Genomic DNA, 142207 nt, shown 5'->3' on the forward strand with positions numbered 1-142207 from the left:
TAGAAGAAAAGAGGTTCTGCCTAAATATTCGGAAGTGGTTTTTTACAGTGAGAGCTGTGAAGATGTGGAATTCTCTCCCTGAATCAGTTGTACAGGCTGATACATTAGATAGCTTTAAGAAGGGGTTGGATGGCTTTTTAGCAAGTGAGGGAATACAGGGTTATGGGAAATAGCTCATAGTCCAAGTTGATCCAGGGACTAGTCCGATTGCCATTTTGGAGTCAGGAAGGAATTTTTCCCCCTCTAAGGCAAATTGGAGAGGCTTCAGATGGGTTTTTTTTGCCTTCCTCTGGATCAACTGGCAGATAGGTAGTTAATAAACAAAAAAAAAAAAAAAAGGTTGAACTCGATGGACATGTGTCTTTTTTCAACCTTACTTACTATGTTACTATGTTACTATGTTACCAAGCAACTGTGGCAGCACAAGGGAAGAAAACTTCACTACTGGTATTCTGCTTGTGTGAATATAAGGTAATGCTTTCAATCTATCCACTGATCTTACTGGCATGTGTGGAGTTAATGGAGTGCTTATTGGACATTTTTCAGTGATCTTACTGGCTTGCCTGGGATTGATGGATTGTGTATTGGCCATTACTATAGTGATTATACTGGCACAGCTGGGGTTAATATATTGATAATCCATTTTCTGCAGCACTTGCGCTTTTTTGGAAAATGTTACCGGCCAAGGGGGGGGGCAGTCCATGAGGGGGAGGGATGTGATGTAAATGGGCAGAACAGTGATGTCTAGGGTTGCCACATTTACAAAGAAAATTACAGGCCAGTGGTGGGGGCGAAAATTAAAGGGTCAGACCGCGAGGAAAAAAGGGGCAGAGCCGGTGGACCATGACGCAAAAGGGGACAGAGTCACGGGGTAGTGCCGCGAAAGGGGTGGCCCACAACACCAGAAGCCGAAGAAAATGTAAGTTTTCACCTGCGGGGCAAGGGTTTTTGTAAATAGTATTAAAAATTACCGGCAGGTGTTTTACCGGCTAGGCAGGTAAAATAACGGCTAGGCAGGTAAAATAACGGCCGGGTGGCAACTCTAGTTATGTCACAGGGGTGGGATCATGTCATTGAGGGTGCGGGGCCGAGCTGAGGACCATGGAATCGGTAATTGTGGCTAGAAAGGGCCAGGCTGGGGGTGGATCAGAGGCAGGTTGGAGCAGTTTGACTGGTGATCACAAATTTACCAGCAGCTACATTGCCGGTAAATTTGTAAATGCTAGCCCCGGCCTCGGCTGGTATTTTACCAGCCAGGCCAGTGAAATACCGCCCAGACGGCAACCCTACTTCTGCTTAGGGTTGCCACCTTTTATAATTTTTTTTACTGGGGGGGCGGGGCCTCAAAAGGGGCGGGGCCACGCGTCGGAGACCCGCGGACGCTAGAAGAGGCAAAGAAAATGGTAAGTTGCTATGCCGGTAAAATACCAGCCGGGTGGCAACCCTACTTGTGCTAGCATGTCTGGGATAATTATGTTGATTTCTATGCTATTTATTTTCCATATTGTTTATACTGTCACTCCTGGGGTTAATATTGTTGTTATCCATTTTACTTGTGGATTAAATTGGCACATCTGGTGTTAATATCCTTATAATACACAAAAGCCATGAATATCTTGTAAATTATATCCTTATAAACGGTTCTGATGTCATCAGTTATAAAACGGTGATGTAAAATATAAGGATATTATAAGTTACCTTGGAGTTCCATGACCTGTATAAAAACACTCGGCCTTCTGGTATAAAGTACTCCCAGTTGCAAAATATGAGAAAATTAGAAGCTACCTTCGGCCTCGTGTTTTTATATGGTCATGAAACTCCTCGGTAACTTATAATATCCTTATATTTTACAAGAGGGGGTACTTTATTCACTATAGTATTCATTTTGTATAGTAATTATACCCGCTTATCTGGTAAAATTGGTGTTGTATTTAGGGGTGTGGTCGAAAATGGGCGTGGCTTCGTCCCACATTCGGCCCTAATTTTGGTTCATTCCATTTATTGCCTTCTCCAATATTAGCAAATATGAAAAATCTGGCCCTTGTTGACAAAACTTCCTGGGGCCCTCACAGTACAGACAAAATATAACTACGAATTCATTTCACTTGTTTGCTCTGATGGGCGGCAGGTACTGTTGGAAATAATCTTTATTGAGACTTCACTTCTGAATAACTATTTGTAGATGAGGCGGTAGAAGGTATGGCGGGAAACCAAAAGGAAATACGTTTATTTCTTTCTTTTGTTTCCATACAAAGGTGAGAACAGAAGGAAACAAATCACGCATTGCCCTATCGCCACTTTCTAGCATCTTCCGATTACGTAACGCTGAGTTACGCCGCCTCTGCGCATCACTCCAACATGGTGGCTGCGTGACGCGTCACGGCGCTTACGTAACGCCGTGACGCCACGGTCTCGCGCGATGAGACTTGTAGCGTCGCGATTTTCTGTAAGACAGGAAGCAAGGAGAGAGGAATTAGAGATGTAAGTATTGACTCGGGACTGTTGGGCATTATGAATTGATTTAGACTAGGCGGGCTGTCTGCGAGCTGCAGGTTTGGAAGGCAGGGCGAGAGATAGTATGACGGCATGTTCTTTTTCCCTTCTACACAGCTTTCTGTATTTATCTCATTAGAAGTGCCTCCTCCTCCTCCTGACATTATACCCACGTGTTCTCCCAGCCTCCTTCATCTCTATTCTGTCTGTCACATAATGTTCTTCCAATGGCATTTACCATGTTACTGTCACTTCACTCGAGCTCTAACCTCATAAGAATTAAGAACGTACCAGTGCATTATACTCATTTAGATATATTAGAATTGTGCTGAAAAAAAAGTAGTGTTTCAGGCTGATTTATTGAATCTTTATGCAAAAACCCTAATAATTCCTCCCTTCCACTTCCTGCTCCATGAATTCCCAGGCTGTGCAGGGAAGCCAGCGGCTCTCAGCTCACTGCACTGTAGGACAGGAACCAATCAGCAGCTAGCAGGACCTGATAGGGAACTGAAGTTTGTCTTTACTTGTGTGACTGCGGGGCTGTGATTGGCTTTCCCCCTCTTACTGTGCTTCTGGACACGCCCACCCCTCATCTGAAATGCAGACAGGGACCAGAGAACATCTATAGGGAGCTCCAATAAAGGGGTGATTTTTAAAGATAATGATTTTTGCACCATGTAAAAGCAACACCATATATTAAGGTGGCCATACACGAGTTGATAAAAGCTGCAGACAGACTGAGTCCGCAGCTTATTGGTCCGTGTACGGGGCCCTCCCCGAAAGTCGACCAGTTGTCGATCGAACGGGACTAAAAATCCAGTCGGATCGCAGGTTTACCCATCATCATGATCCGATTATTGCGCGCTAGGGCCCACGATCGGATCAGTCCGATATCGCCCACCTCAAGGTGGGCATATAAGGGAGAGATCCACTCATTTGGCGACATCGCCAAACGAGCAGATCTCTCCGTGTATGGCCATCTTTATTTATAACTGCCTACAAAATTAGCGTTCTTTCATTTATACTATATCTCCTTTAACCAATGATAAGACTTCATGGGAGACTAGCCAACAGAATTTTAAGTCCATCCAATTCCAGTTCGCCTTCCATTCAGTAAACGGTGTCAATTCATTTAGATTTCAAATGTATTTGCATTCCCAGTCATAATACTGATCCACTCACTGATGGTTCCATTTAGCATAATGAAGTGTGGTCGTTCTAAGCAAAATAACATTCCACACATTCTTTAATTTCCATATTCTGTTAATCCTCACTACATTATTGCCTCAAAAAAATAATTATTGGTCAGAGGGGCTTCAGTGTGAGAGTCATGCTTCGGGTTGCCACCTCTCCCTTTAAACCAAACATAGCTTGCATGGCTACTTAGCAATTCATTTAAATGCCTGGCTGCACATAAATCAGTTCTGCAGCATGCATCTAAATATATTGCTAATTAGCCATGCAGGCTGTGGATTCCATATGTTTTGGTATTAAAGTGGTGAGATGGCAACCTCAGTCATGCTGTTAGACTGAAACTAAATTGTGCTACATTTTATGCCTTGCGATCAGAGTTGCAGTCAAAAGTTTTTTTATTACAGGCTGGTTAGGCAGGCAGAAACTGTGGTACAATCAAGTTAAAGAGCTCTTCAATCCGATCCAGGCAGTGGTCCAGCTAAATAAATATCACTGGTGGTTTGAACGGCTGCAGGACAAATGTGAGATTGCCAAGCCTGTAATAGAAATATTTTGCCTGATAACATAGTTATTCTAACTGCATTGTGCCAGAACATTTTTGACTGCAGTTGGATACAGTTGTTTTCTAAATGCAACATCACATTGCTCGAGCTGCAGTCAAACGTTTTCTGTTACGGGCAGATTAGGCAGACACTGACACAGTACAGTTAAAATAACTATGCAATCCAAGCTGTGGGCAGATTTCTTTCTATTATTGGTAGGTTTGGTGGTTGTACATTTGTCCTGCACCTACTTGCACAACCAATGATTATTTGCATAGCCTCAAGATGTGGGGCAGAGACTGAATGTAAAAAGGCCAAGATATTTGGACGAGTGAGAAGAATTTAAGAGCAATGCATACAAAGATGATGTGGCCAGCTCAACCAGCCCAAGTTATGCTCCTCCCTCTCAGCTCGTTTTTAGAGAAGCTTGACATTGAAAGATGCAATTTAGGGTACATTATAAGATGGCTTTTGGGGGTTCTAATGTGGTTTTAATGAGATCATAGTCAAACTGGTATAGCTGAAATACAAAGCCATATAGGGAAAGTCTGTGTACAAATGTAAACAAGCCCATTAAATATATGTTGCATTGGAATACATACACCATTCAGTCAATAAGCCTCACAAATGAAGCAAGGGATGCACTCGTGGCAATCATTATTGCATTCATAGACCATGGACTTTCAGGCAAATCACTGGGAATTGGTGTATTTCCGAATAATGTTCCCTATTAAGCGGCATTGGTTGGATCCACAGTAGAATAAATCAAAAAGAAGTCTGTTGCATTGTCCGCTTTTTTTAAATGTGGTACCTCTCTCTCTTTCTTGCTTGTATACTGGGTGTGGGTGGTGGGCTGGTGTAGGCAGTAGCTTAACTAATGTAGCCCTGACCTGGCTGTAGGATGTGCACCTATGTTTGACACCCCCCGTTGTCTGTTCTTGTTAACCAGTCTTCGTCATTTAAAGGATTTGTTCACCTTCCAAACACTTCTAGTTCAGTTGGTTTCAGATACTACACCAGAAATAAATACTTTTTTCAATTGCTTTCTATTTTATTATTTTTGACCATTTAACTCAGTAATCCAGGTGCAGCCTCTGAACTGTTGATACATTTCTCTGCAGCATCTATGGAATATTAGCAACTGTTGTATCGATTATCAACAGCTGCCTTTAATGAAATTCAGGGTCCAAGCTATTCAGAGCCAACTATTAGAAATCTATTAAACTGGGATGCTTTGCAGCATCGGTGTCCTCTCCTCTCAGAGTAGAATCCTGCAGTGGGTAGGGTACCTGCGGGTTACCTGCAAAAACCTGCGGTACCCTGCGGCTTGCAGGTACAGAAGCGGGTTGGCGGTTCTGCAGGTTTGTTGGTCTTGGGTTGTGCCGCGGGTCTTCTCAATAGCGATTTTTACTCTTTCTGATCACATTTACGTCCGATGATGTCACCTCTGGTTTTCAATGACAGCACTTCCTGTTTTACTCCTTTTTTTCTGATCATGCCTACTTCTGATGACGTCATTTACAATGACAGCACTTCCTGATTCTTGATGGTCAGTGGGTCCGGGTTGCGGATAAGATACTTGCGGGTCGGGTTGGGTAGCGGGTCCAAGCAGGTAAGAATGCGGGTTATGGGTCCGGGTTGCTGATTGCAAGTTGCGGGTACGGTTTGGGTATGGGTTCCAAAAAATTGACCAGGACTCTCTCAGAGCTGCACAAAAAGAGAATAGGGCAATGACAACACATCTTGAGACTAAGGGGCGGATGTATCAAAATGTGAATTTAGAGCTTAATAAATAACAACTTGCTAACATTTTATTCATTCCTATGGGAGTTTTAGAATCATATTTATCAAATGGTGAGTTCTAACTTTCAACCATTGATAAATACTAAATTCTAAAAATCCCCTAGGAATGAATAAAACGTTTGCTAGTTTTTATTTATTAAGCTCCAAACTCACGTTTTGATAAATATTAAAATATAATTTTTTGTATGTTGCATTTCAAGGGCAGTCATGTCGATCCCAATCACCTTCATTGCTGTATTTTTTATGGTTTTAGTAGCTTATATAGGCCACCTCCTATTCATATTTTGTTTGGTCATTAAAGCTTGGGATTTTTTAAAGGACAAATATTTCCTCAAATAGATTACATTTATTCATAATAATGTCTGTCTCTTTCAGAAAGTACCTATGCTGGTGAGACTGCTGAGGCAAACAGATGCAAATATAAGAATACCACAGGCCAAGTGTGCTTGTATCACAAACATGCTTCTGGCATTTATTAACTCAAAATTCTTGGCTACACCCCAGCTTACATCCATGATACCGTTTAGAGATATAAATGCTTTTTTCTAAATAGCTGTAAACAATTGTTGGTGATACTTAACATATTAACATGTTATATTCCATCCATGTTTATCTGATCAGTTATTTTTTTTTTTTTTAATGTGATTGTGTTAACCAACAGATTTATCACTGACCAATCAATATTATATCTTTGCAGGTATGGACTTATTTTGCCCAAGAAACTTTTGCAGAAAAATGTTGCTGGGCCAAAACATTCAGCTTTCGCAGATGATTCTGATGAAGAGGTAAGCGAAATCCTTTTCTTCATTTACCCTGTATGCGTCAGTTCCTTGTAGTTCTTTTAGAACAGAACAAGAGAAACTTTATCAAGTCAGAGTCCCAGTCAGCCATCATAATGTTTCCCTTTTAATGCCGGAAATTTCTCAGCTTTCTGTTCATTGTGGATGGTGCACAAGGACGTGGTAGTAATTCAACAATAACTACAAGAAGGGAAAACATGTTTATTTTTCAAAAAAATACATCAGTTAATAGTGATGCCCAGCAGACTTCTGCACTTAAATCTGTTTTTCAAAAGAGCAAACAGATTTTTTAATATTTAATTTTGAAATCTGACACAAGGCTAGACATGTTGTCAGTTTTCCAGGAGCCCCAGTCATGTGACTTGTGCTCTGATAAACTTCAGTCACTCTTTACTGCTGCACTGCCAATTTGAGTAATATCCTCAATCACCTCCCTTACCCCCCCCCCCCACAGCAGCCTAACAACTGAACAATGGGATGGTAACCAGATAACTGCTCTCTGGTAGATCTAAGAACAGCACTCAATAGTAAAAATCCATGTCCCACTGCGACTCAGTTACATTGAGTAGGATAAATAATTGCAGCAAGCAGCACTGGCTCTCTCTGAAAGCACATGACCAGGCAAAATGACCTGAGCTGGCTGCCTGCACACTAATGTTACAACTAAAAAAAAATAAACTTGTTGGTTCAGGAATGAAATGTTAATGGTAGAGTAAATTATTTGCAGTGTAAACAGTGTAATTTAGAAATAAAAACCACACCATAAATATAAATGACCGTATCCTTTTAAAGAAGCAGTGAACCTCCTATTTCAACATTAGTTTAATGAAGAGGGCTTGCAAACAAATGAGCAGTCCACTTAGAATTAGAAGCCCTGTGCATAATAAGCTGCTCCTTATCTCAAAGCCCAATAAAGGTTGCAGCGGGGGGAGGACCTGAATTAAATTGCTAAATTAACTATGCAACCCAAAACTTGGCTTACAATCAGATATGCTCACTGTTTTAATTATTATGTTGTATTGTAGTAAGGAGTTTCACACTCCACTGATGCAATAATGTGGTGCAGTGCATAGCAATTGCAGTTTTGGGGCCTTAGGGCACTATTTGCAAGGGGTTTGCATGTTCTTCATGTGTCTGTGTGGGTTTCCTCTCACCCTCCAAACATACAGGCAGATTAATTTAAAAATGAACATAGTGTATATGAATGCATTACTAGGGCAGAGACTAATGTGACTGATGTATAGTATGGAATACGTATGCACTAAATAAATAATATTATATACAATACTATAGTTATATAGTGGAATTGAGACCCACTCTAACCAGTATGGGGACCCATTCTTGTGTCCTGAATTTTAGGTTAAGAATCCCTGGTTTATATAGAGGCTCCAGAATGCTTCTGGTTCTTTGTACTGGTATGGGACTTGTTATCCCAAATGCTCGGGACCTGGGGTTTTCCAGATAATGAATCTTTCTGTAATTTGGATCTTCATACCTTAAGTTTACTATAAAAATATTATTTAAACATTAAATAAACCTAATAGGCTGGGGTTGCATCCAAAAAGGATTAATTATATCTTAGTTTGGATCAAGTACAAGCTACTGTTTTATTATTACAGAGAAAAAGGAAATCATATTTAAAAATTTGGATAAAATGGAGTCTATGTGAGATGGCCTTTCTGGATAACGTGTTTCAGGATAACTAATCCCTTACCTGTATTGATTGTTACAGAACTGCCAATTCTAAGCAACTTTTCAATTGGTTTTCATTATTTATTTTTCATAGTTTAGTTATTTGCCTTTTGCCTTCTGACTCTTTGCAGCTTTCAAATGGGCATCACTGACTCCCTTCTAAAAAACAAATGCTCTGTAAGGCTACACATGTATTATTGCTTCTTTTTAACACTGATCCTCTTATTCAGGCCTCTCCTCTTCATATCCCAGTCTCTTATTCAAATCAATGGATGGTTGCTAGGGTAATTTGGACCCTAGCAAACAGATTGCTGAAAGTGCAAACTGGAGAGCTGCTGAATAAAAAGCTAAATAACTCAAAAACCTTCAATAATAAAAAATTAAAACAAATTGCAAATTGTCTCAGAATATCACTCTCTACATCATACTAAAAGTTATCTCAAAGGTGAACAACCCCTTTAAAGGGATTCTGTCATGATTTTTATGGTGTCGTTTTTATGCCTAAATTACACTGTTTACACTGCAAATAATTCACTGTACAATATAAAATTTCATTCCTGAACCAGCAAGTGTAATTTTTTTTAGTTCTAATATTGTTGTGTAGACAGCCATCTCCGGTCATTTTGCCTGGTCATGTGCTTTCAGAAAGAGCCAGTGCTGCACTATGGCACTGCTTTATGACAGGCTATTGTTTCTCCTACTCAATGTAACTGAATGTGTCGCAGTAGCCCCATGTCAAATCTAAAAATTAAATATAAAAAAATTAGTTTACTATTTAGAAAAATGGATTTCAGTGCAGAAGTCTTCTGGAGCAGCACTACGAACTGATGCATTTTGAAAAAAAAATTTTTTTCTCATGATAGTATCCCATTAAGCTGTTTAGTGCAATTGAAATTTCCTCTTTAAAACAGTAGGCAAAAAATGTAGATCCATTATCTCCAGGCAGCTGCCCAGCCCTGCTTCCACCCCTCCTACATGCAGAAATCTGCCCTTGTAATAGTACACTTTTCACTATAAGCCTATACGTATGTCCGCTTGGGTTTCTTGATTACCCAGGCTTTACTTTTAACCATTTAACTTGGTTGTTTGAATGTGCAGTATTATTTGTAACCTCTTTTCCAGTTACCAGTTTATTTCATTCTGCAGTGTGAAATACCTTTCTCAGAAAATAGTTTTCGTTTATATCCAAACAGAAATGATGTGTATAAAATTAGTAATAGTAGTAACAGTATGTATATATACATATGGGCAGGCAAACCCCACTGTAGTCAAAGAAACTGATCATATCAACACTGTTACACTGTTTAAAATGATGCTGCTTTGTAAGCTGTGCCAGCTGCTCAAGTAATCCTGAACTGAATTCCTGACCCCCAAATCTAATTCGGGCCTTGTGGATAGTAAAAGATTTGTTTATACCATCAAATGTATGAACTTAGTTACTTTTTTCTTTTTTTTTTTCTTTTCTAATTTCAACCTTACTCTGGAACAGTGTATCCATTACGGTGGCAGGAACATTAGCTCTGCAAAAAACATTTGCATTGTACTAGATGCCCCCAATGTCAGTTGTCACAGTAATTCAGTACATGAGCATGGAGGAGTGTTACCTTTGCACCAACTCTAAAGCTGGCCATAGATGTTGAGATTTTTAAAAGATCAGATCCTGATCGTGAGACCAATATCTTCTCAGAACGATCGTACGAATTTACCATCAACTAAAAAGACCAATTTGGCAGGAAAACAAAGGGGAGCTGCCTGCTTGGCCCTGCAAACATAGAGAGATTGCACTGGGGCCGACAAAGATTTTTTGACCTGGCCGATCAATTTCCCGACAGATGTCGGCCGAAAAATCGTAAGATGTACGATCGTTCGAATACCACTAACCGCACGATAATTTCGAAGGATTGGTCGGACTTCCCTAAAATCGGTCGTTCGGCAAGAAGAATCGTCGCGTCTATGGGGACCTTAAGGGGCAGTTTTATCAAAGGTCGAAGTGAAAATTCGAATTGTAAAGATTTCGAGCTAATTTTTGTGTACTTCGACTAGGGAATTGTCCAAATTTGATTTGAATTTGAAAAAAATTAGAATATCGAAATTTATTGTGTACTGTCTCTTTAAAAGTTCGACTGACCATTTGCATATCTAAAATAGTGATGCATAGAATCCAGGATTCGGTTCGCAAATTAGGGGCGGGAAATCTTGTGACTTTTTGTCACAAAACAAGGAAGTAAAAAATGTTTTCCCACTTCTAATTTGCATGTACAAATTAGGTTTCGATTCGTTATTCGGCCGAATCCAAAATAGTGGATTTGATGCATCCCTAATCTAAAACATTCCGAATTGCTGTTTTAGCCTGCGTTGGACCTCCGAGTCAATTGGTGGACTTTGAAAAATCGTAGTTGTTTTTTATTTTTTTGGAGAAACTTCAATTCATACGATTCGAATGCACTATTACTTCAATTCCTTACGATTTGAATTCGGACGAATATGGTCCTGCAAAAAAACCTTTTTTAATACATTTCGGATGGTCTTTTTAAATTCGATTTCGAAGTTTTTCAAATTCGAAATTCGACCCTTGATAAATCTGCCCCTGATTATTTATTGTGATTATTACTTTTTGGTATCCTTCTACTTTTTTTATGTACAGGTATGGGATCTGTTATCCAGAAACCTGTTATCCACAAAGCGCATCAACATTTCTTGACGCTGGCAAATTTTTTCCGTAGTTTAGAGAATTTATTCACAGTGGTGAAACACGGAAATTCGCCGCGAATATGCGGCAGGGGAATTTATTTATGATCCCTGCAGTTATTTACTGGCAATAATATCTAAATATATAATTTAGGGGGCGTGCCCTAAGATTTGCATACAACTATAGAAACCCAGCAACTACTCCAATGTTTGTACAGGATTCATGTCTTTTGTAACTGGTGTCTTCTGTGCAGGTATGGGATTCATTATGTGGAAACCTGTTATCCAGAAAAAAAATATTTCCTATTTCTCTGTAATAATAAAACATTAACTTGTACTTGTTCCAAACTAAGATATAATTAATCCTTATTGGAAGCAAAACCAGCCTATTGGGTTTATTTAATGTTTACGTGATTTTTTTTTTTTTTCCTTAAAGGACAAGGAAAGGCAACTTTCTTAAATGAAAAAGAAACCTATCTCCAATATACTTTAATTAAAAAATGTGTACAGTTTTTATAAGTAACCTGACTGTATGCAGTGAAATTCTCCCTTCATTTACTGCTGTGGATAGGAATTGTCAGATGGTCCCTAACTGCTGAGCAGGGAAACAATCATACTTATGAACAGCAGGGGGAGCCTTACTTCCCAGCCATGCAGAACTCAAGCAGCTTTGTTTATGACGATCCCTAAGCAGCCCAGACCACACTGAGCATGTGCAGGGTCAGGGTCAGGGTCAGGCAAAGATGTTTAACAAGTTACAAGATGACAGCCCCTTGTGGCCAATTTTGAAAGCATAAATTATTTGTTTGATTAGTCTTGAGGTGCAGTAAGTTTATGTTTAGTATACAAAATACAGCATTTCTAGCCTTATTCTATTTTAGACTTTTCTTGTCCTTTTAAAGGGGTTGTTCACCTTCTAAACACTTTTCAATTCAGTTGTTTTCATATTGTTCCCCAGAAAAAGACTTTTTTTCAATTACTTTTCATTATTTTTTACTGTTTTTGCGTTTTTAAAAAAGCTCCGCCAGGCGTAAATACGCATAAACTGCACTACCACTGAAACTAATGGAAAACACACTATGGCAATTCACACAGGACACTTGCAAGCCGAAATTCGCCACATGACGCCAGTATTGTCGTTTTTTTCAGCAGAAACGCCAATACGCCAAAAAACGTCAAGACTCTATGGGATCTGCACGTTTTAAACCACACTTTGCATAAATACGCAGCATATATTAAATATGGCGTCCAAATTCTTAATGACAACAATGAGAAGTGCATGTTGGGAAAAGAAACCTACTGCTGCTGAAAAATGCATGAAAAATGCATGAAAAACGCATGTTGACTGTCACGTGTGGTTTCAGTGGCGTATTTAGGTCCAGCGTTTTTTTTTTTTTAAAAAACGCAACATAAAAACGCCATGTCTGGCCTTGCCCTAAAGTTGAATGTTCGTGTCTCTGGTGTTTGAATCTGGCAGCTCAGTAATTCAGGCGCAGACTCTAAACTGTTACAATTTTGCAACATTTAGTTGATCCATTTCTCAGCAGCATTTCTGTAGTATTAGAAACTATTGTATCAAGTCTAACAGCTGCCTGTAATGAAACCCAGAGATTCTGCTCAGCAGGGACAAAGATTAGAAATGTATCAACTAAATGTAGAACAGTTTACAGGGTCGGTGCCCCCCCCCCAGAGATGACAATTTATACTTCAATATTAGAAAACCGGACACACATAGAAAATAGAAAGTCATAGGAAAAAGTCGTTATTTCTGGTGATCTATCTGAAACCAACTAGTTGTTTGAAGCTGAACCACCCCTTTATGGTATGAAGAGCCAAATTACAGAAAGAGCCGTGTTCTGCCTGAGCATTCTGGATAACGGGTCCCATACCTGTATCACATTTTTCAAAAAAAAATAAAAAATTTGGAATCTTGAATTGCAGATTTGCAATTTATAACACCCTGTTTGTTGATTGCCATATTTTTTTAGTTTAAAGGCATTTTTCTGATCTAATATATAGAATTCCTGATACAATATTTTATAAAGCCATTTCTGTTCGTTTCCAATGGTGCAGTTGCCGTGCTTTGTATACAAATCGGAGTAAATGTATTTCTCATTCTGTCCGACTACAAACATGCAAGAGAAGCAGTTTATAAAAGGGAAATGTTTTTACTTTGTTTAACTTTTATACCTTATTTAAGGCACTTCAGTGGGGCTCTATACTGATAAATATTACTCTAGGTAGAGATAACGATGGTTCTGGGAAATGTTTTCTAGCAATCAAGCCCGTCAGTCCTTGTGATCTGCACTCTATTCCCACTAATATTATCTGGCAGTGTGAAAAAGGCACACTAAGGTAATATAACATTAGCACTTTCCTTTATTTTGCAGTGCCTTTCCACTTTAGAAAAAGGGAGGATCTGGGGAGGATAAAAGGGCAATTTTTTAGGACTCCTGATCTGCGAAGGATATTGCTTTGTCATAACAAAGGTGATTAATTGCCTGGGCTCTTGCCAGGTTTGTGCAGTTTCCCAAAACTGCAAAGCAGAGATGTGATGTTTGTCTCACCAGAAAGCCGTGCGTGTGACGTGTGATCTCGCAGATATTGCTAAGAAACTTGCTGTTATTGCTGGAATAACACTTCATTCTTCAGACCTCAGTGGTATAGATGGGCTGTTATATTGTCAGGGACACTTTTTTTTTTTTTCTTATTACTTTAAAGGGCTACTAGTTCACCTTCACAAAACTATTTTTAAGGGGGTTGTTCAAATTTATTTAAAATATGATGGGTTTTTTTTTTTTTTTTTTTTTTTAAAAACATGATGGTTTTAAAGAGGTTGTTTGTCTTGAGGGAGCTAGCACACGGGCAGATTCGGGGAGATTGACGCTTGGCGAATAATCACCTCTTCTGCAGGGCGACAATCTCCCCGAACTGCCTTCCGCCTGCTATAATAAGAAAACGCCAGCACAAATGCACTCACGGCACTTTGATTTACAAAGTCGCCCGAAGTTGCCTCACGAGGAAACTTTGGGTGACTTTGGAAATTGAAGCACTGCGAGTGCATTAGCACTGGCGTTTTCTCATTATAGCAGGCGGAAGGCATTGTCGCCCTGGAGAAGAGACGATTAGGCGACTAAATCTCCCCGAATCTGCCCGTGTGCTAGCTCCCTTAAATTAACTTTTAGTATCATGTAGAGAGTCCTACTCTAAGACAATTTGCAATTGATTTTTATTATATGTTTATATGTGGGTTTTTGAGTTATTTCACTTTTTATTCAGCAGCTCTCCAGTTTGCACTTTCAGCAATCTGTTTGCTAGGGTAAAAATTACCCTAGCAACCATGCAGTGATGTGAATAAGAGACTAGGATATGAATAGGACATGAATAGAAAGAAGAGTAATAAAAAGAAGCAATAACAACAATACAGTTTAGGCTTCAGAGCATTTGTTTTTAGATTGGGTCAGTGATCCCCATTTGAAAGCTGGAAGGAGAAGGCAAATAATTAAAAAAACAAAAAAAACAAAAAGGACCAGTTGAAAAGTTGCTTAGAATTAGCCATTCTATAACCTACTAAAAGTTGAAAACTTGAAGATGGGCCATGCCTTTAATTTAGTACTGCACAAATAACCATTTAACGACTCAATTTAATTTCCAAGCCTGAAAACTGCAACATAAAAAAGTTAAATTACCTTAAAAACATAAAAAAATGAGGATCCATAGACGAGTAAGGTCTAGATCCGTGATCCCCAACCAGTAGCACGTGAGCAGCATGTTGCTCTCCGAACCCTTGTATGTTGCTCCCAGTGGCCTCATAGCAGGTGATTATTTTGAATTCTATACTTTGAGACAAGTTTTGGTTTTATAAAAACTTGGTGCGCTGCCAAACAGAGTCTCAATGTAGGTTGACAATCCACATAGGGGCTACCAAATGGCCAATCACAGCACTTATTTGGCACCCCAAGAACATTTTTCATGCTAGTGTTGCTCCCCAACTCCTTTTACTTCTGAATGTTGCTCATAGGCTCAAAAGAATGGGGATCTCTGGTTTAGATACAGCATGAAACATGTAGTTGCCAAGGGGAAATTGGATCCTAGCAACCAGATTGTTGAAATAGCAAACTAGAGAGCTGCTGAATAAAAAGTTAAAAAACTCAAAAACCACAAATAATAAAAAATGAAAACCAACTGCAAATTGTCTCAAATTTTACTCTATCTACATCACACTAAACGTGAATTTAAAGGTAAACAACCTCTTTAAAACCGTCATATTTAATCTTTAACTTGAGTGTTTCTCACGTTACTAATAGCTTAAAACTTTGTTCTGAAAGGGATGGTTTGTGCTTTATGGTGTTTGTCATAGTTACAAGGGAACTTAATGGCGCTACGTGTTGCATTATTACAGTACATTGTACCCAAGTGCCTGCAAAATAATATGGCTAATTATTAATTGTTTTTGGCATCTCATTAAAATGTTTCCAGAGCCATATCTGATCAAAATAATCCTACAAAGTTCAAATTCCATTCCATTGAATCCTAAACTCGGAGTGTAGAACATCTGAGATCAAACTCCAGTCCAGTAACAAGACATTCATAAAAACAGAATCTAGAGCAGAGCGTGGAACTTACAACCGTCAACAGAGGGCGCTATTATGCAGTAATAATCCTGTGCATTGGCAAGGAGTTTCAGCTTGGTGCCAGTTCTATATACAGACTTCACTAGGTAATTCATCAGAGAACAAATATGTCACAGAAGACATTGCTGGGGGAAAAAAATATGGTACATTTCACACCTGTGCCATCACATGTCTAACCACCAGCCACCTGCTCTTTAAATTCAGGTTTTGAGTTAAGAAACAAGCAACTTTTTCTTTAGCGGATGTTAATAAATAACAATCACAAGGACAAATGTAAAAAAACAAAAAAACAGTTGCACACAAAAGATAAATAAGTCAGAGACTCAGAAACTAGTATGATGTGCATTGAGGGCATTTTTTGTCTTTAAGGGCATGTAAAGTCTAAAATAGAATAAGGCTAGAAATGCTGTATTTTGTATACTAAATATAAACATGAACTTACTGCACCACAAGCCTAATCAAACAAATAATTTATGCTTTCAAAGTTGGCTACCCACACATTTATAATAGAGATATTGGAGTTTTGCATAGGAAACCCCATACAGAGCTACTTTTACCTTCATTTTTGTAATCACAAAAAGCAATCTCTGAAATGTTGGGTGCCGGGTGACCAAGTCCTGCATTTTCATATCAATCCTTTATTAAAAACCTTTAAACAGTGGGATAAACTAAAAGTTAATAAGCCCTCCTGCTCTTCCTAACCTTATCAGATGGAGCGCTCGATGGTATCACCCTTTTCCCTTACACAATATCACATTCTTTATTAGGTAGGTATTCATTTGAGGAGTTCAGTAGATAAGGAGAGCGCTTAGGGAGAGATTCATTTCCTGAGACTTATCAGCGGCAAGAGCCTGTGCGCCTAAGGACGTTGTATTTATAAATGAACCGTAATATGTCCAGCCGAGGGACTCCTTGTGCTGCAGGTAGATCACAAACCCAATATGTGCTTTTGTTTTATTTCTGTCAGCCAAAGGGACTATTATTGAGTTTTTATAGTCATTCTAAATGTCCCCATCGTTGCTTGCTGTCCATTAATCCTGTTATGGTAAAAAGTTAACCATAAATTAATTTGTATCCAAAATACCAACCCATTTCAGCACTTGTCATGCTTTCAAGGAATTGTTCAGTGTAAAAAATAAAAACTGCATAATAGTTTTTTGCTGTGCAAAATAAAAAAATGTTTCTAATATAGTTAGTTAGCCAAAAATGTAATGTATAACGGCCGGAGTGACTGGATGTGTAACATAATAGCCAGAACACTACTTCCTTTTTTTCAGCTCTCTTGGTTTCCACTGATTGGTTAATGCCTGGTAACCAATCAGTGACTTGAGGGGGAGGCACATGGGTCATAACTGTTGCTTTTGAATCTGAGCAGAATGCTGAGGATCAATTGCAAACTTACTGAACACTTATGTCCCATGTAGGCCCCTTGCTGACTAACTCAGAGTTAGAGAGCTGAAAAGCAAGTAGTGTTCTGGCTATTATGTTAGACATCCAGTCACTTCAGCCGTTATACATTACATTTTTGGCTAACCAACTATATTAGAAACATTGCTTATTTTGCTTAGGGATGCACCAAATCCACTTTTCGGATTCAGCCGAACCCCAGAATCCTTCACGAAAGATTCGGCCGAATACCGAACCGAATCCTGGATTCGGTGCATCCCTAATTTGCTCACTATTTTTTTTTTTTTTTTTCTTTTCTCACACTGAACTTTTCTTTTAAGGGAGGTGTTATTGGAACAAGGCCTGATTTCTTTATTGCCCCACTCACTGATATAAGGTATGTAAGATATTGCCCAATTTGGCTATTTAAGCCAAACAGCATTTGTCTGTTTAGTCTGCTGATGGCCTCTAAGCTACATCTGACTTTCAGATTTTCTCATGCCTGTTCCAAAAAAGGAAATAGTAGATGAGTGTCGAAGAACGTAGGTACAGGTATGGGACCTGTTATCCGGAAACCCATTATCCAGAAAATGCAGAATTACAGAAAGATTGTCTCCCATAGACTCTCTTTTATTCAAATAATAAAATTTAAAAATTTTCCTTTTTTCTCTGTAATAATAAAACAGTAGCTTGTACTTGATCCAAACTAAGATATAATTAATCCTTGTTGGAAGCAAAACCAGCCTGTTGGGTTTATGTAATGTTTACATGATTTTCTAGTAGACTTAAAGTATGAAGATCCTAATAACGGAAAGATCCGTTATCCGGAAAACCCCAGGTCCCACTGAATAACTGGTCCCATACCTGTATATGTTAACTGGATTATTTTCACCAAATGTTCATATTGCAAATATGCAATATACAGGTAGTGAAGTACTATTGATGGTTCCCTAGCTGACAACTTATAAGCAACTTTTCCTTTGTTTTTTTTTTGTATTTTTAATAGTTTTTTTTAATTATTTGCCGTCTTCTGTCCAGCTTTTCAAATTTTTTGACTCCTCTTTCTATTCAGGCCGTCCTAATAGCCCAGTCTTTTGTTCAAGTAAGTGCATGGTTGCTAGGATAATTTGGACCCTAGCAACCAGATTGCTGAAACTGCAAACCTCAGAGCTGCTGAATAAAATGTCCTATAACTCAAAAACCACAAATAATAAAAAATAAAACCCGGTTGAAAATTGTCTCAGAATATCACTCTCTACATCATACTAAAAGTTAATTTAAAGGACTGATTAAAGCTGATACAAGAATCGTTTCCATTGATACTACTGTTTTAAGACGTCCACTGATATTCACACGCCTTCCATCCAAAGCTTGCTCTTTATATCCTAGAGTAACCATTTCCTCTGTACATTGAAGACCGTTTGGCTTTGGTTATAGCATGAATCACTTCTTGGATACTATCTCTAACAATACATCTGTGATAAATGAGCCTCTTTTTTTTTTTTTTTTTTTTTTTTGGTCCCTTATTTCTGTATGTTACTGGGATTAGCTATAATATGCTTCAAATGTGTAGCGATTTGTGAATATTTGGACTTCCGAGTTAAGTAAATTTAAGTAAACAATGATTTTTGCATTCCTCTTGGCCCCATTCTGCTTTCAGTACAACAGACACATATGTGATAAATATTTCTCCTTCTTCCCCAGGATTATGTATAATACATAAATATTACATGCACTAACAATGTGAGGAGCCATCTGGTTTTCAGGCAATTCTGTTTTTTTTTTTTTTGGACTTATATTTCTTAACTCCTCCACCAATATGTCGGTATTCAGGTCCTTCATTTCATTGACTGAAAGACTCCTTACACACTAGGCTACTACTTCTACGGCTTCATGTCAAGAAAGTCTCTCTGTCAGCCCCAGCTGCCTGCTTCTGTCAAAGTGTTTATGGTCATTTGAATATTGAGTAAAGTAGTGTCGTTTTGGATGGCCATTGGTTTCTATGGGTTACTGCACATGGGCAAATGTAGTACCTTTTATTACATATGGAGGTAAGAATTACTGGCTTTGCTCTGGCATGAGGGGAGCTTTTTCCTGGTACAGGTACTGGTTTCCGTTATCCGGAAACCCGTTATCCAGAAAGCTCAGAATTACAGATTACATTTTATCCAAATAATCCAAATGATAAAAAACAATTTCCTTTTTCTCTGTAATAATAAAACAGTAGCTTGTACTTAAAGGGCATGTAAAGGCAAAATCCCATCCCATTTTTACTTTCTTTAATGAAAAGAAACCTATCTCCAATATACTTCAATTAAAAAATGCGTACCGTTTTTATAAGAAACCTGACTGTATGCAGTGAAATTCTCCCTTCATTTACTGCTATGGATAGGAATTGTCAGATGGTCCCTAACTGCTGAGCAGGGAAACAATCATACTTATGAACAGCAGGGGGAGCCCCTGCCTTACTTTGTTTATGACGATCCCTAAGCAGCCCAGACCACACTGAGCATGTGCACAGTCTTAGTCTTGCAAAGATGTTTTACAAAGTTACAAGATGACAGCCCCCTGTGGCCAACTTTGAAAGCATAAATTATTTGTTTGATTAGGCTTGTGGTGCAGTAATTTCATGTTTATATTTAGTATACAAAATACAGCCTTTCTAGCTTTATTTTATTTTAGACTTTACATGCCCTTTAATCCAAACTAAAATATGATTAATCCTTATTGGAGGCAAAACCAGCCTATTTGGGTTATTTAATGTTTACATGATTTTCTAGTAGACTTAAAGGGGTTGTTCACCTGATTTAAACTGTGAAGATCCAAATTATAGAAAGATCCATTATTGGGAAAACCCTAGGTCACGAGCATTCAGGATAACAGGTCCCATACATGTACTCATAGGACATATTTGTTTATTTTTCTGACAGAACAAGAAACCTGTTTTTATGGTAGGGATTTTAAATAAAAGCAGATTGGCATACCCTTTATCTGAATGGTCCATAAATAGTATGTAGTAGGTTTATGCCAAGTTATTACAAGTTAAAATGTGTCATAAAAATCTCAAATAAGCTTCACTGTAATATGCTTACCTGTTACATAAATGCTAATATGCGCCAAAAATGCCAGATTGTGCGTTTAAGTGTAGGAGCAAGGAAAATTTAATATCTATTAAAACAAATGAATATGTCTGGATTGCTGGCCGTATAGGTATAGATGTAGCTTATTTGAACATGGTTGCTGTGAAGGCCATGATCACGGTTTCCAGTTTTTTTTTTCAGTTTAAACCTATTTGAAGACTATGGGGGTTATTCATCAAAGACCGAATTTATCTCATTGTTTTCTGAAATATACTCCGACCAAATCCGCACAGGTTATTTCCCTTTATTTCTCAATACATTTTCCTGAATTTCCAGTTGGTGAAAAAATTTGAAAATCGTCCGAAAAGTCAAAACGTACAATTTTTTTACGTTTTCGATTTTTGTCCAAAAACCATGAAATCTGGTTTTTGCTGGAAACCGAGCGCAGATCAGGGTATCTTCAGGACTTCTCCCATTGACTTATATACAACCTCAGCAGGTCTGAGATATGCTGATTTTTTTCGGATTCTGACTTTTTCCATCCTCTGGGTATAATAAATTCCAAAAAATGTGGTGTTTTTTTTTCACAAACATTTTGGATTTTGTACTTAAAAAACTCGAATTACCCCCAAAGTGTCCACATAGTTTAAAAAAAACAACTGGGTACATTCTGTAGAAAAACAGTACAAAATATAATTAACTCTAAAGAGAGCATTCAATCAGAAAACCTATTCAGCTCCCTGTCTCAGTGGGTCTAGGTAGTTTATTGAAGGTAGAAAAACTCTGCATACCTTGGTGAGATGCATTTTTGTCTAAAGAATTCCCTGCATTATTCCAAAGAATATGGCTCCAAGACCTTTTTACATTTATGGTATTTATTTCCATGTTCTTCTTGGAGAAGAGAACTGCAGTGGTCAGTATGGCCTTCCTTGTCACAGCTGCTTCCTTTTCTAACGGAAATTGTTCTTTTAGTGGATACTTTCTAAAAATGGGGACAGGTATTTTCAGTTTTTTTCATTGCACCGTTGTAGTCACCTGTTTTGAATGAAGAGTGGATAGTATCCACATTTATTTATAATATCAACTCAGCAGGCTAAAGCCAGGATAAAAAAAATTGGTCTATTTTACCTGTACAGGTATGGATTCTGTTATCTGGAAAACCATTATCTAGAAAGCTCTGAATTAAGGATAGGCTGTCTCCCATGCCTATGATTAAGGGAGTGATTCCCGAAACGCGTAGGGCGTTGGATCTTTGTATGTATCTGGAATAAAAGCATATTCCATGTACCGGAGTGCCGTCCTTCTTTTTTGATGTCTCCCATAGACTCATTTTATCCAAATTTTCATTTTTTTTTTCTCTGCAATAATGAAATTTATTTCAAGTACGGTGCCTTGTACTTGCTCCAAACTAATATATAATTAATCTTTATTAGTCGTAGAACAATTCTAATGGCGTTATTTAAGGGCAGACTTATTAATATTCGAGTTGTGTTTTTCCGAGAAAACTTGTTTTCCAGGTTATTTTACAGTCAAAAATAGATTTTTTTTGGGTTAAAGCAAATACAATTTTTCAAGTTTTATTATATCCTGACCTCGGAAAAAGCTTGAATCCGAAAATACATCATCTAAAACCTGTTAGGTCAGGTAGAATTCAATGGCAGAGGTCCCTTGAAACATTTGAAGATGTCAATAGCCGCTGAGTTTTTTTTCAGAGGGTTTTCGAGTTTTTTATTTTTTATTTTTTTTTGCTGAGAATTCGATCAATAAGAGTTTTAGGATTGTTAACCCCAAACTCTCTGATTCAAGTTTTTTCCACACAATTTTTTTCTCAATTTAGAAACCATTCCAGTTGTGCTTTGATAAATAATCCCCTACATGATTTTCTAGTAGACTTAAGGTATGAAGATCCAAATTACAGAAAGATCCATTGTCTTGAAAACCCCAGGGGTCAAGCATTCTGGATAACAGGTCTAGGGACGTACAAAATCCAATGTTTTTGCTTTTAAGAAAGAACTGAATGCTTTCAAAACTTTGCTGAAATACCATATCTAAATTATCTTACTATCTAAATTATAATTGATGAAAAAGTAGTTTGCCACTTTCAGTTGTCCTACTATAGCAATACCATTTACAAATAGCTTTAAAATCATTAAAATATGTAATAGAAAATTGCTTAGAATTATTAAAAAAAAAAATTTCTGGTGGAGGACCCCGTTAAGAAGATGCCATTAAAAGGTATGTCGGCATTATTAATAGTGCCTTTTCTGTGCTGCAAAACATATACAGACACCCCTACTATGATATTCTGAATTCTCCCACCGGTGTGCCAGTGTTCTTGTTTTGTGCCTTGCACATTGCGTGTTAGTACCTTTAATCAGAGACATGTTTGACATGTTAATCCGTGTGCTTTTAGTCCATATTTCACAGCTCAAGCAACAAGGGTTAATTTGAATAATATCCTTTAATTCATACCTTGTACCCTGAAAAGAAAAGCTTTAGTAGGTACAAACAGACACAGTCCATTTGTTGCCGGTCTGAAAAACATTTAATGAAAGACCTGTTGATAAGCAAGAACAATATAAAAGGTGCAGAGAATCCTAATCTATCAGTGGCTGCGGCACAACAGGAAATTGTCTCTAGAAGCTTCTGACAGGGAGCTCTTTGTGTTCCCCGCACTTCTTTACAGGTTCCGCTCTAGCCAAACAAGTGGCAGGTGCATCTGTTTTTTAGCATCATCTCTTTGCTTAAGGCAAGGGAGAGTAAATATTCTGATGGGGGTCAGAATATAAACAGTTACTCTTGCGTTTCTGTGTGGTGGCAGTATGCAATGCAAGAGTTAATTCCTCCGTGTAAGGGACATAAGTAATGATGGATTATGGACTGGATTTGACCTGTAAGACAAACAATTGAATCAACCTGATTTGTCCCAGAATAAATGCAGCCAAATAGGGCACAAATCCACTTGATTAGAGAATCTTCGTTGGTATAGAAGGAAAAAAAAACAACAAAGACAAATTAAACTTTTAAATCGATAAGTCTTTATTAAGAAATAACTTATCGAAACTCCGCTCCTCTTCAGAAAAGGCGATCCATCGTGCGGCACTCGATTTCTCCTCCCTGCTTTCCTTATAGGAGATAGCCAAGTCGAGCGGCGCATGATGGATCGCCTTTTCTGAAGAGGAGGGCAAGCGGAGTTTCGATAAGTTATTTCTTAATAAAGACTTCGATTTAAAAGTTTAATTTGTCTGTGTTTTTTTTCGTTCTATGCTAACAATTTATTTATTTTTTTAAATTGATGTTACTGAACCTTTAATTTGCATGGCCATCTTAACCGTGTATGGGTTTTTCTTTATTGAAGAAAATAAGGCCTACAGTGGAACCCCCATTTTTACGGTTTTCAGGGGACCAGAATAAAAATGGTGTAAAATCCAGGAAAATGTAAAATAAGCGAAATGTATTATGCATAATATATACCACAAAACGACTGTTAAATGAGGTAAAACTTAAAATCAGGTGATGTAAAATTGAGGTTCTACTGTATATTAATACAGGTTACAATAATGCTCAGGACCTGGGGGTTTCTGGATAATGGATCTTTTTTTGTTTAATTTGGATTTTCATACCTTAAAGGAGAACTAAAGCGTAACTAAAGAAGTAGCTAGAAATGTTGTACATTATGTTTTGGGCTTCTGTACCAGCCCAAGGCAACTACAGCCCTTTAGCAGTAATGACCTGTGTCTCCAAAGATGCCCCAGTAGCTCCCCATCTTCTTTTCTGCTGATTCACTGCACATGCTCTGTGCTGCTGTCACTTACTGAGCTTAGGGTCCCACTCACAATATACAGTACACATAGAATAGAAATGTCACAATATAAGGCTAATTAGTAATTAATACAGATAATTACTACATGGCAGCACAGAAACCAGTGCAACTAGCATCAGAATTTAATAATCAGTCCTGTAACATCAGCTTATATTACAGACAAACCTAATTTTCTGCTGGATAATTTGTGACGACCCCTAAGCTTAGCTTCTCAACAGCTGCTCAGAGCCCACTGAGCATGTGAGTGTCACAGACACTTTCCAAGATGGTGACCCCCTGTGACAAGTTTGAAGTCCTGTATCATTGCTGCTATTGAGATACTGAAACTTTAGGCTGGTGCAATAAGTTCAATATATAAAATATGGCATTTTTAGTCTCATTCATTTTTAGTGTTTAGTTCTCCTTTAGGTCTACTAGGAAATCAACTGGTTTTGCCTCCAATAAGGATTAATTATATCTTAGTTGGGATCAAGTACAAGGTACTGTTTTATTATTAAAAAGGAAATCATTTTTAAAAATTTGGATTGTGTGGAAGAAAGCTTTCTGGTAGGGATGCACTGAATCCACTATTTTGTATTCGGCCGAACCGAACCCAACCCCTAATTTGCATATGCAAATTAGGATGGGAAGGGGAAAAAATTTACTTGTCACATGATTTCTCTCCCCGTCCCTAATTTGCATATGCAAATTAGGATTCGGGTTCTGTTCGGCCAGGCAGCAGGTTTCGGCCGAATACTGCTGAAAAAGGCCGAATCCCGAACAGAATCCTGGATTCGGTGCATCCCTACTTTCTGGATAATGGGTTTCCGTATAACGGATCCCATACCCGTTTAGCCCTAATTAGCAATAGCAACCAGACAGCAATTGATACTCCAAACCTACTAACTGAACATAAAAACATAAAAATATTAAGATATTAAAACACAAAAAATAAAAACGAACTTCAAACTGACTTAGAATGGGTTATTCACCCTAGATTTATTCATTTATTTATTTTTTGCATAGTTCCAAGCAATTCCCCAAGGTATATATAGAAGCCATTTTCAGTGGTTTAAGTTATTTTAAAATGTAATTGTAGCAGAAACCTGCCTCTGTCCCATTCTCTTCCATGACTCCTAAAACAATGTAACAGGAACCATTTCTCCTCCAGGTCTTTTAATCCGTTTTAATCAGCTGGTTTGCAACGCTGTTTCAGGAGTCTGAGCCAGGAGTGCAGAGAATGTAAACAGTGAGACAGATGCTGCTTCATTTGCAAATAACTTGAATATGTATGCTTAAAGTGGTGGTTTACCTTTAATTGAACTTTTAGTATGTTATAGAATGGCCAGTTCTAAGCAACATTTCAATTGGTCTTCTTTTTTTTTTATACATTTTTTTTTTAAATTGTCTTCTTCATCTAACATTTCCCAGCTTTCAAATGGGGGTCACTGAGCCTGTCTAAAAGCAAGACGCCCATAGACTTGTATGGTGGCGTGCGACAAAATTTTTTTGACACCCATAGACTTTAAGCGGGCGTCTGCGACATTTCGCCTGCGGCGAATTTTGGCGAAACTAAACGGGTCAAATTCGCCCATCCCTACCTGTAAGGCTACACATATATTGTTATTGCTACTTTTTATTACTCATCTTTCTATTCCGGCCCTTTTCCTATTCATATTCCAGTCTTTTATTCAAATTAATGCATGGTTTCCTAGGGTAGTTTGGACCCTAGCAACCAGATTGCTGAAATTACAATATGGAGAGCTGCAGAATGAAAAGCTAAATAACTAAAAAAACACAAATAATAAAAAATGAAAACCAATTGCAAATTGTCTGAGAATATCACTCTACAACATCATATTAAATGTTAATTTAAAGGTGAACAACCCCTTTATAATGCATTTTGGATGGTAGCTTAGAACTAATCATTTAATAGACATGATTTTTAAAGCTATTGTTATTATTTTGCCCATCTCTAATGGCACAGACTATTGTATCAGTTTGTCATCTGTCTGTGGTGATCTAAACGCTGTAGGGCTTATGTAACAGAACACATGCAAGCCTCACCTCTTCAATTTAAACCACTTAAAAACATGTTCATATCAGTTCCTATCAGTGCCTGGACTTTTGTGCTCATGTTGCAGCCGAGCATGGAGATTTACTCAGATAAGGCTTTGTCATTATAGACAGATGTAAAGCAGGCTCAGGGCATTGCCTGTTTTCTTTGCATTTCTGCTGTGTTTGTCTGGCTCTCATCATGCAGCACGTTAGAGGATATCTGAGAACAGACGCAGATATCATCAGCAGATCATTATAATCTTGCCTTTCCCGCTCCTCTTTACACTTTTTGATGAATTAATGGGAAAATTATGTTTTTTTTTTACTTCTTTGCTTATTTTTAAAGGGGGTTGTTCACCTTTAAATTAACTTTAAGGGGGTCGTTTTTTTTTATACCTCAAATTAACTCACAACTCAAATGGCTTCTTATTAAAGAAAAAACTCGAATTGAAAAAACTTGATTCTGCGAAACCGAAAACTTGAATTAATCAAGTTTTCAACTTGAACATCATGAAGGCTATAAACATGTTCATATGGTTCAAGGGACCTCTGCCATCGACTCCTACATGACCTCGAGAGGCTTTAGATGGTGTATTTTCAGATTCAAGCTATTTCCAGAGTCAGGGTTTAATAAATCTCGAAAAATTCAAGTTATTTTTGACCAAAAACATTAACTCGAAAACTCTAATTTTTGTGAAAAACACAGCTCGAACTTTAATAAATAAATAAATAGGGATGCACCGAATCCAGGATTCGGTTCGGTATTCGGGCAGGATTCTGCCTTTTTGAGCAGGATTCGGATTCGGCCGAATCCTTGTGCCTGGCCAAACCGAATCTTAATTTGCATATGTAAAATTAGGGGCGGGTAGGGAAATCACGTCACAAAATAAGATTTTTCCCCCCACTTTTTCCTTTTCTGACCCTAATTTGCATATGCAAATTAGGTTTTGGATTCGGTTCGGTATTCAGTTGAATCTTTCACCAACGATTCGGGGATTCGGCCGAATCCAAAATAGTGGATTCGGTGCAACCCTACTTTTGAATTATTTCGCTTTTTGTTCTGCAGCTCTCCAGTTTGAAATTTTAGCAACTATCTGGTTTCTAGGATCCTATTTTTAATAGCAACCAGGCAGTGGTTTGATAGAGTGGAAGGAATATAAATGTGTGAGGGCCTAAGTAGAAACATAAGTAGTATCAATAACCATAAAATTGTAGCCTTACTTGTTTGGCAGCTGGGGTCAGTGACCCCCATTTGAGAGCTGGAAAGAGTTGGAAGAGGAAGGCAAATAATTCAACAGCTATTAAAAGATGAGGACCAATTGAAAAGTTGCTAAAATATATTTTATAACATACTAAAACTTAACCTGAAGGTGAACCAATCCATTAAGCATTTTTAATTGCTTGTAAAGTATAAAGTAGGCTGTATCTCACCAGTCTCACATCTTAAAGGACCACATTTTTTTTTACATTTTAAAAGGATATCCCCCCCAATGTGTTTTCTTTGCATAATGAAAGAAAAGTGTAATTTTCAAATCACTATCCAATATATTTTGATTTTAACAATTCAATCATTATATTATTTGACATAAATTGCAACTAAAAGCAGTTCTTGTCTGTCATTTTTCCTTCTTCATTTGTCAGTCTGTAGAAACAATGCCTCACAATGCCTTGCAAACTTTTGTTAGTTCACAATACAGGTATGGGATCACTTATCTGGAAACCCATTATCCAGAAAGCTCCAAATTACAGAAAGGTTCCCATAGACTCCATTTTATTCAAAATTTATAAAAATATTTAATAATAAAACAGTACCTTCTACTTGATCCAAACTAAGATATAATTAAATCTTATTTTAAGCAAAACCAGCCTATTGGGTTTATTTCATCTTTACATGATTTTCTAGTAGACTTAAAGGACCAGTAACATCAAAAAAATTTGTCAGTATACATCGAAAAAACAAAGCAAAACAACACCAAGACAAATTTAAACTTTAAAATAGCAAAGTCGTTATTAAAGAAATAACTTACCAAAACTCTGCTTGCTCTCCTCTTCAAAAATCGTTCTGGCGATCCATCGTGTGGCGCTCGTTTTCTCCTCCCTGCTTTCCTTATAGGAGATAGCCAGGGAGGAGAAATCGAGCGTCGCGCGATTGATCGTCGCCGTGTTGCCTTTTCTAAAGATGAGCGTAGTTTCGGTAAGTTATTTCTTAAAGGCTTTGCGATTTTAAAGTTTAATTATCGGGAATCCCCCAGGTCTCAAGTATTCTGGATAACAAGTCCTAAACCGCAGGACTAGGGTAAAAATGATGTTATCGATTGGGGAAGACAGGTAAAAATGTAGGAAGGCTGATAATTTTTCCCAGGAAAGGTGGCAACCCTATACAGGACCCACGAGTTTAAGAATTGCCCCCCCCCAGCATTTATTGGTCACCTTTTTGAGAGCATAAATGGATTTCTAGACCTGCTACAAACTTTTATTGCACCCCCCCCCCCCAAAAAGGCCTTACACACAAAGTGGAATTATGGTGACCTCTTGCATTATGTAGGCACCTAGATAATTATCAAAAGGTTTCCTCAAGATATAGAACAGATATGTGCCTCCCTCGAGGCATTAACATCATTCTACAACTGACGTACATATTGGCAGATTCTCCACATTTCTTGGCAGCGGTGGGTTTTTGTTTAACTTCATACTCTTGGTACAAAAATGAAAAGGATGCAGTTGCCCTTTGCAAACAGGTTTTTTTTTTTTAACCATTTATATTGCGTTATTACAAATGCGAGTTGATATAGCTAGTAGGAGTTTTGCAGCCTGTGGTAAACAAAAAGCCCTGTGTGCCATTACCCTTACACATCAAAATATTATATATTATAAAATTATATAATAAAAATGGATATGCCCAGGCAGCAATGATCTCTCCAGTAGTTGCTTAGTTTTCCAAAGTCGCCCTTCAGAGTCTATCTTGTATACACCAATGTTTTATAGACCAGCACTCCCTTTGATGTAAAACAAATAATCTTTTATTGCATCATTATCCACCGTTTCGGTCCCTGTTGGGACCTTTTTCAAGGATGATACAAAATGTGATAAAACCAAACATTAAATAACCATGTGCTTCATACCAGACCAATTCGTGTCCTCATGTTCATATGTTCATATGTATATATATATTATGGGTATTGGGCATAAATAATTTTATGTACCTAATCATTTTTATATAACATACATGCAGAAACATAAAATGTAAAGCTTTTGTATGTGTAGCACTGAATTATTAGGCACAGGTAATTAAGATATACTAGCACCACTGTGCAGGGGTAGAAATTAAACAAAGTTCAGGATTTTTTGCATTTTCTTATTTCCCAACATCACAATGGGGGTAGATTGTAAATCAGAATACTATTTGGGGAATTAATGTTGTTTAATGGAATTATTAGCCCTAAGGATTTTGTTGCAGTTTCTGCCTAAATAAATGGGTTGAACTGTAAGGTACATTTATGGAAAATAAACAACAGGTGATCCCTGCTGACAGCTCTGTTTCAATGTGAATGATCGTACTTGTATGTGTCTCAAAGTGCAGTATTATTAATATGACATCTTATTTACACACGCTGCCATCTATTTGTATAGCCTAATTATACTATTGTTCTCTTTTATCAGACATCTGTCGGAGAGAGCCTGCAGAAGGAATCCTTAAAGAAACGTGTAATGAAGCAGGTAAATATATTTACTGGATAATCTTGCAGGGAAGAGCAAAGAAGCTTTCGGTTAATTTCCTATTTCCTAAAAACAAACGGCTAAGCAGGATATTGAGATATTTATTTTCTATTTTTTTTTTTTAAAAGAGTGCATTCTTTTTTTCTTATTTTAACCCTAAATTCAATAGTTAGGCTCTTTGCAAATGGGCTATAGTAACTGCAAGTGATTAGATTAGATCAACATATTGAAAGAAGAGTAGGTGGAAGTTAAAGTGATATAATTTTAAGTTCGCACATCTGCCATAAATAGTGCGTTCTCCATACAGGTCAGTCAGAAACACTAAGGTCCTATGGCTGGGCCTGAGAGTTCACTGATTGTGCTAACTTACCTCAAGAAGTAAAAATGAATTAGGTTTACCTTTGAGTTAACTTTTAGTATGATGAGGACAGTGATATTGTGAGAGTGAGGTAATTTGCAATTGGTTTTCTTTTTTTTTTTTATTTATTATTTTTGAGGTATTTAGCTTTTTTTTTTTTAAATTTCTGTTTATTCAGGTGTAACATTTTATACAAAATGCCAATGAATAATTGTGATATGCAGGTATTTAGCTTTTTATTCAGCAGCTTTCCAGTTTGGAGTTATAGCAACCTGTTTGCTAGGGCCCAAATTATCCTAGCAACCATGCACTGATTTGAATAAGAGACTTGAATATGAATAGAAGAGGCCTGAATAGAAAATGAGTTTAACAAAGTAGCAATAACAATACATTTGTAGCCTTACAGAGCCTTTGTAAATGATGGGGGTCACTGGCCCCATCTAAAAACAGGCAGTCCCCGGGTTACGTACGAGATAGGGTCTGTGGGTTTGTTCGTAAGTTGAATTTGAATGTAAGTTGAAACATATACATTTACTTATTAAATGCAACTTGGATGTCTCTCTTAACATAGTATTTATTTTTACCTTTCTGTACTCCGCAGTAGACAACACACATCAGAGGGGATTGGGGCAGGTGGTTTATTAAAGCAAAATGCTAATAAAGGCCAAGCAAACCATAGTACAATACTATAATAGCCTCTGTATGTAAGTATGAGTTGTATTGTAAGTCGGGTGTATGTAAATCGAGGACTCCCTGTAATTGAAAAAAGAGAAAAAATAGTGAAGACCAATTGAAAGGTTGCTTAGAATTTGCCATTCTATAACATACTAAGAGTTAACTTAAAGCGGTACCACCTCTTTAAGCCCAGACAGATAATCTTACATCTTTAACAAACACCTCTTGACTATTGGGCATCTTCCATGCTTTTAGTAGCATGGATTTATTTCATAAACTGTCAAAATATTTATGCAACGTTTTTAATTGAAGACCAAGCTTGAGATCCAGAAAGCTCTGGAAGAAGACTCCACGGTGTATGAGTATGACAATGTGTATGATGATATGCAGAAGAAGAAGGAGGAGGAAAATGAAGCCAAACTTATGGCATCGAAGGAAAGAAAGGTTGGTCCTCTATTTTCACATCTCCATAAAATTTCACTGGGGAGACTGATCAATGCCATGCATGGATATAGCTGCAATAAATCAGATACACAGCAACACTGACGGCCTTTTTCAGCAGGATTCGGATTCGGCCGAACCCTTCTGCCCGGCCAAACTGAATCCAAATATTAATTTGCATTTGCAAATTAGGGGGGAAGGGAAATCACTTGCCTTTTTGTCACGAAACAAGGAAGTAAAAAATGCTTTTCCCTTCCCACCTCTAATTTGCATATGCAAATTAGGTTCAGTATTTGGCCGAATCTTTTGCAAAGGATTCGGGGGTTCGGCCGAATCCAAAATAGTGGATTTGGTGCATCCCTAAAAAAAAAAAAAAAAAAAAACCCCTTTGGGATTTTTCAAGCTTTAGGGGCAAATTAGAGCTCACCACAGAAAAATTCACCCACTTTCTATTGATTCTTGTGGGATTTTTAGAAGCATGTTTATTAATGTGTTAAATTTAGAGTTCATCATTTGATAGATAATCTTCTAAAAATTCCATAGGAATTTATAGAAAATTAATAGAAATATTTTGTGGTGAGCTCTAAATCTGCCCATACAGTTTTTAGATGTTTGATAAATCTACGTCCCAGAGTAACACATTTATTTCCCAAGTCTCTCTAGTGTTTAGAGATTAATTATAGAGAATCTGCTCCTGAATGTATTCCGTACATGCAATTGTATGGCTGCATGTGTGTTTTTTTTGTCTGCTTTGTTCCTAATGATTTAGCAAGAGTTATACATAACTCTATAGATTGAGGCCCTTACCCAGGATGCTTTACTAATATACGTTTTGTTCCTTCTGTTAGCCCAAATACATCCAAAACCTGTTGAAGGCAGTGGAAGTTAGGAAGAAAGAGCAGGAGAAAAGAATGGAAAAGAAAATCCAGAAAGAACGGGAGATGGAAGGGGAAGAGTTTCAGGATAAGGAGGCATTTGTTACATCTGCGTACAAAAAAAGGTTGCAAGAAAAGGCAGATGAAGAAGAGAGGGAAAGGAGGGAAGCTGCCTTGGAGGGTAACCTCTTTTTTTCATTCTTTCCAGATTTTGAGAACAACATTTAGGATGAGATAAAGTTGTGTGTTGCATTCGACGTCTGCTTTACAATAGAAGATAAACACGATGAACATCTTCCTTTTTTGTGTTAAACAGACAAAATTACAATGAGAATGAAATCTAAAACGTATTCTATAAACGTATTCAAACATGCATGTGAACGTTACTCTTTATATTTGAGTCATACATGCAGGAGTAGGTCAGCTGATTCTGACGCTAGATCTATTCTAGTTAGTGTATTGTAAGTGGTGGACTGATATGAGTATGCTCTAGTGCAGGGATCCCCAACCTTTTGAACCCATGAGCAACATTCAGAAGAAAAAGGAGCCGGGGAGCAACACAAGCATGAAAAATGTTCTTGGGGTGCCAAATAAGTGCTGTGATTGGTCATTTGGTAGCCCCTATGTGGATTGTCAATCTACATTGAGACTCTGTTTGGCAGCACACCTGGTTTCTATAAAACCAAACTTGCCTCCAAGACTTTAATTCAAAAATAAGCATCTGCTTTGAGATGGCTGTGAGGCCCACTGCAAGAGATTGACTATGAAGATTTTCATTCATCCAGGTCATGGTATATCTAGTATAGGTAAATCTAAAAACAACTGGACTTGCTGAGTAATCAATGAAGACATTTCACTACTCAACTGAAGAAGCTGCTCGGGTGAATAGTGAAATGTCTTCATTGATTACTCAGCAAGTCCAGTTGTTTTTAGATTTACCTACGGTATACTAGATACTGCAAGAGATTGTTATGGGCTTGAGTATTGTGGGTCAGCCTATCTAGGATGGAAAGACGTTATTGCTTATTATTGTCATTGTGACGTTGTACTTTAAAGTAGAAGCAAACCCAAAAGTTAAAAAACCCTAAATGCTAACTTTTTACTTACCCCTCAGTGAAGATTCAGGCATCGGAGTTCACGGGCGCCATCTTCAGCTGCTTCTGTAATCTTTGGAATGAGACTGGAGCTTCGCAAAACAGAGAATTGCTCCAAACTGCGCATGCACCATTCCGAAGATTACCGAAGAAAGGAAGATGGCACCCGTGAACTCCGCTGGACAGAATCTGCACGGAGGGGTAAGTAAAGACTTAGGGACATTTGCCCGGGGTAACACTGGGGTCTATGTAGAGTAGAGTTTTTTTAACTTTTGGGTTGGCTTCTCCTTTAATTAACATGACTTATGCTCTTCATTATAATGCAGCATCCCTAGATGTCACCAAACAAAAGGATCTCAGCGGCTTTTATAGGCACCTTTTAAATCAAACTGTGGGTGAGGAGGACATGCCTGAATGCAGCCTGCGTGATGCTGGGTAAGAGAGTATAAGTGTCATTGCACTACCATTTCATACAATTTTTGTTCCTGACCAATTCTGTGTACTGTGACTATTGGCCATGATTTTTCTATAGTAGGCTTAAGGCCCGAAGATCCAAATTATGGAAAGATCCATTACCTGGAAAACCCCAGGTCACAAGCATTCTGGATAAGTGGTCCCTTACCTGTATTTCATTTGATGCCAAATTGCAGTCTTTCACATTCAAGGATTCTCTTTCTGATACACACGATATTTTGGTTACATTTATTGAACAACAATGGTTTTTATATAGAGTTTGAAGCCTCTTCCATTATTTGGTGTATATTTTTGTAGCAAACATACAGTGCACTGATATATCCAAATCCTCTGTTGAGAACATGGGCTATATTTAAATGCTGTTTACTTCTCTGCTTATTTTCCAAGTCTGATGTCACTTAATACAGTATGTTTTTAATTGCCTGCCCCAAAAGTATTAACAAAGGGATCTTCTTGTATATACAGTGGCAATGACCACATTCAAGCTGACTACCGAATCCCACCCAGTAAACCCCACATTTTACCCAAGGAACTTTGAAAACACGATTATATCACAATGATGTAATGTTTGTTTCATTGCAATTTTGTCTGTTTTTTCCCCCCACTTTGTCCTGTTGTTTGTTAGCGTTTGTGTGTTACTCATAGTTCTTGTAACCCTCCACTCCTGGAAAATGAAAGTGTTATGTGTCTTATGAGTGACTGATGTTCTGCTATAGGAAACTATTCTTTTTTTCAACTTAATAGTGATCATCCTTTTCCTTGAGTGTCAGGAAATCCTCTATTTCCACGTAATTTGATGGCCAAAATCCATGATTAAAGGAATATAACCCCAATTAGCCACTTCAGGAAACTATAACTGCCGGCGTCAGGCTTTGTAGCTGCCTTTATAGGGTCGTTTCTCCTGAACTTTTGTTTGTTTATTTTCAAAACTGTCAAATTTGACTAGGGAGCTATTCAAATTCAATTTAGAGTTTTTTTTAAAAAGAAATCGAACTAGATTTTCGTGATTTATCATACACTGTCCCTTGAATTCAACTAAAACCTGCCTAATTGCTGTTTAAGTCAATGGGAGACGTCCAAGGATCAATTTGGAGTTGTTTGCAGGCTTCCTGACATTCGAGTTTTTTTCGGAGAAAAAAACTTGTATCGAATTTTTTAAAATCGAAATTGATTTGATTAGAGTTTTCAGGTCGATCCTATTCACCAGGTCAAATTTTGAGTTCATGGGAGTTTATAGGAGTTTTGAAAAACTGCCTCTAATTGTTCCTTTCCAGCATTGTGTTCTCTGTCTGGCAAACAATAAAAGCCCTGTTTATGACCAGATTCTGGATATTATCTCCATATCAGAACCAGAATCCTATTCTGCAAAGCAGAATCTGTCCATATGTCTGAATGGCTCATTAGTATTTAGCACAATTTATCTGTGGCTCAGTCATTTTACTTTCACAAGTCTACTTTCAAATAGTGCACTGCAAATAATATTTTTCTAATTGATTTTCTGTTTTCTAAAATATAATTTTAACAATGAATTCTGTTTTCTGCAGTAAATCATTATGCTGATGTTCTTAAAGGAAAACTATAATCCCAAAATTAATACTTAAGCAACAGATAGTTTATATCATATCAAGTGACATATTAAAAAAAACTTAGCAATAGTAATATAGTAATAGTAATAATAAAACAGTAGCTTGTACTTGATCCCAACTAAAATATAATTAATCCTTATTGAAGCAAAACCAACCTATTGGGTTTATTTAACGTTTAAATTATTTTCTAGTAGACTTAAGTTATGAAAACCACAGGTCCTGAGCTTTCTAGATAACTGGTCCCCATTATTGGCATAAACATGGTCTCTTCTCCCCCCCCCCTCTTTTTTTTGTTTAAAGAATGAAGGAGCAGACAAGCGGTAATTCTGATGAGCCCAGGCGAGAAATGTGCAATGATGAAAAGAAGATCTCAGGAGGCAGCGCAAATATGGAGGATAATATAGATGCTGATAGTGATTTGGGGAGTGAGTCAAGTGAGGAAGAGGCTTCATCTGAGAAGAAAAAAGAGGCTACACCTGAGAAGAAAAAAGAGGCTACACCTGAGAAGAAAAAAGAGGCTACACCTGAAAAGAAGAAAGAGGCTTCAAAAAGCAAGGCAGACCACAAAAAGGAATATAACTCAAAAAAACAGTACAGACAAAGGCATTCAAGTTCATCCAGTGAGGAAATGGATGGCCATAAACATCAAAAGAAAAAAGAGAAAGAGCCTAGTAATGAAAGTCGGTCAGAGAGAGACAGGTATCAGAAAGAACAGGACTATTACCCAAGAGAGAAGAAGGGAGAACATGAAGAAAGGCACAGGCATAGGGAACACAAAGACCGACACAGAAATAGAGATGAACAGGATCACAGGGTCAGGGATAGAGATAGAAAAGAAACAGAAAACAGTTACAGAGAGTCACGTAGAGGGGACTATGTGGACAAACACAGACAAAGGCACGAGAAAGATGATCGTTACGGTGAACATGAAAGGGATAGAGGAAAGAATTACAAAGATGCTGAGGATGAAGGAAGGAGAAGAGATCGAACAGAAAAGCACAGAGAGGAAAGAAGTGACCGACAAGATAAAGACAAGAAACAGAAAGACAAGGAGAAGAGAAGCCCATCAGTGTCAGACAGACGTGCAAAGGAGCACAGTGAGAGACAAGAGCCTAAACGTAAAGATGAGGAGGAGACCCCGAAAGAAGATTCCTCTTCAAGTACCAGCAAGTTTGCAAAGCGCAGCAATGTGGAAACCGTGGTTTCTGCCAGAGATCGCTATCTTGCCAGACAGATGTCACGGGCTGGTACCAAGGCCCATGTAGAGAAAGAGGAGGACTAGCTATTTACTCATCATACTTGACATGAATGAGGTTTTGGGTGTTATTGCTAAATTGGGAACTCCGCTGTTCATTTGGCTGGACTAGACATAGATAAAGTGGATTTTTGAGATTTAAATTACTGGTATATGTGTTATAATTCAAATCTCAATGTTCTGCTCAGAAAGCTCTTCAGGAACAACTTTGTTCCAGTCATTGAATGTTCTAGAGAGTGGAAGGGAGGAGATTTGGTTTGCCTTTAAATGCATTTGCTGTGTTTGTTATGATGGGCATAATCGTGTATAAGATGCATTTCTGCATAAAGACGCCTGGCATCAAGAAGGAGAAGCTGATAATCAAAGTGTGGAATTAGAGTTTGCCACAATGAAATCCCGCCACACACTATTCATTCCTATGGGATTTAGAAGCGTATTTATCAATGGGTGAAAGAGTTCACTATTTGATAAAAACACCTCTAAAAATCACAATAGGAATGAATGTGTGGCAGAATTCACACTTTGATAAATCTTTACCTAAATATTGTCTCTTGCTAAGTTTTTTCTTTCTTGTTTTGTAAAACTGATAAATGATCATAAACAGGTATGTGTTAAAAATTGAAATGATCAAGATTTCTTTCTTTTTTTCGTTTAATTGAGCCTTATCTATTATTATAATGTGACCCATACCATACAGTATTTTCAGCCATGGGTGATAAAACTATCTAGAATGCACATATGTGGGAATTACATATTTCTTGCTGGCAGCTGACAAGAAAAATCAGGTGTAGAAAATAAACTTCTTGGCCCAAAGTTTTGTTGACACCTGTCTATCCAACATCATATTCCCAAACCAAGAGAACACTGTTCTGCATCACTCTCTGCTTTTCGTTTTAGCTGCTAACTGCAGGCAGACAAAATACCCTGTGAGCCACAACCCTAATGAAAACTGCCTAACACTGCTAGTTATTAAATGCTCTAATGTATGTTTTTTGGGCCAAGAATTACCTGTACTTACTGTATGTCAAGCGAAAGCAGCATGGGTGACTTCAGGTGTTTTTCTACCAACTAAAAATACACTGTTAGTTAGGTTGAAAAAAAGACACATCCGTCAAGGCCCCCACATTTATTCCTTAAAGGAGAACTAAACCCTAAAAATGAATATGGTTAAAAATACTATATTTTAAATACTGAACTTATTTCTCCAGCCTAAAGTTTTAGCTTCTGTATAGCAGCAATGATCCAGGACTTCAAACTTGTCACAGGGGGTCACCATCTTGGAAAGTGTCTGTGACACTCACATGCTCAGTGGGCTCGGAGCAGCTGTTGAGAAGCTAAGCTTAGGGGTCGTCGTAAACTAACAAACAGAAAATGAGGTTGGTCTGTAATATAAGCGGATGCTACAAGGCTGATTATTAAATTCTGTTGCTAATTGCACTGGTTTCTGTGCTGCCATGTAGTAATTATCTGTATTAATTACTAATCAGCCTTATATTGTGACATTTCTATTCTATGTGTACTGAATATTGTGAGTGGGTCCCTAAGCTCAGTAAGTGACAGCAGCACAGAGCATGTGCAGTGAATCAGCAGAAAAGAAGATGGGGAGCTACTGGGGCATCTTTGGAGACACAGATCTTCACTGCTAAAGGGTTATGGTTGCCTTGGGCTGGTACAGAAGTCCAAAACATAATGTACAACATTTCTAGCCTATTTCTATAGTTAAGCTTTAGTTCTCCTTTAAATACATTATACAGAGAGAGTCAGTTAGATATTTATCTACAAATGTATGATGTGTTGGAACCTGTGACCAATTCCAAAAATTAGAAGTGGTTCCACATACTGGTTCCCCTGTAGTGTCTATTTGGCATACTGCTTCATACCAGAGATCATATCAAAATAACATTTAATATGATTCCTTTGCTGCTGTGTCTGTTTGATCAAATAGAAGAGGAGGCACAAATGAAAGCTTCCAGAACATGGTTTTTAACCATTTTCCTCAGGGTAAAATTCAAGATGGAGAATCGGCTTCCGAAGGCAACAATTGCTTTAGTTGGTATTTTCTGTTGTACATAGAGGTTTCCCTTTAATAAAGGGGATTATGGAGGCCAACTCTAATCATCATGAAGACCGGTGGGTTAAGAATCCTTTTTCTCAAATGGTTTAGATGTTTAAATGCATCTCCAAAACAAAATGATATTTAAAAAAATCATAAGGTCCTGAGCTGCCGTGGCCGAAGTACGAGCAGAGGTATTTATGGGGTATGGCGGTACTTACGGTATAGCTTTTATTGTTTCCTGTAGGGCAAGAGTCCCCAACCTTCTTTACCTGAGCCACACGCAAATGTGAAAAGAGTTGGGGAGCAACACGAACATGAAAAACGTCCCTGGGGATGTCAAATAAGGTTTGTCATTGGCTAGTTGGTAGCTCCTATGTGGACTGTCAGCTACAGGTGACTCTGTTTGGCAGTACATCTGGTTTTTATGCAACCAAAACTTTCCTCCAAGCCTGGACTTCAAAAATAAGAACCTGCTTTGAGGCCACTGGGAGCAACATCCAAGGGGTTGGTGAGGGCATTTTCACAGCTTCCAACGGCTATTACTGATTTAACATAATGCCTGTACATATCCTACAGAGCAGGGATTTCCAACTTTAGGTCCATGTCTGAAAGTGGCCATTCAAGAAATTGTTAATGACCCCCGGCATTCCCAGGATCTCCATAGACTTCTTTGTATCACATTGTTATAGAAACCTGACTCATAGCATGGAAAATCTTGTGCAGTGCCGAAATAGTAAATGGAGCCGAGTAAAAACCATATGCCTTGCAGAGAATGGAACAGAGTAAACCTGGCACAGAAGAAGTGAAGCAGAGTGTGAACTATATCCAATAATATTAGTTTGGGGAAATCAATGGGGCTCGTTTATAAACAAGCCAAATATGTACCTGGGCAGTAACCCATAGCAACCAATCTGTGACTGGCTTTTTACGGGCAGCTGCACGTTGAACAATAAAAGCAAGTATTTGGTTGGTTGCAATGGGTTACTGCCCATGTGCAGATTTGCCCTGTGTTTATAAATGAGCTTCACTGTGTAGCAATGCAATTAAAGCTCCACCCACTGCTCAAGTCCTAGACCTAGAGGCACATGCTTGCCCTTTTAATGGAGAGCTACGGCTCATGAATAATTAGGTTAGAAATGCCACACCTGATGTTTTCAGCTTCTGTATGTGAATGTACCAAAGATACATCCACAGCCTTGAACTGGTACAAAGCACAATAAATGGACTCGATTTTATATATATATATTATATATAGATATATTTATTATGGTATTACATTTATTACAGTTAACGAGTTACAATACAAGGCACATACTGATGATTTACAATCGATCTTGAAACATTCAGAACTTGGTATAGATGCATAAGTTAATACAGATACATAATATACAGGTGAAGAATATAATATAGTTATGTACATTATGACTCCAGTTACATGCTCTACTAAAGCCTCCGCTATTCTCAACCAACACAAATACATATATACCAACAGCTGGTATCTGTGTGTGTGTAAACAAAAGATGCCTTTGGACACAACACATACCAGCCTGAAGTAATAGAACTACCAGAGCAATCTGTGCTCTCTAAAATGCCTATAATAACCGCAATAACAGTCATTTCTGTTTGCACGTAACGCTGTCCACTATTTCTTCTGAAATTTATTGTACTCTTTCTGCCTTTGGGCAGAGCACGTTGTATTGTTAGAACAACAGCAATAATACATTTTGTGAAAGTAGGAGATGGAATTGGATTCATTGGTTCAAGACTTTGGTGTTTGAAGGAATAATCTTGCACTACTCTATATCTTCGCTATTCCGTTATACATAAATATATTATTTAGCGGTTAATTGAATGTCTTCCTTGTAGCTGAACTGTTTCTACTAATAAGTTTCATTGTGACCTATAAGGAAAAATCTCATGTTTACAGTCTCTGTTATTTGCCTTATAGAAAAGGCTCATCTCATCTAACAAGAGTTTAAGGGGAAGTTCACATTGTATTTATATTCATTTACCTTCCTCTGTAATAATAAAAGTAGATCATTTAGCTTACATTATCAAAATCACATCATTTCTGGAATACTGTTGTTGAATTGCACCTAAACTTGCATCTGAAACAAAACCTTGTTCCCTTCTCCTTTTGTGCCAGGCTCCAACACCCTGTGTCAGGCTCCAACACACTCTTAACACCCTGTGTCAGGCTCCAACATGCCTCCTTCAATTAAGGCTGAAGATCTTATATTGGGTTTGGGGTCATTGATTGGATTGGCTGGAGATTCCATTTACACCGGTGCTCCAGCCAACCAAGTCTTTGCTCTGTCTCAAGCTCAATATGTAAGGTTACATGTTGGTGTCTGAAATATGTACATAATAGTGATGTGCAGGTCAGGAAAAATTCAAACTGCAAATCCTTAACCCGCACCTGTCCCCTAACCCACAAAATGTTGCCATTGTAGGAAGCACACCCAACTGGTACCTGCATTTTCTTGCTCTGTACACTACTTCTTTGTGCGCCTCTGGTTCCAAGACCAGAGGAGGAGTGACCCACACCCAACTCTAACCCGCAATGGTTGACCAAATCCACAGAACCTCTTACACTGAACCTGGAATTGACCAAATTTCCATCCGGTGGACATTACTAGTAATAGGGGGCAAAGGTTTCAGTTTAAAAAGTCAGCATAGCCCTAGGCTCCCAGTATCCCCCAACAGTTTCTTTTTTTGGTGTAACAGCGAAACAGTAAATGTCATCTGCTTAAGAACTCAATCTTGTTTACATTTAGATTTTTTTTTGCCCACTTTTTTGCCCACTTTTGTGCATATATATATATATATATGTCAGACTTCATACCAAGCCCAGTTGAAGGAACCGGTTAGTGTCAGTACTATGCCCACAGCTGAAAAGCGAATGGCTTCCATTCTATAGACTATAGTCATCCTTTGGCAGGTTGTTACATTTAGGGCTAAGTCCAATATATACTGCATAAGGACAAGGAAAACGAAGTTGAGATAACACATGACCATTATATTTTTACCAATGACTGACATAATAATATGTATGTTTAAATCCAGGAATAATGTGCAAACATTAGAACCCTGCTGCCCCTCAGACCTGGTGTTTACATGGCTCCGAAGGAGACTGAATACCTTAAACACTGTCATTTTTAGTAGGCAAATGAAGGAATTAACTCCATGGTGATGGACTGTTGTATTCTCATTGGGCAACAGACTACCCAATTGCAGTACAGCGCTGAGATTTGACTCAGGATAGAAAAACCTCTATTTATTGTTAGTATCCCAGCCGTAAGCCGCCAGATGTTTTTTTGTCATATTGAGGTCTGCTTGGATTATTTTTCAAGCAAATTGAGCAAATGGAACATTTGATTATTTAGATTTTATCTTAGCTGCCAAAAAATATACACCGAGTCACAGCACATTGCATAGATCGTCAGATCTAAGAGTCAGTGTATTTTTACTCCAACCTGGATTTTGAAGTAACAGGGAACAGATTCCAAGTATTAACATATTTTTCTTTTTTGCTTTTAAAATTTTTTATGTATTCAAATTCCAAAAGAAATTCTTTGAATCTTATTATGAACATTATTCTCCTACAATGTGACCATAAGCATTGGGTTTAGTTTGGGGTTTATGCCTATGTTGTTAAAATAGATAGCCTGTTCATTTATTCAATTCAATTCTAAACCAACTAGTTTTAATAAGGACAAATGCTTTGTTTCAGCCGAAAGGTAGGTAGATGTGACACCTGTTTGTCTATAAGGAGATTGGTCGGATAATATTAATAGCACATAACGCAAGGAAGACTATAACAATAGAATAGAAGGGAGGGAAATGGGCACACCTATGCATTAACGACTACACACTATATTTTCAGACTTCACTCAACTTAAGGGATACACAAATACAAATGGAAATTTTACTGATCATTACATTACATAAATGAAATATATCCTTCAATTTGCAGTGAATTGTTGCCTGGTTTAGTATGTGCTTCCCTTCTTGCAAGCTGGCACGGCTGTGATAAGAAGGAACACAAATACCCATGCCCCTGCTAGGCTTGCCCAGCCCTTTCCCTGGCTTCATGATGGCTATATGGTCTAAGAAACTACCTAGTGGTTCTGCTTACTGGAGATTCTTCCCAAAAGAGTTTGGATATCCAGTAATGATCAGCTCAGAGGGAAATATGTAGAAGGTATTAGAATCACTGAATACCTGTCTGTGCCTAGACACACACACACTGGAGCGTCCACTTTATTGTTGACACCATTGCACCTATTTTTAGAAATCCATCTTATAGATAACTGACTTTAGCCGGTCTGCAAAATCCTGACATATGCAATGGCTTGTTTAATGTCACCTCATATCTACTGCAGTGGAAATCTACACCCTTGCATAGCTTAAAGACATGTAAATACTAGGTGGTAGTGCTCACTCACCCATCTGTCTTTGTATTTCTATGGCATGGCCCTTTTCCATTTTGTATGAGAACAAATAGGTAAAATGGAGGAAAGTAAAGCTTAGGGGCAAATTCATCAAGGGTCGAATATCGAGGGTTAATTAATTAAAATCCTTCGAATATCAAAGTCGAAGGATTTTTGCGCAAATAGTTTGATCGAACGAATAATCGTTCGATCGAACGATTAAATCCTTAGAAACAAACGAATCGAAGGATTTTAATCCAACGATCAAAGGATTATCCTTCGACCAAAAAAACTTAGCCAAGCCTATGGGGACCTTCCCAATAGGCTAACATTGGGTTCAGTAGCTTTTAGGTGGCGAACGATTTTTAGTTCGAATCCTTCAATTCAAAGTCGTAGTCGAAGGTTGAAAGTAGCCCATTAGATGGTCGAAGTAGCCCAAAAAAACACTTTGAAATTCGAAGTTTTTTTACTTCGAATCCTTCACTCGAGCTTGGTGAATGGGCCCCTTAGAGTACATAGAGTAAAGCTTAGAATGCATAAAGAGAAGAGACTTGGGAAAAAAATGCGGTGGGCGAAGAAAAGAAGGCAAAAAGTTTGGAGAATGGACCTGTGATCTAAGGTTTTTTAGAGGGCCCCTGGAACCCTGATCCAACCTTTATTATATTACCACCCATAGTTTATTGATGCCTTTGTGATGCTACAGAATGAGAATAAAGCTACACAGCTGGCTTCACTTTCCCTGAAGCTGAATATTGTGCCCGAAAGTATTGTAGCCTATGTACTGCTTGCGTCACCTAGTAATATTCAGATCCTCTAAACACCGCGTGTACAACTGTTACTCATCCATTCACTGACCTGTCTGTTCTGTGGAGTGGATGTCACTGCTTGGTGCGGCCAGGACAAAATTAGCTCATCTTTGGAAGAGTAAACTGTTAGTCTTTCAAGCGTATTTCGTAAAACAACAAACATGAACGCATGCATATGGCGTTTGCCTATTTATCAAAATGACAACGGTTGTCCACATTACAAAAGGGAGTGGGGGGGAGGAGATGGATAACTTTTCCTTGAATTCACACCTCTCAGTAGCAATAAGTACAATTCTGCATCAGGATAGTGATTGTAGTGTGATGAAAAAAATGCAATGACATGAACACTGCAAAAGTAGGCTCTTACACATATTGATATTTGCACTATTCATGATATCAAGAAATCTTTCTCCCACTGATTCTGGGGGAGTTTGCGATAGATTAATATACAGGGATATGGGAGGGATCATCAGTTTGTTCTGATAGTCTCCCTACAGGTACAGGTGGTGTTAGCCTGCTTAGGTGCTGACCGGTTGACAGTTGGAGTAGAAAAGAGCTTTATTATATAGAATCCCACCCAGGACATTCAAGAGAATCCCATTCAGGACTTGAAAGAAGGAATCCAGGACAGAAAGTAAGAATCCCATCTAGTAGTAAAAGGGAGATTCTCACCTAGGACTTCAAAAGTGCCTAGACAAATAATCTTGTGTTGAAGGTGGCTATTTAGAAATCTGCAGCTCTTCAGGAAACCTCTGTTAAACTTCACAACCTAAACAAAGCTTTTCAGTGTTTTAAGTAACCAATACAAGTACCCAACTATCCTGTTATAAAAAGCTGCCTTCCACAAAGAAGTATCAGGATTAACTTAATTGGACTGATCCCTGACTCAGCTTGATACTCACAATGTGTGAATGGTCTGACTGGGCCAGCGGTACCTCGGAAAAAACCTGGTGGGTCCTGGCTCTTTTGGGCTGGGATGGGGGGGAGAGGGGGCTCTGCAGCTGGGGAGCCCAGGGGATGGAGTGGGATACCCCTGAGGCTGCAGGCCCCCCAATCTGACACTAAATGTGTGCGTCATATGAGTCAGAGGCTTGTGCAAGGCTTTATTCATGCAATGTCCATGTGCAAACCCACTACAACTGAGGAAGGAAATCTTATCTCCCAAAAGCTTGTGCATTCGGAAATGCATTAGCAATTGTACTTTCCTTATTCTAGGTTCCTATGCACTCATACCGCTTACTCTGCGCACCCCAAAACTGTCCATACATGGTCTGACCTATTCATGCAAAATAATGCAGAATGAGGAGGGGCCTAAATCACTCACTCAATCACAATCAATTTCCAAAACAGTAAACCTTGTTGGCTGATGAACTCCTTTGGCATATGTATACTGTAAGTTAAACATAAAATGTAGCCACTATCAATGCAGTGATCCGATTGAATAACCCCCATGCCAAATGCTCAGAACAATGGATTTTAGGCTATAAATATGTGTAACCAAACTGATATTCACTTGATATTCCAAAACACTGCTCCTGTAAAAAGGTTCTGCTAGTGTATGGATACAATAAGAAAGAATAGTTAATATGAAAAAGGAGATACATGTATGAGATCTATTATCCAGAACACTGGAGATTTCCAGATAAGGAATCTTGTTGTAATTGGAAGCACTGGGCCTAAGAGGACATGGAAACAAATGTAGTAATGTTTATAATATTAGAGAAAACATATGCTAATGTAGTGCTAGTGAATGTACTTATTCTGTTGTTTTTGGACAGCAGTGCACCCAATCCGTTAGCTCTGCATGCGCTGTTACTGTTGCTAGCTTAACTGAGAAATACAAATATTACATGCCTGACACTAAGCCAGAGTTAAACCTCGTAAATATGCTTTAAATAGTAACTTAAAAAGTGCAGGTCATTCCTGACTCATTAAATGTCTGATTTATGTGCCAAAGAGCTGGAAGATGATTCCGATTGTGCACAGAACACCTTGTTTTATATCTTTAGATCAGCACTTTCTCTCAAAATACTGAAACTGCCAGGAAGGCCCCATGCACTCTAAAGCTCACTTGCTTGAAAGCCTTCACTGTTGGCCTTCCTGCTCAATTGCTCTAGTTTATGGAAGGGGGGGGCAAAGTGTTGAAATAGTGTCTTGTACAACAAATAAGTACAATATGGGTTGATCACATCCCAAGTGATGTTATACAAAGAACTATAAAAAACAGGCTGGGAGCCAAGATGTTTGAGAGGGTTAAATTCTGCCCATGGTAGTCCAACAGCCATTATTTATAACAGCCAAAGAGCACACTTGTTGTGTAGCAAGGTCTTAACATGATTTACTATATAATCTCCTAGGTACCTGCCAAAATTACTGCCAGTATCCCTCTAACTGCAAACTCTTATAGGAGATGCTGGGACAATATTTCAGAATCTGTTGTCGAGCCACAGCCGGACAGCACTGCTAGCTCATTCTTTATATTCTCAGCCTTTGGTACTGCTTCTTTCATTCTCTGAAGATACTGAGCATAGGAGAAACTGCAGCTTTATCAGGGACCCAACATTTTTAAAAACTAATATGAACCCGATGACCCAGTTCCAAACCAACTATTTGGTTCAATTGTCCAATTGTAGATTCCTAGGGGGATATTTATCAAGTGAAGATAGAGATTGCCTCAGTCCTCTAGAGTGAAGTTCCACCACTCTCCATTAATTTCTATGGATCTCTAACTTCACTTTTTGATAAATATACCCCTTGGAGTTAGAGATTATTTAGATTCACTTGTTAATCCAAATCAGCTGTGTCTAATGTGAGGTCCATATCTTATAAAGGTTCCACAGACTGTGTAGGTATCCCTATAAAACTGTATCCCTGCCACATATTCCAGTTAAAGCACGAGCAGGTGAAAATAGGGGAAATCAGGAGCAACAAGTCACCTTTTCCCACAGAAGTGTAAAAGAAAACAACAGATGGATCTACAGGCTGCATATATCTGTCTGACTGCTATACATTACCCCAACAAAGACATACAACACATATGGTGGCACACATACATGTATAGCCCAGTTCAATCAGTTTCCATATATATTTATGGTCACATTGTAGTCCACTTAATGAGCACTTATTTATGCAGCTCTTGGAATGTGGGGTTTAAGACTATTCAAAACTATCCACTATTTATGGCTATTTTAGGTCAATTCTTTGCACAATAGGCGCCAATTCGGTTTTACACCTTCTCAACGGAAAGAAATGTATATATATGTAGCGTCCCATGACAATAATGGAAAAAAAGGATTTTCACCCATCACATTGAAATGTAGATTCCCAAGTGACTTGATGGATCTGTTCTCAAGCTTAAATTGGTCACTAGTAGCCTGGCCTTGAGGGCAGAGCCACCTGCTTGGCTATAAGAGCAGTTCTTTGTTTTTCTGTGCTGTGGAGCGATATCTCTATGCTCTCCCACCAGTAACTCTTCTTTTACAAGTTTATGAAAGCCCTGTGATCTGTTTGAGGTTCTCACTCTTTATGAGCTCAGAATCCACGGCGCTTGTGTCAAATAAACCTTTACCTCAAGTGATCTCTGGATCCACAACAACATCTAAGCTGTCCAGGGTATTTAGTGTGCTTCCCACAAACCTCTTACTCTTTTCCTCATAGAGAGGTAACAGTTATTAGTCATATTTGGCATGCGGGCTCTTCATTGACTTCTTTGTTTATCTGTGATCACAGATAAATGACACGAGCGATGCTTGTATCAACTTATCAAAAATACAAACTCTGACATAAAGAAACTACAGGACATTATATATGTATTTAAAATGAATTCCTAAGTATCTAGTTAGTGGTGGTCTTGATTAGAATGTAGGATAAAGATGCCATGTTAATATCACCTTTAAGTGCATCACGCTTGCTTCCTTACAACTGCATAAACATATTGTAGTCATAATGACTAAGAGCAGCATTACCTTGTCATACAGAAACCACCTTCCCACAGTTTGTCTCTATTCCAAACTGTCATAAATCCTTGCCAACTCTCCGTTGAAAATATTCAGCAGGAAATGAGTGCAACCTGCCTCTCAGGGAAGTGAATCTCCATAAGTGGAGGAGTATGAATGGTGAAGAGTCCATGGTGTGAGTTTCCCTTAGGCACAGAATGGAGTATGTAGAGTTTGTAAAGTGGACTGGTGAAGAGGCTTCCTTTGGGTTAAACAGCGTTCATGTGGATGCCACCGAGGGGGATTTCTGTAGATATCTCTGGGGTAATGCTCTTCAAAAAGCGCTACGAGATAAGAAAAAGACATAAGGCCACACCTTACGATAGAAAATTACACCAAAATATACAATTAATGACATCTTATGCTGAACTTTTGAGCTGTGTTCCATGTCTCCTGCTATCCCACCAAGATTTCCAGTCCAGCCCACTGTTTGTGTCTCCTCAAGTAGTACAATTTCCCACACCAGTCCTCAAACCAGTGTACCAGCGCAGGACAGTACATATGTTTGTTATTTTAATTCTGGGCCATGTCAATGGCAAGCCATATTTATCTTGTGATAGTTTAGACCAGGGGCCCCCAGCCTTTTTTATCCACATTCAACTGTAAACAGAGTTCGGGAGCAACATAAGCATGAAATATGTTCCTGGGAGGTACTAAAAGGGCTGTGATTGGCTATTTGTTAGCCCCTATGTGGACTGGCAGACTACAGGAGACTCTGTTTGGCAGTACATCTGTTTTTTATGCAACTAAAACTTGCCTCCAAGCCTGGAATTCAAAAATAAGCACCTGCTTTGAGGCCACTGGGAACAATATCCAAGGGATTGGTGAGCAACATGTTAATCACAAGCCACTGGTTGGGGACCACTGGTTTAGACAGTGTTAAATGTAACACCTTGATGGCATGACGGTCTGGAACACCTTGATGGCATTGATTAAACTCTACAAGGACCTGAGCTACACCTGCCCTGAAGGCCCTCGCTGAGCCAGCAGCATCGTACTGAGCCTAACTAAGGGGCCTATTTATTATGCTGTGTAAAAAGTGATGTTGCCCGGAGCAACCAATTAGCAATTAGTTATCAACAGTTAGAAAACAAAAGCAATAATCTGATTGGTTGCTATGAGGAACATCACCGGTAATGTTTCACTCCACTTTTTACACAGCATGATATATCGACGACTAGGTTTTCACTTGGCATGTGCAAGTGGCAGTTGGTGAACTATTCAGTTTACTATGATGAGCAGGGGTTGGCTAGGAAACTAAGCCCCACAAGCTTGATGAGTTTCCATTAGAATAAAAAGAATAATGGTTTCTCTTTCATAGGGCTGCTGTACCATGCCAACTGTATTACTCAGGCTTTACATGTCACTGCCTACTGCTCTACATAGATGTCCCTACATTAGGAGCTGAATAAAAGGCAGGACAGCAGGGTATCAGGCTGGTTCTCTCTTACCTCTTTTATTGAGCCAGGAGTGCTTGTGAGTAGGTACACCATGTACGCAGGAACGCAGATGAACGAGGACGTCCCAATGCAATAGCCTAGCACAACAGTCCAGCTGGGATAATGGTAATTAAAGAGCCGTAGATCCGGAGGGCTGGACATGAAGCTGCAAATGATGAACTGGAAGGAAAGAAAGAGATTCCGTTACACAGTTTTGGTTGCTATGGGTTACTGCACTTAGGCAAACCTTGTGGCTTTTACTACATAAAGAGGCTAGTGACATAAATAAATAAGAGAGGAGCAAAACCACTTTATGGGAATCAGGGTCTCACTATGGCATTGCTCTGTATCCTGTCCAACAGAACTGAGGGTAGTGAATCCTGTGTATTTACTAATAATTGTTCATATTGAATACACGTCCGATGTACTGTTTCTTTTTGTCTTGCGACTCCTCTTGGCTGCTATGGTTTCTTCTAGTGTTTTTACTGCCCATGGATACCTAGTAACGCCTGCATAGCGCCATCAATCAGCCCTTACCCATGACACAACAGAAAAGTCTGAGCTTCAGCACAGCGTACAGGATCTATTTATACTCCGGCAATAACAGGACAGACTTTAAACACAAGTCTCTGCTAAACGTCACTTTACTGTAAACCTGCTCCTTTAATTAACCTATGGGACGGAGGATGATGCATGTCTGCTGCTCCCTATGGCAACTGCTAGCAAACATCTTCTGTACGAGACACCTTGCACTTCTCTGGGAGATCTTATATTTCCACTGGAGGAAAATACAAAGGTGCAAAGTTTGCCATAGGTCTTGTAACCAATAACGTGCTGTGCAAAAACGCAGGCGTCACGCCGGATGCGACGGAAATAAGGTAAGAGATGGAAATGTCGGATGAAGTCACAGTGTTGATCTAACGCTACACGACTGACGGATGCAGACGCAGCGTGCAGCACCGGATCAACGCTGCAACACCCTCCGACAATGACTTACCTTATTTCTGTCGCATACGAAGTGACGCATGCGTTTTTGCGCAGCCCGTAGGAACGTGCGGAAATCGCCTGTGGAGTCCTACCCTATAAGTCAGCCACCTGATTGCTTCTTATGGTTATTAGACCTCTAAGAAATTTTTCATTATATGAAACCAAAATACACCAAGGGGTTGGTCACCTTTAGTATGATGTAGAGAGTGAGAGAATTTGCAATTGTTTTGTACCTCTCCAGTTTGCAATTTTAGCAAACTTGCACTGATTTGCACTGAAACTTCACCCTATATTCTTGCCATTTTTCCCAATTAATAACATTGGCATCAAGCATAATTTTTACCGACCAGGCCAGTAAAATACCGGCCAGGTGGCAATCCTAGTGACCCCCCATTTGAAAGCAGCAAACAGAAAAAAGAAAATCATTCAAAAACTATAAAAAATGAAGGCCAAATAACAAGTTGCTCTGGCCAATCTATAACATACTAAAAATCAACTTAAAGGTGAAGCACCTCTTTAAGCAAAGAGTTGTTTCCTCTAATAGAGGCGGTACTAAGAGGGCTGTGCATTAGGACCTCACGTGCCATGTGTGTAATGGGGGCTGATTAAATATGTAGACTTCTAAATGACCACTCCCTGTGTTTTGATCAATTTAAGACAAAATATATTGGCATCCATGTGCTCCATGATTAAATGACAGTGTCTCGCAGCATCTTTCAGGAACACTGCTGCAACTTAGTCTCCCCTGCGGAGCCGAATATCCAATTTAGAATACTAAAAACAAGATATAGGGACTTTATTCGTAGCAGAACTTGCCCTTAATGTGTAGTGTCAGCTTTATTTTAGAAGGTGCTGCCTGGTTCAGTAAGGACTGTCTGGGTTTCGTTAGTCTAAGAACCTGACAGGAATGATTACTCTTCAGATTAATGGTGAGCATCTGCACTGTGCCTGTGTCTCCTCACAATTTTATTATCACTGATCATTAGACATTTGGGAATACAGTTTTGCTGGGTGGGTTCTTTGATCTCACATTTAGGGTTCCTTCTGCATCTGTGCTATATGGGGCCTGTGAGATGCAGTTCAGGAGGTAGAGCAGCACTGGGATATGGTGAGGCACCAGTGGGAGGCTATGTGGTATGATGCCTCTCTATTTGACTTACTTTGGTATACTACGTGTCTTTTTATGAAGATATGATAAGATCCAAGAGATTTACCCCCTTCAAATAGCTCCCAACTCATCTACCCAAAACAATTCAATATAATAAGGTAGTACAGGTATGGGGCCCATTTTGCACAATGCTTAGGACCTGAGGTTTTCCATGTAAAAGATCTTTCTGTAATTTGGATCTTTACATGAAATAAACCCAAAAGGCTGGTTTTGCTTCCAATAAGGATTTATGGACGGGGCTGCTGTATGTACTGATTATGTATCTCTCTCTGTAACCAATGTACCATGTACCTATGTGTCTTTTCTTGTTGAACATAGTCAAATACAAGAGTCTTGTTGAACACCTGTTTTTTCTTTCAACAAAAATTTAGGTTAGAAATAAAAAATGTATGTTTTCAGTGCAATGATAGATCATGTGCTGGCGATTCCAGTAATTCCTGGTTGCTACAGATGAAAATGTAATATTATAAATGATTAAGGCTTGTTTGCTAACATAGGACAACATACACTAATTGGATGAATATCAGATCACCCAGATCAGTATAATATGTAGCAGGTGGGCTGTTGTGCAGCTTGTGCATTGCCTGTGCAGCTAGGGACTCACCAGGAGGAACAAGGGGCAGATAGCCACCCAGCAGATCTTCCAGAACCATCCAGGAGTGAAGCCCAGCATCTCCTTGATATCTCTGCAGAACTGGTTGATTCCTGCACAAAACAAGAGATTTGGGCATGAACAGGCTGGCGTTATGGCCCATGGTTCCGTTAAAATACTAAAATATTGCAGAGCACAATACATATACTGCAGCCCCTGTTATCATCACACATATTTCTAATTAATATATGTTATGGGATATTTCAATAACAGGGCTTTCTTCCAAGAAACAGAAACATTTTAGTTAAAAAAGCAATGTTCCCAAAAAAACCCATATAGACAGGGATGGGCCAGATGCAACAGTGCTCTGTCCTTAAAGGGCATGCAAAGGCAAAAAATAAAATCCCATTTTTACTTTCTTCAATGAAAAAGAAACCTATCTCCAATATACTTTAATTAAAAAATGTGTACTGTTTTTATAAGAAACCTGACTGTATGCAGTGAAATTCTCCCTTCATTTACTGCTGTGGATAGGAATTGTCAGACAGTCCCTAACTGCTGAGCAGGGAAACAATCATACTTATGTACAGCAGGGGGAGCCCCCGCCTTACTTCCCAGCCATGCAGAACTCAAGCAGCTTTGTTTATGACGATCCCTAAGCAGCCCAGACCACACTGAGCATGTGCACAGTCTTAGTCTTGCAAAGATGTTTAACAAAGTTACAAGATGGTGACCCCCTGTAGCCAACTTTGAAAGCATAAATTATTTGTTTGATTAGGCTTGTGGTGCAGTAAGTTCATGTTTATATTTAGTATACAAAATACAGCATTTCTAGCCTTATTCTATTTTAGACTTTACATGCCCTTTAACATTAGCCATAGCAGTGGTTACTAGCATCCCTGTTATATTTTATAATTGGTAACAGCATACCCAGCATATTATTTAGTAAGAGCAATGGGTAAAGGCACATTATTCATGAGATCAATGGGTACCGGCATCCCCAATATGTTTACTGTACAAAATGATGGCAATGCAGTACTCTCATTGTATAAAGTGCTGGAATTACACTAACATCCATCTTGCTCTCAGTGTATAACATGTTACACGCCGTTTCGGGACTCAATCCCTTAGTCATAGGCATACCAATGCCTATGACTAAGGGATTGAGTCCCGAAAAGCGTAAGGCATGATATTACTGCAGAGTTATACAATAAATCAGTCATCTCCCTTATCGGAGTGCCGTCCTTCCTTTGGGTTCGATAACTGCCAGTTAGGTTACCACTTGTTCACAAAACACTCATATACTTTATTAAAATTATTTACTAAAATTTTCACAATTACATGTAGTTCACAGAATATATTTGTTTCCCTTCATATCTGTAAAATTAGGTCAAACACCAAAATTCCTTTTGAACAGAACTAATCGTTATAAAGAAGACAAATTCACTTTTAATTAGATCTGGATTATCTGATGGCACACATCAGTGGTGTAATTAGAGTGCACCGAACCCCCGGCAAAAAACCTTCAGAGGGGCCCGGCACACTCCGATCCCCATCCTCCCGGCCACTTCCTGACCAGCCCTTGCCGCACCTCTGCCCCGCCCACACACACTGACTCCACCCACTTCCCGCCCCACTCTGCCCACACGCTGCCCCCAACTTGCGTCCCCTTCCTCGCCAGCAAGAGAGAGGTTGAGGAGGAGGGGACTTTATTATTAGCTATAGAGGAAGCAGACCCCACAGTCCTGACCCCCTGTTCCCCCAAACCCGCCTGCGACTGCGGGGTTTGCTTCCTCAATAGTTACACCACTGGCACACATCTAGTCATTTTTACTGTTTTATTTCACTTAATCAAGGTGACTAATTGTTTAACAGATATGTGTAGACCAAAAGGCAAACCCACAATACTTAAAATCTATCTTGAAAACACCTTTCCCCACCAGGGAGATTAATATGTTTTTAAAAGAAAATTCCTCACAAATGTTCCCATTGCCGTTCCCTTATTTGTGGCTATTGCTTGGCATCTTACATCACTGCGTCCTTTCGTTTTGAATATTACAAAGAACCCGTATCACAAGAGGACACAGTGCAATAGCCGCAAACAAAGGGAATGGCAATAGGAAAACTTGAGTGGAATATTCTTTTAAAAACATACTAAACATACTTTTAACACTTACAGGGGTGGTTCACCCTCCCGGCCAGGTGTATGTAAGTGCAAGAACCATGAAAAACTTGAATACCAAACTTTGCCATCTAAAAGCTAGTGAGGTGATATAGAAGTCAATGGGAGCTGTCCTTTTCCAGTTATAAAAGCTTTCTTTTCTTCATGCTTATTTTATTTGTAATTGCACAAAAACTAGACTTCGAAGGGTTTTTTCTTATTTGTATTCCTTCTGCATTTTTATTCCTTTGCACTTTTTATATTCGGATCTTTTAATAAATAAGTAGGCATTCGTGGTTTTTTAAAAAAAACTGCAATATTGTCCCTTTCTATTTGTTAAAAATGAAATAGTCCCTTTAATTGGTGTCACCAGAAACCTGCCATGAAAAAACTCAGGTTTTAAACCTATAGAGGGATTGGTACAATGCATCTTGAGCTCTGGTTCTGTATAGTTTTTCCTTTATTCCAGGTTCATATACAGGTATGGGATCCGTTAACTGGAAACCCGTTATCCAGAAAGATCCGAATTATGGAAAGGCTGTCTCCCATAGACTCCATTATAATTAAATAATCCAAATTTTTAAAAATGATTTCCATTTTCTCAGTAATAATAAAACTGTACACTGTACTTGCTACATACTAAGATATAATTAAGCCTTATAGGCAGCAAAACCAGCCTATTGGGATTATTTCTTGTTTAAATGATTCTCTAGTAGACTTAGGGCTGGAACTAGGGGTAGGAAGAGTAGGCACGTGCCTATGGCGCAAAGCTGGGGAGGGCGCCAGGCATGTACCCCATGTCCGGTCCCCTCTCTCCCCGACTCTATTCTCTCTGCCCGATCTATTCGTCGATTCACGTGTGCGGCAATTCACGCATGCCATCAAGCAGCAATTGGCCAATGTGCACGTCTAGCCGGCGCCAGAACCAGCCAGGTTGCCTAGGGCGCCTGGCCGGCCTGGCCCGGCTTGGAGTAGATCTAATGTATGAAGATCAAAATTACGGAATGACCCATTATCCGGAAAACCCCAGGTCCCGAGCATTCTGGATAACAGGTTCTATACCTGAAATATAAAACAAACTCTTTTTTAGCTGCATTATCACAGACGGAAGGCCGAGCTGGCAGACGTCTATTTAAATCATAAGCAGCTCAGTGCAGACAGGCAGGGTCGTAGCATTTGCCTTGCTGCTTTATGTCACAATTTGGGATAATAAAGTATTTCACAGGCAACTTGTGTTTAGGTTTGTGAGGCACAGAAATTTACAAGCAGAGAGACAGATGTGTTTAAAGGTATAGCAGTAGCGGATTACATTTACAGCCACTCTGGCATTCATAATGTGCGTTTTTCTAACCTTTCTATGGATGTTTTTATGGAAGGTCATATCAGGCTGATCTAATAAAACAGCATAGGGTAATGAATACCGGCTCTGCAGGGTTCCCTCTAAGCTGCTATGGATACACACAAGTTATGGCGCACACAGACAAGAGATATCTATCTATCTATCATCTATCATCTCTCTATCATCTTTCATCTATCTATCTATCTATCTATCTATCTATCTATCTATCTATCTATCTATCATCTATCTATCTATCTATCTATCTATCTATCTATCTATCTATCTATCTATTATCATCATCTATCATCTATCTATCTATCTATCTATCTATCTATCATCTATCTATCCAGTATATATACTGTAAATATATCTTTATATTCATCTTCTAAGTTATCAATAGTCTGAACATGGATCCCGCAACTTTTTTTCTCTGATCTACAACCCCCTGTTTTTAGGGATGAACAGAATGACCACCCCCTTGTACTCATTATTTATAATCAGAACCTGCAATAAGTAACACATCTATTCATGATCGTGTTTTTGTTGGCGAGCTTTGCGCAGAAAATGATGGATTATTTTCTCTGTGGTCAACAAATAAAATAAGCACAATTGACATGAGCAAACAAACGCTGGGTGTTAGTTCCCAGCAGAGCCGGCGCAATGCCAATGCTACACATGCGGAATGGAACCAGACTGGCCAGTGCCTCCTAATCGTCAAGATTAGCCTTGTAATGTCCCTAATTCCCGTGGCAGCTATATGCCATTTACTGTATGTCTCCCAAAATGTTTTTATACAGTGACATAGAGGAACAAGATGAAACTCATCACTCCAAAGGCCTCAGCTATGAAGCCAGAAGCAATATGCAATGTGCAAAAACTGTCACATTACCCCCATGGGTTGTACCCTAACCCTAAGACATATCTGTTTGCCACCTTAGAATCAGAATCTACTTTGCCCTGAACACTGTATTTCACAGGTTTGTACTTAATCGGTTGCAAGCAGGGTTGGATTGGAATGTCTGGGCTGACTTCAAGGGCCCTGCTCCCACCCTACACGTGCCCCGTATACATTTTTACCTCCCTTTACGCCTATGAGCAGGGAGAGGAGACAGTCAGGCTGGGGAGATAGGATGTTGCAGGTGCAGGTGCAGGAGCGGGCCTTGATTGGTGCGACCCATGAAGGAAGGGGTGCACTGGGTTTTTTCCTGGTGTCCCACTGACCCAGTCCAACCCTGGTGGCAAGTATGTCCCCTTGAAGTTCCCTTTGCTTGCATGTGAGTCAGACTCAAAGGGGCTCATTTATAAACACTGGACAAATTTACACCTGGACACTAACCCATAGCAACCAATCAGTGATTAGCTTTTTTCAGCCAGCTGCAAGTTAGACACTGAAAGCAATCATCTGATTGGTTTGTTACTGCCCAGGTGAAAATTTACCCAATGTTTATAAATGAGCCCCATAGACTATTGTGCACAAGGGGCTGCAAGGTTCAGGAGAGCCCTGTGTTAACCCCCCTACCTATGGCAGGTATTAAATACTGCTTTATGCCTAACAGCGCTGTTGTGTCAGAATTTTAGTCTGCTGCAGGGTTCAGAGCACAGCCATATGTGTGTGAAAGCAAAGAAGTTCAAAGGAACACTAGCAACAAAATGAATCATCACATCCAGTGAAAGATAAAAATGACCCTGCTGAACTTAAATTTCAATATTCTATGTCTTTCCACATTCAGTTGAACCCCGTGTTTGCTATTGTGTACACTGTTTATTCCCAGGCCTGGAATTAGTCCGACACATTTTATACTCAAAATAAAACGACTGCAACAATAAAATACATGCTTTTTATTTTTTTTATTCTAAAATAATGACCATTCACTTACTGTAGAATTTATAGAACATTATCACCATTCACTTACCATAGAACCAAGACACAGCAATTGCCTCCAGAAACACAACTGTCAGTACTGCGGGGCCAGTGGCATATTCCTCAAACAGCTTCACCATGTAGGCACCACCCTTCAGGGAAAAACATGAAGAAAAGAAGAAAACCAATGACATTTTGTCAGTCCGTCAACTCAAATGTATCAGAAGCATTCAAGGCCAGTGACTGCATTTTATAGGCTTTCTTGTGCCAAAAGATAGCAAATGACTCCATAAACAACCAGTGACTTGGCTCAGGGAAGAATAATTATATATTCACTGCATCATTCTCGCAATAAAGTGAAGAAAAACATTTTGCAAATGAATGTTAATATTTAGCTTCATTTAGTTATGGCTGAGTCCTTGCCAGTGCGTCCAGCTGTAAATGTCATTGGCCCAGCGCTTCTCGACTTTATGGGTAAAGGGTCAGTGGCATCACGGTTTTAATTATACAACATAGTACATTTCGGTGGCGAAAAATCCACTGCGTCAAAAAAACTTTGGTGTCATTGGACAAGGAAATGATGCTTGACGGTAAGAAGGTTACAAACGTATGCAGACACGGAAACACTCAACATTTAGGGGCACATTTACTTAGCTCGAGTGAAGGATTAGAATAAAAATACTTCGAATTTCGAAGTATTTTTTTGGCTACTTTGACCATCGAATTGGCTACTTCGACTATCGACTACGACTTAGACTTCAAATTGAACGATTCGAACTAAAAATCGTTCGACTATTCGACCATTCCATAGTCGAAGTACTCTCTCTTTAAAAAAAACTTTGACTACCTACTTCGCCACCTAAACCTGCCGAGCATCAATGTGAGCCTATGAGGAAGGTCCCCATAGGCTTTCTAGCGAATTTGGAAAATAGTTTGATCGATGGATTAAAATCCTTCGAATCGTTCGATCAAACGATTTTTACTTCAATCGTTCGGTCGCAGGAAATGCGGTAAATTATTCGACTTCGATATCCGAAGTCGAAGGATTTTACTTCAACGGTCGAATATCGGGGGTTCGATATTCGACCCATAGTAAATGTGCCCCCTATAGCTCAATCATCACCCAAAACTAATCACTGACCCCAAACCTCATCCTAAATGCCATTGGGTTTGGACGACCTTAATAGAAGGGGCAGCAGCACAGCTATGACTAAAATGCAACTTGTTTTATTTATTATGAGTAGCAGTGATTAAAGAGCAGACCATAACCTTAGCATCTACAGCTCTGTATATCTGCATAATGTTTTTATGGGTGTTAAGTTAAAGCAACTAATGGTCCCAGTGTTTGTTTTGATCCTGTTTGCTGAAAAAGGGAAAAGCTTTGCGATTGGTGAACACTGTTTTTATATCAATGCCATAAAAGGAAATTATACTACTGTATGTACTAATTTCCCCTATATCTTATATATGTTCCAGTGAGTGCTCCCTAGGCCCTACTACATGACACATCACACTGACATTAACCCTGCTGTCACAATCAAAAAAACTGACACCAGTGATATAATATCTATATTAAAGACATTGCAATAATTCTTTGTGTCACAGTGGGTGCATTTCAATAGAACCAGCACCGACCAAGTGGATTTTTGTTCTGCTAATAAGAAAAGGGAGAAGTGCCACAGCAGTGGCATCTCTGTTCTAGATTGAAATGATGCAATAGTGATGCCATCACATGTCACAAGACACTATGATGTCATAACATCACATTTTGACCTTAAAAACAGGATTAAAAGGTCCTGTTTTGGTTCTTTGCCACTGTTACTAAATCTGATTAATCTTCTGGTTTGATAGATAGAACATTGGGCTGTTTATCATTCTTGATCACTGTACTGTTTCTGGATAACTTGACTACGGCCTTCCTTGAACTTCAGGCCTCTCTCCTGAAATTGATGTTTGTTGCCTCCTTGGCCTACTAATTAGTGATGGGTGAATTTGGGGTATTTCGCTAACCGAAAAATTTGTGAAACGGCGCCGGCGTCTGGTTTTTGACGCAAATTTGCTGGCGAAAATGTGCTGGCGAAAATGTGCTGGCATCCAAAAAAAAGGCGTCCATTTTTTTGTCTCCAAAGCGAATTTTCATGGCGGGTTTTGCGAATCGCAGGAATTCGCTGCAAATTCGCGCCTGGCAAATAAATTTGCCCATCATTACTACTAATATGGGAAGCGGCTGCCACTAGGCCTAATGCCTGCACAGGATAGACCCAGAGGGAAATGGAAATCTTATAGTTGAAAAGCATTAGAAGAGGGGGAGGAAGCTATTGGAAAAGACACAATATGGGGCATATTTATTATGTGGTATAAAAAAACGGCAGAACAACATCACCGTGTAAAAACAGTGTAAAAATGGTTTAATTTTTTTAATGTGATTTTGTTTTACACTGCATAATAAATAGGCCCTTTACAGTTCTTCATCAGTCTCATAAACACTGCCATGAACTTATGTTTTGTGATTAATGGCTGGGGATGGTATATTTTATCTATTTCTCTCTGAAGAGTTAAAAACCAAAGCCAGAGCTGCTATAAGTGAAACCCTCCCTTGGTACTACGCACACGTGGACTAGAAAGAAAACTTGGCACAAACTCCTCTGCTTCGTCGGCTTGAACTGAGTGTTTTTCCTTATTGGAGAAATCTCTCCTGTATTGTTAACGGAACTGCACGGTTCATGGGGTTCACATACTGGCTCTCCCTGTTATTATAAGAATAATGCAATGAAAGATGCGCCATGCAGAAAAATAAAAAACAATAAACAGCATGGCTAAATAGTTTGAGGGGTCAGCATCTTCTAGTTATTATTAATTTACTTACAAATGTTAGCGTGGAAAGGGCCCCCAGGAAGCAGGCCGAGATCAGAAGGAAGACGAACAGCTCTCGGCGCTTTCCCCATCTATGTGGGAATTCATCCAGCACTGCGGTTATGACCCCCTCCAGCCCTGCAAACTACAGATGGAGAGAAATTAAATCTTCCTGAAAACATATTTCATAGGGAAAGAATATTCTGTTACTAAACTGACAGTCCCTTAACGGAACTAATTAGATAAAAATAAAGGAGTCACTTCAGGGGTCAGGAACATGGCCAGGTGGATTCACAAGTCCCCGTTGCCTTTTAACCGTCTGATACATAAAGTAAAAGTATCCTATTTTTTTTGGTTAGAGAGACACTTTCTGAGCCTCTGTGTCCTATAGTTTTTGGGTGCATGGGTTACTCCCCAGCCAGAACACGATCAATATTCTCAAAATGAAACCCATATAAATAATGTTTTTGGACAATTCTTGATTATTAGGTTTACATTTACATGCCTGTAGCATGCAGAGGTATTAACAGAATAACGGAGCTACAAGGGCGAGTGTTGATCGATAACCAAAATGTGAGGAAACTGGTGTAATTCAATAACACCCATGTGTATTTCGTTAATGTAGAGAACAACAAATGATGTTCCCCAATGTGATGAAATAGTCTGTATCAGGCAGGAGATGGTTTGAATTTCATTCTCTGGGAAGATGTGTTTGCCAAACCACTTCTGAGCGGCTCAATGGCAATACAAACCAATCTGCTGCGAGTGAATTATTGACTTTGCTTAAAAAATATTCCAAGATGTCACAAGGTCTTTTTAATAGAAAATAAGTTCAGCTTAATTTTCATTAACTCGTTGTGATCTTTCTGTAACGCACATAAGGGCATTAGGTTTCATACTGCATTTGAGTGAAATCACTTGTTCGACTATTCGACTATTTGATAGTCGAAATACTGTCTCTTTAAAAAAACCTTTGACCACCTACTTCGTCACCTAAAACCTACCGAGCATCAATGTTAGCCTATGGGGAAGGTCCCCATAGGCTTTCTAGCCAATTTGGGATTGAAGGAAAATCGTTCGATCGATGGATTAAAGTCCTTCGAATCGTTCGATTCAAAGGATTTAATCGTTCGATCGAACGATTATTCCTTCGATCGTTCGATCAACCGAATAACGCTAAATCCTTCGAATTCGATATTCGAAGTCGAAGGATTTAACTTCGTGGGTCGAATATCGAGGGTTAATTAACCCTTGATATTTGACCATTAGTAAATGTGCCCCTCAATGTAGCTTCAGCTATGCCCCAATCCAACCTGCCCCCCATACTTTTTAGATGATACCTTGTCTAGTTTCTCCCATCACATCCCCGTGATGTAAGTGAACCAATTCGCACTACAATGCTGAAAGCTGGATTTGCTCTCTGGCTTTGGAATAGGGGGGCAGCCCAAAACAGAGGCACATGGATGGCGTATAATGTCTTGGCTAATAGTAGAGGAGCCCTAGGCAGTTATCCCAATTATCCTATATTTTGCCAGCACGTTTAACACAGTTTAACCTAGAGTAAGGTTTTAGTAGCACAAGGGCAACATTAGCTGTGTTTAACCATAGACAAGACACTCCCTGACATTTAGAATGCCTCATTTAAACAAGGTCCTAAATGACAGTACATTATCTGCTGTATTTTATGGAACATTAGCTGTGCAAGGTCTTCTTCACAACATAAGTGTGGTAACAAAGACTCTACTTACCGTGCTATCCAGCCCCAAAGTGATTAGCATCAGAAAGAATAGAATGGCAAAGAAGGTTGACGCCGGCATATTTGCAATGGCTTCGGCATAAGTGATGAACAATAGGCTGGGACCTGGAAGTTTAATAAATACTGTTTTACTGGATAATGTAACTATACAAATCACTTGTAGAATCCAGAGCTAGTCACAGGGCAAGACAAGTGTCGACTAGGTCATGCAATGGTATACCATACTGATCCAGCAACGGGCCAATGAAATGGTGCTGTAGGGGCAGTCCAAGCAGATGGCTACAAAGAAGCACATTTTTGTTTCCTACATGGACAGTGCATATAACCTACATCCCTTTATAATAAACAACTCCCAGTCGAACTTTGATGTAGAGAATGATCAGTTGTGCTTATACAGGTATGGGACCTGCTATCCAGAATGCTCGGAACCTGGGGTTTCCCGGAAAATGGATCTTTCTGTAAATTTGATCTTCATACCTTAACTAGAAAATCATGTACACATTGAATAAACCCAATAGGGTTGTTTTACTTCCAATAAGGATCAATTATTTCTTAGTTGAAATCTACAAGCTACTGTTTTATTATTACAGAGAAAAAGGAAATCATTTTAAAAAATCTGGATTATTTGGAAAAAAATGGAGATGGCTTTTTCGTAATTCGGAGGTTTCTGGATAACAGATCCCATACCTGTATTTCTATTTACAAGTACTGCTAGCAACTGAGATCCTACCCCACACACTTGGTAATTACAGCTCTTTCTCTGACTTTAATCAAAGCTATGCTCATTAACCAGTGCACCATATTTTGAGAATATCTGATCCAGATTATACCATGTGGTTCTGCTATGAGATGTAACTCAGCCACGGTTTAGAGAACTTAAGTACTTCTGACAGTTGAGCAAAGCTCTGAAACATGTGACATGTTTACTGTATGTCATAGGTCAATGCCCCCAGCCTATGATAATTAGTCAAAATGTCATTCCCACCATTCATGCATGTTTAAATGTGCTTTCCCATTTGCCCCCCCATCCTTTTTTTTAATTGTGTGGGCTATGATTGTGGAGTAGCGGTTCTTTACAGTAGTTTCCTTTCTGGGGAAACACCAAAATGATCTTTCTACAACAGCGGATTCCTTTTTTTAGAACTGAAATTGTAACAGTGTCCAGGAAATTAATTCAGTTTCACAGTTGGAGGAAGTTGGCGCATCTCATTAGGGTGGTTACCAAAATATCTCAAATAGTTTGCAGGTCACTGACTGTTTTGATGCTTAATGGTTAGGACAGGCAGATCAGGAGATGGAGCCATAACTAAAATCTGCACCTCATCTTTCAAAAACAAAGTTTTGTGTGACTTACAAAAACCTTGAATTTCTGGAATGTTCAGTGTCATAAAGAATCATTAGAGTATATCAACTGCGCTCAAGAACACAGAGAGTAACTGGTTAGAGTGTAATAGAGTATTAAATCAGTAAATATGCAAATATTTGTTAAGGAATTATGTGACCGCTGATCATTAATCTGGAATTGCCATTGGATTTTCCCAGTGACTGAACATAGAGTCACCTTAATTGTCACCTGGAAACATGCCAGAGCCCAGGCTTTGGTGGCTTGCCCACAAATTCAACCTTGGCAGTGAGGTCCGACATTGCTTATATTAAGAGGAAACAGAGTTAGCATTAAAGGGGATGTTCACCTTTGAGTTAACTTTTAGGGGGTTATTTACTAAACTCCGAATGCAAAAATAAAATTGGAATTTAAAAAAAAAAAATTCTGAATTGATTAAACCCAGAGGATGGAAAAGTCCGAATCAGAAAATCCAGCATCTCAGACTGTTGAGGTTGCATATAAGTCAATGGGAGAAATCCCAATGATTTTTTTGATGTGCACTGGGTTTCGTGCAATACCCCAATGTTTTCGGGCAAAAATCTGAAAGAAATAGTGAAAATTGGATAAAAAATCCGAAAAAATTGTGAAAATCAGTTTTTTTCCCGCAAAGCAAATTTTTGGGAAAATGTAATAATAAATAAGTGTAAAAAACCCGAGCGGAAATTAGCCTGGGAATGACTGCAGATGGCATAAAGTGGTGCAGGCTAAGAATAGGGTTGCCACCTTTTAAAAAAAAAAATACCGGCCAGTGGTGGGGGCGGGTAATAAAGGGGCGGGCCGTGACACAAAAGGGGCGGAGCCGGCGGGCAGTGACGTAAAAAGGGGCGGAGCCACAGGGTAGCGCCTCAAAAGGGCCGGGTCACATCGCAGAAGCTGTAAGATGTAAGTTTTTACTGGAGGACAAGGGCTTTTGTAAAGGGTATTACAAATTACCGGCAGCTACATTGCCGGTAAATTTGTAATACCGGCCCCGGCCCTGACAGGTGTTTTAGAGAGGACAAAAGTAAATGATTCTGTAGGAGCTTACACCCCCTTTGAGTGCAATTAATAAGGTTTGGGTTGAACACACACACAGGGCAAACAAGGGTTTATCTGCTCACTCGTATTTTAATTATTGACCTTGCAAGAGACATGTATTTGATGCCATACTTGTCAGCTGGAAGTCATCTTTTGAACTACAGTTTAAAAAAGATACTGTAGAAACACTAAAGTCATTGTTCAAAATACAGGTATGGGACCTGTTATCCAGAATGCTTGGGACCTGGGGTTTTCCGGATAAAGGGTCTTTCCCTAATTTGGATCTTCATACCTTAAGTCTACTAGAAAACCATTTAAATATTAAATAAACCCAATAGGCTGGTTTTGCTTCCAATAAGGATTAATGATATCCTAGTTTGGATCAAGTACAAGCTACTGTTTTGTTATTACAGAGAAAAAGGAAACCATTTTTAAAATTTGGATTATTTGGATAAATTGGAGTCTATGGGAGACAGCCTTTCTGTAATGTGGAGCATTCTAGATAATGGGTTTCTGGATAATGGATCCCATACCTGTAATTAAGAATATATTTGCATGTTGGCTGCCAATGATACCACTGTTGTGATAAAAGCACATCAACTCCTGTCTTAAATGTATATCTATTTCCTCCATTTATAATCTAGCAAAGGCAAATAAATCTGACAATGTTGTTGGAGCAAAGAAAAAATTAACCCTATGTGAATCAGTTGACTTTTCCTGACAGCATGCAAACTCAAGGCTTATGCAACTAGTTATAATGATGGTTAGTAAATCCCTCCCTTTATAAGAACAAATGAGAGAAATAAATGTAGGAAGTGATGATTCCATTCAACGATTGTACAGTGAGGTGACATGTGATTTAGCTGAAAAATAACCAAATAGTGCCACATCTCTAGCATATAAGGTACCTGTATCTTTGGCCACTTCTGAGACATCCAAATTCCTCATTTCTGCCATGTAGCCCAAGACAGTGAAAATGACTAACCCAGACATGAAACTTGTCATACAGTTTACTGTGCTGGTAATCAGAGCATCCCTGCAACAAAACATCAAGTGTAAGTAACAGAGGAGAACAGGGTTCTAATTCCACAACCAGTTAAAGGGATTCTGTCGAGATTTTTAGCTTAAGGGCACATGCTAAGATTCGGGGTGATTTAGTCCCTGGCGAAAAATCGGCTCTTCTTCGGGCAGCTAATCTCCCTGAGTTTCCTCGTGAGGCAACTTCGGGCGACATCGGAAAACAAATCGATCCGAGTGCCATCCTGCTGGCAATTACGATTCCAGCCGGCGGGAAGGCTTTTTGGGGAGATTTGTCACCGGAAGAAGAGGCGCTTTGTCGCCGGGCAACTAAATCTCCCTGAATCTTAGCGTGTGCCCTAACTCTTACGGTGTAATTTTTATTTCTAAATTACACTGTTTCCACTGCAAATAATTCACTTAACAATCTAAAATTTCATTTCTGAACCAGCAAGTGTATTTTTTTTTAATTTATAATATTGGTGTGTAGGCGCCATCTCAGGTCATTTTGCCTGGTCATGTGCTTTCAGAAAGAGCCAGCACTTTAGGATGAAACTGCTTTCTGGCAGGCTGTTGTTACCTGGATTTTACTATTAAGTGCTATTCTTAGATCTACCAGGCAGCTGTTATCTTATGTCAGGGAGCCGTTATCTGGTTACCTTCCCATTTTTCTGTTGTTAGGCTGTTGGGGGGGGAGGGGGTGATATCATTCCAACTTGCAGTACAGCAGTAAAGAGTGACTGAACTTTATCAGAGCACAAGTCACATGACTGGGGGCAGCTGGGAAACTGACAATATGTCAAATTTTAAAATCAAATATAAAAAATCTGTATACTCTTTTCAGTGCAGAATTCTCCTGGAGCAGCGCTATAAATTGATGCATTTTGAAAAAAAAAAATGTTTTCCCATGACAGTATCTCTTTAAGTCAAGTAAATTCCAATACAAGAAGTTATATACTGAATAATGCTATACCCTAAGTTTTAGCCCATTTTTAGTTGTCCACTGGAACTATAAAAAGATGAATATTGAGTGATATTTCTTTTTGCAGGTATTTCATAGATTCCATGACAGTGTAGGTTACAATCGCCACTTGTGCATTATTTGATTTGAGACATTGCTCCAAAGCCCTCTCATCAGTAGGATGTGGAAGGGGCCTAGTACATGACAGCTGTGCCTGTGACATTGGGCCATGACAATCCAAAAGATGCCATATTTGATGGCGATCATAAGCACTAGCAGCATTGATCAATCCAAACCATCATCAACTCAACCCATTAAAGTCCTCTTTAGAACCTCAATAGCTTTGGAATAAACCAGCAGTATGGCACCAAAGAATTCCTGAAGCTGCATCCGTGCACTTGTACATCTGTTTGGTTGGACCTATCTACTGATTTGGCCTGTTTGGCACAGGTGTCAATATTGGTGTAACTAGATACTGGCAAATTATTTTTCAGGCCCCTGAAATGTCTAGAGTTTGACCTGTTTTACCAATATTTATTAAAAATTTATATGATTTAGGCATTATAGTGTCCTTTATCTCCTGGACCCCCCTGCAGCCACAGGGTCTGCTTCCTCTGAAGTTACTCCCCTGGGTGTCAATTCTAAAACTCATGTACAAACAAAAGGATCCGGTGATAGTACTGAGGCAGGTTTTCAGAAGGTTTTCTATTGTGTTGTGTGACGGCTTTACCCTGTTCCCTGTTACAGCTGACAACGCTGCCTGAATTTTTTGCTTTCGTAGGAATCCTACTTTTGTAAAGGACCAGTAATGCTATATCATTCATTTTAATGCCAGCCACTCTATAATTCCAAATGTTGGTTCTGCTGCACACATACAGTATACTGAAGGAGTGCTGCAATATTCTAAATGACTGATACAGGTTTGGTGTTTATTATTGACAAGAGAGGAAATCATACATATGATACTAACTGATAGCAGTTGTTGTGGAATTTATTATAGCTGGCGAATGCCAGTAATACTCCGAAGCCTGGGCCAAGAGAGAAAAATATCTGTGCGGCAGCATCCACCCAAACCTGCAGAAACAAGTTATAAGATACAGTCAGAGACATAATATAAACCAGGAAATTACAGGGATGCATTGTATTATCCTCCCTTTCATATCCCCTAGCCACTGAATCCATCCCAGAGCACAATGGCTGGATTGGCATGCATTCATCAGCACAAACACTATCCTATACATTAAAAGACACCTAGCAAATAGATCAAAGAGGCAAAGAGACGCTTCACTACAGAATCACCATTGGGATACACCACATCTCTTCTCTTTTTACTTGTATAGGCTTTAGGGAAATTTTGTGGCGATAGCTACACTCTACATTCCTGCTAATTCATGTAATAGCCTTTACTTATTTTAATAATCACAGATATATATTTAGCACAAAGAATAAATATGTTTAGATTAGGGAAGCACCGAATCCACTATTTTGGATTTGGCCGAACCCCTGAATCCTTCTCAAAAGATTTGCCGAATACCGAACCGAATTTGCATATGCAAATTAGGGATGGGAAGGGGGAAACTTTTTTTACTTCCTTGCTTTGTGACAAAAAGTCTCACAATTATCTCACCACCCTTAATTTGCATATGCAAATTAGGATTCAGATTCAGTTGGGCTGGGCAAAAGGATTAGGCAGAATCTGAAATCCTGCTGAAAAAGGCAGAATCCTGGCCGAATCCCGAATCGAATCCTGGATTCGGTGCAACCCTAATTTAGATATGTCTATTAAGATATAAGTTATTGCTTTAGACCAGGGTTTGAAAAAAAGTAACATAGACTCTGTTGTTATTGTTTCCTACAGTCCCGCTCTTTATGTTAATACTCCACACCCAATGATCTTACAATTACTTATAGCTGTGTGTAGGGGCAGCTTTAGGCATTAGCAATCTATCTGTAGATCTCTTCCTTACCGCAGTCGTTAGAAGCTTCTCCCAGTCGGGCTGCAGGTAGAAAAGAACTCCCCTCCAAGCACCGGGAAGCGTAGCTCCTCGTATTAACAGGAGGGCAAGCACAATGTAAGGAAACGTAGCAGTAACCCACACCACCTGGCAGGGGCAGGTAAAGGAGGAAAGCACATAAGGTCAGTTTTAATCATGGTTTTGCCATATTTCCTTCACACAGAAAACTCAGGAGTTTTATCCGAATCATTTTTCTCCAATCTAAAGCTCTATTATCATATTAATATGTTAAAATGTATTTAAAATAGAATACAAGCCTATAGGCCTCCTGTATGAAGAGCTATGTGCAAGTGTGGGAGCAATAAGGTCTCAGATATTAGAGCCCAATACACAAAGCATTTGCACCTAAACTTTTCAGTGCTGCAATCCTTGCAATGCACCACAATTAAAACAGTAACGTAACTAAACAGGGTCGTTCCATGAAGCCAGGCCCCCCACCCTTCTCCAGACACAGTTTTCTGTGCACCTTCGAATCAGCGCAAGCATCTCGAGGGCCCCCAAGGGGGTGTGGACCCTGGTGTGATCGCACTCTTTGCACCCCTGGTAATTACATCCCTGATTCAAAATCCAGCATAAGGAGCACAGTGCAGAACTCAGGGGAAACCACTACCACCACTGATTTCCATTGTTTAACCTTCGGAACTCTGGTCAGTGCAATTATCTCATTAGTTGCTCAGGGTTATTGCAAGGAAAACACTTAGCAAAGGAGCCCTACAGTCTTCAGATCTTTAACATGTCAAACATTGAGTTCAATGTATCCATTTATACGTGTGTGTTGTTAATCATGGCTATATTATATACATCCTTTAATAGATTTTATTTTACACACTGACCTTGCCAGATGTCTTCACCCCTTTCCATATGCTGAAGTAGACGACCGTAAATATGAGGAGCAGACAGAGAGTGAGCTGCCAGCTTATTCCCCCAAGATCATGCAGACCTTTTGACTTGTGTATCTGAAGCACTTGCCGGCTAAAAGACAGGAGGAAACAAAGGATTTTAAAGACATTATTATAAAGTTTGCTGTTCAAACAATTCTCAGACCTGTAGCCAGGCTGCAATGGAGTTTTCTCAACATAATGCAAGAGGGACGTTTTTGGATGAAACTGAATATGAGTCATTGTGCCAAGTTCTACTGATAAAGTCTTTAAACCTCTAACTGTATAATATAATCCAGTGGGGGGAATGTTACACAGCAATCATTTCCTTACATTGATACAATTGGTAATATTGACTTATTTCCTGTTGCCATTAGGGCTTCCAAGTCCACCATTATTTTGACATTTTAATGAAAATCTATAAGATAATTGTAGGAACTGCTTCCGTTGTAATGTAGTTAGAGAATAAGTGTGACTGTTACAGTGCCTATACAGTACATCTATCATGTTAAAACCATTTCAGACTCGTCTACAAATAAACCATCCCATTATCCTTACACACTTTCTAATGCCATGTAAGGAGTCCAATATACAGCACAACCAATATCATACTTTATAGTAAATATATAAGACTCATACCCCTCGGCTATGCCAGGAGTTGCCAAAAATTCCTTTGAACCTACAATTACTACTATTCCTCACACATTGGTAGTTTATGCCTTCTAATACAGGTACAGGATCTGCTACCCGTTTACCCTTAATCCGGAAAGATCCATATTACGGGAAGGTCATCTCCCATAGATTCCATTTTAATCAAATAATTCAGATTTTTAAAAATTGGTTAAAAATTTCTCAAATGGTATTCAAGAGCAAGGGCATATTGAATAAAATTCAAATTCAGGAATTTAGAGCATTTCAGTAATCACAAGTTTAAGAAACCCAAACATTGATATTAATTAAGCACAACAAACTCAAACATAACATCTAAAAGTTTTCAAATTCAAATTCAGGAATTTAGAGCATTTCAATAATCACAAGTTTAAGTTTCCAGAAACCCAAACATTGATATTAATTAAGCACAACAAACTCAAACATAACATCTAAAAGCTGGTACGTTCATGTGTAAGTCACTGGGAGTTGTAGTTTCACACTTCAATTTGAGTTTTCCAGGCTAATTCAAAATTTGCTGAAATCCAAAGGGTAGAATGTGATTCTTCCATGCTCTTGATTTTTCTTCATGTTTTTAAGTGATGGATTTTCTAGATTTTTTATAAATAACAGCACATGTGAGATTTTTGAGTTTTATAGGTTTTTCATGCCTTTCTATGATCATGGAACACCTAAGTGACCTTTAATATCCTTATTATTTCCAAGGGGGGATACATTATTCAATATATCATTTAGCAGATGAAATGGTTGAATTGTGCAGTGGCACTTTACAGTCTTTTTGTATTTAGTAATGGTTTTACTAACATCTAGGGGGTTATTTATTACAGGTTGAGTTGTGTTTTCTTGAACAATTTGAGTTTTTTGATGGTAGTTTCAGTAAAACACAAATTTTTCATTAAAAAAAAACTCGATACTCCACTTGATAAATTCAAGGTTTTTTTAGCCTAAAAATCGGATAAATTCAAGGTATTTCAGTTTTTCCCCGATTGCATTCAATCATGTTTTTTACATTCAGGCTTTTTCATAAATAAGCAAATATTCTGAGTTTATTCAAGGTTGAAAAAAACCTCACAAACTCGACCTTTGATAAACAACCCCCTTACTTTTGCTTTATGTAACATCTAAACATGAGTTACAGGTATGGGATCCCTTATACGGAGACCAGAAATACAGAAAGCTCCCAATAATGGGAATCCATCTCCCATAAAGTTCATTTCAAGCCAATAATTCTGCTTTTTATAAATGTTTCCTTTTTTCACTATAATAATAATAATAATAATAATAAAACTTTACCTTGCACTTTATAGTAACTAAGTTGCATGAGTCCATATTGGTGGCAAACTAATCCTATTTGGTTTATTTAATGTTTAAATGTTTTTAATTAGACTTAAAGGGGTTGGTCACCTTTGAGTTAACTTTTAGTATGACATAGAGAGTGATATTTTGAAACAATGTGCAATTGGTTTTCATTGTTTATTATTTGTGATTTTTGAGTTATTTAGCTTTTTATTCAGCAGCTCTCCAGTTTGCAATTTCAGCAATCTGATTGCTTGGGTCCAATGACCATAGCAACCATGCACTGACTTTAATGAGAGACTGGAATATGAATAGGAGAGGGTCTGAATAGAAAGATGAGTAATAAAAAGTAGCAACAACAATAAGTATTTAGCTTTAAAGACCATTTGTCAGTGACCCCATTTGAAAGCGGGAAAGGGCAAATAATTATAAAAACTATAAAAAATGTATAAGGAAGACCAGCTGAAAAGTTGAGAACTGGCCATTCTATAACATACTAAAAGGTGCACGACCCCTTTAAGGTATGGTTGGTGATCAAAAATTATGGAGAAGAATATTCTTAAGAAACTCCCAAGCATTCTGGATAATAGATCCCATACCTGTACTGTTGGGCACCCAACTGAATGTTCTGTTTCCGACACTAACCTCTATGAGACAGGCACTGCCTAATATTCTCTTTTCCCCATTCATCTTTTTCCCATCTCCCACGTGTCCTCACCACACTTACATGCACTTACGTGTAAAATTCCTCCGCTGGGGAGATGGAGCTGTTGGACCAGCTGACGCTGCTGTTTTGGAAGTAGTTGGTGCAGTTGGCCGTGTTCCACTCATTGAGGCAGCTGGTCCAGGGCAGCTCAGAGCGGAATGAGAACATGAGGTAGTAGAGGGCCCAGGCCATAATGGTGTTGTAATAAAATGCTACATAAAGAGCGATCATGCAGATAGAATAGCCAATTCCTGGGGAGATATGAATTCAGAGCTCACAATTAGTTATAGGAACCAAATCAGAGGTTCATTGCTTGTTTTTCATTTTTAAATACTGAATGAGAACTGTTAGAGTATCATTTGTACATCAAGAACATTGATAATATCAGACAAGAGGTTTGTTGCTTTTGACTTAATTCCCCAATGCAGGATGCTCAAGGAAACACCAAGAACATTTTCACAGAAACACCCACTGCAAACCTCTAATGTCTGTTTTGTTTGTTCCCTTGGGAAAGTCACTAAGTAGCCTTAGTACTAGAGCAAAGCACCTGGTTTTTATTTGACAGAAAGGGTGAAATGTATGTACATCCCATATCAAACAGGAAATACACATACACAACCCCTGTACAAAATATGGATATGGAAGTTCCTTTAAAGTTAAAGGAATTGTTCATCTTTGAATTCACTTTTAGTAGGATGTAGATAGTGATATTCTGAGATAATTTGCCATTGGTTTTAATTTTTTATTATTTGTGGTTTTTGAGCTATTTAGCTTTTTATTCAGCAGCTCTCTAGTTTTCAATTTCAGCAATCTGGTTGCTAGGTGCCAAATTACCCTAGCAACCATGCATTGATTTGAATAAGAGACTAGAATATGAATAAGATAAGCCTGAATAGAAAGGTGATCAATAAAACATAGCCACAAACATTGGGGCAGATTTATCAAGGGCTGAATTTCGAAGTGGAAAATACTTCAAAATTCGACCATCGAATAGAATCCTCCGACATTTGAATTCGAAGTCGAAAGATTTTATTCATCGTACGATCGTATTCCGAACGTACGATCATACTCCGATCTTACTTCGAATCGTAAGATTCGAACGAGTTTATTGTACGATCGTACGATTTTCCTTCGAAACCCAAAAGCTTAGAAATATGCTCTGGCAGGTCCCCATAGGCTAACATAGCACTTTGGCAGGTTTAAGTTGGCAAAGTATTGAAGTCGAAGTTGACAGTACTTCGATTATCGAATGGTCGAATGGTCGAACGATTTTTACTTCGAATCGAAGTCGAAGTAAATTCGAAGTCATAGTATCCTATTCGATGGTCGAAGTATCAAAAAATTACTTCGAATTTCGAATTTTCTTACTTCGAAAATTCCCTCGAATTCACTTTGACCCTTGATAAATCTGCCCTAATGTGTAGCCTTAGAGGATTTGTTTATATGGGGTACCGTATATACTCGTTTATAAGCCGTCCTGAGTATAAGCCGAGGTACCTAATTTTACCTCCAAAAACTGGGAAAGCTTATTGACTCGAGTATAAGCCGAGGGTGAGAAGTGCAGCAGCTTCTGGTAAGTTTCAATCTCGTTTTTGGATGACTATTCTTAGGCGCCGGCTACTATTCTAAGGCGCCGGCGAATATTTTTAGGCGCCGGCTACTATTCTAAGGCGCCGGCGAATATTCTTAGGCGCCGGCTACTATTCTAAGGCGCCGGCGAATATTCTTAGGCGACGGCTACTATTCTTAGGCACCGGCTACTATTCTAAGGCGCCATCGAATATTCTTAGGCGCCGGCGACTGTTTTTGCGATTGACCCGAGTTTAAGCCGAGGTAGAGTTTTTCAGCATATTTTGGGGCTGAAAAACTCGGCTTATACTCGAGTATATACGGTAAGTCACCACCATCTGAAAGAGTCAGAAGTAGAAGACAAATAATTCCAAAACTATAAAAAAATAAACAGTGAAGACCAATTGAAAAGTTGCTTAGAATTAGCCATTCTATAAAATACTAAAAGTTACCTTAAAGGTGAACCACCCCTTTAATTACTGTAAGCATGGACAGGGCCAACGTCCATGAAGAAATGGGGGAACAAGTCACAAGAGAAGCAAAAATACTGCAGATTCTTGCAGCCTGAACCTTATTAAAGAGGATGTTCACAGGCCCAGATTTCAGTTTTGCGTGCCCCGAGGCCGCCTCGCACCGCAGGGTCCTAGTGCCGGCAACTTCGCGCCGCAGGGTCCTAGCAAGAAAAGTCTCGAACAATCCCTTGGCCCCTGCAGGTGCGTGCACAGACTTACAATGTGGCGGGCGGCATGCAATCCCTACAGTCTTGCCGTCCTAGGCCCATGCCTTGGCCTCTCCACAAATCCGGCTCTGGAGGTTCACCTTTAAGTTAACCTTTAGTATGTTATAAAATGACTAATTCTAATCAATTAGTCTTTTTAGTCTTTTGGCTTGTTTATTTTTTACAGTCTTTGAACTATTTGCCACCTTCTTCTAACTCCCTGTTTTCAAATCAGGGTCACTGACCCCATCTAAAAACAAATGCACTTTAAGGCTACAAATGTAGTGTTACTGCTACTTTTTATTACTAATCTTTCTATTCAGGCCTCTCCTATTCATATTCCAGTCTCTTATTCAAATCAGTGCATGGTTGCTAGGGAACTTTGGAAACGGAAAAACTGGAGAGCTGCTGAGTAAAAAGCTAAATAACTCAAAAAATACACAAGTAATTAAAAATGAAAAGCAATTACAAATTGTCTCAGAATATCACTCTCTACATCATACTAAAAGTTAACTCAATAGAGAACAACCACTTTAAGGCAATAATACCTTTTTTGGCAGTACTTTGTAGATGCCCTTTAACTTTGTACGACAATTTTATCTCCAAATAACAAATGGATATTTTATATTTCGGTAATGGCTCTGTATTTATTCACATTTTATGAACTGCATCCCTCTTACACTTACCTTTAAATAAGGGACAGATTTTTCTCCATATAGAAATACAACCATTCCTGTGATACTGCCCTATGGCCAGCTCCATATAAAACAATGGGATCCCACCAAAAACAGCCATGATCACATATGGGATAAGAAATGCCCCTAAATAGAGAAAAGGGAATGTTAACAAATTAGTAACAACTGAATCTTAATCATGGACAAAATCAAATGGGATGGAAGGAGCTAAAGGAAAATTGTATGGACCCTTTAAGGAATAATATACATTGAGAAGTAAGAATGCATAACATATGGTTTGGCTGAAACAAGGGCAATGGGTGACAGAACACAGCACTGACAATCCTGGATGTCAAGGGAATGGAATTGCGGAGAAATATGGGAATAGAAAAGGAAGACATTATTACATCTGCCGCCAGTCATTACCAAAGGCAACATGTCATTGCGGCTTTGCTGCTACATAGGTTGACATGTAAGTAATAATTAAATTGTGTAAATGGGCTGTTGCTCTATGACATCCCTCGGCATGAAGGCTTTGCTGTAGGCATTGGGTGCGATCACCCTCCATTTTCATTGCACACAGAAGAGATATAGATACATACAAATGTAGCACTGGCAGATACACAATATCCACTGTTGTATTTCATTGCTAAAACTTCAGGATTTTACAATTTTGTTTTGTAAAAAATGCCTCTTCCAGGATTCCTCGATCTTTAACCAAATAACAACTTTCTAATTTACCAGTAAATGCCGACTATGACTGTAAGGTTGGCTGGTCACCCCATTCGTCTTTAAATCATTGAGCCATCAGTTTCTCCCTTCAGCTGCTTGTGGCTTTGAGCAAGTTCCTTTACCCATTGTGCTTAGTGAACCGGATGATTTGGCCACTGAGTGAGTGGCAGCAGCAGACGTTAACCATATCATCTCTGGCTTTCATAATCACATGATACAAATAATAATTTAATATTAAACCGGAACAATCTGACATATTCTCTGATGCCGCCTGTGACTCCAAATTTTAATCATAAATAAATTGTATCTATGGCAAGAGGCGCTCTCTCCTGCCTGACACCCACTTACCTTTCCGGTGCTCAAACCAGTTAAGGGCCTGGACTCAGCACAGGAAAATTCAGCACCACTTAGGGCCCATACAGGGATCCTGTACAATTGATAGGTGCAAGCAGGACTCTTCACCTTCCTCCAGATTAAAACCCGATGCATAGTGCCGAGTGCAATTAATCCCTGGCATAATCATTCTATTGTCCTCGTTCTTTGCACTTTACACTTTCCCTATTTTTGGAAAATAAGGCTCTACATGTCATAGTAGAGCACCTGTATTTCCAACATATGCATTCTACCATATTCATACCTATGTGCCCATTAGAGGCCACTGTTTAATATCGGGGTTTATGGGTGAGGTCTGGACACTAGTCAGAATAACCAACATCATTTCTCCCATTTGTATGGAAGATAACATTCAGATAAAACGTAACTAGCTGGGCAGTATTATAGAAACATGAAGGGAACTCTCCATTTTATGTACAGGTCGGGGGAGTAATGACTATACTGAGGCTGATGGGGGTCCAGCTGTATTGAAGGCAGCCAGGACTGATGAGCATTTTTATTATATATTCATGAAAAAATCTTCCTAGAATTCTGGGGTCCTAAAATCATTTTGTCTGGAGCCTATAACTTCTAGTTAAAGAAAAAGTAACACCAAAAAAAAAAAAAAAAAAAGGAATGACAATATAATGTACTATTGCCCTGCACTGGTAGAAATTGTGTTTGCTTCAAAAAGACTTCTATAGTTTATATAAACAAGCTGCCGTGTAGTTATGGGGGCAGCCATTCATGCACAGTATACACCAGTGGTCCCCAACCAGTAGCTCGCGAGCAACATGTTGCTCACCGACCCCTTGGATGTTGCTCCCAGTGGCCTCAAAGCAGGTGCTTATTTTTGAATTCCCAGCTTCAAGGCAAGTTTTGGTTGCATAGAAACCAGGTGTTCTGCCAAATAGAGCCTCCTGTAGGCTACCAGTCCATGAAGGGACTACCAAACAGCCAACAACAACCCTTAATTGACATCCCCATGGAATTTTTCATGCTTGTGTTGCTCTCCAACTCTTTTTTACATTCAAATGTGGCTCACGAGTATATAAGGTTGGGGACCCCTGGTATACACAGTAGATAACAGAAGAATTACGAAGAATTCCATTATATATTACAGAGCTTGTTCTCTGTTGTGTATCCTGTGCCTTTTCTCCATTTTCAGCTTTGAATGGCTGCCTCCATGGCTACACAGCAGTTTGTTTATATGAATGATAGTAGTGTTTCTGAAGCAAACACACCAATTTTACCAGTGCAGGGCAACAGTACATGATATTTTCATTACTTAAATACACTATAATGTTTTGGTGTTACTGTTCCTTTAAGTTGCTTTACCTAGGCTTGTTACATGCCTTTAAACAGCTCATATTCAGTGATTTAAAGTTTTATTAAAAAGAAGAAGTACAATATTTACAGTAAAGTAATATGTCAGGGCGCATTTACCAAAGGTAAAAAAAAAACAAGTGAGCAATTTGTCGCCTCTTTTCCCAGCCAGTGAAATCAAGTTGAAAAGATAAATGATTGTATGCCTGGTCAACGGCATGTATAGAGAACAGGGCTCCCTTGCACCTCTGAATGCTGGGCCTTGCAATTAGCTCCTCATTCACATTAACAGGTGCAACAGTCGGGTTAATGGCAGAGACTAGACAATAATCTAAGACTAATAATCTGAAGGTAAGGAAACAGAATTTCAGTCTTTAGAAATAAAAGCTGCTGGGGCATCTTATCCCATATTAGCATATTAGCCCAGGAAGGTCCCTCACGCTGACCAATGTTTTACCAATTTAGTTTAAATGATTTAATCATATGCTTTGGTTGTTCTATGTTCAGCTTTAATCTATTCCATGCACTATTTTAACAAAGGGGCAGTTTCTACCTAGAGTTTATGATGAAGCTCCATTCTGCCTACTGTTATTAAAAAAATCTAAATGTTCTTGTATTAATTAGAATAAAGTAGTAACGGGAAATGGTTTTGCTTTCACAATTGCTTTCACACTTCAAATTGGTATATATAATTGGTATATATAAATAGTTTAAGCTCTGTATGAACAATCCCCTCCCTTCACCGTTTGCTGAGACTGTTTTGGCTTGCAGATAAGCAGAAGTGAATATTTTTTTTGGGGCTAATCTGTGCACTAGCAATATAACTCTTATTATCTTGTTCATCATGGTTTAGTGATACTATCTGATAAATGTGTAATAATCGCAAACCTCCTAAGCTAGGACTATCTGCGCAACCAATTATTATCAATGGTCCCGCACCAAAGCCAAAGGAAATGGTTAACAATAAGGCAAATAATTATTCTTTAATTCAAATATTTGCTTTGCAGTGTTTTGCAGGAATAGGTACATATACATATATGTATAGCCCCATGCACACACAGTTATGTGGTTTCAGGAGCCTTTTGACTATACACCCATTACACCTTGGACATTGCCCATTATGCCCAGATCATGCTGCAGACCACATCCTACATTCCACCTACGTGAAGGGCTTAAATCTATGAGATCCATGTTGACCTTTCTGTAGACAAACGTGAGACCTTCATGCCTGGGTCATGTGCTTAGCAAGTGAATGTTCTACTAGGGTAAGACAACAACTACATTAAATTCAGGTAGTGCTAGTTCTAAATAACCTCCCGCTGATAAAAGATAAATTATTAACTTAAATCTCAATCTTTATTCATTTTGTGGGCGAAAGTGGAACATAAAATCTACAAATTGTAGAAAAACCTTCCCTTATACATGGATGTCAAAGCACATCTAGGGCACTAACCTCCTCCATTCTGGTAACAGACGTAAGGAAATCTCCACACATTTCCCAAGTCCACAGCATATCCAATAACAGATAGAAGAAAGTCAATTTTTTTACTCCATGTCTCTCTCTCTCCTTTTTCCGTTTGCAGATGCTGTATCTCAGCTCTACAAGCTGGAAGGACAGTAAGCGTAGGGGCTGAGCCTTCATCGCCGCCATTTCTCATGCCATTGCAAGGGGCCTCAGGACTCTGCACAGCCAAGTATTTGTTGGATATATGCCCTGGTTCTCCTCGTTCTCCTGGACTGGGATGCACCTTGTTGAGCTCTTCAGAGAGACGCAATGAGGGTTTGCAGTTCCTCAGTAGCTGACTGTCCTTTTTACACTCTGACCGAGCCCTGCAGGTCAGAGGTTCCTTTTCAGAACCAAGGGATGGGCTCTCCATGCAGGTCGGTTTTCTGTCCATCCTCTTGATTATGTAGAGTTTTGGCTGATTCCCATTGGCACTTTGGTGAATAAATATAACCTTTGTTGCTTGGAAGGGGCTTTCAAGTCTTCAGATGCCAAACCCTGCAAGCACATAAGAGTCAATAATATCAATACACTTAATGTTTTGCTGAAGAGGAAAGCCTAATTCTTTCCTAAGTCTAACACAGAACAACAGGCATAATCGTGTAAAACTGTGCAAGAGAAGAGTAAAAAGCTCCTGATGTTACACATATACTTCAATAAAATTGGATGTGGTCTGTTTAGGTGCTTGGCCTTCCTCCATACCTGAAGGACATCACCATTAGTCAATGCCACCAAGCAAAAAATTACCAAGGTGGGTACAATCACAAAGAATGATACAAAATGAAAACATCTTGCTGCTGTCATACTGTTCATATCACCTTATAATTCCACAGAACATAGCACTGGCATCTTATCATATACATTATACCAATCATGTCATCTACACATCAGAATAAATCGCTGGTATATCTGTATCCCCCCTAAGCCCATTCCTTAGGCACAAGGGCTGCTGCCTTATCTGAATTATGCACAGAAAGTAATAGTTTCTGAGAGGAAGCCCCAATCTGACCTATTAATTATTAGCAGTTACATCTAGGAGTCTGGTTGGACAAGACAATGTCATAAGAAAGTAAATCCCTGTAAATAAGCGCTTCTGTCAGATCCCTCCCAGTGAAATATTATATACCTTCTCATGTGAATCTATAAAGTTTAAGTGCCAATCTGATGGTAATCTTCATGGAAGCAGCAATCTACATACAGCAAATTGGGCAAAACACCCTTGATTGCCAGTTGCCGTCATAAAGTTTTTATATTTTTTGTAAAATATTCTTGAGTCTGGGTCTTTTTGGTAAGTGGAAGGGGTAGAGGGGAAGCTGAGATTGGGAGACCAAAAATACTATCAACAGTTCACCCCTTCCTCGTGAGGCAACTTCGAGCGGCCTCGGAAAACAAAGTGCTCCAATTGTCACCCTACCGGCGATTTAGATTCTAGATGGTGGGGAGGCAGTTCGGGGAGATTTGTCCCCTGAAGAAGAGGTGATTTGACATGTGTCTCTGCCCTTAGAAGTTTGTGTTTTGCTTTTTCTCTTCTCAATTGCTGCAAGTGTTTTGAAAATGCATTTCAGCCAAGTGCAGTGCAGGAACCCCACAAGGTGCCCAGTCATTTTGGAACATTATGGAACATTATGGCATTGGCCAAGCAGCCTGACTAAATCTGGGCTGCTTCTTCTGATCCGATCGTGGGCTCTAGAACCCAACGATCAGATCATACGGGTGGTCAGATGGCGGGACCGCATCAATGAACAGATGCAGTCCGCGATCCAACAGGATTTTTCCCCCTTCCGATCGACATGTGGCCAATATCGTTTGGGAAAGCCTGTCGGAGGGCCACACACATGGGCCAATAAATTGCTGACTCGGTCTTTCGGTAGCTTTTATTGGCCCATGTATGGCCACCTTTAAATACAACTTGCATGTACAAATGGAGGCTACTACAGTAATGTACTGTGGTTTGCTTGGCCTTTATTAGCATATAGCTCCAGTAAACCACCCACCCCAAACCTCTCTGGTAGGTGTTATCTACTGCAGAGCACAGAAATGTAAAAATAAATATCCACAAAAAGATAAAAATAAATACTATGCTAAGACAAACATCTGCAAGTAGCATTTAAACGGTAAATATACCTGTTCCAACTTACATACAAATTCAACAAACCTACAGACCGTATCTCGTATATAACCTGGGCACTGTCTGTATTTATATTTTTTGTTCTGCAAATCTTAGGCTTGGAATTACAACTGCTATCTGTTTGCTAGGACATGATTTCAGTGGGCTTGACATTCACTTTATTTTTGGATTCATGCTCAAATGCTCATTTTGCACAGGAAGCTTTATTTGTGTTTATTCATATGGAAGGGACCATTATTGGTATTCATTAGCATTATATGTGCTAATGAAACAGTAAGCTCTGTCGAAACATTGTGAATGTGAAATCTGTGCTCATTTTCTAAGTATAGTCACTATACTATTCCTTTAATGCCCATAAATTGCTAATCCCGCTGGCCATCTTGATATAGGGGAGATGCTAACAGATTCAGCTGGGAGCACACTCTCTAGGTAGAAAATGGACACAATTGGGGTGACTACCCCCTACACAAATTCGCTGCAGTAAAGTTGGTCTTTGTGACCCCATAGAAAAACTGTTTGCCTGCAGGTGTTTGAATATAAACCAGTTGGCAGCAGTAATGTTTTTTAGATCAGTGACAATGGCCTTTGTAGCTGTATAAACAGAAGATGCTGCAGACTGTTGGTGATGTTTGCTCTTCACAGCAACCAGCCTGAAAGTTATGATTTATGCTCCGCGGGTTTATGAGTTTGCAGCGTAAACATTCTGCTCCCTGAAGGGGAAATTAAGATATCTGAATTAATAAAGGGCTACGAGGGGTCTGAATGATTACACGCAGAGATTGATGTTGCTAGAAAATGTACACAAAAACCACCATGTACCATATTTTAATATGGAAACTCAATTAAATGAAAGGGGAACTGCACTTCCTGTTGCTCCGACCGTCAGGCTGTTGGCCCGAATGAAATGGAACAATAAAAAGGAAGCCGTACCATATCTAGCCACTGTTACAATATCTGTCCTTTTGGGACACTGGACAGATACCTTTGTGTCTTGGCTAATGTAATGATACCGAAAGTCTTCAAAGAAAAGGGGGCCCCCAAATGGATCAGACTGTGGACCTACAGGGATTGATTGGTTGAGGATCACATCAATGCACTGATTTCTGGCCACATATTGATTGGGCAAGTAGTCCGAGTGCTCCGTACATGGCAAATTAAGCTGCTGACTCAGCCTGGAAGGTTTTTATTGCCCTATGTATATCCAGCTTTACACTAGAAAATATTTAGTCTACCATTAATTCAAAATAGGGAGATGTGACCCCTGCGTATTCAGTATCTGCAGATGGCCTATACACGCTCCAATGAGGGGCCACGCCAGTATGTATTTGTTTCATACAGACTACAATCTAATGGAACAATGTGTACAAACTGCTCCTGAGGTCCCCTACAAGTTACAATGGTAATGCAGTAACTGCCAACCATATCAATCATTGTATATTATTAGTGATGGGCGAATTTATTCGCAGTCGCGAATTCGCGAAAATTCGGCTAAGAACGGATGCTGGCGTCCAAAAAACAGACGCCAGCACCATTTTGCAAATTTTTTGCCGTTTTGCGAATTTCGCTGGAAATTGGCAAATTATTCGGCGAAACTGCCCAAATTCGCCCATCACTATATATTATACATAAATACAGGTTTGGGATCCATTATCCAGAAAATCTTTTTCCGGAAAGCTCCGAATTACAGGAAGGCCATCTCCCATAGAATCCGTTATACTCAAATAACTCAAATTTTTAAAACAGATTTTCTTTTTCTCTGTAATACTAAAACAGTAGCTTGATCCAAACTAAGATATAATTAATCCTTATGGAAGTAAAACCAGTCAGTAGACTTAAGGTATGGAGATCCAAATTACGGACCCTTTACCTGGAAAACCCCAGGTCTGGATAACAGGTCCTGTAGAATAAAACAAGCACCCAGTCCCTAACAGAAGGGGAAAGGAGCTACTAAGAAGGAGACAGAGAAAGATACAGAGGCACATGGTGCACAGACAGACACCCAGGAGAGGGTGCTATTCGCAGTCATTTAGTCATTAAACTCCCCAGCGCTGAATGTAAATTGCTGAGTTGGGGTCTGAACTTTTCATCCACAAAATAGTTTAATCTTTTTCCTTTACTGTTTGATTGTATTCAATTTGCTGACCCTTTCTTGCAGGAAACAACAGCCAAGATCAGGTTTCTAGTGTGGATAGATCCCTACATGGAGCATACTGAAGATAAAGCGCTGTACACGATATATCGATTGAGATTGGGTATCTGAAAGTAGAGAAATCAATATGCCGAGTACTATCGCTGAGATTACAATTGGCCCTGCGCTATGCAGAGCTGCCAGAGTGGGGCTTCCCATATACAGTATACTCTGATCTTCTGCCCATTAGAACATCTGCTTTTCATCTGCTTTTAAGTAAAACACTGGTTTAACCAAACATTTTGCTGGCCAGGCTGGCGGAGGGGAGATAATGAAGTATTACTGATACTGACTGCTATAAATTCATATCTTGTTATCAGTAATTTAATGGAAAGTATCTTATAAATAGCCTCACTCCTCCTGTCTAATCATCGGTCTTCAGCAATCAAAATTAGATTGCAATCTCTGTGGGGAAGGTAATGTTCATTAATTATGTGTACAGAGCCAGAAAGGCATTGCTACATATGAATAAATATAATAAATAAAAGGCAAAGAGCAGGGCCGGATTTACATAGTGGGCGCCCCTAGGCCCACTGCCGTTTGTCGCCCCTGTCCCCTCCCCTTTATTCGTGCAAATTTTCATAATCTGAACCAAAATTATTGTATCTCCAGCGCATCCCCAGTGTTTTTGAACCAATGTGGGTGTGGTTGGGCAGCATGCCGCCCCCCTAAAATCCTGCTGCCCTAGGCCCGGGCCTAGGTGGCCTTTCCACAAATCCGGGCCTGGCATAGAGTACTGCAAGACAGTTACATTGCATTGATCCTGAAGCCCAGTACAATAAGGGGACCCTGGCAACTTAATTCAGCAAAATGTTTAATGGGCTTCCTGTGACCTTTGGACTCATCATTTCAGTAGAGGAAGCGATATTAGGATCTCCCATAGCCATCCCATTATGTTGTAATTCTCTTACAAGGGACTCTAGTCCCATGTATTCTGTACATTTTGCTCAACTGTTCTATGTATTTTTTTTCCCACAGTGTAAACTCTATTTCTCCGATTTCTATTTCCTCAACAGATTTTTGAACCCCAGGAAAAGCAATTGCCTCTCCTGATTGGTTAGTCTTTACGCCTATTATTGTGCAATAGTCTGCATGCCAGAGAAAGGTAATTAAAAACATATGTCACTGGCATCAGATCACTTGGGACCCAGAGGGAATGTTCCATAGAGGTCTCCACCCAACACTGCTTTCCCCATCGGAGTCTTGGTAATTCAATTCGTTTCAGCCAAGAGCGACGCCACAATTCAATTTACTATGTCAAGATGTAAAGCAGAAGTCACATTAAGGGCCATGTTTAAAAATAACCTACAGTATATATGTCATTTTACATACACCACATGCACACGGGCCTGAAAGTCTGTGGCACAGCAATAGTCACAGCTGTAGAAACAGAAAAGAATGATATGCGTGAAAGCAGTAGGAAGAGGCAGGACACTGCTAAAATAAATACAGGTATATTATAGCGCACACAAACAGGGTTTTTTGAGTCACCTTTGAGTTGGTAACAAAATATGAAATCCATCCAGTCTGCACAAACTCATCCAATCTGCACGACTTTAGAGTCTTTACTGGGAGCCTAAAATAATGTTACTGTGGGGCCCAGTAATTGTAGAGTAATTTGAACTAGTTGTATCTTACACATGAGAGTCAACTTCTGCTACAACATTTAACAAAATCACTATCACTATATATCTGTCAGTATAATATCCTTAGGAAATATAAAAGGGCTTTCTAATCCAATGTTCCTACAATGTACAAAAATGTTTTCCCTGGGCTGCCCAAATACCGAAGGCTCTATGGCAACCTACAGGAGGCTCCAGTACACCTGTTCTTTATGCAACCAAAACTTTCCTCCTAGTCAGAATTTCAAAATTAAGCACCTGCTTTGAGGCCACTGGGAGCAATACCCAAGGGGTTGGTGAGCAACATGTTACTCCTGAGCCACTAGCTGGGGATCACAGCTCTAGGGACAACCTCCAAGGGAAATGTTTGGCCTTCAAGAGGCATGAGGGTGCCATACACATCTTAGTAGTTAGGAGTTATCTCATTGCCATGTCCCCCACATTTGCTATGGTAAAACCTTTGGCACAGAGCAATAAAAGAGGCTCTAAATTGCTATTTTTCACAATTCTTGACCCACTGTACCACAAACCAGAAGGCCAAATGACTCCACGAAACTTTGCACCTCTTGCAGTGACCCTGTGTTCGGATAATGAAACAGAGAAAAGGCCTGGGAAGTATAAAAAGATGTGTAAAAATTAGCAATAACAATACATTTGTTTTTTAGATGGGGTCAGTGACCTCCCATTTGAAAACTGGAAAGAGTCAGAAGAAGAAGGCAAATAATTCTAAAACTATATAAAATAAAGATAAATGAAGCCTAATTGAAAAGGTGCTTGGATTTAGCCATTCTACAACATACTAAAAGTTAACTTAAAGGTAGGTCACCCCTTTAAGGTTTTAGACCAGTATCCCCCAACCTTTTTTACTTGTGAGTCACATTTAAATGTGGGATGTCAAATAAGTGCTGTCAATTGGCTATTGGTAGCCCCTATATGGACTGGCAGCCTACAATATGCTCTGTTTGGCAGTAAACCTGGTTTTTATACAACCAAAACTTGTCTCTACGCCAGGAATTCAAAAATTAGCACCTGCTTTGAGATCACTGGGAGCAACATCCAAGGGGTCGGTGAGCAACATGTTGCTTGCAAGCTACTGGTTGGGGAACACTGGTTTGGACCACTGTGACAGATCTGGACTGAAGGTCAAAATAGGCCCTGGCATTTCAGGTACACACAGGCTCAATCAGCCCACACAGAGGCCCAAACAGCCCACTAAATACTGACTTTCTATGGCACCTAATAGCAGCCCCTCTGGCATTTGCCAGAACTCACAGATTGCCAGTCCGGGCCTGCACTGTGATATGCTTTATAAGTTACAGTAAATGTATTTACAATGTGCTTACATAGGCTGATTACATGAGATATACAGACAGGGTCGGAATGGGCTGGCGGGACACCGGGAACAAACCCAGTGGGCTCCAGCCCTTGTGGGCCCCCACTGGCCCAGACCTGTTCTATTGGCTGCCCCACAAGGAACTTCTTCTGTGCATTTGCGCCACTTGTTCATGTATAAGCGTGCCAATGCCGACAGTTTTAAGGGTAGGAGGAGGCCTCTGGGACTGCCAGGAGGGCCCTTGTTTTACAGCCCTGGTGGGCCCCCTAGTATCCAGTCCGACCCTATATACAGATAACCTACACCCTGTATTGATCAGAATGTGACCCTGCTCATTAGAGCTAACATACAAAGGCTCATTTACTAATTCCCATGACACACTGCTATAACACTAAGGAGCGTAAAGACAGGGGCCTGGATCTCCTGCTGCCCCATCTGAATGATGTGCAAGTTAAGGAGGCCGTACCATATAAGATTTACTCATTTGGTGCGGTCAACAAATGAATAAATCTTTTCCCCGATATGCCCCTGTAGCTGGTGTGCCCCCGAGAGGGCCTGAGGGAAGGATGAACAAGGAGTCAGATTGACGGATGTCCTCGACCCGGTGCAGGTAAAACTTGAGGGCCCTAACAGGATCGAGGGTGTGCAGTGCAGTCACTGTTCTATTTAAGGAGCTAGCTGCAGGACTACTCTGTGCCCAGGAGATTGTCATGGCCAGAACTAAGGCTTAGCAGAAAGGATGTTACTAAACACATACCTCATCTACCTACCCATGATACGACTTTCTATAATTTCAGCACCCTGGCCAGCAGAGAGAGCGTCAACGCAATACTTGATGTTGATAATCAGTGGTCTTGCTCCTCACCATTACACATTGAACCACTTCTCAGAGGCGACTAGGAGCAGGGGCTTTCCTAGGGCTCCCCTCATATTTGCCCATAAATAATCCCTACAGTATAAAATCCTCGGGAGCCTTGCAATGATAGGCCATGTGTTTGTTTGATGTGCTGAGCATGTGTTCTTCCCTTCTATACAAACAAGTATACGTCACTCACCTTTTTTGGCATAAAGCTGATATACAACCAGCCTGCAGCATACGCATGGTTTACATCTTAATGACATTTAGGAGATGCTGTAAAAATAATACTGGATACGCTGTTGGCTGTTGCCATTTTTTTAAGATGCGTATGGAGAGTGTTATTATGAAGTGTAAGAGACCCATAGCAATAGTCGTCACTTGATCACTGCAATTCAGTAGTGCGACATATCCCTCAGCAGATTTCTATTTATAACTTAATACATAAATCACCTTTTGTGCAAGGTCATTCCTGGACTTTACTAGTGATTAATGACCAAAAACCCCTATAGTTTAAACACAAACTATCGATGAAAATAGTTTAAATATAAAGGTTTAAAAATTCAGTATAATTTCTGAAATAATCAAGTTATTCTTCACTATGTGTCGGAGTCTGTAACTCTGATACACACCAGTGCACACCAATGTATTTGACCTGTCAATCAAAATCTGACTCAGACGGTCTGCTGAGGAGGGAATAGTGAAGTTTAAGCAAATCATTAAGGACCTATGATTGTGACTTTCACAACTTAAAGGAGAAGGAAAGTCATCTTGCACTTGGGGGTGCCAAATGTTAGGCACCCCCAAATGATTGTAGTTCGTTACCTGAAACCCCGGGCTTGTGCTCCTATCAGCAGAAAACTGCACCGGCCCGGAGTTATACCAGTGAGCAACTGATTCTGGAGCATCAGTCAGTTCAGAGAGGGTCAGTGACAGTGACTGAATCTGAGTGTTTGCATGAGGAAACACAGTTGGCTAGTGCTTCAAAATTTTTCAAAGACCTCTGGGTCAGCTCAAACAGAAAGTATTCGAGTACTTTAGGCTAAGGCAGATTCCGATCAAATTCAGCCATGTCGGTATCATTTGTAAACATATAAGAGAACCTCACAGTCCCTACCCTGCTAGCCTGGGAATCACATAGGAATACCAGCAGCCGAAATAAACAGTAATTACATTTACACTGCATTTGACACAATATACACAATATATTTAGTATGTCTTTATGGTAACACTCAACAGAGGTTTGCATGCTTTAAAATTTGCACAAATGACTCCCACCTCAGCCTTATTTACCAAACAGGAAAAACAGAGCTTGCCACAGTATGTCACATCCCTCTATTAACTTGTATATAACTTTATGGTTTTATACAGCAAATAACACAAGGACTAATTTACCAACAGAGCTGCTAAATTGCAATTGCCCACAGAAACCAACAAGTAATGTTATATATATATAATACACAAAAGCCATGAATATCTTGTAAATTGTAACTGATGTCATCAGTTATAAACGGTGAGTTCTGATGTCATTTCTGTCACATGACTCACTGAAATTTGTGTATTATAATAAATAAAGTACCCCCAGTTGCAAAATATGAGGATATTAGAAGTTACCTCGGAGTTCCATGACCTGTATAAAAACACTCGGCTGATATGGTCATGAAACTCCTTGGTAACTTATAATATCCTTATATTTTACAAGAAGGGGTACTTTATTCACTATATAAATATACTCCTTGACTCCTTGAGTACTAATGCTCACCCATATCAAAAATATCCATTGTATTTTACCAATTCTCCTATTCTACTAAAATACTTTAAAGTACTAAAACTCAAAATTATGTTTTATTGAGATGTTGTTTTCGTAAAATTGCCACATATTTACCATTTTGTCCTTGAGTTCCATTTTTATTTTGGCAGACTGAAGGATAAGCTTTCACCCAAAGTGTACTTACTTAGCAACTGATTCTGGTTCTTCTGGCATTTTCTACAGGGATTTCCATATATCTAGCACCATCTGTGTTTCCTTCTATTTTAACAAGATTCCCCACACATAAAGCTTTGCCACCCTACTGTTGAAATCTACAGTTCAGCATCATATATAGCAGGGCTGCTGAATCCCAGTCCCTGACAAATAATAGGAACGCAGACTGCCCATGTCTGAGCAGAGGAAAGATTTAAAGCTGGTAAGTTACAGTTTACAGAATTTTCTGCTTTACAATATAAACAGTTGCTGTTTGAAAGAATCAAAAAGAAAACATTTCTGCCTTCTTATATTTATTTGTTTATCCAAGGATAAGCTCTGTAGGTAGAATAAAGCAGCAGCTACGTCAGTGAACCCCATGCTTGGAGCTACTGGGAAAGAACTGGAGATTACATGATACAGGCTGAAATGGTTCTACGTGTTTCTGTTTAGTAATGTTACAAACTTAGAGAATGAGACAATTTCATATAATTTGTACTCCTCCAAACAATACAAGGAGCCCCTGGTACATGAATAATGCACAAAGTGTTTAGAAGTAAATAAAAAAAAGGGTACAAAATGCCCTATATGTAACACTTTTGTTTGCCTGTATGTGCCTACATGCTGTCACTTATTTTTCGACTAAAGGTGGCCATAGACGCACAGATAATATCGTACGAAATTAATTTTTGTACGACATTTGGTGTGGAAATGGTGGAAAATAATTGACCGATATCGGCAGAAGACTTGGATATCGGTCAGCTCATCAATTGTGCTGGGCGGAAAATTTGAAGGCACCCAAACATCAGGCATTTTTGATGCCGAATCGTCAGATAACGGTAGAATTCTATTGTTTCTATCTGTATATCTGACGATTCAGCTCTACACTTGTGTATTGAAACGAACAATCTTTCTTGGAAAGATCTTTTCCAAGAAAGATCGTAATTGTTACATCTATGGCCACTTGTAAGTTCTAGCCCCTCCAACGTAATGCTCCAGTGTATGATATATTTCTACGAAAGGCTCTCGGCATCATTTGTTATGGTTTCAGAGTTCTAACTGTATAGTTGTTTATTATTTTTATAGTTCCCTTTCAAGTTGGTTTATTTCAGTGTTTATTTTCTCCGTTTAATCCTTTAATTTGCTTACAATGGCTAGCAAAACAAACAAGTACAGCTAAAACATATTAATAGGTTTAGGAGCTTGCTATTTATATGTCACAAGTTGTATAGCTGCATTAGTGACATTATTTGCAATTTACACCTAATCATAATTTGGGTTAGATATGGCCAGTGTCAGACAAGGCCCCCCAGGAGCCACTGCAGAACTTGATATTGAGCACAATAGAATTTTTTCAAGCACACAGCCAAGAAGAATTTAGAAGGAATCATTGGTTATACCCCTAGGTTGCACAGTGTTTTTAGCATTTTTATAACATTGCATCCATAACAGCTTCCATCTCTGGTCTCCAGAGTGTCAGGGGTAGAGCTTTCTCTTGTCTGTGAGCAGCTCTAAGAGCCAACAGGACTGGACTTGCCCATTGATACAATCCTCTACCTACAGGTCTAAAAATGGCCATATTAGAATCCAATCACTGGCCTGGAGGTCAAATGTGTTGATCCAATACTGGACAATTCAGGCAAAGAACATTTGGCCATCTTGCGAAATGTGAAGCTCTTTTTATATATGTCCAGTTTTCGTCGAGCCTAATAAACAAAAGGGGTGATTTACAATTCTCCTGGGGGAATTTTGAGCATGCAACTGCATTTGAATGCTGCTAGAGGATCAGCACATGCACATTACTGAAACTGTATGTGAGAAAGAAAAATGTCCAAGATTCTAGGGTCAGAAAACATGGTGCACCCAGTTAGTCATCAGCAATAATGGCACCCTCTAGTGGTTGCTGGTATAAAACCTAGAATTCTTCACTTAAAGAAATGGATACTTAGAACAGTAAATAATTGAATTCAGCTTTTTTTAAATTGTGATGATGAAAATTTATAAAATATTCTGTTTCAATGTAGTTACATTTTTACATATTGTATATTACATACAAGTTGTGACCTGTACAATTCAGCAACATCAGCGTGACTGGTGGCCTGGGCAATTCATTTGAGGGCAGCCAAAAGCAAAACCCCGGCCATGACGAGAACAATATGTCATTTTTATTGGCATGGCAGCACCGTATAGAAGTATTAAATATGGTCATTGCTTAGTATGGGAGTGTGTGTTAGATAAAAAGGAAGGTTATTGCCTAGAGATGCGATGCTTTATGTTGCTTACTGTACATACCAATATCTTCTTCATATAGTTTTCTTCCAGGAAAGGACAGTATATTTCTGTAAAGCAAACAGTGAACAAACCAGCCATTGGTTATGGACAGCACAGCCGGAACAGGTTCCTATGGTATTAAGGATAATGCAGTTATCTTCTGTGTTTGTGTATTTGGACAGCTGTTTCCATAGGCAATAATATGATGTTCCGTCTTACTGCATCTTTGATGGTAATCAAACAGACGCTTTTGTTGCTCTTCAGAAACCCCAGTCGGTGACTAAAGTTCATTTGTGGGGAAACTTTACCAAAACAGCAACCTACAGTATTTATGTGATATTAAAACCACATCTTTCCCAGAATATAAATGATGGTTATACGCATTTGTGGCTGTAATATGAATAATACAAGATTTATTAGAAACTGGCAATTGTAATGTGGTTGGGTCCTCCATGTCTCCCCTGCTCTCGATCTGCCTCCTTTCCATGGAGCTGGGCTCTCTCTGGAAGTTGGGTTCATCTGAGAAAATCCAGAAGGTATGTAGGGATTAATGGGCTGATTTATTAAAGAACGAGTTTTGTTCTTTTTGAGGTTATTTTTTTTGGTCACAAATCAATTTTTTCGGGTCAAAAAAAAAAACTAAATTTTTCAAGATTTATTATAGGGATGCACCGAATACACTATTTTGGATTCAGTCAAACCCCTGAATCCTTCGCAAAAGATTTGGCCGAATACCGAACCGAATCCTCATTTGCATATGCAAATTAAGGATGGGAAGGGGGAAACTTTTTTTGCTTCCTTGTTTTGTGACAAAAAAATCACAAGATTCCCTCCCCACCCCTAATTTGCATATGTAAATTATGATTCGGATTCTGCTGCTGGGCAGAAGGATTCAAATCCTGCTGAAAAAGGCCGAATCCTGGCCGAATCCCTATCTGAATCCTGGATTCGTTGCATCCCTAATTTATTATACCCCTAATTTATTATACACCATCTAAAATCTGTCAAGGTCAATCTCAGAGGTGCCTTGGTCCATTTGATGATGTTACTAGCCTTCATGATGTTCGAGTTTACACAGTATGTAAAATTGTTTATGCTAAAATGAGGTGAATAAAGCCTAAAGGTGTCCAGACACGTAGAGATCCGCTCGTTCGGATCAGAATGGATCGGATATGGGTGGTCTGATCGCGGAACCACATAGATGCACAGATGCGACCGACGGGATTTTTTAACCTGCCTGATTGAGATCTGCCCAACTTTTTGGTCTGTTGGCAGCTTTTATCGGCCCGTGTATGGGGGCCTTTAGGTCCTGATGGAATATACTCTAAAGTGGAATACACTCTCGAGACGTTAGTTCAGTTTTGGCCTGGCCACTTTTTCTGAATATTCTCATACTCACTTTTCACCAGTATGATTCCTATAGATTGGAGGAAAGCTGATGTAATTCCAATATTTAAAAAGGAATTGTGGGGAAATTATTTGAACGTTTGTCACATTCAAGATTATGTTTTGGAGAAGGGCATTATAAGCAGGAATAAGCATTGCTTTATGAAGGACAGATTGTGTAAAACAAATCTTTTTAAGAATAAGTAAATTGGACAATGGTATTGCATTAGATGTACTTGGATTTTGCAATGGCGCATTCTATAATTAAAGTAGGGTGCACAGTGGGATCCATCTGAATTGGAATTCACTTTATTGAGTTTGTTCATATATGACTTGGTGGAGGGCACTGTAAGCAATGTAAGCAAAACTATTCAGGTCAATTAATTGCATGTACGTTGTAGGATGACTTGCAGCAGGATCTGGACAGACTGATAGACTTGGTGGCTAAGTGGCAGATGAGATTTTAAATACTGATAAATGTATGGTCATGGCCCTGGGATGTAAAAATATGCAGCCACTAATACTCTTAATGGGTCGATATTAACAAAACCATGATTGAGAAAAGTATTTGTAGATAATAAACATTGCTGGTCAAGCAATGCCAATCAGCAATTGCAAGGGAAAACAAGGTCTTGAGCTGTACTAGGAGGGGCACAGATTTGTGGGAGAAGAAGGTCATTCTTCTCCTTTACAAAGTGCTGGTAAGGCCCAACGGCGACAGACTGGGGGGTGGGCTCAGGGCCCACCAGGAATGCCGAAGCAGAGGCCTTCACCCCACCCAGGCCCCGACCTCCAATCCATGACCCCAGCCTCAAAATACTTCTTCACCCCCCCCCACCGCGTACCTGACTTTTTCTGGAATGGGCCTGTGAGCCCACCAGGTTTTTTCCAGGTGTCCCACTGGCCCAGTTCGATCCTGAGGCCCAAATTAGAAAATGCCCAGAAGTTGGTCTTTAGTGCTCAAGAGGGTTATTTTTTAAAAAGTCCAAAATAAAAAGCAACTAAGCTGATAGAGGTATCAGTTCAGAGGAAGGCTGGTCATGTTGGGAATGCTTACACTAGTGAAGGGGCACCTATGGGGGTGGTATGATAACTATGTATAAGGGGACCAAACAATAAAGTCGTTGATGCTTTATATACTAGTAGATCCTTCCAGCACAAAGGTAACCATTAATAATAGAAAAGGGTTCCATCATAAAATGTTTTTTTTAAAACTGGCAGATACATTAGCAAAAAGGTTGAACTCCATGGATGTGTACCTTATTGCAACTATGATAAATAAAACCCAACATGCCCATGTGGAAAATCTGCACTGGTTCCCCATGCACCACCTCCCATTTTCCACTACCTAGGTCAACACTACCCTGTAGCAACCCTGGAGTCCTCCTGGTGGGCTCCATGGGGGGTGCAGTCTCATACCTACCAACATTTGAAAAATAGAACGAGGGACAAATATTTTTGATTTGATGTGTCAGATTTTTTTTTGACCACAACCATTTTATGGCCACACCACATCCATTTTACAACATTTGGCAGGTTATGTAAAGTATGAACACATTTCTGGGGGTTGTATGGTCAGGTTTTATGTGTTATCACAGTTTTGCTAATTAAAGTGAATTGCCCTTTAAAGGAGAACCAAACCCTTAAGTATAAAAACCCCTACCCCTCTACCTTACATAGACCCCCCCTCCCTGCTTCCCAAAGCCTAGGTGTTACCCCTGGTAAATGCCCCTAACTCTTTACGTCCCCTTGGTGCAGTTCAGGGCATCGGAGTTCACAGGCGACATCTTCTTCTCTTCGGAAGTCTACGGGTCTTCTTCCGGCGCTTCGGCAATTTCCGTCACTTTCGTCCACTTTCGGGGTCGCGAACCAGAAGATTGCTCCAACTGCACATGCGCAGATACGCCGCTCTATTCCCAAGATTACCGAAGAGAAGACGATGACGCCCGTGAACTCCGCTGCACAGAATCTGTACTGAAGAGTAAGTAAAGAGGTAGGTACATTTAGCGGGGGGTAACACCTAGGCTGGGGGAACAGCAGTGAGGGGGGTCTATGTAGTGTATGGGTTTTTATAATCAAGTCACAGTTTCCCCAAGAGACCTGCTTATCTTAAATAGTTACAACTGTATCTTTGCTTATCTTAGATAGTTACAACTATATCTTTGCTTTTTGTAATCTTAAATTGTTACAAATGTATCTAAGTGCAGCTGCCACGTATTCTGGGCTCTCTGCCAAAAGCCAATTAAGTTAGAAACTTTGTATCCTTTTCTGGCTGTTCAGTGCAGGAGATCAAAGAGAAAGTTGGAACATTTCTGTAACAATCCAGGACTGTGGGTTGAGCTGTCAAAATCGTCCCGCAAAAACTGGACATTGAGAGGTATGCAGTCAAAACCTCAGCCCTCCCCCAAGTAGTTCCACCACTGTTTACTTGCTCTTTAATCAGTTATAGGAAGTCTGCCTCTATGGCATTAGTGGGTTTTTTTTACTCCTAGTAACAGCTCTTACAAAAAAATACATCTCAACATCATTTACTACTTTTACTGAAACAATAATATTTATTACAGTTTCTATTGAAAACATGACAAGTTATCTTGGTATGGATACATAAGAAAACAAACAAATGCAGCACAATGAATGCTTGCCACTTATGGACGATTATTTGTACAACCAATTAAAAAAAAAACAAGGTTCTTGTTTATCTAGAACTTTCTCGTGGTTGCAGTTCACAAACTATACTAAATAGTGCAATAATTCATTGTGTGTGCTGCTTACCTGGACATTATACATTCCCAGGAAAAAATGTTTGTACTTTATTGTACTAATATTACTAAACTATTCATGTATTTACTTAATAGCACTCTTGTAGTTAGTGCCGTTTAACTTTTACATTGGGAAAGGGTGACAGGTATGGGACCTGTTATCCAGAATGCTCAGGACCTGGGGTTTTCCGGATAAGGGATCTTTCCATAATTTGGATCTTCATGTACTAGAAAATCATGTAGACATTAAATAAACCCAATAGTCTGGGTTTTGCTTCCAATAAGGATTAATTATATCTTAGTTGGGATCAAGTACAAGGTATTGTTTTATTATTACAGAGAAAAGGAAATCATTTTTAAAAATCTGGATTATTTGGATAAAATGGAGTCTAAGGGAGCCGGCCTTCTTGTAATTTTGGAGCTTTCTGCTTAATGGGTTTTTAAGAAAACAAATCCCATACCTGTACAATATAATACAATTAAAATAAAATGGCACACAAGGAAGACTATGGAGCGACTTCTGGCCAAAAAAAATCTCTTTTGTGGGTATAGATGAAGAGTAATGAAGGTTTATGGAGGCTTAGGCTTCCCAAAAAAGTGACCAACAGTCACATATAAATATACAACATAGTTATAATCTTTCCCATGGCAACCTCTGTCGCCACAGCAAACACAAATGTATGTGTACTTTAAGGATTACTGCACACTTTGCATTTTGATCCCTGTTACCAGTTGTGAATCACTTCCTATTCGCTTAAAAGTGTAAGCTCTGTGGGACAGGGGCCTCCTTTCTCCTGTCTCTTAATACGTATTACTTTATCTTGAATGATACTGTGTACATTGCATACAGTTAGTTATGTTCCAATACTGTATCTATTATATCCATCTGCAATTCTTGCTCTCTCCTCCAGCAAAGGTCATTCTTTTCTCCCTCCTCCAGCAAAAGTCATTCTTTTCTCCCCTCTAGGATAATGATTATGAGCCTCATTAGCTAATGGGCCTATGTGCCAAGTGCATAACATGGTTATCGTTCATTGCTTTTCCCCCACAATGTTATACTTTTTTCAAAGCACTTAAGTGATATGGTGCCCACTTCAAGTCACCCCAATATTTGGGCGTTCTCTTAAATGCCATTCATTGGTCACCAATAGCCCATACTTTGGGTCCATCTACAAAAATACATAAAATTTACTGCAAAAATGTAGGCAATCAGCCAAGGAAAACAGGGCTAATTAGAAGAATATCTAATATGGAATTACATGGACACTAGTCTTATAAAATAGGCACATTAAAGGGCTAAAATATTATCCCCAACCAAAGGTGTGGGCTAATAGAGCCCGCAATCTGGCTGGGGGTAACACTAGTTTTCTTTAAAAAAAAAAATCCCCCCCTAGCTCTAGGCCACCCACACTAGGAGGGAGCTCCCGGTGAAAGTGGCCATGTCGTACATAGTGCATGCGCATAATGCGCTTCTGATGTCATGCGCATGTTGTGTGTGCTCCAACATGGCCACTTGTACCGGAAGCTCCCTCTCGATGCGGGTGGCCTAGCTCTGGCGGGCAATCTTTTTTTTTTTTTTTAAAAAAACTACCCAGGTGAAACCCAGATTCTGACATTTCCATCCTCAGGGTTTAATAAATTCCGAAAAGTTTGTGATTTTTTTTTTGCACTAAAAATTGAGATTTTATACTAAAAAACACGATTTTTTGGGGGTTTTTGGCATTCAGAGTTTAGCAAATAACCCCCTTATTCTTGCTCAGAGATGATGGCGTTTGGTAGACTGTGCTCAAACTTGAATATATAACTTAGAGTTTCTTTCATGTGATTATAAAACTGAATTCAGTGCATAGGTACAGGTATGGGCTCCGTTATTTGGAATGCTTGGGACCTGTGGTTTTCTGGATATGGGTTATTTTTTTAATTTGGATCAACGTACCTTGAGTGTCCTGAAAAACATTTAAAAATGTTAAAAAAACCCAAAAGGATTTTTTGTCACCTATATCGATTTATACAGGTTAGTTACCACCAGGGACAAGGTACTGTTTTATTATTACAGGTCATTTAAATGATTGGCTCTATGGGCCTTCTTGTATTTTGGAGCTTTCTGCATAAAAGGATTCTGAATAAGAGATCCTCTATCATTTTGAGAATTCCATTTTCAAGCAGCAAGTCAGGGAGCAGAAGGGTGCTCTGCTGCAGTATTTTGTGAGGCACCGGTTTCCCCAGAATTGAAGGATCCATGTGGTTTTAGAGTTACAGAAATATGCTTTTGATTGACCTATTTTTCTGGAATAATTACATTAAGAGAGCTGAAAGATACTGCTTTCAGTTATGCTGCTTGTTTTGCCTTGTCATCATGTGTCCGTGCTTCCAACTGCAAAGAAAGTCAGAGCAGTCCGAGCCCAGTATTTATAATAAGGGAATATTTCAAATATGTGACTATTTCCCAAGAGCAAGACAGAAGCGTCTGTATGTCCAGCACATCTTATTAGCCTGTGTGCATATAAACCCAAGCAAATCTATTGTACTTTAGTAACCCTTGAAGCAATATATAATATACGATTACCTTTGGGCTGTCGAGCAAAATCAGAGCTGTGTCATTTTAATGCCTTTTTAGCATCCCATTTTATTGTGGGTAGAGTGGGGCATCGGTTCCAACTGTTTTCTGGGGACAGTGCTGGTTTTCAATGTTTGTTCCGTTGAATGCGCGGAACAACTTGCTAATAATGGGTCTCCCTCTGTGACATATAATTATTGAAAATAGTTCAAGAAAAGAATTGTCTTTAAAATATGGATTTGAGTAATTCTATCTGCATATTTACACTTCTGGGCATCAAGCACCATTTTTTCCGGTCAAACAATAGTTCCGCCTCATCTCCCGCCTTTGTCTGTAACAGTTTTTAAAGATATAATGTACACAAATGGCAATAATATAGTGAATAAAGTATAATATAAGGATATTATAAGTTACCGAGGAGTTTCATGACCATATAAAAGCACAAGGCCATACAGGTCATGGAAATCCAAGGTAACTTCTAATATCCTCATATTTTGCAACTGGGGGTACTTTATTTATTATAATGCACAAATTTCAGTGAGTCATGTGACAGAAATGACATCAGAACTCACCGTTTATAACTGATGATATCAGAACTCACTAATTATAAGGATATAATTTACAAGATATTCATAGCTTTTGTGTATTATATGATTATATTTTGTGTATTATATTATATAAGCATAAATGATGCTTAATGATGTCATCAGTTATAATCAGAGCTTTGATTTTTTTTCCACTTGTCACGTGACTCAACTAAATGTGTTTACTATTGTATATTAATATTATTATTGTCCTGCGAATGAGCTGCACTGGTGTATGGAGGCAATATAAGGCACTAGCAGTTTTGGAGCAGTTGAGATGAAATCTCATTGAAAGGCTAGTTAATTATAATCGTTGTCCACAGTGAATACTGAGCAGCTGCTGAAGCCAGTGTAGCTCATTCCAACTAATTCCAAATCCTTTTTTTATGATGTCAGTCAAGCAAAATTAACTTCACTTACACTATATAAATTATTTAAATCTTGTTTCTTTTAGTCTTGGAAATACACATTCAAATCAAGCAGGCAGCTGTCATTTTGTGGACAGTGTTATTAAAGGGCATGTAAAGTCTAAAATAGCATAAGGCTAGAAATGCTGTATTTTGTATACTAAATATAAACATGAACTTACTTCACCACAAGCCTAATCAAACAAATCATTTATGCTTTCAAAGTTGTCTACAGGGGGTCACCACCTTGTAACTTTGTTACACATCTTTGCAAGACTAAGACTGTGCACATGCTCAGTGGGGTCTGGGCTGCTTAGGGATCATCATATACAAAGCTGCTTGAGTTCTGCAGGGCTGGAAAGTAAGGCGGGGGCTCCCCCTGCTGTTCATAAGTATGATTGTTTCCCTGCTCAGCAGTTAGGGACCATCTGACAATTCCTATCCACAGCAGTAAATGAAGGGAGAATTTCACTGCATACAGTCAGGTTACTTATAAATATGGTACACATTTTTTAATTAAAGTATATTGGAGATAGGTTTCTTTTTCATTAAAGAAAGTAAAAATGGGATTTTATTTTTTTGCCTTTTCATGCCCTTTAAGGCAAGTTTTGCATCATGCCAAAATCTTGTTTATGCGCCAGAGTGGGGCAGCCGATACCCCTGCTCATGCACTGGCCACACAGTTAGATGGTGAGGAGGGAGGGGGAATGTGAAAAGGAAAGTAACATCCTGGAAGTGCAGAATGGAAAATGCCTAAGGCATAGTGGAGGGGGATGCAATATATAATTGACAGGTGAGACTTACGGGCGTTTTAATAAAAATAATTTGGGTTTCATATTTAATTGGAAAAGGACTTTTATTATACAGCATTTTATTTCTGGGTGACAGGTCCCCTTTAAGGGGGGGGTAACAGAAATTTAGCAGATCACTTAAAGTGGGCATCTCACCCCCCATTATTTTGGCTTTTGGCTACTCAGATATACAGTAATGTGAAGGGAAAGATGCAGGAAGCGCTGGAAATTATCAAAGAATGAGAGAAAGTTAAAGCAGAACAGAAATAGCAAAGGGAAGAAGGGGTGAGCTTAAGACAGAAAGGTGAAGGGAGAAAGTATAAAAGGAACATGGAACTGGTGGAGGAAAGTGTAATCCTTTCCGTGCCAGGATCCTTTGATCTTGCAGAGACACGTGTTGCCAGTAAACACACACTGGTGCGGGTCAAAGTGGAAACCAGAACAGTAAAATCTATAGCACCCACACTATAGTGATCTTGTACCAACATCTACCAGATTCTACTGTATGTGGTTCTGGGGGGCTAAGGGAGAGCAATTGACAGCAGAAGAGAAAATAAACTGGGGAAACATAGTTAAGGCAAGAGTAGATAAAGGGACGGAAGAAAGGGCAGTGAAGGTGATAATAAAATGGAAAATTGGTTTCCAAGTGGACAGCAGGAGACAAAAGTAGAGGGTAGAATGGGGCAGCTGGAAAGATTAGAAGAAACAGACAAAGGGGTGACAGAATAGAGAAATGAAGGGGTTAGAGAGAAAACCAGAACAGGAAAGTGTTTTTGAAGGGAAGAAGAAGCATGTAATAGGCAAACAAGAAAGGAGAGAGCAGAACAGAAAGGTAACGGGGGAGAAGAATGGAAAGGGAAAGGGAGAGCAGCAGAAAAAATGTGAACTGATAAAAGATAAAAAGGATATATGAGGACAAAAGGGTGTAAAGTGAGCAAGCACACAAGAGGAGAAGAGGAAGTGTTTAGCCTAGGACATACGCATAACTTTAAAAATTTTAAGGGAGCTAGTACACGGGCAGATTCGGGGAGATTTAGTCACCTGGCAACTAATCGCTTCTTCTGCGGGGCGATAATCTCCCTGAACTGCCTTCCCCCTGCCTTCCACCTGCTATAATAAGAAAATGTCAGCGGCAATACACTCGCGGTGCTTCGATTTCCGAAGTTGCCCAAAGTTGCCTCACAAGGAAACTTCAGGCGACTTTGGAAATTGAAGCGCTGCAAGTGCATTGTCGCTGGAGTTTTCTCATTATAGCAGGCGGAAGGCAGTTCGGGGAGATTGTTGCCCCACAGAAGAGCCGATGAATCTGTCCGTGTGCTAGCTCCCTAAAAAATAGAGTGGAAGTAAGAATGACAGGTAATAGAATGGAAGAAATAAATGTAAAGATCACAGGATGAATGGTCATATCGGGCGTTGGAATGGATGTGAAAAGTGCAGTAGCGTCACTAGAGGGGGGCGAGCCCTGGTGCGTGACACGCAGCCGGGCCCGCCCCCCTCCGTACGCCCGAATTTGGCTGCATTTGTCAGTGGCGCGTGAGCTGACGGGGGGCCCTGAGGCGGTGCGGGCCCTGGCCCGCTCGCACCCCCTGCTCCCCCGGTAGTTCCGCCACTGGAAAAGTGTATATCTATGATGGAAGCATGTGATATTAAAGTGTATATATGTCTGTACCTAAGGAGACATTAGGCATGTGCGTACACATGTTTACAAAAGGCCAGCTAGTATATAAAGACACAACATTAGGTTAGCACTGTAAATGGGGGTGTGATTTGGGAACCAAAATGCCTTCTCCTTATTGTACAAACACACTGTGTATGTCCATTTAACTCCTCTGTGAAATATAATATCTTTATAATACACAAAAGCCATGAATATCCTGTAAATGATCCTTATAAGCGGTGCTTAGTGATGTCATCAGTTATAATCGGAGCTCAGTGATGTCATATCTGGCACATGACTCACTGAAACTTGTGTATTATAATAAAAAAGTACCCCCTGTGGCAAAATATGAGGATATAGGGGGCAGATTTACTAAGGGTCGAAATTAATTTTCGAATTTCAACCCTTGATCAATCTGCCCCTTTAAGTCCCCTCAGAGTTCCATGACCTGTATAAAACAATGGTCATGAAACTCCTCGTAACTTATAATATCCTTATATTTACAAGAGGGGGCACTTTACTCAATATATATATATATATATATATATATATATATATATATATATATATATATATATATATAAATGCATGGAGTGTGCAGAGAAGTCAAATTCCTGCAGGATAGCGTCCCTGATATTTGATATTATCATTTGATATTATCTTTCTGCAACCTGGGCCATGGGGAACATTAATTACATGAGTGCACTGCTTTCTATTGACATTATTATTACAATTAATTAATCAAGCACCAACATATTCTGCAGGGCTCTACATTGCATCATGGGAGAATAAACATTTCAAGGTTTTGCTTCTGGTAACAGGCTTTATGTAAAATCCCACATAGGCACCTGTTGCTCTATCATTAGCTCCATAACAGATCTTAGACTGTAAAGATGGGAAAATCCTGTGGCTGTTCGATTCAGAGAAAGTCGGGTTTTTCCAGTACCAACGCGGGACTGCAGGTTGAGCTGTCAAAAGAGTCCCTCTGAAAACGGGACAGTTGGGAGGTATGACAACATGTTGTATTAAAACATGCGGTATTAGTCTTTAGGAGCCCTGACATTTGACTTTTTTAAAGCTGTCCTTGCACACAGGATTTTCCCATCTTTACAGTCTAATGATCTGTTATGGAGCTAATGATAGAGCAACAGGTGCCTATGTGGGATTTTACAAAAAGTCTGTTACCAGAAGCAAAACCTTGAATGAACACCCAGGGGCTTTCCTGTGGATAGATATGGGTGCCAAGAAAATAAAAAAAGGACATAGAGACAGGACACAGTCACTTTTTTAATCTCTAACAACGGAAAGCTTTAATAAATCTTAAAAAAGCCAGTCTCTATAAGTTTTTGTATCTTGTATTTTCGAAGTCTGGGTGTGACTTCCCACAGAAACCACCTTTCTGGCCCATCTTATACCCCTATAATGTCAAAGATCAGTGAAATGCATTCAAAAAATGCAATTGTTGATTTGTGTGTTATTTCATATGTTATGGACTACCCAGAATGTATATAGATCAAAATGCTTACATGATACAGGTATGGGACCTGTTATCCAAAATGCTGGGGACCTGGGGTCTTTTGGATAAAGGGCCTTTCCAAAATCTCCATACCTTAAGTCTACTAGAAAATCATGTAAACATTAAATAAACCCAATAGGCTGGTTTAGCCTCCAAATAAGGATTAATTATATCTTAGTTGGGATCAAATACTGTACAAGGTAATACAGTGAAAACATTTTAAATTATTTAATTAAAATGTAATCTATCGGAGATGGCCTTCCTGTAATTCAGATCTTTCTTGTTTCCGGATAACAGATTCCATACCATATTCTGTATGCAACAGCACACGTAAAAGATCCCACAGCTTTAAAAAGGTGGAGGATGTCATTGTACTAATTGCAGCACATCTTCTTAGTCTGCATTTTATTTGTTGTCATATTGATTTTTATTGTTTATTATGAAAATCCAATCAAATATTTAAAAAAAGGCAGGGGAAACAATTTTGCACTGCACTACCTGCTTCCTGATCAAAAAACTGATCCCCCTATCTTCATTTACTAGTGAAAAGAAACAGTCACATTTATAGACCTCTGTATTACAACACCCTCCGTCATAAAAAAGGGCAAGAGATGCTTAATCCCTAGCCAGAATTATTCTGTGATTTATTGTGTGTAGGTAAACGTAGAAACCCGTTATTGCTCTGATTGCTTAACTTTTCTTTTCCTAATTTGCTGGGATGTTGCCTACAAATAAAACCAAACAATAAAACAGATAATATTGCACATCATGATTATGGCACTTACAGTCCTTGCCTTGTCCTTGTTAATCTATCTTGCTGATAAGGCTAAAACACTAAAAGTGAACCAGATTTTAATCAAGTCTAGATAGCAAAATTATGATTAATGTATAATGTTCCTTGTACTATGCTTTCCATTCTCCATCTACAGAGGTGGGTGTATATTGCTGTACAGATGCAACTTTGCCTGCAGGTGAAATCTGATGCAGTAACCCCAAAATCTCTGAAACATGCACTACTGAAATCAGGGTTTTGTGTATATCTGTATGTATCACTTTATTTGTATAATGCTGCTAGGATGTGCTATGCCGAACATATATACAACACCGAAAAGTACAAACAGGAAGGACAAATATAGTAATAAATTAATATAAATACACAGAGATTAAGTCCCATGTGCTTAGAGACAAAGAACATGTGCTTAGATCTTACAATTGAAGTGAGCTGCTAACATACAGACACAAAGAGGAGGGCAAAACTCCACAAAGATTTGGGCATTGGCTGTTAATTGTCAAGGCTGGACCAGATAATGCTCTAATTAGATCAAACTTATTATTAACTGAAAGCATGTTTAAAGGAGAAGGGAAGCTATGGAGGCATTTTATTGCCAATAGATTAGGTGCAATAGTGCAAGCTAGTGCTATATTTATTCTGTAGAATGTTTTACCATACCTGAGTAAAAAGCTCTAGAAGCTCTCTGTTTGTTTAGGATAGCAGCTGCAGTATTAGCTTGACATCACTTCCTGCCTGAGTCTCTCCCTGCTCACTCATAGCTCTGGGCTCAGATTACAGCAGAGAAGGGAGGGGGAGGGGAAGAGGAGCAAACTGAGCATGCTCACGCCCAGGGCAAGGAGGTTTAAGATGAAGGCAGGAAGTCTGATACAGAAGCCCATGTGTACACAATAGAAGGAAAGAAATGCTGTTTTTCTTTTGACAGAAGACTCCAGGCAGCATTACTTTGAGAGTTTACTGGTGTATTTAGGTGGACCTTTTTTTGATAAGGCTTACTTGGTTTTAACCTTTCCTTCTCCTTTAAAGGAACAGTAACACCAAAAAATAAAAGTGATTAAAAGTAATTTAAATATAATGTACTGTTGCCCTGCATTGTAAAAGTTATGTGTTTTCTTTAGAAAGACAACTAAAGTATGTAAATAGGCTACTGTGTAGCCACGGGGGCAGCCATTCAAGCTAAAAAAGGAGTAAAGGCACATGCTACTTAGCAGATAACAGATAAACTCTGTTATAGAATACAATGGGATTCTACAGAGTGAATCTGGTATCTGTTATATAACCTAGGCTTGGAATGGCTGCCCCCATGGCTACACAGCAGCTTATTTATATAAACTATAGTAGTGTTTCTGAAGCAAACACGCCAGTTGTACCAGTGCAGGGAAACACTACATTATATTTTAAATACTGTAAATGATCTGCGAAACGCCTGGAGTAAGTTTTATTGTAGATCAGAGGCAATAATCCCAAAGGGACTCTGAGGGACACAATAATAAACAGAAGAATAGACATATAACATAATTAAGATGGCCATTAATCCATCTGGTTTAACCAATGTCAGCGTAACACTGTCAGCAAACAAATAACCAGCAGCTGCATGAGTTTCTACCATCTATAAATTCATCATCTGAACTTCATTGTAGGATTGCCACATTTGCGGAAATAAATACCAGCTTATCCATCTCTGCTTCGTTTCCTCCCTATTATTAACATTGACATCAGGAATCATATTGACTGGCCAGGTTCATCTCCTGATGGCAATCGCAGTGGGGGTTGAAATGCATGGAGTGTGCAGAGAAGTCAAATTTCCTGCAGGATAGCGTCCCTGATATTTGATATTATCATTTGATATTATCTTTCTGCAACCTGGGCCATGGGGAACATTAATTACATGAGTGAACTGCTTTCTATTGACATTATTATTACAATTAATTAATCAAGCACCACCATATTCTGCAGGGCTCTACATTGCATCATGGGAGAATACACAGAGCTTGACAAGCAGGAAAAAAATCATTTGCAACCAATGGAACAAAGTACAGGTACAGCATCTGTTATCCAGAATGCTTGGGATAAGAGGTCTTTTTGTAAGTGGGATCACCATACCTTAAATTGATACTGTCATGGGAAACAATTTTTTTTTCCAAAATGCATCAGTTAATAGCGCTGCTCCAGCAGAATTCTGCACTGAAATCTGTTTTTCAAAAGAGCAAACCATTTTTTTTTTATATTTAATTTTTAAATCTGACAATGGGCTAGACATTGTCAGTTTTGCAGGAGCCCTTAGTCATGTGACTTGTGCTTTGATAAACCTCTGTCATTCTTTACTGCTGTACTGCAAGTTGGAGTGATTTCATTAACATCCCTTTCCCCCTCAGTAGCCTAACAACAGAACAATGGGAAGGTAACCAGATAGCAGCTTCCTAACACAAGATAACAGCTGCCTGGTAGATCTAAGAACAGCACTCAATAGTAAAATCCAGGTCTCACTGCGACACATTCAGTTAAATTGAGTAGGAGAAACAACAGCCTGCCAGAAAGCAGTTCCATCCTAAAGTGCTGGCACTTTCTGAAAGCATACCTTCCAACTGTCCTGTTCTCAGCGGGACAGTCCCGCTTTTGACAGCTCAACCCACGGTCCCGAGTTTGTTCAGGAAATTCCCAACTTTCTCTGCACTGAACAGACAGAAAAAGAAATAAAGTTTCTAACTTAATTTGCCAGAGAGCCCAGAACAGCTAACAGGTGCAAATAAGATACTTTGTAACAATTTTGAGATAAGCAAATAGGTCCTTTGGGAAAAGTTAGACTCACAGCTTAAAGGGCAATTCACCTTCATTAGCAAAACTGTAAAAAAACTGAAAAAAACACAGAAATATGTTCAAACTTTCCTAACCTGCCAAATTTTGTAAAATGAGCATGGTAATTAGGGAGAGTGGCGCTACGTGAATTATTTGTTGTGTAAACAGTGTAATATAGAAATAAAAACTACATCATAAAAATAATGACAGAATCCCTTTAAGTCTGCTAAAATGTATTTAAACACTAAATAAACCTAATAGGACTGTTTTGCCTTCAGTAACGATTCATTATATTTTAGTTTGAGTCAAGTACAAGCTACTATTTTATCATTACAGATAAATTATTAAATGGAGTCTATGTGAGCTGGCCTTCCTGTAATTTGTAGCCTTCTGGATAATGGATTTCCAGATAGCAGATCCCATACCTGTTTAAACAAACCATCTCAAATCATCTATGAATCTGCCATTACAACACCAGGCAGAGGTTTCTACAGCTGCACTATGCTCTCGGTGTTAGATATTTTCAGAAATTACTCCAAGCTGCATCCCACCAGCTGCTGTTGAACTACAACACCCAAATGCCCCAACAACCTATAAGCTATTGACTGCTTGGCAATAGACCCCATCTGATAGAGTTCCAGCCTTTCTGTATTACAAGGGCTCCACCTTCCCTAACTCCTGCCCTGAATATGGCAACATGCAACTGTCATGTAGAAGATGTTGCATTCGATCTATCAGTGATGCCAAACTGGCTTACTGGGAACAAAATATATTCAGCTTCTGAGGTCTTGCAAATAAGTACTCCCTTTGGCAGGCAAACCACTGGAGCAAAAATGATTTAAAATTTCAATTACTAAGGTGAATTATATCTTTATTATATCAGAACTGTGATCATTTTTATCTTTTGGCATCCATTCCAATGCAATTATAATGTATGGAATGTTACTGATATAACAAAAAGGTCAAGTCTAATTCATGTTACCCATTTAAATCCATTAGATAAACCACAATCGCAGATTGTAACTGAAAATACTTGTAACGGTATGGGACCTGTTATCCAGAATGATCGGGACCTGGGGTTTTCCAAATAAGGGATCTTTCCATCTTTCCATAAATTGGATCTTCATACCTTAAGTCTACTAGAAAATCATTAAACATTAAATAAACCCAATAGGCTGGTTTTGCTTCCAATAAGGATTAATTATATCTTAGTTTGGATCAATAGCTTTAATAAGGTTTTTATTTTGAACAATACAAATAAGGCACCTATTATCTCAATACAAGTCAACACATATTCATAATCTATCCTTCCGTTTCATTCTTTTCGTTTATATATTTATTCTGTTAAAGCTACATAAGAAATAGTTTTTTTTAAAAAAAAAAAAATATAGCAACTTAAATTCTCTTATAAATAAATAAATATAATATTTAAGTAATATTTTCCATGGAGTAACAGGCTAACAATGCTTTTATGGATGTAGATCAAAATGGGGCAACATCACTTAAAGTAGACCTCGCATTGCTAAAGTATGGGCTCTCCTGGTCTATACTAAGGGGCAGATTTATCAAGGATCCAATTTCGAAGTAATGGGAGTTTTTTCGAACTCCCATAACTTCGAAATTCGAATAAAAAAAGGCCAACTGAAATTTATTTTTAAAAAAATGTTTGCGGGTGAATAGGCTGTATTCGATAGTTCGAATTGAAGTAAGTTGTATTCAATGGAATAAGATTTAAAGTATTTTCAAGAAAAACCTTTGATTTTTCAAAGTCCACCAATTGACTGGAAGGTCTAGGGGGTCCCCTATAGGCTAAAACAGCCGTTCAGCAGGTTTTAGATGGCGAATGGTTGATGTTGAAGTTTGAAAGAGACAGTACATGATAAATTTCAATATTCAAATGGAATTTGGACTATTCCCTAGTCGAATTACACAAAAATAGCACGAAATTCTAATTTTTTTACTTCAAATTTTCAATTCGACCCTTGATAAATCGGCCCCTAAATGTACTGAATTAAGCAGCTCCCGGTTATTTGCATTACTTTATATATCATCCTTCATAAACACTTTCCCACAATTATACTCATTTCTACATTCCCAGTATGTATTCCTTATATCCCATAAAAGTCACCATTTCATGAACAGACTTTTCCCATCCTTATTTAGAATACTTATCTAGAATACTAGTCCTGTAACTCATTTCAGATTCTCTGTGTTGCTCCTGCTGAATGAATTTGTAGCGTTGTCAAACTTTCACCCTAATGAAAACAATGAATCCTGCCTGATAAGATACACTCAGGAGTCACATCCCGGTTCTGCTAGGGGTTCAGGGCTGTAGCAGAGAGTGGAGGAGATGAAAAGACGCCACTGAGAGCACAAACTGACAGTTAGGAGATCCTTAAGGTGGCCATAGACGTGCAGATTTACATTCCTATTGGACAAGCGATTGTTTTCTGAACTGACACTAACCATTCAGATCAAATAAAAGAGTAAAAGAACAGATCAGACGATGTTCTGCCCCTGACAGCAACCGTACGAAAGTTATGTCCAACAAAAGCTGGTGACAGTCTCCCACTGAAAATCAGCAGATCAGCAATAGATATTATCGGCAGCCGACAGAAATTTTCTAACCTGATCGATCGTCTGAACGACCGATCGCCATGGCACAAAAAATGTTGGGACACTCCACACACGGCTGGAAAATCGTACGAAACTGACATTTGTACGATCAAATCTTTGCGTCTATGGCCACTGGGTATGTTCCAGAGGAGTCACCTCTCTGTCTGTCCAACAACTTATGGAAAAGTTCTATGGTTGTACTGAGCTAGGGACAAGCAGTACTTCTGCGCCCTCTGTAAATTGGGTTTTCAGGTGCCAGGCATCATTGGCAGCGCACACAACAGAAACCCCCAAACACATTCTTCCATTTCCTAATTCCTTAACCTTGTGTCTCAAAGTTCAACTCCCAGCATGCTCTCAACTTTAATTATCTGTTTAGCCTTCCAGCCTCTCTGAGGAACCCAAAGTTAGAATAAGAGTAGAATATATTTTCGAGCTACAGCAGTGACAAATGCAAATGCTGTAGCATCAACCTACAATCAAAAAAATAAGCCTAAATAATCAGAAGTGTTTAGTGGGAACTGATTCCATAGTCCTCTGGGGGGAAACTTGATTAAAAGTAGCTGATCTGACTTAAAAAATAAAGCTTCTCATACACACACAGCCCACATGATTAATAGAAATGCTCCTGGGAGACAGAGAGAGAGAGAGTTACCTGAGTATCCCCTGTGCAAGAAGCAGGTATGAAAGTGTTCCAGGCTAGGGCTGTGCTGTCCCCACTCCACCACCTGCTCATTGAGATCTCAGCTGCAACAGTGTAGGGATCAGCATGTTGCAGAGCTTTTTGTACACCAATCCCCCCTCACATGGTCTGATCTGCAGATAAATCCACCGCCACAGGGCTCTTTAAGACATCTTTGCGTCACTTTCAGACATGTAAACTTTTTTTTCGCTTGGAGACGCGACTCACACGCGCCCTCTAGAGGCTGATCGCTGAGATGACGCCGGCCAAAGTCTCCGCGGAGGGAACATAAACGACTTCTCGTTAAATACGAGCGATTTGTAGCTGCTGCAGACGCAGACATGTCGCCCATAGTCCGGGCAGCGCTAAGTGGAAGCAATTCTGTTGACAGTGACTTCAGTCTGCAATTGAATCCTATCGCCCGATAATATACCGACTATATACCCTCAACCTGCTGAATAGTCTTCATTCTGTGCAAACAAGTCCCCTTTTATTTAATTCCAGTGCCCCAAACTCTCACCCTCTCTACACCCTTAAACTTTTGCAGTCAGCGGCAGGATCTCGGGTTTGGTGGCCCAATTACTAAGGGCAAAGTGCAAAGTCCTTGCGCCGAGCCGGGAGAGAAGAAGAAGAGAGATTAGAGATAGCGCTGTTTGTATTGGCACAAGGCAGGGATCTGTGGGATTATCTCTGATTTCATCTTTCATTTTCTCATTTCCTATTTTGTTTTTCTCCTAAGGATTGAGCTGGAAGGCACCAGGGAAACAGAACTAATGATTTGCGACATATTATTGCTCTGCTGATGCTCCTTATTGATTATTAGCAGGGGAGGAGGGTGTTGTTTAGGGACACTATCAGCAGATGCCTCCCCAGGTAAAATCTTGTAATTATACTATTACATATAACACCTCATAGGCAACAGGATATGTTTTTGTCTATTCATTTAGTCACTCATTTGTACATACATATATATCATATATTTAGTGAATAATACACCCCTATTGTGAATATAAGAATAATATAAAGGACCATATAAAGACCAGGCTGAAGGGTAAGTTTTTTCAGGTCGGGGAACTCCAAAGCGATTAATAATATCTTCATATCAGCATCACTAAGCATCAATTATAAGGAATGACATCACTAAGCATCAGTTATAAGGAATGACATCACTAAGCATCAATTATAAGGAATGAATCACTAAGCATCAGTTATAAGGAATGACATCACTAAGCATCAATTATAAGGAATGACATCACTAAGCATCAATTATAAGGAATGTCATCACTAAAGCATCAATTATAATGAATGACATCACTAAGCATCAAATATAAGAAATTACATCACTAAGCATCAATTATAAGGAATGACATCACTAAGCATCAATTATAAGGAATGACATCACTAAGCATCAATTATAAGGAATGTCATCACTAAAGCATCAATTATAATGAATGACATCACTAAGCATCAAATATAAGAAATTACATCACTAAGCATCAATTATAAGGAATGACATTACTAAGCATCAATTATAAGGAATGATATCACTAAGCATCAATTATAAGGAATGACATCACTAAGCATTAATTATAATGAATGACATCACTAAGCATCAAATATAAGAAATTACATCACTAAGCATCAATTATAAGGAATGACATCACTAAGCATCAATTATAAGGAATGATATCACTAAGCATCAATTATAAGGAATGACATCACTAAGCATCAATTATAAGTAATGACATCACTAAGCATCAACTATAAGGAATTACATCACTAAGCATCAATTATAAGGAATGACATCATTAAGCATCAATTATAAGGAATGACATCACTAAGCATCAATTATAAGGCATGACATCACTAAGCATCAACTATAAGTAATGACATCACTAAGCATCACTTATAAGGAATGACATCACTAAGCATCAATTATAAGGAATGACATCACTAAGCATCAATTATAAGGAATGACATCACTAAGCATCAATTATAAGTAATACCCATTAAAAATCAATTATAAGGATATTATTTAGCATTAGACTGTGTGTCCCTCTCTGGCACAGAGTCTCTGGCCCTACAGCATACATGAGACAAAGGGAAAGTTGGATTACTATTAGTACTGCACCAAACCTAGGCTTTAGTTTAGGAGTCGTAAGAATCTCAGCACTTTTTGTAATTTTTGGCCAAAATTTGAGTGTTTAACCAGACTGGGCCAGCAGGACACCTGGAAAAAACCCAGTCCTCACTGAAAACTATGGACACTCCCCAGGGCTGTATAAACACGCTCCTACATCATATGTGATGACGTCACACACACCGGCGCGCTGACGTCACGCGTCTGAAGGAATGCGTCGCACGCGTTGACGTCATGTGATGTATTCAGTGAAAGTGACGTCAGCTCACCGTGCACGTGATGTCACTTCCACATTATTCATCAGCCCCCTACCCCTCAGCTCCGTCACCGGATTTCCTATGGAAATCCATGGCGGAGGGTGAGGGAGGGTTTAAAAAAAATGAAAAAAATAGGCACCCAGAGGGCCGCCCCCAAAACCGTGCCACCCTAGGCACAGGCCCTCAGGGGCCTATATATAAATACATGATTCTCCCCTCACTTCTCTCATCACGGCCGCAAAAGTTAAAAGGTACACGGGGTGTTGGGTGGAGGTGCTCATGACTGGGGCAGGGGTTGTGACCTTGGTGGAGTGGACTGTGACTGGGATGGGGGCCCTTGTGTTGGCAGGCCCAGTGAGCCCCAGACACCCAAGCTGACACTGTTCAGCCACGCCAATAGTGATCAGCAAATCTGTCCAAATTCACTTCCCTGAAAATTTCTCAAAACCACACGAAAATTCAAGACACGTGGCAATTACTTTCATGCAATTTTTATTTTATTCTGCATGACTGTACTCACAAGCATTTGGATCTGTAATTAACACAGCCTCATTCCATAGCAGTATTAAAGGAGAACTTAATGAATATGGCTAAAAATGCCATATTTAAAAACTGAATTTGTTGCACCAGCCTAAAGTTTCAGCTTGTCAATAGCAGCAATGATCCAGGACTTCAAACTTGTCACAGGGGGTCACCATCTTGGAAAGTGTCTGTGACACTCACATGCTCAGTGGGCTCTGAGCAGCTGTTGAGAAGCTAAACTTAGGGGTCGTCACTAATTATCAAACAGAAAATGAGGTTTGCCTGTAATATAAGCTGATGCTACAGGGCTGATTATTAAATTCTGATGCTAGTTGTACTGGTTTCTGTGCTGCCATGTAGTAATTATCTGTATTAATTACTAATCAGCCTTATATATTCTATTCTATGTGTACTGTATATTGTGAGTGGGCCCCTAAGCTCAGTAAGTGACAGCAGCACAGAGCATGTGCAGTGAATCAGCAGAAAAGAAGATGGGGAGCTACTGGGGCATCTTTGGAGACACAGATCTTTACTGCTAAAGGGCTGTGGTTGCCTTGGCTGGTACACAGTGTCGGACTGGCCCGGCGGGAAACCGGGAAAAAACCCAGTGGGCCCCGACCTTGATGGGCCCCCGCCGGGCCAGAACCCTCTCCCGAGCAGTTTGTTAAAAATAAAAAAGATTTCTTTAGGCGCCGCACAGCACCATCTGCGCATGCGTGCAGCGCCATTCACACAGGCGCACCAAGCGCATCATGGTAGGGGGCAGGGGGGTCAGAGGGGGCCCTGGACAGTAGTCCCGGTGGGCCCCGGGCCCCCAGTCCGGCCCTGCTGGTACAGAAGCCTAAAACATAATGTACAACATTTATGGCTACTTCTTTAGTTAGGCTTTAGTTCTCCTTTCAATGCAGCATACTGCCTTCTTATGCATTTCACATGTTTAAAATACAGTAGAAAAGAAAAATGCAACTTTACATAGTTATTGTAAATTTCAGTAGGTGCTCACTTGTCTGGACAACTAAAAATGACTGCTCACATGGCACATCAGACATGACTGCACCCACCAGCACCCACATTCTCTGATGTTTGCTGAGCTTGGGAGACCAAAGTTGCAGGATTTGAAATCTCTGTCCAACAGTGGAAGTCATGCAATTGCAGTCTTGAAATACTCTCCTCAGGCAGCTTCAGGCGCAGAATCTGCACTGTGGGAAATATACCCAAGCATTGGATGGATGTGATGTCTGGATGCAGGTGAATTCCTTTAATTTTTTCTATTGGAGCAGTCTGAGTGTACTCACATGCAAAACAAGTGCATGGTTGATCTTTAGAAACAGATGATGATGGGCAGAATAAAGGGGTAGCAAAGGACCTAGGAGTAAATCTTATTTTATGTCCATTTGGGTTAAAAAAAATCAAAGGATATTATGCACTGGATCCCCTATACCTCCCCGCCCTGCCAGCAGTTGTAGGGTCTCCTTCCTCTGCACTTACACCCCCGACACTGAAGATGGTTAACAAATAAGCCACAGATGATCACACGGTCTGGGGACTTTTTGTTTAAAGAGGAGGTTCTCAGAAGCCGTGCATTGTTTCATAACTTAATATTGTATTAAAGTTTGTTATACTGTAGTCAATCCAGGCAGCTGGCAGCTTTAGTAATAGGAGAAAGTGGGAAAACGATTTCCCTCTTTAATAGTTTGTTGTGCTTGCTTTGAAATCAAGTGTTTCAATCCCTGTGCCGCTGCGGCTGCGGTACAAATATTTGCAATCTGGTTTCTACTCTTTGACAGTACGTTTTCATGTGCTGTTACAACTGACACTTGTTTATACCCTTCTACCTTTATAAAACTCAAATTATAAGCAGCCCTATGCATAGACCTTTGATATAAGTTTGTTGCCCGAGGCGCTGGGAGTTACATTGTTATTTTGCCTGCCTGAATGCTATTTGATCCAGAGGAAAGCAAAAACCCCATCTGACGCCTCTCCTGTTTGCCTCGCCAGGGAAAAAAATGAATTGCTTTCTCCAACCGGGCAGTAGGACCAGTCCCTGGTTTAGATTTTAGCTAAGAGTTAATTTTAGTAACCCTGTATTTTCTTTAGGTTGATATAATATATATATATTGATTTTTCTGTGCAGATTGGTAGCTTTCATCAGAACTGAGTGACAAGCACCTAATATATGATATATCTAAGAGATCTGAGATCTGGAGCCTTAGGTAGTCATGGAGCTGAAGGATAGCTGGCTCGGTGCTGCAATACAAAGGAAACTCTGTTCATAGACAAATGTACATTTTCTATGTAATACTTTACTTATAGTCCTACGTTCATGTAGTAATTTTGTGAGTATCTGAGATCAGTGTTGTATCATTACATGTGCTTAAAATGACTTTTAGGAATTATATTACACTGTATCATGCAACTCTGTACTTGTCTTTCTCTATGTGATGCATAGTCAGTATTTAGGTTTTATAGTACGGGTATGGGATTCATTTTCCAGAAAAAAACGTTATCCAGAAAGCTTCGAATTCTGGGAAGACTGGCTCGCATAGACTCCATTTTATCCAAATAATCCAATTTTTTTTATAAAAAAATTCCTTTTTCTCTGTAATAATAAAACAGTAACTTGCACTTGATCCCAACTAAGATATAATTAATCCCTATTGGAAGCAAAACCAGCCTATTGGGTTTATTTAATGTTTACATGATTTTCTAGTAGACTTAAGGTATGATGATCCAAATTACAGAAAGAACCACTATCTTGAAAATCCCTGGTCCCAAGCATTCTTGATAACAGGTCCCATACCTGTAAATGCAAAAGCTCCCCTTTATTTGTTTTTGTTTATTAAAATGAATAAAACTGCTACCAATATATGTACTAAAACAAATGTCCCAAGATTGACTTACTGTATTGAATCACTGGGGGTTATTTACTAAACATCAAATTTATCTGGTCGGGCTTTTTGGGGCAAAAACTTAAAAATCTACTTTTTCAAGATTTATTATACCCTGATGCTGCAAAAAGCCTGAATCCGACAAAATCACCATTTCAGACCTGACGAGGTCATGTATACATTAATGGGAGAGGCACCAATCTCAATTTGAAGTTATTGCAGTTTGCGCTGAGCTTAGCCCGAAAATCCGACTTTTTCAGGGGGGAAAAATGAAAAAAATGAGCGGAAAAAATTAGCTTTTCCACGATCCAGTTTTTTTAATACAGTCAAGTCGAACATGGGAGTTTGGTCATGGTTTTTTTGAATAAAAGATGAGATCATTTTAGTTTTTAGTAAATAACCCCCCCAGTGTCAGGTTGGGATGCCAGAGGCCTCCCAGATCTATAAACCCACTCTTCAAACTATTCCTTCTCTTCTCCTCACTCAATCTCTTTATTCTCCTAGTCTCTTTTCTTACCTACTGTAAACTATTCTTCCATCTATTTAGCCTGACTCACTGGAGAGCTCACTGACTCTTGGACCCACCAAGAGTTTTCCTGGTATGTCGCTGGGTCAGTCTGATACTGTCAACACAAGTGAAAATTATAACCAAGGTGAAAGTTTAAATATTTGAGTTTAGCTAGTTTAACTATTTTCTATTTTGATTAATTGTTCAACTCACTGTTTTCATATTATAAGTAACATTGTGCCTGTAGCCTTCCCAACATGTTGTGGGGTCTTTGCTTGCCGTAGTCTGATCCCTGGACATTAAATCATGGATACATTTCATCTTTCCTTCATTGTGAACCATTTTTTAGCTAATTGTAGTCTAAAATATTATCATTATAAGAGGTATGTCTGAGATTTTTAGCACATTTTTCTTCATTATCTTCTAGCTGTGTCCTTGGGAAGAGTTTCTGCACCTGTTTCCGCTTGTGTTTGGGTGGTCAGAAGTCAGCTGCACAGAACATGAGCTCATACATTAAAGTGCCTGGATGTATTAAAGGAAAACACACTTATACATTAAGTGCAATAAAGAAAGAGATCAACACAACTGTAAATGCAAATTGTACCAAATTACATTCCAGTATTCCACAAAAATAGAGGGTACAGGTACGGGATCTGTTATCCAGAATACTCAGGAGTCCGGACCTGGGGTTTTCTGGATCCATAATTCAGATCTTCGTACCAAAAGTCTGCTAAAAAATAATTTAAGCATTAAATAAACCAAATAACATTGTTTCCTACCAGCATTAATTTAACCATAGTTGGGATCTAGTACAAGGTATTGTATTTTTATTAATATTATTATAGAAAAAAAGAGACTATGTTTTACAACTTTGAATTATCTGATTAATCTTGGGCCTATGGGAGATGAACTTCCCGTAATTCAAGGCTTTCTGGATAATGGGTTTCCGAATAACAGATCCTTTACCTATACACACATATAGGTACATATATGGATCCTATTTTCATTAACATCCTAATTAAATCATCATTATTAAAGTGGAGTTTTAAGGAAGCATCATAGGTTAAGGCAGGGGTGCCCAAAAGGTAGATAGGGATCTACCAGTAGACCTTTAACTGGTGATCAGTAGATCTCAAGACACTGTCAACAAACAGCTTGTCTATATCACCCTTCTGTTTCATGCTTTTCATTCAGATATTTATTATTTTAAGGTTACATAAAAACATATTGTTAAATATAACAATATACATTTTCCCATTAATCAGTATTTAAGTAATATTTTCCATGGAACAGAATTCTTTTAGAGATCATAATGAAACAACATCACTAAAAGTAGACCTTGCATTAGTAAAGTATGGGCACTCCTGGGTTAAGGGATGTATTAAATAAGTCCAGATAATTTCTTCCTAATTCATATTCATTCATACAGGTATAGGATCCGTTATCTGGAAACCCGTTATCCAGAAAGCTCAGAATCAGGAAGACCATCTCCCATAGACTTCATTTTAATCATATAATTAATTTTTTTTTTTTTAAAAAAATGTTCTTTGTAACATGAAAACAGTACCTTGAACTGGATCCCAAACTAAGATATATTTAATCCATACTGGAGGCAAAACGTCACTATTGGGTTTGATTAAACGTAATCATTTTTTAGTAGATTCAAGGCACGGAGATCCAAATTACAGAAAGATCCCTTACCCGGAAACCCCCAGGTCTTGAGCATTCTGGATAACTGGTCCCATATCTGTACCAGCTTCTTTGGGACAGCGATGGGACATTTTATTATAGTAGCCGTATGTGGAGATGGAATAGGTGCTGCACATTTTGTTGATATTTTCTATTAGGGATACCCAACCAGCAACCTTCAGCTATTACTAGACTTATATCTTCCTGAATTTATTAAGTTGTAGTTTAACAACAACAACTGAAAGCAACACGCTTCACAGCAGGAAATGTGCCTGACCGTTCCTTTCTATGGATTGTTTCTGCCTTGGAATAGTAGGCAGGCATCTAACTGGCCAGAGAATGCCCTTGGTATGAATACAAGTGACATATTATTGCATTGGGGTGGATAGCAGTTACTCTCAAGGATGCAGAGCTGGATGCCTACCAGCTGTTGTAGTGTAGCTTCAGGGATAGTGCTAGGGTTGAAGGTTGCACAGCTGCACTGTGGTTTATGACTGCCTTGTGTAAAAGAAACGGATCCGCACACACACCGATTAGTGCAGTCGGGGATTATCCCCTTTTATTCAGCCACCAAACATCAACGTTTCGGGGGGGGGGAACACCCACCCTTCATCAGGATACAATTATTTGTGCAGTCACCCATTTAAACCCAACTTCCCACGCCTTCTTTTCCCATCATGCAATTTGCCATAAAAATTAACCCTTATGTGGGATACAGGAAATTCGACCTATATGTTACATACAATAAAACAATCAATTTGGTACGACAGTCCACAAAATGATCTTTTTCTTTCTTAAAGTGCCCATGTGCAATAATTATTATAAAATATGGTATCAAAACATTATTTTAAACAACTTTTTCTATAAAACCACATACATTAAACACCATATTGCAAAAATCCATGTGTTGTATTATAATACCTTACTGCCCTTGGGATTTCTAATAACCGTTAATATTATATGTGATCATTCAGCAGTTCTTATCTGTGAGAAATGAATAAAAACATGCAAGAAGGTTAAAAACAGTTTTTCTCTCATAAGAAACACGTATAACTAAAATTCTCGTTAAGGCCCTTTGGTGTGAGTGTTTTTAGCTGCCAAATCCAAAAGGCCTCCCGACTCAACAATGACCTCTTATCTATTTCACCTTTCTGCCTTTGTATAACCTCTAATATTTGCCATCTGAGTTGAGAAATGTTATGTCTTGCTTCGAAAAAATGTTTCGCCAGGAGGGTTTCCTTTTTAAATTTCTCTTTCTCTTTTTTTTTGCCTATACTAGCCCCTTCTCCCTTCTCTTCAGGTTTATAATTCCTTATTCTACTCTTATGTTCATTCATCCGAGTTTTAAACGCTCTGGAAGTCTGTCCCACATTAGGGATGTAGCGAACTGCCGTTTATGTGTTCGCGAACGCCGTTCACGAACACCGGCAAAAAATGCGAACAGTTCGCGAACTGTTCGCGAACTTCGAACATCCGAAAATCGTTCGATTCGAACGATCGAAGGATTTTAATCGTTCGATCGAAGGATTTTCGTTCGAATCGAACGATCGAAGCCATTCGATCGAATGATTTCATTCAATCCAATGGCTTCGATCGTTCGATTCGAACGAAAATCCTTCGATTTTAGCGATCGAAGGAATCGAATGGTCGAATGGTCAAACGATTTTTGACGCGAACGCCTATTGGCGAACGTCGCGCGACGTTCGCGAACATTCGGCGGACGCGAACAGTCGAAGTTCGCGCGAACTAGTTCGCCGGCGGACAGTTCGCTACATCCCTATCCCACATAACATAGGCCACACGGACACTTTAACAGATAAATCACCCCTTCAGTGTCACACGTAGCGTATTGTTTTAATTTAATATCGTGACCCATAGTGGGGTGTTGGCAAATTTCCCCTTTACTGACTCCATTATAATGCCCGCACTGAAAGCATGGATAAGTGCCTTTCCTGTTAGATATTGGTTTCTTTATAATTTTTCTAAAATCAGTTTTAGTGAGTCCATTAGCTATACTCTTTCCTTTTTTATAGCTAAAAAGGGGTTTATCATCAAAGAGTTTACCAAAGGTTTTATCCCTCTGTAAAATCGGCCAATGCTGTAATATAGTTTTTCTAATAAAAGCAGAGTGTGGGCCAAAAGTAGTTACACAAACCGTATTTTGTTTTTTGTTATTCCTCTCTTTTTTCTTAGTTTTCAAAAGTTCTTTCCTGTCAATGCCCATGACTTTATCCCTTATAGCCTGCAGGTCCTTTCCTCCATAACCCCTCTCTTGGAATTGTTGCACAAGCCCTATGACTGCCTTGGCCTTGTGCCTTCCCTCTAAAAAGACTCTATGCCAAGTGGCTTTAAGGTACAAGTAAATAACTTGATCACAGTTAAAATTAGCAATTTATTTTGAGAAAAATATGCTGGATGAAGCTGCACAAAATGTAACTAACCGATATCCATGGTACATGGATATGGGTCATGATTGGTGGGCCCTCATACATATACAGGTATGGAATCAGTTATCCGGAAATCCGTTATGCAGAAATCTCAGGATTACGGGAAGGCGGACTCACACAGACTCCATTTTATCCAAATAATCCAAAGTTTAAAAAATATTTTCTTTTTCTCTGTAACAATACAAAATACCATTGACTATAGACATCATTTAAGCAAATAATTGTAATTTTTTAAAAATAAAACAATACTTTGTATTTGATCCAAACTAAGATGTCATTTTTCCTTATTAGAAGCAAAATAATCCTTTTGGGTTGTTTAATGTTTAATCTTAATATATGGAGATCTAATTTACAGAAAGATCCCTTGTCCGGAAAATCCGGACATAATAGGTCCCATACCTATTCTATTGACTGTGTGAGCCCAACGCAAGCTAAACACTGGGCCCACTGGACAGAAACAGACTTTGCCCCTGTTACCGGTTTGCCTTTATCCAAACACATAGCAACCAATTAGCTTGTACAGGTTAAGGTATGTTAAAAAAATAAAAGATAACAGCTGACTAGTTGCTATGGGAAACAAGATTAAAACTATTCTTATCCCATATTACTAAATAATTCCATAACGCAGAATCCCTTTTGTATCCAGAAAAAACTGGGAATATATTTTTATTGGGTATTTCCCAATGTTTTCCATGCAGCTGTCAAAAAAAAGGAAATCCCTATTGTAATTACCCACACCAACCAATATAAAGTTCATTTTCAACAAATATTTAATGGCTGTGAGCTTCGTGTTGGCAGGAGTTGAAAGTGCCAAGTGCGGTCAGCTTACATGTTGTTTCCCAGAATCCTTGCCTGTAGTTAGGCCAAGCATGTGACAGCATGATTAATGGGGGGATTGCTGAGGAATGTTTAGATTTCATAAAAACGAGGTGACAGCTCAGACTTGAAAAGATGTTGTGTTTTTGTTTATCGAAGAACCTCTGACAGATCAGCCTCTCTCATGTGTGCAGTGAATGTGTTTGGAATGGGATTCACCAAACTGTGAGTATATACTGTATATTATATGTGTATCATTTTTTCCCCTTTACTTTAAAGGAAGAAATGTGACACCATAAAAGAGGGAGAGACTGAGACAATCCTAGTGTTTATTTAGTATATATTGGCTGAGTGATGCAGAAGAGATGTATGTATATAGCTGGGTGCACATATTGCAAGTGTTAAAGTCAAATAAACTGTATTCCTCTATAGGCTGCTCCATCTGATATTTGTTCTATCATTTTCTATCCTTACTCCAGGGAAAAATCCTTGTTAATTACTTCCGCACTTGTCTCTAGGTGAGCTACATGGACTGGAGGCTACTAAAATAGAAAGAAATATACCCCCCTTTCTGACATGAGCTCATTCAGTTGGGTTTAGGTTAAAATTTACATAAACACTAACTGAACTTCCATTTAAGTATAAATGCATTTTTATTTTACGCAGACATTGCTGATTCCACAGACTGAAAGGAAATCATGGTATCTATCTCTGTATATATCTCTGTATCTATCTCTGTACTAGAATGGACAATTTTCCAAACCCCCTTAGGCGCAAATCACAGTGTAATGGAACCACTCTTTTACCTTGTTACATTATAAAGTTATGACTTATGGGATTTGAGGAAAAGTGTGAAGCTAAGGGTGTCAACACAAGCAGATTGGGGGAGATTAGTCGCCCCAGCTACAAATCACCTCTTCTTCGTGGCGACAATCTCCCCAACTGCCTTCCCCCTGCCCTCCGCCGGCTAAAATGAAGATCGCCTGCGTCAATGCACATGCGGTGAAGTTGCCAGAAGTTTCCTTGAGAGGCAACTTCGGTCGACTTTGGAAAACGAATCGCTGCATGTGCATTGCCGCAGTCGATTTTCATTTTAGCCGGCGGAGGGCAGGGGGAAGGCAGTTGGGGAGATTGTCGCCACGAAGAAGAGGTGATTTGTCGATGGGGCGACTAATATCCCCCAATCTGCTTGTGTGGACTGACCGTAAGGGTGACATAGGGTTGTGACTTGTCTAGTTTAAAACTGTCTGTCCCGTTTTCAAAGGTCAGAAATCTGGACAGGACATGATTTATGCCAAATTGTACCAATCAATGTCTGCCATATCATAGCCCCACCCACTGATATCACTACCCACCCCTAAACATCATTGTCCCCCAATGTCACTCACCCACTCACATCACCTACCAAGTTCCCCTGTCCAGACCTTTGAGGGAACAAACTTGGTAACCTTAAATTGGCAGGAAAATGGTTCCTTTTACAAAGTAGAGTTGCCAATGTACTGAAGGATAACTCTGGCTGCACCAACAGGGGAAGGGGCAGGACTGTGAGGGGATGGAGCAGTAAGGTGGAGAAATACAGGGGCACGGCCATGACATAAATAAGCAAGTTAAAGTCAGTTTTAGTATGTTATAGAATGGCTAATTCTAAGCAACTTTTCAGTTGGTCTTCATTATTTATTTATTTTTATAGTTTTTGAATTATTTGCCTTTTTTTCTGACTCTTTCCAGCTTTCAAATGGGGGTCACTGACCTTAAAAAAAACAAATGCTCTGCAAGGCTTCAAATATATTGTTATTGCTACATTTTATTACTCATCTTTCTATTCAGGCCTGTCCTTTTCATATTCCAGTCTCTCATTCAATCAGTGCATGGTTGCTAGGGTAATTTGGAACTTGGCCACCATTGCCTGGCATTGGCTGGTGAAATACTGTCCAGGTGGCTGAATGGGAGCATGAACAAATGCTGGAGCACACCAAGCCAGAAAATTCCAAGCTTAGAGGGAACACTGGTTATGGCTTGGAAAAAGCCATTCTAGTATCCTGCCATTTTTCATGATTTTTTTCGGCCACTCATGGGTACTCTTAAGCTGGCCATAGATGTTGAGATTTTTAAAAGACCCGATCATCATCGTGAGACCATAATTATCTCGGAACAATCGTACGATTTGTCCATCAACTAAAAAGACCAATTTGCCAGGAAAACAAAGGGGAGCTGCCTGCTTGGCCCTGCAAACATAGATAGATTGCACTGGGACCGACAAAGATTTTTTAACCTGGCCGATCAATTTCCTGACAGATGTTGGCCGAAAAATCATAAGATGTTCCCACAAATCCCACTAACCGCACGATAATTTCGAAGGATTGGTCGGACTTTGCTAAAATCGGTCGTTTGGCAAGAGAAATCTTTGCATCTATGGGGACTTTAAGTTTTAGAAAGAGATTCCATTGTCAGAACTACATAGCTACTGCTAATGTCATGACTTATCCTAAGTGCTCAGTATTGTATCCAGACGGCACAATTACGAAAATAAGAAATACTGTATTTAGCATGGTTCCCATCTAGTGAACCAACTGCAGTGATTGCAGTTGACAGTCATTGCAGTGGACAGTGATTGCAGTTGACAGTGATTGCAGTTGACAGTTATTGCAATGGACAGTGATTGCAGTTGACAGTTATTGCAGTTGACTGTGATTGCAGGTGACAGTGATTGCAGTTGACAGTTATTGCAGTTGATAGTGATTGCAGTTGACTGTGATTGCAGTTGACAGTTATTGCAGTGGACAGTTATTGCAGTTGATAGTGATTGCAGTTGACTGTGATTGCAGTTGACAGTTATTGCAGTGGACAGTGATTGCTGGCAATTGAATAGGTGGATGTTGGTTGCAGATGGCCCTGGGAGTCTGTAGCTTTTTGGCCTGACTTTGTTAACTAGTCACATGCCTCATTCAGATGTGTATCAAAAGAAATAATGCATCAACGTTTTTAAAAGATATTACAAATCACCTTGGAGTTCTATGACCTCTACAGAGGAAGGTACATTTACACGTTTAAACTATTACTCCCAGCATCCCAGGAAGCATGTAAATGTTGGTATGATGTTGTAGTTTAACAAGACCTGGAAGCTGCATATTGTTATGACAACTGAACCTGCAAGAGACAAGCACCACGTTTAGGGTTAAGTGAAAAGGGGGGACTGTGTGGACTGGATACGAGTACATGTACAGGGATGGGGAAGGTCGTCTTTAAAGCATGGGAAAAAGAGCTGTGAAAACAAATACATCTTTGCAAATATTTCTTATTCCAAATGCTCTTCGCATTATCTGTTTATTTTTTTATTCATCCGTCGTGTATACAGTGTATAGTGGTGTTATAGAATCTTTCAAGACCACACAGATGGGCAGTGTATCAGTCTACTGTACATAGGTCTTTACTTAAATCATACACTTGTGTGTGCCTGTGTGTGTACTTATCTGTGTGCCTGTGTGTGTGTGCCCCTGTGTGTGTGTGTGTGTGTGTGTGTGCCCCTGTGTGTGTGTGTGTGTGCCCCTCTGCATGTTAGATTGTGAAGCTAGCCAGCACCTCTAAAGTACATTTTTCCATAATCTCAGTGCTGTACCATTATCATAAGTCCCTGTTTATATTTGAATGCGTGGGTGTGTATATATGTATCAGTGTTTGCAGATGACACAAAACTATCCAGCGCAATTAATTCCATCCAGGATGTGACATCCTTGCAACACGATCTTGACAAACTGGCAATCTGGGCAGCTAAGTGGCAAATGAGATTCAACGTCAATAAATGTAAAGTCCTGCACCTGGGATGTAAAAATATGCAAGTTACTTATACCCTAAAAGTAGAACTAAACCCCCTTTCTAATAAAACCCCCTACCCTCCATAGTCCCCCCTCCTTGCTCCCCCCCCCGCACAGGAGTTAACACAAGTAAATACCCATAAACCGCTTCGGAAATCTCAGTAAAGAAGCTCCGTATCGGTGCATGAGCAGTTGGAGCAATTTCCCGGTTTGCTACAACTGTGAATGCGCTGAAAGTGACAAAAATGACCAAAGCGACAGAAGAATATCCGAAGATTATCGAAGCGGCTAAAGATGGCCCCCGTAAACTCAGCTGCGCTGACTCTGCAACAAGGGGCATTTACCGGCTTAGGGGTATTTACTTGTGTTAAATCCTGTGCGCAGGGAGGGGGACTATGGAGGGTAGACGGCAGGCGTTTAGTTCTCCTTTAATGGGACCACACTAGGCAAATCCATAATAGAAAAGGAGTCCTTGTAGATGATAAACTTGGCTGTAGCAAGCAATGCCAGTCAGCAGCATCAAGGGCAAATAAGGTCTTGAGCTGTATTAAAAGGGGCATTGATTCACGGGAGGAGGGGTCATTCTAGAATATGCCGTACAGTTTTTTTTCCAATGCTCAAACAGGAACTATGAGGAAAGACTGGCCAAGTTGGGGATGTTTATGCTGGAGAAGAGGCGCTTAAGGGGAGATATGATAACTATGTATAAATATATAAGGGGATCATATGATAATCTCTCTAATGATTTATTTACCAGTAGGTCTTTCCAGCTGACACAAGGTCACCCATTCTGATTAAAAGAAAAGAGGTTCTGCCTAAATATTCAGAAGGGGTTTTTTACAGTGAGAGCTGTGAAGATGTGGAATTCTCTCCATGGGGCAAATTCACTAAGATGCGAAGTTGCGCCAGGCGCAACTTCGCCGCTCTTCGCCGCGCTTCGCCAGGCGAATTTTCGCCAGGGCTCCGCAAATTCACTAAAATCCGAAGTTGCGCACAGGGGTAGCGTAAGGTTGCGAAGTTGCGCTAGCGTTGTTTCGCTATATAAAGCGAAGTTGCGCTAGCGAAGGCTAATTTGCATACGGCGCGAAATTCAAATTTCAATGGAGGAACACGTATCTGCACTACAAATGCCTAGAAAACCTTCAAATCAGCCAATAAAAATTTTATTTTGCCCTACACATGTGCCCACTGTCTAGGTAAGTTGCCATGAGTCAGGAAATGTAGGGGGGAGGAAGGGGAGCCCCAAAAAATTTTCGATCTTTTTCAGCCTATCAGCCATCATGTAGAAAACACACCAGCGTTTTTTGGGACTCAGAAAAATTTTTGACTTTTTTTGAAACAATCCCTATCTACTCTATTGCGCTTCGCCAGGTCTGAGGTGGTGAAGGAAGTCTAGCGTAAAAGGTAGCGTTCGCTACACTGCGCAAGTTAGTGAATTTGCGTAGTTTCGTAGCTAGCGAAGATTCGCCTGGCGTAAGGTTGCGAAGTAACACTAGCGAAACTACGCCAGCGTTCGTTAGTGAATTTGCGCAGTAGCGAAAATGCCAAACGCTAGCGAATTAACGCTAGCGTTCGGTGCTTCGCGCGTTAGTGAATTTGCCCCCATGAATCATTTGTACAGGCTGATACATTAGATAGCTTTAAGAAGGGGTTGGATGGCTATCAGGGACTGGTCCGATTGTCATCTTGGAGTCAAGAAGGAATTTTTCCCCTCTGAGGCAAACTGGAAAAGCTTCAGATGGGGTTTCTTTTTTTTCTGGATCAACTGGCAGTTATATACAGACATAAGACAGAATGTTTTTATATGTGCATCATGTGTTGTTTCTCAGTCTCTTTGTTATACTGTTCATCATTGTGACATCATCAACACCCAGACTGAGCAGTTTTGGGTCAAAAGATAGTGGATCCAATATAATTTTATATAATGATACAATGTATATATATAAAGCATGTGTGTGTGTTTGTGTAACAATATTTGTTGTGCGATCAATGCTGGGTGCAGTGAAGGATAAGGTCATAAACGTGCCAACTGGATGTTTTCTTTATTTGAAATTGACTTTCCAGTCCTCGAGCACTATATAAAGCTTTACAATTAGAGTATGGAGCTATTTTAGTGTCCTGATGCTCTTTGCCATTTCCTTTCCATTACAGATGCAAAACATAGGCCTTCTCCCAGCTAAAATAACCAAGATTTTGGAAACTGGAATTATTAACCCTCTAGAGTACAAACTGAAAGCTTACAAATTAGCGATGGAAAATTAAAGAAATGAGAGGAAGGAGATACCCCAGCAGATAATGGGTAAATCTCATAGATTACTGGCTTGTGCATACATTACCGATGAGGCTTCTGCTGTTCATCAGCCCGTGTTACTAGGGTTGAGCAAAAAATCTATATTTCCATACAATTAATTAATCTGTCATAACATAATTATTGGAACAATACAGGCTCATATGAAGAGGAAATTACACTTCTCTTGATGGCCCTAATAAATAATGCCCTGTGCATGTTTATCTATAACTTCCAGCAAGGGAGAAGAAACAGTCCAACTTTTAGCCCTGTATTTTATTATAGCTAAATCTGGTAAAATGATATTTATGAAAATCTCTGTACATCAGAATTTATATTTTAATACAAAAGGGCTCTAATGAACACATGCAAGTGTAAAATAAATGTCAAAGGAACACAAGCAAGCCCTAGACTAAACACCTACCATGAGTTGGTTGGAACCACAAGGCTTGTGGGTAATCGAGAAATCCATGGTTTTGGATGTGTCTCACCAAATTTGGTCTTTCATTGATTCCCCAAACAGAATGCGACAATTTTACACAAAGGAGAACATTAAGGGGGTTATTTATCAAAGGTCGAGTTTGTGAGGTTATGTATAACTCGAATAAACTCCCAACTCAAATGTTTCCTGATTCATGAAAAAACTGGAAGGAAAAAAACTTGACCCAGTGAATTTGGGGTAAAAAACCTGAATAATCGAATTTATGGAGTTTTCATTGAAAAAAACCCTCAAATCACTCAAATTAATCGAGTCTAGTGAAAAAAAAATTCAAGCATTTTTTTTAACCCGTAGCAAGGCTCTCATAAACACACAGAAATTGTGGGGAGAACCTGCATTTTGGGTAGAAAATATAGCACATTGCACCAACATTTTGTACCTAGGGTCGGACTGGGCCTGCGGGACACCCAGTGGGCCCCCGGCTATTGTGGTCCCTGCTGGCCCAGATCCGAAATCCGGAAACTTCTTCATACCGTGACCTCCCTTTGTCGGGTGCACACGCGGCATGCTTGCACGCTGGCTCAGCAAGGGAGGCCGGAGGGGGGCCCTGGGACAGCAGCCCTGGTGGGCCCTGGGCCCCCCAGTCCAAACCTGTTTGTACCACCCATGTAAACAAGCCCTTGTATACTCAACTTAAATTCAACTAAAGCTACATGTATCCAAACTAAGGGCCATATTCAATTCATTGAGAAAATGGTTTATCACGTGAAAAGTGAAAAATGGATGAGAATCAATTTGAGATGCAATTCAATTCAGAAAAACTTATCTCATGGTTTATCACATGAAAACTGGAACTGAATATGGAGAAAAGTTTTTTTCTCCTTGAATTGAATCTCGTCCATGACTTTTCAGGTAATAAATCATGAGATAACTTTTTCTCACTGAATTGAATCTGTTCCACAGTTAGATGTTGGTTGCCGTGCAGTTCATCCCAGTGTCTCCCAGAAAGCTCAACATCAGAGCACAAAATGAAGAAATTGGACCTACTTTTTCTGAGCTCAAAAAAGCATCTCTATAGGAGCAGGAACACACCAGAACCTACTACATGGCATGTCACATCCAAATGTCCTTTGAAATGAGATGGAGAAAACCAAAAAGCACAATTTAACCTTCAAAATTGTTCTACATAGTACGTTAATGATTTGTTACCCTTTAAATTAACTATTAGTATGATGTAGAGATAGATATTGTAAAACAATTTGCAATTGGATTTCATTTCTTATTTGTGGTTTTTAAGTTATTTAGCTTTTTATTCAGTAGCAATCCAGTTTTCAATATAATCTGGTTGCTAGGCCCCACATTAATCTAGTAACCATGCATTGATTTGAATAGAGAGACTAGAATAGGAATAGGAGAGGGAATGAAAAGAAATGTGAATCATAAAAATGTAACAATACATTTGTAGCCTTACAGAACATTTGTTTTTTTAGATGGGGTCAGTGACCCCCCATTTGAAAGCTGGAAAGAGTCAGAAGAAGGCAAATCATTATAAAATTATAAAAAAGAAAAAAATGAAGGCCAATTGAAAAGTTGCTTAGAACTAGGCATTCTATAACATAATAAAAGTTAACTTAGCTTAAGTTCGATGAGGCAAGGTGAATGCCAAACAACATACTCTAATTTTAAAAAAAACTTATGTAGGTTTATTGTCTTTTAAAACTATAAATGATAGTGATCTAGATTTACTAGAACAGATACATTTTGGATAGGTGAACTGTTTCAGATGTTGTTTTGCAGATGTGTCAAAGTGTATAAATTGCCTTGCGGTTATATATATATATATGTGTGTGTGCATGATGTGATTTTTCAAGCATTCAAGTGCAGGCATTCCTGTTATGTAATTCCATTCCAGCTGCTATTTGTTATTGCGGGCTACGTATTATAGAGACCAGAGTGGAGAAATGACATTTAGGCAGATCTGATTATATTATAAAACAAACACGAGCGTCACATTCAAGAAATGGCAGTTGTTGGTTTATGTCAAGCGGGGAGAGTAGTAGCTGCTACCTGTAGCTGGCTACATATACTTTACTGATCCTATGGGCAAGCCAGTTAATAAGACATTGCTTAGCAAGTATGGGGTTGATAGGGATAACATCTCTCCAGCATGGAACACTCTTTATGTAAATCAAAAGAACAATGGTAAAAAGAAAAAATACTGGCCTTCTTGTATCATTTCTCTATATATATAATATATATTTTTTTTAAACCGGAAATTCTGCATTTCTAGTGCCTTTGATGCTGATAAGGTGAGCCCAGGGGGGAGACAGCAGCAGGAACACTGCCTCAGGGCCAGTGGGGCCAGGCCCCCCTGTAAAAAAACCTTCAGAGGCATACTCCGATCCCCATCTTTCTGCTCACTTCCCAACCACATCCCGCCCTGACTCAGCCCACATCCCACCCCTACTTGCGCCTCTTTTCTCGCCGGTAAGAGAGCGGCTGGGGAGGAGGGGGTTTATTAGCTATAGAGGGACCCCACAGTCCAGGCCCCCCTGCTCCCCCAAACCCCCCTGCGACTGTGGGGTTTGCTTTCTCTAGTTACGTCACAGCTCAGGGCAGCAAAGGGCCCAGCCTTCATTGATGTATCTACTATACAGCAGACGATGGGGACTCAAGAGTGAGGGGGGCTGGAGGGGAGTAGTGGCGGACCACAAGTGTATTTTTGGCCTGGGCAAATAACGTCATGCCACTGGTAGCCTGTCAAGTGACAGGGTTTTAACAAATCCACTAGTTTGGATTCTGCCGAACCTCTGAATCCTTCGAGAATACCGAACCCAATCCAAATCCTAATTTGCATATGTGGGAAGGGGAAAACATTTTTTACTTCCTTGTTTTGTGACATAAAGTCACGCGAGTTCCCTTCCGCCCCTAATTTGCATATGCAAATTAGGATTCGGTTCGGCCGGCCAGAAGGATTCGGCTGAATCTGAATCCATCTGAAAAAGGACGAATCCTGGCTGAATCCCGAACCAAATCCTGGATTCGTTGGATCCCTGGTTTTTGCCACCGTGGTTCATTGCTAGAGCTACACAATGCTAAAGATGAAAGCTTGCCTTTGCTTGAACTGGTGTTTTTGCTGTGCATTGTAGAAGTTTTAAATAGGCAACACCGAAGCCTATGGGTCTGTTCACACTTTGATGGCTTGACTGGATCTTTTAAATTCTGCATCCAGACAGGCTGATATTGAACCCCGAGCTTCTCAGTGAGCATCACAGTTGTACATGGTCTAAATGACTACATTAAGCTGAAAGTGTATTAAATTTCTACCATTTACCCTTCATTCTATGTACCTTTTTTTAACCTAGTGAAATAACCCTTCAAAACCAACTAGTTGAATACCACTGAGGGCAAGGTCTTCAAGATGTATGTTATGTAATGGAACCCATTACACTGATTGGGTTTGTCAGTTTGGGTATGGAGCAGTGTAGATAAAATAACTACAGTATATGACCCGTTCAACAGAGCTGCTCTACAGGCCGAGTTTTACCCCCTTTTCTACACAACAAGAGGGACCCCAGAGCCTGGAACGGATTTCCTGATTCTCTTGCTGTTTATGATGTAATCTGAATTCATACCTTCGCTATCTCTGTTAGTGATGCTCTCCCTCCCTGTAGACTTTGGGGTTTAACTAACATGATTTATACAGCTGTTTCTAATGTTCCCATATGGTCAGGCAAGAGGTCCCTTCTTTACTCAGTATTTTCTTTGTGATAAAATCGCTTAAAACAACACTGACATGGAGTAACTTCCCATGTTTAACACAATGTGTAATATGTAGTAGAATTGCTCTACTGTAATATATTACCATGTGTTTTTAGGCTGGCCCTTAAATTTCTGGATTTTTAGGGGCAGATTTATCAAGGGCCGAATTGAAAATTCACGTTTTTGAGTCTTTTTATGGTCAAAGCTGTCAAATTCGACTAGGGAGTTATTAAAATTCCTATTCGAGATTTTCAAAAAATTCTAATTAGTTTTTTTTAGATTTATCATACTCTGGCCCTTCAAGAACTCAAATTCAAATATTCACCATCTAAAACCTGCCGAATTGCTGTTTAAGTCAATGGGAGACGTCCAAGGATCAATTTGGAGTTGTTTGCAGTCTTCCTGACATTTTGAGTTTTTTTTCTGAATCCAGTTTTTAAAATTCGAACTGAATTCTCAGCAGATCTGCTCAATGAGATCCATTATATCTTTTTCAGTCAATCACCCTTTAAATAGCCAGCGTTTTTTGGGACTTCGAAAAATTTTCAACTTTTTTTGGACCAAGTCCTATCTACTCTATTGCACTTCGCCTGGTCTGAGGTGGCAAAGGCAAATCTGGCGATAGAGATAACGTTCAGTAAAATCAAAAACTTAGTAAATTAGCGTAGTTACATCCATTCGCCAGTGCGAAAATTCGGCTGCCGTTAAAGTGCGAAATAGCGCTACCGAATTTACACCAGCCCCTGTTAGTAAATAAGCGAAGTGGCAAAATGAAGTAACACTGGCGAATTGTCGCCAGCTTTAGCCAGTTCGCCCTTTAGTAAATTTCCCCCATAGAGTCCATTTTAAGCAATTAATTAACATTTTTAATAATTAGTTTGTTTTCTCTGTAATAATATAACAATACCTTGTATATGATGGTAACTAAGCTGCACACATTCTTATTGGAGGCAAGACAATCCTATTGGGTTTATTTAATGTTTAAAATATTTTTAGCAGACTTATGGTATGGCGATCCAAATTACGGAAAGATACCTTATCTGAAAACCCCAAGGTCCCAAGCATTCTGGATATATATATATATATATATATATATATATATATATATATAAATAGTTTGTGTTTAACACGCGTTTAAACTATTGAGCACAAATAAACGCATTCGCTTATTGATTCCATTATATTCTGCCTGGTTGTATAGCGTTTTACTCCATTTCCGTTTTATTGCGTTTGTTTAGGCACAGCATGTTGCATTTTTTGCACTTGACGTGCGTTCAGCTATCGATACAACAGAGGGTTGTGTTTGGAACGGAAAGAAACTCAGTTGCATAAAAAAAGCGATTAAACACAATATCTGATTTTTTTTCTCGATCAACGTGTGTTTAAAAAAACGCAGAACAAAACGCCCGCGTGGTTCTGTCATGTAGAACATTCAGAACACTGTGATCTGTGAGCCTATCAGAAACACTTTGATTACATCACTGCGGGATTTCAAGCCCTTAAGGCTGATGAGACACAGATGTTTTGATCACTGCAGCCCTCTTTGGCAACAACACAGCAAACAAGATGTCCTTGCTCACCGTCATCCATTTCCCATTCACTTACATGGTAAATAAGCCAGGCATGACCGATACAGAGTGGAGCTGAGACCTTAAAAACAGCATTTTATCTGCTCGGACCCACTATCCAACACGACATCCAATAGCTTTACCTGCAACACGGGCAGCTACCTGTTGCCTGTCCCTAAAACACAGAAGTGATATACAGTCATATGAAAAAGTTTGGGAACCCCTCTTAATTCTTTGGAGTTGTGTTTATCATTGGTTGAGCTTTCAAAGTAGCAACTTCCTTTTAATATATACCATGCCTTATGGAAACAGTAGTATTTCAGCAGGGACATAAAGTTTATTGGATTAACAGAAAATATGCATCATAACAAAATTAGACAGGTGCATAAATTTGGGCACCCCAACAGAGATATTACATCAATACTTAGTTGAGTCTCCTTTTGCAAATGTAACAGTCTCTAGACACCTCCTATAGCCTTTGATGAGTGTCTGGATTCTGGATGGCAGTATTTTTTTTGCAAAAATAAAAACTTTTAAAGCATATTGTACTTCTCCCTCTGCATAAATGCCTTTGTAGATTTCCAAGTGTGTTAAGGTCCATTGTCTTGTTGGAATATCCAACCCCTGCGTAACTTCAACTTTGTGACTGATGCTTAAACATTATCCTGAAGAATTTATTGATATTTAGTTGAATTCATCCGACCCTCGACTTTAATAAGGGCCCCGGTCCCTGAACTAGCCACACAGCCCCACAGCATGATGGAACCTCCACCAAATTTGACAGTAGGTAGCAGGTGTTTTTCATGGAATGCAGTGTTCTTCTTCCTCCATGCAAAGCGCTTTTTGTTATGACTAAATAACTCAATTTTTGTCTCATCAGTCCAAAGCACTTTGTTCCAAAATGACTGCGGCTTGTCTAAATTAACTTTTGCATACAACAAGCGACTGTTTGAGACGTGAGTGCAGAAAGGGCTTCTTTCTCATCACCCTGCCATACAGATGTTCTTTGTACAAATTGTACTGAATTGTAGATCGATCTACAGATACACCATCTGCAGCAAGATGTTCCTGCAGGCCTTTCGAGGTGATCTTTGGGTTGTCTGTAACCATTGTCACAATCCTCCGCATATGCCGCTCGTGTATTTTTCTTGGCCTGCCAGACCTGGGTTTTACAGCAACTGTGCCTGTGGCCTTCCATTTCCTGATTACATTCCTTACAGTTGAAACTGACAGTTTAAAGCTTTTTGTAGCCTTCCCCTAAACCATGATACTGAACAATCTTTGTTTTCAGATCTTTGAGAGTTGCTTTGAGGATCCCATGCAGTCACTTTTTAGAGGAGAGTCAAACAGAAGCATAACTTGCAATTGGCTACCTTAAATACCCTTTCTGATTTGGACACACCTGCCTATGAAGTTCAAGGCTTAAGGAGCCAGTAATCAGTATTGAGCAGTTACATGCATTTAAATTAGCAAAATTACAAAGGTGCCCACATTTTTGCACCTTGCTCACAAGAGCTTACATTCATATTATTTTGTTTCTCCACTGAAGGTTAAAACACAGAGAATGCCAAGATAAATAAAATGATAGCAGAAGCGTTTGATAATAATATTGGAAAAAGGCAACAGATGAAAGTAATTACAGCGCCACAGTCTTTGGAAATATATTTCAGACCTCCGTAAGAACTGAAGCCAGCCGGCTATCTGTGATCAAGTGAAAGGGTGATAACATAAAAGTATAAGTACTTAGAAAAAAATCCCCCAAAACACCTTTTTCCCAGAAGGTATAAAAATAGACTTTGAACTTTGAACATTTTTCAAAAATTGTTAACACGTGAGTATCCATTTGAATATGTCACAAACACAATGTATTTTTTTTTTTTTGCTTTTTGAACCTTTGTTGCTAGGAATTTGCTACAGTCTGAATTCCTCTTTTTCATCTACTCCCTAATTGACTGCTTTGCTCCCTTTGTAGTGTCCCTTGGCCATCTAGAAATTATTCATTGTGGGGCCTCTCCTTCACATTTCCATGTCTCACTTGGAACTGCCAATAGATCTCCTATCTGATCTGACATTCCACTATTTTCTGTCGTTAATGGGACTCCCTGGTTGCAAAATTATAAGCCATTTACTGACTGGCTATTTGGGCAGGTAACATTAACTTCCATGGTTTGCTTATAGTACAACACAATTTATGTTGCACGTTGTCAACAATGAACCCTTCTTCCTACTTTATAAAAAAACAATTGTTACCCAGTAATTATTCCACTTCCTAGAACCTATAATAAATTCTAATCACATCACAAGTGAAATACTCATTACTGTCATGATTTTTATGATGTAGTTTTTATTTCTAAATTACACTGTTAACACTGCAAATAATTTACGCTATAATATAACATTTAATTCCTGAACCAGCAGGTGTATTTTTTTTTAGTAATATTGGAGTGTAGGCGCCATATAAGGTCACTTTGCCTGGTCATGTGCTTTCAGAAAGAGCCAGCACTTTAGAATGGAACCACTTTCTGACAGGCTGTTGTTTCTCCTACTCAATGTAACTGAATGTGTCACAGTGGGACCTGGAATATACTATTGAGTGCTGTTCTTAGATCTACCAGGGAGTTGTGATCTTGTATCAGGGAGCTGCTATCTGTTCTGTTGTTAGGCTGCTGGGGGTGGGGGAGGGAGGGGGGTGATATCAACCCAACTTGCAGTACAGCAGTAAAGAGCGACAGAAGTTTATTAGAATTTTTTTTAGTTTATTACAACATTTTTTAAAAACATTAAACAATCCCCTTATAGCGCCTAATGCGTTTCATGCTTACCTAGCACTTAGTCTAGGTAAGCCTGCCTATGACTGCTAGGTAAGCATGAAACACGTTAGGCGCTATAAGAGGATTATTTAATGTTTTTTAAAAATGTTGTAATAAACTAGATGTTTTCACTAATAAGCATGCTCTGGAAAATTATTTAAGTATATATGGCTGTACCTCTGTTTGGTCACTTGAGGATTCCAGCATTCTACCATAACGTTTACCACACTCTACTCCCAAGTTCACTAATATAGTTTCAGAAGTTTATCAGAGCACAAGTCCCATGACTGAGGGCAGCTGGGAAAATGACAATATGTCTAGCCCCATGACAGATTTCAAAATTAAATATTAAAAAATGTGTTTGCTCTTTTGAAAAACCGATTTCAATGCAGAAGTCTGCCGGAAAGCACTATTAACTGCTGCATTTTGAAAAAATATTTCTTGCCATGACAGTATCCCTTTAAATATAACCATTTTTCTCAGTTTATATTTGCTCTTCATTCCTTGTCTATTTCAATTCCTAACAACTAAGAACTGCTGCTTAATGAAAATTTGAATGATGACACAATTCAAGATAATTTCTATTGCTCATTTATACTATATTTGAATCTTCGTCTCTGGTTTTCTACAGGACACCTGCAGCGGACTTACTGGGGGAGCAGAGAACCCAACCGGAACATGTGCGTTATTAACTTGTACTCAGGTCCGGATTTGCATAGTGGGTGCCCCTAGGCCCTTGCCGTTCGTCACCCATCCCCCCCCATTATTCATTCAAATTTTCATAATCGGGACCTGAGTAATGTGGATTGGGTATGGGAAATTTACAAAATTATTGTATCTTCTGCACATGCCCAGTGTTTTTGAACCAATGTGGATGTGGTTGAGCATCATGCCGTCCCCCTAAAATCCTGCCGCCCTAGGTGGCCTTTCCACAAATCCGGGCCTGCTTGTACTCACATTGGGGGGACGGAGCGCAGGAGTCGACCGGCCTAGGGGCACCTCATTCGCAAATTCGGCATTGAGTCTATCAAAATTCAGAATCAAGATTAAGCAGGAATCAGATCAATGCCCAGGGACAGGTGAGACTTCAACAGCCTGTAAATGAACAAGTCAGGAGCAGATGGATATTAGAAAGTATATGAAAGTTCAGGAGCTGGAACAGCTTATGAAGGCTCAGAACAGGGATTGGGCGCAAAAAAAGACAGTCTGTATGGGCAAGGCAGAATATTATTGCTCAGGAGCAAGCGTAGGACAGACAGCCAAGTACTGCTCACATAGTGTAGATTATCAAGAGAAGGCAGAGACTATTATTTGGAGCTTGTGTGGGCCTGAATGAACGCTGGGAAACAGGTGAAGACAGGGTTAAACTGGGACATTCAGGGCCCACCAGGGATGACTTCAAGGGCCCGGCACTATCCCCCCGTGCGCCTCATATGTTTTTACCTCCCTTTCCTCCTACGATCAGGGAGAAGCAATGGTTTTCTCGCTGGCCCAGTCCGACACTGGGTGGAGATTGAAGTGTAGTGAGCAGGTATGTGTCAGATAGCCCCCAACCATTCTTAATGGATAAAGCACTTTTCTCCCATGATGAAATACTCTTCAAACTAGGGAAAGGTGGCTCCAGCAGCCTCTTGTGTGCCAGACCAGACTGACTACTAAGGCAAAAGTAGCCTGAACACCAAACACAAAGCAAAATATTTCATGAATAAGCCACAATAGTCTGGCACACAGCACAGGAATGTTCCTTATCTACACAATAACAGCTGTGGTTTCTAGATAATATAACCACAACTGTACTAATATCAATAATAATAATCTATGCATCGCAGCTAACAGTATTCCTTGTGAGTGAAGGCAAAAAGCCTGACTTGCAAAATGAAAACCAGGTTCTAAACTGGGATGGTGTGAGCTCTGCGCTCACAGTGATTTACAGTTGTCTGTGTCTCTTCTGGTAACAATTAGCCTGGCAATGATGATTTTCTTCTATAATAATAATAATAATAATAATAACTCAGGGCTGTTGCAGTCACGGAATGTACAAGCTCTATCCCCTGTATTGGTGCCACAGAGTAAGCAGTTGCTCTGAAAAGAACTGTTATATTTATTGTACTTTTATTGCTTTAACTGATAACTCTTAAGCACTTCCTTGGGATTTGTGTGATGGCAACAACTGAGTCCAGTTTCAACCTTTATTAAGAATAGACAGCCTCTGGCTATTGTTATTTGGCTCCAAATTTTGTACTGTATAAATGAGGGCATTTAACAAAAAAGTCCTTTGTAATGTACAATCAAAGCATTCTAAATGAACAATAAATAAGGCGATGGTTGTCAGAGCGCTACAGAAAAATAAGGCATCACAAGGCATATTTAAATAGGAGCGGATTGTCATTAATTATAAACGATAACTATAAAAATAATTTGAACAGGCATGCATGTAGTATAGTGTGGTGAGCGTTGTTAGAAACCCATACCAACCAACATTTTGAAAATAAAAAGAGGGACAAAAAAGTTGCCACGCACAGTGCGGCAATTTTTTGACCACACCCATTTTTGTGACCACACCCCCTAATTACCATGTTAATTTTATAAAATTTGGCAGGTTATGAAAGTTTGAACATATTTCTGTGGGTTTTATTTTGAGTTATTATAGTTTTGCTAATGAAGGTGATTCAGTGTCGGACTGGGATGTCAGGCCCCACCAGAAAACTTTAGGCTGAGGGCCCACTTTCCAGGGGCGATCCTGGCCCCTCCGCCTGAGGCAGCAGCAGTTGCTGCTGCCCCCCCTCCCCCGGAAATTAGCTCTTAAAGTACCAGGAGCAGTATTTCTGCTGCCCCTGGTACCTAGTGGGGCGCTGCCGCCTGAGGCGACAGCCTCAACTTGCCTCATTGGCGAAGCACCCCTGCCACTTTCCAAACTACTATACCTCCTCTGCTCACTCAACCTCTTTATTCTCCTAGTCTCTTTTCTCTACATACTATACTATTTTTCCATTATTAACCCTCTTTGTTCTCATAAAGAAATAGGGAATGACCATGAAATAGGCCAAATTGTTAGAAGCAAGAGGCACACTAACACCTGGGCCCACCGGGAGTTTTCCTGGTATCCCAGGACCCAGGTGGGCCAGTCCGAAACTGAGGTGATTTGCCCTTTAAGTTGTGAGTCTAACCTCTCCCAAGAGACCTGTTAACTTATATAGTTACAATTACTTATTTGCTTATCTCAAAATTGTTACAAAAGTATCTTATCTGTTCTGGGCTCTTTGCCAAAAGCCAATTAAGTTAGACACATTGTTTCTTTTTGTGCCTGTTCAGTGCAGAGAAAATTTGGACTTCCCAGTACAAACGAGGGACTGCAGGCCGAGTTGAGCCTTCAAAAGTAGGGATGCACTGAATCCAGGATTCGGTTCGGGATTCGGCTAGGATTCTGCCTTTTTCAGCAGGTTTCGGTTTCTGCCGAATACTTCTGCCTGGCCGAACCGAATCCGAATTTGCATATGAAAAATTAGGGGTGGGGAGGCAAATCACGTGACTTTTTGTCACAAAACAAGGAAGTAAAAAATGTTTTCCCCTTCCCACCCCTAATTTGTATATGCACATTAGGGTTCGGATTCGGTTCGGTAATCGGCCGAATCTTTCGCAAAGGGTTCGGGGGGTCGGCCAAATCCAAAAAAGTGGATTTGGTGCATCCCTAGTCAAAAGAGAGACTGTCTCTCTAAAAACGGGACAGTTGGGAGGTATGGAAACCATCAACCCATCAGCTGAAAATGACATTTGTCAAAGGGGCGAATGCTACAGGACTTGCAATTACTGCACTTCGTTCTGATGCCCAATTCAGTGCTTTCATGCGCTGGCAGGTAATGTGAACCTGAATATATTGAATATGGTCAGTATATACTGTACTGTACATTGAGAGTCAACAACCGAAAGCTCAGTTAACTTATGGCAGCCCAGAGTAGGTGTTGTGAATCAACAGAAAACAAAGAGCTACTTGGGACTTATTTGGAGTTACAGATCTTCATTGCAATGGGATCGATTTGGCTAGTACAGAAGCTTGACATAAGGTACAGCATTTCTACTTTACTTCTCCTTTAAACCTCCCCTGAGATATTGAGACATTTTTTTCCCTCCAGTAGCTCCGATTCCATTAAAATGACCCACTACCAGCTTCCCTTCAGATTGTCATGGTCGGTGATCTAAGGCATGCGCAGTTTAAAGGTGAACTAAAGATATAATTGCTGGGGTTGCCGGTGATCTGATTCCCCCACACTAGTGCTCCCGTTAGCAGTAAACTGCAACAGCCCAAGGTATTTCTGTAGAAGTTAATTGGCTGCTTCCTCTTCCATCTTCTTTTCTACGGGCCTGGCCAGGCACATGTGCAGTAGAGCTAAGAATTTCACTCCAGTTTTTACGCTACTGCACATGAGCCTCCCTGCACTGGAATGAAGAGAAGATGGAATAAGCCGAAGAAGATGGTGCTTCTACAGAAATAACTCAAGACGGGTGCAGTTCTTGTTGAACCGGAACACTGGCCTGGGGTATCAGGTGAGAAACTAGAATCACCGGGGGACGCCAGACATTTTGGCACCCCCTAATGATTATCCCTTGAGTTCTCCTTTAAAGGACCAGTAACATCACATTTTTTTTAAATTCGTTAGTATAGATGAAAAAAAAACACAAAGACAAATTAATCTTTTAAGTTGGGAAGTCTTTATTAAGAAATAACTTACCGAAACTCCACTTGCGCTTCTCTTAAGAAAAGGCGACAGGGTGACGATCCATCATGTGGCGCTCGATTAGTCCTCGATGGCTCCTCTCCTATAAGGAAGGCAGGGAGAAGAAACGAGCACCGCATGATGGATCGCCGGATCACCTTTTCTGAAGAGGAGCGCAAGCGGAGTTTCGCTAAGTTATTCCTTAATAAAGACTTAGCGATTTATAAGTTTAATTTGTCTTTGTGTTTTTTTTTTTATTCTATACTAACGAATTTAAAAAATAAAAATGTATGTTAGGCAGAAGCTCTGAGTGCAATGTGCATTTTAGGGCTTGTACAGGAGTGTATTTAACTGCATTCCCCTGTGGTCACTTTTAATGCGTTACACTGCAGTGGAGCACAGGAACAAATGCAATTTATTATTTTTTTGGGGCTGTAAGCACACAGATGCATCTAAGCGCAGAACGTAGGTGTAACGCAACTGACGGAAGAGGAACGCAGGTAAAAACGCTCATCTGTATGAGCCTTTACAGAGCGAGACTGGAAATGTGTACGCCGGGATGGCACCAGCATTTGTGGCTTGCGTTCAGATGACTTCATGGTAGCAGGGAAAATATATGAAAATCTGTTAGGCTAAACCAGATAAAAGGTATTTCCTTCAAGTCACAATGCTCCATTCTGTACCAGTAAGTGCTTTCAGTAGGGACTCTAGCTACATAATCGCAAATGTTCTATAAACAAAAGCCAACCAGTCAAACTGTACCCCTCCCATGAGAACTGAATGAGGCTCGGCATGGAACCAGAAACAAGGCAGAAAGTGGGTATTGTACTGCAGCCAGCTTTGTATAACACCCACTTATGTTCTCCAAGGTCATTAGTAAAATTATAGAACCTGTTATTCAGAATGCTCGGGGCCTGGGGTCTTCCGGTTAAGGGAGCTTTCCGTAAATTGGACCTCCATACTACGTCTGCTAAAAATCATTAAAACATTAAATAAAATCAATAGGATTGTTTTCCCACCAAAAAGAATTATTTATATCTTAGTCAGGACCCAGTACAACTTACTGCTTTGTTATTACAGATAAAGAAATATTTTTTAAAATTTTCATTTATTTAGTTACAAATGGAGTCTATGGGAGACGACCTTCCCTTAATTCTGAACTTTCTGGATAAAGCATCCTATACCTGCTCAGTAAAGACCTCATAAATAAGCATTAAGCTGGACATTTACTTGAAGATCCACTGCACTGGTGAGGTTTCCAAACAAGATCTTTGCTCCGGTACAGGCACCTATGTGCTGGGCTGTACAAGACCAATGATTGGATCATAATGGGTGGTGCCCATTATCATCCGATCATTGGCCGATGCAGGCCTTCGGAAGAGGACTAAATCAACATGCTGATGGGATTTTAAAACCTGCCTGACTATTGGTCATTTTGATCTTACAGGGTTGGAAAAGTGAAATTCCCAATACTTGCTTTTCCCAAGGATCTCGTGCACAGTAAAGATGGCAGCAGAGTGTTCAAAGGGAAAGTTCCACCAAGGCTGTTGTGTTTTGTACAGAACAGGAGCAGCATCCAGGGTAATTGCAAACAAATGGGGATCATTGACTATATGCCACAAACATTCAAAAGCCTATAGACATTGGACAGTGATAGTGGAACAAAAACATTATTGAAATTTGTAATAAAAGTTTCAATGTTTGGTGCAGGTCTAGT

General features: G+C 39.4%; 2 protein-coding genes across 2 annotated transcripts; one reads left to right on the forward strand and one right to left on the reverse strand.

The window, feature by feature from the left end:
• The first annotated feature begins 2301 nt into the window (after positions 1 to 2301).
• On the forward strand, positions 2302 to 37271 carry nsrp1.L (nuclear speckle splicing regulatory protein 1 L homeolog). The gene is made up of 7 exons (XM_018246084.2): positions 2302 to 2481; positions 6730 to 6817; positions 29833 to 29889; positions 31235 to 31366; positions 32212 to 32419; positions 33659 to 33767; positions 35693 to 37271. Exons 1-7 carry the CDS (start codon positions 2420 to 2422, stop codon positions 36672 to 36674), a joined length of 1638 nt encoding a protein of 545 aa, XP_018101573.1. The 5' UTR covers positions 2302 to 2419; the 3' UTR covers positions 36675 to 37271.
• Positions 37272 to 47967: 10696 nt separating this feature from the next.
• Positions 47968 to 110293, reverse strand: slc6a4.L (solute carrier family 6 (neurotransmitter transporter), member 4 L homeolog). Its single transcript, XM_018246085.2, has 14 exons — positions 109807 to 110293; positions 78881 to 79429; positions 75010 to 75144; positions 72068 to 72287; positions 69321 to 69459; positions 68440 to 68574; positions 67443 to 67546; positions 65403 to 65530; positions 62086 to 62198; positions 60351 to 60482; positions 57537 to 57636; positions 52136 to 52236; positions 49389 to 49556; positions 47968 to 48221 (listed from the first exon to the last, which is right to left on the reverse strand). Exons 2-14 carry the CDS (start codon positions 79323 to 79325, stop codon positions 48147 to 48149), a joined length of 1995 nt encoding a protein of 664 aa, XP_018101574.1. The 5' UTR covers positions 79326 to 79429; positions 109807 to 110293; the 3' UTR covers positions 47968 to 48146.
• Positions 110294 to 142207: the final 31914 nt, after the last annotated feature.

The sequence above is a fragment of the Xenopus laevis genome, chromosome 2L (assembly GCF_017654675.1).
Source record: "Xenopus laevis strain J_2021 chromosome 2L, Xenopus_laevis_v10.1, whole genome shotgun sequence".
Lineage (NCBI taxonomy): Eukaryota > Metazoa > Chordata > Amphibia > Anura > Pipidae > Xenopus > Xenopus laevis.

Bases quoted from the DNA above. Each gene is read 5' to 3' on its own strand.
- nsrp1.L (XM_018246084.2), top strand. From the start codon at position 2,420: ATGAGACTTGTAGCGTCGCGATTTTCTGTAAGACAGGAAGCAAGGAGA. The intron at 29,890-31,234 runs GTAAATATATTT...TTTTAATTGAAG, and splicing joins AGAAACGTGTAATGAAGCAG to ACCAAGCTTGAGATCCAGAA. The intron at 32,420-33,658 runs GTAACCTCTTTT...ATTATAATGCAG, and splicing joins GAGGGAAGCTGCCTTGGAGG to CATCCCTAGATGTCACCAAA.
- slc6a4.L (XM_018246085.2), bottom strand. From the start codon at position 79,325: ATGGACAGAAAACCGACCTGCATGGAGAGCCCATCCCTTGGTTCTGAA. The intron at 60,483-62,085 runs GTAAGTAGAGTC...CTCCATCTGTAG, and splicing joins CTTTGGGGCTGGATAGCACG to TTTGCAGGGCTGGAGGGGGT. The intron at 57,637-60,350 runs GTAAGTAAATTA...TTTTCCCTGAAG, and splicing joins CCCTTTCCACGCTAACATTT to GGTGGTGCCTACATGGTGAA.